The sequence below is a fragment of the Balaenoptera physalus genome (assembly GCF_965194825.1).
Source record: "Balaenoptera physalus genome assembly, chromosome: 8".
NCBI classification, from domain to species: domain Eukaryota; kingdom Metazoa; phylum Chordata; class Mammalia; order Artiodactyla; family Balaenopteridae; genus Balaenoptera; species Balaenoptera physalus.
In genome coordinates, this window is record NC_138887.1 from 101,430,162 (window position 1) to 101,573,582 (window position 143,421).

At 40.7% G+C, this 143,421-nt stretch overlaps 1 protein-coding gene across 1 annotated transcript; it reads right to left on the reverse strand.

Moving 5' to 3' along the window:
- Positions 1–4,430: 4,430 nt before the first annotated feature.
- UBE2H (ubiquitin conjugating enzyme E2 H) lies at positions 4,431–106,127 on the reverse strand. Its single transcript, XM_082473154.1, has 7 exons — positions 105,613–106,127; positions 46,983–47,059; positions 46,323–46,397; positions 29,244–29,283; positions 27,881–27,933; positions 13,375–13,503; positions 4,431–8,745 (listed from the first exon to the last, which is right to left on the reverse strand). Exons 1-7 carry the CDS (start codon positions 105,663–105,665, stop codon positions 8,621–8,623), a joined length of 552 nt encoding a protein of 183 aa, XP_082329280.1. The 5' UTR covers positions 105,666–106,127; the 3' UTR covers positions 4,431–8,620.
- Between the last annotated feature and the right edge of the window lie 37,294 nt (positions 106,128–143,421).

Consider the following 143,421-nt stretch of genomic DNA (forward strand, 5'->3'; position numbering starts at 1 on the left):
ATGGGGGACCCCGGGTGGGGCCCATGTCTCAGGCTTGTGTTTGAGTGACGTCGTTGGTTTTCTTTCTGGCAACTGCAGGTCACCTCGGCAGGTCCAAGTGAGGTCTCCCGCGGGCGAGACGCCCGGAGGCCTCCGGGTCCCACCCGGGCCGGCTGGGCGGGCGCAGGGGCTGAAGGGCGGGCCCTCCCGGGAGCCAGGGCCGCAGCGCGAGGCCCGCGCGCCCCCTGGTGGCAGAGGTGGGGGATGCGCTAAGATGGCCGGGGCTGGGCCGCGCCCCTCCGCGCCCCTCCGCGCCCGCCCCGGGCCCTTCGCCCCAGCCGGCTCGAGGAAGAGTCCCCAGACTCGTGGAGGAGCCACTTCCGTCCCCACAGGGGACACCTGCGAGCCCTCGGAGGGACTGTAGCGTGAGATCGCGGGCTCTAGCCAGCAGCGCGCGGCGGGGCACACGGTCGGGGGCGCCCTCGCGTCCTGGAAGCCACGCCCCCGGGCCGGGGGGCTGCAGCGGCCGGACCCAGAGGGTGCCCTCCCTACCAACCCCGGCCCCGATTCACCCGCGGCCTGCGGGCTCTGCACGACCCCAGAACATTCCCTGCGGAGGGTGAGGTTATGGGTTCTGCGCCAAATCCCTCATAAAAGTCGCTTTTGTGGTTTATTTGCGTGTCCTAAAACTTCCTGCTCTACCTGGAGGCTCCCAGGGCTGCACCGTCCAGTAGGTGGCCACGACGAGCCACTTGTGGCTCTTGAGCCGTACCAGGTGGTGACTGAGGGACTGAATTTTTCATCTTATTTATAATTAACTTAAATTTTAAAACAAGCAGTGTACATTTTTCTGTAACCCAACTTTGTTTTGGTAGGACTACGTGTTACCTTTAACGTTGAAAATGTAAGCGTCCAAATTGAGATGTGCTGTGTAAAATACACACTGGATTTCAAATAGTACAAAATTGAGAATGCAAAATATCTCATTCATTTTTAAATAGTAATTACACACTGAAATAATATTTTGGATGGATTGAGTTAAATAAAACATTAATTTTACTTTGTTTTAAAAGAAACGTGGCTATTAGAAAGTTTTAAATTATTTATGTAGATGGCATTCTATTTTTATATTTCTGCTCTAGGGTTCAGTCTGAGTTTTATTTTCTGACTCCACTGCAGGGCCCAGAGGGTGGGGTCACTGCTATCAGTGGAAATGGGGATGTGTGTAGGGAAAGGCCCTGACCCTCAAGGACCAAGCCCACAGGGCCTCTGGGCAGGTCAGCCAGGCTCACCCGGTCAACCAGGAGGCATCTCGTAGGAGCCCCAGGTGGCAGGATGAGGCTCACACAGACACAGGTGCCCACAGCCCCAGTCGAGCATGGAAAGAACACTCATCTGTGGCCTGAAGATGTGGGTCCAGCATTGGCTGTGCCACGAACTCTGTGTGCCTGGGTCTCTTGGCACCTCACAAGGAGTTAATGTGAAGGGGCCAAGTCCTGGTCCACTTCCAGAGGGGCTCCCAGGGCCAGTATGAGGATCACAAGGGGAAGGCCTCTCCGGCCACCGCTGATGCTGGCTGTCTGTGGAGGAGGGCACTGTGGAAGACTTTCACAAGTTTCTGGAATGCTGATTTGTTACCAGCACATAATTTTTTGAAATCTGTAGAAGAGCATCTTTTAAACGCTTTGTTCCACACTTTTACATGCACGTTAGTAGACTGTGGCAGGCACCTGATCCACTGTTTATAGAGCTGGAGAGAACAGAACTTAGGCTGAAGCTTCTCAAAGGGAGCTGCTAGCTCTGCGCTCGCTGACTTAGGTGGTAGAAGCCAAGGGAAGGGGAGCTGAGAGAGATCTGAAGGCCAAACCCCACCGGCTGTCCAGCAGCCCCTTCCCAGGTTAATTGTCAATGATGGGGCAGCCAGAAGGGCCAAGTTTGTCTTTCAGGGAGCTCAAGTCTGTTCCTGCCACCCCCGTCATTTGACACCAGAAGCCAAGTTTGAGCCCCAAAGAGCTCTGAGGAGCCCAGGTCCACAGAAGTGCCCCGGCTCTTTTTCAAAATTAAACATCCTTCATTATAGACATACATGCGTCTACCCCACCCCCCCCAACACACACACACAAAGTGAGGGAGAAACGCCCCTGTGTCTTTTACCTTCAAACATTAAATCCCTAGTAAGGGTAACTCTGCAGTTCTAAGATGTTCTGGGTGCACAAACCCTACCATGTGAGGCACTGGAGAGCAGGGTTGGCCCAAGGTAGGTTGTCCCAGGCTCACTCGGGCATCTGAGTCCCTGAGAAACCTGTGGGCTCCTCATAAGCAAGGCTGCTCAGTCTGTCAGGTGGCTCCCGGGCCTCTGCAGGTCCAAGGATTGTGAGAGCCAGACAAATCCTCTTTGCCCTGGTTCTAGGTAGGGAGCAGAAAACACCAGGGCCCAGTGTCACAGAAATTTATCCCCTGGAGTAGAGAGCAGCCTTCGGAGATAAGAAGAGCTTAAAGTAAGTAAAAGTTCTGGGGCTCTGAGCCCATAACTTTCTGTTCCAGGACAATATGTTTCAGAAACCCTGCATCCCTCTTCTCAGGAAAGGGGCAGTGCCTCAGGCAGGCAGTGGAGAGCCGCCTGCCACTTGGGAAGCAGCTGGACTGAGGCTGAGAGGTAAGAGTGATGCTGGGAGAAATTACTGGTGGGGGAGGGACCCAAGCCCCACTGGATGCACTGAAATTCCTCATGGTTTTTTTTTTTTTTTTAAAATAAATAAATTTATTTATTTATTTTTAGCTTTGTTGGGTGTTCGTTGCTGCGCGTGGGCTTTCTCTAGTTGCGGCGAGCAGGGGCTACTCTTCATTGCGGTGCTGCGGGCTTCTCATTGCGGTGGCTCCTCTTGTTGCAGAGCATGGACTCTAGGCGTGTGGGCTTCAGTAGTTGTGGTGCTCAGGCTCAGTAGTTGTGGCGCTCAGGCTCAGTAGTTGTGGCGCTCAGGCTCAGTAGTTGTGGCGCTCAGGCTCAGTAGTTGTGGAGCACAGGCTTAGTTGCTCCACGGCATGTGGGATCTTCCCGGAACAGGGCTCGAATCTGTGTCCTCTGCATTGGCAGGTGGATTCCCAACCACTGCACCACCAGGGAAGTCCCACTCATGGGGTTTTTAAAAGCAGCTGCCTGCGTGAGATCAATAGGATGACTGTTCACATGTCCCATAGATCTAATTCTTTCAGCTGGAAAATGGGTGCTCTAAATTCCCAAAGCTCTTTGTGTCCTAAAACTCTAACCTCTGGTCTTGAAACCTTGGTGTTTTTCAGGTTGATATAATATCCCCTCTCAGGATACTGAGTCCTATGATATGGTTTCATTTCAGAGCCTGGATGGGGTTCTGAGTCACAAAGTGTCAGTCAGAACCTACTAGTTTAGGGACCACATGTTAGAGATGAACCTGAGGCCCATAGAGCTCAAGGCCACACAGCTGGTTAACAGAAGAGATGGCACCAGGACTCACAGCGCTGGTTCCGTTCTTTGGTCCACTGTGACCTTGGCTGAGGAGTTAGTGAAGACCAACAGCAAAGCCTTCTGTTGACTGTTTCGTTTCTGAGCACTGGAGCCAGGGGAGCTTGAGATGTCTGTTGGCAGGGTTCCTGGGTGGCCTTACCCTCCTCCTCTGGTGGATACAAAGCTGTGCCTACAGTCAACTACATCGGGATGCAGTAAGGAAAAAAAGGAGTGTGGGGGAAATGAATAAGGAGAAGAAAACAGTGGAAGAGAGTTGGAATGAGGGCATGTGACCAAAGGACAACTTTTCCCTTTGTCTAAAGGGTCTTCTAACTAAATCCAGCAAAAGTAAATAGACTAATGAGGCAACATCGCCACCTGGTGGCCGAAGAGGACATATGCTTTTAGAAAGGAATTGAAATGTTGGGCTGATCCAGTGATCAGATTCAGATGCAACACCCACGGCTTTCCCCTTCCTTGTTGAGGCAGATCAGCCCCAGCAGGAAGCTGTACTGTCTGTGAATTCCAGACCAAGTGGGTACCCTTTGCTCAGCATTAGTTAACAGGGTCTAGAGGTTTGGGCTGAACAGCAACACAGGAGCCATACCTGTTGATCCACATGGGGGTAGGCGGGGTCCTCCAGGCTACAGGACTTCACAGAACAGATGGCTTTTCAAGGCTCTGGTAGAGAAGCCTCAGAGCCAGCCCTGTTTATAGCCAGCAGTCACCTGCCACTCCAGGTATAGGGGTAGGGCTCTTGTAGGCAGGGCCTCTCAGTTACTACCGCTACATATGACACTCCCTTCCCAACCTAACCCAGTCACCTGCCTCATAAGAGATTCTCAGTTTAAAAAAGAAAAAGCAAGCCATCGTCTGCTGCTCAGAGGAGCCGGATGAATAGGGAGGGTGTTTTAAAATATCGGGCTTAGTAATCATGGGGGCTGTTATCTTATTGATCAAGGTCCAGCCATTTGCCAAGGTATATACACATTTTATTTAAAAAAGTTTACAGTTTTCATTATACACAACTATTAAGAGGTTATAGTCAGAGGAGGCATTTGTCCTGTTGACAGAAGTGCCCACTAGATCATCACAATGCAAGGAAAAAGGTGGAAGGGAGGAGAGGGGGCAAGGAAAAAATAAGTGATAAAAAGCTTAGATTTCAATTAAGGGCTGGTAAGTCCCTTTTATCTCTTCAAGTATCACACAATATGTACCAAATACAATCAGTAAATAATGGCCATTTCTTCCCAAGCCCACGGCCAAGATGAATATTTGCTGAATTAAGAGTCCTGGCCCTTCCTCAGGTGAGTGGAGAAACTGCATACCTGAGGGTTTACTCTCCCTTCCCCCCAAGGGGCCTCCACTCCATTCAGTCCCTAATGGAATCACCAAGGTGTTCAGTGGCCAGAGAAAATATGAACATGGATTCAGAAGTCCAAAGAAATGCAGGTCTTTGAGCCCAATCAGAAATGATTTGATTTCAGTCAACAAGGCTGTGAACCCAGTCAGGAAGTTGGTGAGATGAATAAAACTCTAACTTTTGTTAATGGCTTTCACTTTTCTAATTGAGTCCCTAGAACACAGAAGGGTCACATGCCATTTAAGGTCAAACACTAGTTCCCAGAAAGTTGGTATCTAACAACTTCACTATGGGGGCTAGCAGAGGATCTGTCTTTCATGAGTCTCAGCCATCCCAATAGGAGGTCTAATAAAAAGCAAGTGTCAGGCCAAGGCCAACTAGGGCTTCAGGGAGCCTTGTGAGGGAAAAAATTCCTTCGAGGGGAGACACTCTTCTGGAGCTTAGATCAGCCAGTTGGCAATTAGAACAGCTTTTGGAGTGGAAGAAAAACGTTAGGTACTGGAGAGATATATGGCAACTTCTGATAATTATCTCACTAGTATAAAACGCTGGTTGAAACTGCACAGTAACCTCAAGGAGCGCGATGCGATTGAAGACAAAAGAGCAAAAATGCCAGTGTCTAGGTTGGCTACCTTAAAACGCAACCCACGAGGCCCCAGTGCTGGGGCGGCTGGAGGGTAGCGGATTGCATGCTGCTGTGGTGCAGCCATCTTGCTTTCTGGTGTTTGGCGAGAGCTGGAGCTCAGTCATTTGAACAGGGGCAAAGAATGGCTTGCGCTGGTAAACCACAAGGCAGGGTTTCAAAAATGATGGGTACTAGGGAAGGGAAGGGAAGGGAAGGGAAACTGCCAGAAGCAGCTCTGACCTACCACCACCACCTTTAAAAGCAATAATGTGCAGCCTTTCTGAGGGGCTCTGAATGCTTCTCTGAGTGTTATGATGGGACAACGTGGAAAAGCTTTTGGTGTCATACCACCCCCTGCTCCAGACTCACTCTACCATCTATTACTGGGGGCCCAGAGTCCTCAGAATCACAGCCAGGCCCTCTTCCAGCTTCCTCTCCTACTCCTACCTCTCCCAGGCACAGGGAAGGGACAAAAAGTTAGTGTAAGAAGGGATTCTGTTCAACATATCAAAAGTCAATTTCCCAGTGGAGAGGAAAAGCTCCACATAGAGCCAAAAACATGCATGGGATCAAGGTTAGTGCCCAAAAAGGACAGACTTGCACAGAATGAGAGGGTACAGTGTGATCTGGGCAGCAATTTCCAGGAGCTTCCAGTGCTAGCAGAGAAGCCTAGTTACACCTTTATCACACAGACTTGGATGGGTGCACACACACGTGCATACACACTGTAGCCATACTCAGATCTGCTTCTTAACCCCTGCAACCTCCAACAAGTCTTCATCTGGAAATTCTGCACCACCAGATTCCTAGTGCTGGAGTTCTCGATCACAGGCAAGCTGAAGTCTTTTTGTTAGAGAAACATGGATTTAGTCAGGGAACAGAGCTGTGGCACTGCTCACATACCTTCCCTAAACTTGGTTCTACTAGTTTTTTGTTTTGTTTTGTTTTTTGACAAGATTAAAAGCAATTATTATCTGGACATTATTTTTTTTGAAAGGTAATTAGAACACTATTGTTTATACAATATTGAAAAAATACAGTTTTTTATTGTTTGAACTCAAATCACCACCCAGCACTTTAAGCCTACCCTAAGTCGCACCTACAAATAACGGTTATAGCACAAGCAAACTGCTAATTCAGCAGGTAAGCAAGTTAGACAGTGCCAGCAGAGACCCTCCCTCCCCCAAAGTAATGAGAAGACAACGTGCTAGATAAGAGTTAAAGTACTCCATTACATGTTAAATAGTTAATACTACCCTTCCAACAAGCCACAAATGCTAGATAGATAACTCAGTACGGTTAACTAACCACAGCCCTACATAACTGCACTTTTAATTTTTTTTTTTTTTTAAAAAGAAAACCTTTTGCTTCATGCCCGTAATTAACATAAAATAAGTACATTCTTTGTTTTTTATTTAGGAAAATAATCATGCTAAAAGCAAGTTGTACTTTATATAGATTTTCAAAGAAAAGATTGATTGTGCTTTTTGAATAAAAAAGATAGGGTATCTTCAATCTCATTGACTCAAATCTTGTGGAATATAGCACTTATAAACTAAAAACACACAGAGAGAAGGATTAAATTATCCCAGTAGGACATTCAAAAATCATCTCGAGAAGATTTCAGGATTGGCTAATTTTGCTATTGTCCTACTGGTTGTGTCAACCCCCCCCGCCCCCCCCAACTACTGTCTGAAGTTCTCCAAATTCAGCAGGCAACACTCAGATCTGAAAGAAACTCTGCCAGCAACCTGGACATATGGTTAGCTGAGTAAACATTTGATTAGCAGGCATTTAAACTGATTTCCTCTTAACATATACAGGAGAGAAAATTCTCTTCCTTCAAAACCTGTTCTACATCATATTTCTGAATCCTTTCCTCCTATTCAGTCTCACTCTGAAAAAAAAAAAAAAAAAAAAGCTGTGTTTGTTTTTCCCATGTAGAGTCACTTTGGGTACAAAAACCTTTACTTGTTCCAATTATTACTCATTTTAAATTTAGAATGTGAGTTGGGTCTAAAATACCTATTTCCCACTCCCACGAGCAGACGATGACCCGGCTGCTGCCAAGAGCAGCAGCAGAAGGGAAAACAGAATCAAAACCTGAACGAGAGTACCCAGGAGTCACAGCCACCAGGAGGGTCTTCTTCCCAAGTCTAATGGTCCACTGAGTGGCTGTCCAAGGAGGAGGCCATCTCTTGGTAGGTGAAGATTAAATCTGCAACCTAAGCACAATGCACACACACCAAAAAGAAAAAAAAAAACCCAAACCCCACAACCATCCTCAAATATAAAGCTCTGAGTCCAGGGTAGCGGTCTCACAGTGGCCAACAATAGGATGAGGATGTGACTCTGCACGTGTTGGATGAGAGGAAACATCTTCCCAGTCACTTTTCTCCTCCTGTCCTGTCCTCTCAGAAAAGGTCTGGATTACAAATTCTACCCCCAAGAAAAAGAATCAGATTCAGAAAACATTTCCAAAAGGTTCTCCAAAGCAAAACACTTGTGGCTGCAGGGCCTGGTAGCGAGAAGGGCAGGAATCTACATATAAAAATGTACTTAAAATCCAAGTCAAAAAAATTGTTTTAAGTTTCAATACTCCAATTAGCTCCCTGTTTTATACTGTTACTCCACAGAAATGGGGCCACCTAGGATGCACAGGAAGAAGCAGCTCTGATTCTGACATGGCTGGCTCTAAATGCTCCCAAGCAGGCCTTTTCCTCCCCAATTTTTTCCTTTCCAGTTTGAAAAAGCACTATTCTATCTTCACATCCAAGAGCTGGTTGGTTTGGTTTGTTTCTTTGGAACCATCAATAAAAGAAGCAACTTTTTCCTGTTATTTTTACTCATGTCTATCTATCAGAGCGGCTGTTTCTTTTGACAGTTCAGTAGCACACAGGCTGACTTGGCTAAATGGACTTATGAATGCATGCATTCGGACCGCATATTGCTACCAAAATGGAATGTGGGAATATGCTATGCACCTCAGGTTGAGAAATGACCAAGAAATCAAGATCTAAAGGGTGATATATAATATATATATATCAATGCTATTATTCATAAAAACCTTGTTTAGTAATAAAAAAAATTGCTTTGTTTAAATATGAATATTATAGTCTGCTTCTCATGGTTAGGAAATAATAGTCTTTCTGAAAAGCAGGTGCTTTTTCTACTACAACTCCATATCCTGGGCCTCATCTTCCGAAAAGTCAGACATAGAACTCTCCGATGAACTGTCTCCGGTGCCCTCTTCCTGCTCTTTCAGTGCCTCCTCTGTCGCATATTTCTGGATGTACTCTGCACAGGGGGTTGGGATAAAGAAAACACAAGGATAGTGAGCAGGCTGGCATGTGCTTCAGCGACCCCAAAGCTGGCAAGTCCCAGGGAGGTTCAAGTTTTCCCTATTCGGTATGGGCAGTAGGGAACAGACAATGACAAAGATGACAGTTATTATAGTCACTAAATCTAAGGGGAAAATTGTACAGGGAGGTGTCTTTGGAGTTTATGCATTTCGCCCCCTTAGTAAGGGAGGCAAATCTGAACACTTGATTTGCAGGGGAACACATACACTGCACCGCCATGCTAGATCTTCTTTGGGCCATTACCTCCCACGTGGATGTGTACAAGACAGCCGACCACCCTGGGCCTCGCCTGCAAGGCTCAGGAAGGTCGGCAGACGTCCAGGACGGTGTCTGGGGTTAACCAGGCCCCAGTTTTCCAGCCAGGGCGCTCTCACTCTCTCCTTGTTGCCTACTGATATGGCTGCACTCCTCCAAACTTGATGGACTGGGGAAATGTAAACCTCACATTTTCTTTTACTTTCTATGTTAATAAAACTATTCACCCCCCATATAGAACAGGACTAGTTATGATTCCATAGTAATTTATAAGGAAATCCCCCATCATTTTTAGATTTGCAGTTATGTAATTACAGTCAGCCCAAATCTATTATTTTAGAAATAGATTTTAGTCTAAACAGATCCTGCCTGTCAGGTTTTTGAAGCAGCTGGTGAAGACAGTCTCTCAATCTGCTCAGGAATGAGCTGCTACCTGGGGACACAGCTAGCCTGAGTGACTTTACCACCTATTAATTTATTTACCTGAAGATTTATGATGCTATAGCCTAGGCTGTATCTGCTAGCTGAAAAAAATGTTAAGAACTGCTGAATACACAATTAAACGTTTTCCTAAAACCCTAGGTGCAGATGGTTTTTCAAGTAAGTAGCCTACACACAGTATGAAAAGACAGGACAGAATCCTATCCAGAAAAACACATCCTCACGTCCGTATGCTTTGTTTTTCCTCCTATGGAGTTGCAGGGACTAGAAGAGAAGGTATATGGGCCAAGTCTGAATGATGCAGTGCAGGGCCAGCTAAGATTATTTTCTATATTTTCAAAGGGCTGTTAAAAAGGAAGAAAGAAAGAAAGAATGAGTATGTGACAGAGACCATATGTGGCCAAATCTGGGCCTTTACAGAAAAAGTTTGCAGGCTTCTGACTTACACCCCTACAGATTCATTAGAGCAAAATTTTATGCTGAGATAATGAGGTTTCAAAAGCCCCTGGCTAGGTAGGAACTTGCATTCATTTATTTGAGAGTGAGAGAAATGTTTACTAAAGCCTTAGAAATTGTATTTTTACTCTCTAATGGGTTGGCTACTTTGTTTCTTCCTTTGTAGAAAGAAGTTGCTGCACTTTGACACTGCTCTTGGACACTGCAAGTTGACACTATCAGCCTTCTTCAGTATATTCAAGGAGACCAATGTGTATTAAGTGCTTATTGGGACAATGCCTTCCAGGAGATAGAAAAATGAAGAGCAAGGTCACTAATGAGCAGGAAACACAGACAAAGATAAAAGCAGTTAGGGGGTGAAGTGCCATCAATGGGAAGCAGGAGGAAGGGACTGTGGGCCCTGAGAGCCAGGAAGGCAGTATCTGCACTGACCCTTGAAGCAGCTCTGGCAGCTGCAGCATAGGAGACGCCACTCCAGGGGAAAGGCATAGACAGCCTCGCCAAAGCACAGGGTAGAAGGAAGTGGCTGGGATGTTAAAACACATTAAGAGAGAACTACATTTGTTTTCTTTCTTTTAAAAAATCTGAAGCAAGTAAGGCAAAATGTACAGGCTTTGCTATAGTTGGATAGTGGGTACGTGGTTAAGTCACTCTGTTTTTCTGTATGGTTGAAAACTGTCCCTGAAGAACTAACGAAGCAGATACAGTTGGGTATCTGAAATTTATCCAATTTGTGTGTTACATATTGATACATTTAGAGGAGTAAAGGCAAAGATGTAGATCACACACAGTGACAGAGAGCCCTGAATGGCAGGCTAAGATGCCACTCAGGAAAGGTTTTTGAGAAGTGACATATCTTTAGACAGCTCCAATGGTGCCCCATCCTACACAGTCCAATATTTACAAGATAAAATAGCACCAACTAAATATGAATCATGTTCACGGTAAGAAAAGTTAAATACACTGACCTCTGATGTCAGGTGTGGAAACTGTCTACCTGGAGGGGATTATCTAAAGCGGTAAGGGGTGAATTAGCTCCCTAATGGGTGGGGGATGGAGAGAGGGGCCGAAGGACCGAAATCTTATGAGAATGATCACGTTTAGGAATGGAATGAGAAAGTTTTCAGAAAGGTAAGGGGTAAAATACCAAAGCTGCAGAGAGGAAAATGGGTCATGAGAAAAATCCAAATGATTAAGAAGAGAGGAGGACTTCCCTGGTGGTGCAGTGGTTAAGAATCCTCCTGCCAATGCAGGGGACATGGGTTAGAGCCCTGGTCCGGGAAGACCCCACATGCCGCGGAGTAACTAGGCCCGTGTGCCACAACTACTGAGCCTGCATGCCTAGAGCCCGTGCTCTGCAACAAGAGAAGCCCCTGCTCGCCGCAACTAGAGAAAGCCTGCATGTAGCAGTGAAGACCCAATGCAGCCACAAAAAAAAAAAAAAAAAAAAAAAAAGAGGAGAGAGGAGGGGAAACAAACAGCAGGACTCCTAAAGGAGTCCACAGGAACAGATAAAGGCTTCTGACACGGGGATACCTTTGACTATGGGGGTGGTGGGCAACCAGGAGGAGAAGGAAGACCAACAGTGCTAGGAGGAAGGGGATAAATGGAGAACAAGATCATGTTGGTGGGGGGACTGGGTCTGAGAAATAAGATCTCTTATTTCCTGTAGGAAAAAACAAAGAAAAGATTGGGGGGGTGATATATATAAAGGTAGGAAGCTGGGGTGAGCTCAGGTCTGATAGTCATGATCTTCTCAGATTACTAAGGAAGTGATAGCTAACACTAATGTTTCAGAAATCTAGAGCCCCCTAAGCTAGAGCTTGCTGTTCAAAGATAAAAACGTAGGTTAGGTTCCTTTTGTAACTGGGACTATAACAGATATGTACTAAAACAGGAATAGTGTTAACTAGAGGCATAATGAATATAAGAACTATAGAAATATGCTCTGCACAGAGATATCTGTGGGTTGCAGACACTGTTAAGTGATTCTTATGTCAAAGTAAGACAGTCTCATAACAGAATTTTATCTGGTTAAAAATGAAATACATGTTTTCTTGAATTATGTTTCTTTGGCTATGTCAGTGTTCTGGTTACATAAATTAGATATTAACTTGCAAAGCACCTGAGACCTAAGTAAGTTAATTAGAGTAGATTTATTTTTACTTTATCTCAACAAAAAGTACCAAACAATACCCTAAGAGACCAGGGGAGAATGAGAAGACGAAGAAAAGGAAAAACTACTGTTCAATAAATAGGCCCAGATGCTCCCATCCTGTCTCATACTTTCATATTTAAGAGTGAAGACCTATGCATTCTGGGTTCTCATAAATTATTTCTACTGCCATCTCCTGCAAATGTGCTCAGAGGGGCTGTACACTTTGCAGAAGCTCATGTTCTGAGCTGCTATGCAGATGAACGAGTCAAGCTAAAAAATGGGTAAATACCAGTGCCTGCCATTTGTTAAGAAGAGTAGGCCTATTTTCATGGACTTTGAATTCCTCTCCTATCTGGTGGAACTTTATGTATCTAGACTTTTCACTATGAAAGTTCTCAAACATACACAGAGATAAAAGGACAACGTGGTGAATGCTGGTAACCCTGTGTGTAGCTTTAGCTGTTCTTTCACAACCACATTTTCATTTTAATGAAATTCGTGTCCCATTAGCCTGTAAACTGAGAATGGGAAAACAGGATCCTAAATCTTAAAGGATGAGCTAACTAGTGCTACTACTATTTGCACATTTCTAAACTTTAATAGCACATTTTAAGTTTTAATAGAAAAATCCATAGCACCAGGGCACTGGGGCCAGGTATCTGCAGTAGAAATGTGCCTTAGATGTAAACTTCCCAAAATGTAAGCAAATCAGTATGGGACCAAGAAAAGAAGCCAGTTGGGTAATTTTTATTCAACAGGTAAAATGATATAATAAAACAAAGTCTAAAGATGAATTTGGTAATTATTTCCCAACTCCCAAAGTTAATTGCTGTCCTGAAGGGCCAGGATGATTCCATTTATAAGCCCATGTGAGACTATGCCTTTCAATTAATACTTTACTCTCAAGTCCAATTTTCTAAGACAAGAGGAAGCAAATGAAAGCAAAGGTTCTTTCATATAGGGGGTCACAGGGATTTCTGGCAGTGTTATGTCTACTACCACCCAACTAATAAGTCTCCCACTTCCTTATCTTTCCTTTTTTGCTCTCTCTCTCTTTTTTCTTGCTGAAACCTCCAGCTTTCTAAAGGTGTCTCTGACCCTTGAACCTATAGAGGCTAGTGAGCTCTGCTCCAGCCCACAGCTGTCTCTTTTTAGGCCTGAGAAAAATTACGAGTAACTAAGAAGGGCTTTTAATGATCAAAACCTAACAGACTTTTAAGTTCTTCTGTCTTCAGGCTAAGCTATTTGCCTTACCTTTAATTTTCTGCTTGTATTCTTCTGGTCGATGGAGGTACATAGCTGCAGCATCACCATTGAGAGGATCTATGGGGTTGGGATAGGCCAACAACTGGGGCAGGAAGGACTCAAAGATATTGGTAAGATCTGAAAAACAAGCAAGAAATACATCATGCACGGAACAAGCAAGTTCACCTAAAATTCACTTGAATTCAGTAGTCAACATATTTAACTACACTGATATTTTTTCATAAAACAGTGGTCCATTACATGGGACTTATATTATATATTCCTTTCAATACCAATTTTTAAATTTAATTTTAATTTGAAGAACCAGGTAAAGGTACACTTGATATTCTCTTTGAAAGGCAACTGTCCCAATTCGAATTCACTCCACTCTGTAAACTGAGATTTTAGAAATACTACATGGTTTATTAAAACTTGTACCCCAATACTGTACAGCACTCTACATTCTTATAACGCGAGCAGTTAATTTCTTAACATCGCCATTTTCTACAGCTTTGAAAATCCCCACTCTGAAAGTATTCAAGCACCAGATCTTAAAAGAACTGAATACAATTATATAGGCCTTGACATTTAATTCAATTCTCCTAACTTCTAATGGAGGTAAATATAACCAGTTTTTCAATTATTCTAGGTAATGAGGGTAGGAACCTATATGAACCACTTAAAATCATAAACAATCATAAGACAGATAAGCACCAGTTTACTGCTTTTATTAATAATCATTTTAATAAACATTAACAACTCCCTTCTTACTAGATTCAGCACAAGGTGCTGGGTGTACATCTACATACACAGCAAAAACAACAAAAACCCTGCAGTTACCTAGTGTTTTATAAAGGAAGTAGGGCTTGAAAACCTGTAAAATAAACCACACATCCACATAACTTCAGAGATGCTCTAACTTCCACTCTATTTGCTGCTCAGTTAGCAGACAGTGAACTGTGGAACCTTAGCGCTTCCATCTCTCTGCCCACTCTAGTTACTCATCATGTTTTATAAAAAACGTTTCTGTTTCAAGAGGGAATGCTGAAGTATAGTAGCATAGAAACTACTCTTCAATTTATTCTGCTTTTTTAATGGATTTTGTTTTAGAGTGAGCACTCTCATGCAGTGTTGTAAGTGAATGTTTGTCAAGCCATGTCACCTTAGATTAATGATTCTCAGCCAGGGGTGATGTTGCTCCCCAGCGGCCACTTGGCAATGTGTAGAGAAAATTTTGGTTGTCACAACCGGGTGGGGGAAGGTGTAGGGGGGCCACTAGCATCTAGTGGACAGAGGCCAGGGATGCTGCTAAACATCCTACAATACAATGCACAGGACAGCCCTTCACAACAAATAATTATCTGGGACCAAAATGTCAATAGTGCTGAGGTTGAGAAACCCTGGTCTAGATAAAAGGGGTCAGCAAACTTTTTCGTAAAGGGCCAGAGTAAATACTAATTTAGGCTTGGTGGGCCACATTTGGTCTGTCACAGCTACTCAACACTCAGCCCTGCCACTAGCACAAAAGCAGCCATAGATAATAGATAAACAAATGGGTGTGGCTGTGTTCCAATAAAACTATATACAAAATCAGGCAGCCAATGTTTGCTGACCTCTGCTCTAGAAATCCTACGAAAAGCAGATCATCCTTGTCACTATAAGGTTAAAAAACTGAGCAGTCAAAAAAAAACCTAGAGCTGCACTATTCAATAGAACTTTCTGCAATGATGATAATGATCTGTATCTGCTACCAATATGGTAGCCATGTGGCTACATGTGGCTACTGAGCATGTGAAATATAGCTGGTTTGACTGTGAGGACTGAATCTTTCATCTTTAATTCTAATTAATTTAAATTTAAATAACTACATGTGACTAGTAGATCCCATATTGGACCACTCAGGTCTACAGAGTGATATATGGACTGTGCTGGCTGTACTTCATGACAGCCAGCACAGTCCTACTCTCATGCACCAGATACTGACACAGAGCAGGTTTACCTTCAACCCCAAGTTAGGGACTTGGTATTACTGATAAGGCTAACTTTCCAAAGAACCACATTAATTTAAAATTCCCACGTACCAGGAAACAAATACAGAGATCCTTAATCAAAAAAGCAAAACAAAAATGATCTTCCAACATAACCCCAACCATCTGTGGCAGGATTTTCACTGCTGTTTTACATATATATATTTTAAAGGAAGCAGCATATTTAACAAACCAATAACTATGCATGGTACAAAATCATTGAAACTATTTGTAAAGGCTAAGGGACAGAGAAAAATGCTTATGTTCTAATGCTGAATAGAGAAAGTCTGTAAAATATTATATTCTCTAGAATTACAATGATGTACACCGTATGATGCATAAAAATATTTTAAAAGTTATACATAAGAATATTTTAAAAGTTATGTCAGACTTCCCTGGTAGTCCAGTGGTAAAGAATCTGCCTTCTAATGCAGGGGACACAGATTCAATCCCTGGTCAGGGAACTAAGATCCCACATGCCGTGGGGCAACTAAGCCCGTGCACTGCAACTATCGAGCTTGCATGCCTCAACGAGAGAGCCCGTGTGCTGCAAACTACAGAGCCCATGCGCTCTGGAGCCCACACACCGCAACTAGAGAGAGAAAACCCGCAGGCCACAACTAGAGAGAAGCTCAAGCACCACAACAAAGAGACCACGCACTGTAACAAAGGATCTCACAGGCCTCAATGAAGATCCCGTGTGCCGCAACTAAGACCTGACACAGCCAAAAAAAAAAAAAAAAAAAGGAAAATAATAAAAAAATAAATTAAAAGTAAATAAAATTTTAAAAAAAGTTATGTCAAAGCAAAAGTCTTGTAATTTCTACTTTTCACACTTCAAATGACACTTTACTTTTTTTACCTTTAAAAATAGCATTTGCATATAAATGTGTCCTTTCTACTTTTGCATATGTTTGAAACATTTAATAAAACATGGAAAGTCTGAAAAAAATTTTCCTCTCTTTATCCTTAAGTGGGTGGGTTATCAAGGCAATGGTAGAAAATGCTAAAAGGTAAGCAAATTAAGAAGAAAAAACAAGGGGTGTGAACCCCAAGTTTTACAAATTGAACATGATCCCAGAGCAGAGAAGAGTTATAGTAACACTAATATTAGTAACAGTAATAGTAATGGCAGCAAGAGTTTACACTTACACAGCCCTTACTACAAGCCAGGCCCTGTAAACACTTTACTTATACACTCTTAATTTCACTACAGCCAATAAGGTAGGTACCATTACTATCTCCATTTTGCATATGGGGAAAATGAGGCACAGAGAGGTTAGGTAACTTGTCCAAGGGGCTGGGTTTCAAACCTGGGCTTATGCACTACGCTGCTTCTGTTAGTGGATAAAAGGAACACTGTCTCAACCATGATGGCAAAAGCTTCCCACATCTCTGCATCAAAACTGTATACCCTCAGAGATGGCCACCCTCCTCCCCAAAGTTTTTCTTTCTCACATGTTCAAGGCCAACAGGATGGTCTCTAAGCAGAGAATGTTCAGGAGTTTCTTGGCTGAACTGTCGGGTATTTCAGAGGCAGTGTGCTTCAAGTAGCCCAACCACAGGAAGTAGTCCATGGCCATGCACAGATATTCACACATAGTAAACTGGGGGCCTCTCCTGCCACATCAGCATTATAGGTGCTGCCCCCAAAAGATTAACAGCTGAATGTTCCTATCAAACAACAAAAAACTTGGAAAAAAAAAATAAAGTGCAGGTTTTACTTTAAGTTCAGAAGCACTTCAGGACTTGAGAAATATTGCAGACAACATGTCTCATAACTAGGTGTTTCATGTGTTCCAGGAAAAGATTTTATACCCCTCACCACTACTTTTAAGTTTTTCAAGCTACCAATAAGTGGCTTTGCCTATGTATTTGTTCCAAACAAATAAAAGAACCCTCAATTTAAAAAAAAACCCCTCAATTATTGGTTTTTCCTTCCTGTGTCTACTGTCTTCCTACATCAACATACTTTTGATCCATTTTACAGATGTGCTGAGTCACACCTCTAAAACAGAAGAGCAGAAAAGGAAAAGTACGCAGCCCAGTTTTGGGTGAAGATGACAGCTTTTGAAGGCCAGGATGTTGTTGCCATGGCCATTTTAAAGCAGTAAAGTACTCCTGAAAGCGGCTAACAGAATGACTACCATTGAGAGGGTCCTCCCCAAAGAAACATCTCTCAAACAATCAAATGTGCACAAAATCTTCTTTCAAGATAAATATTCTAGCAGAAGAGACATAAACCATAAACCAAGAATGAAATAAAGATACTCATCTTCAGAAAAATCCATCATAATAAAATTTTTTCCCCCTAGAATTGTTAATAATATAAAACATCTATCAGTTCCAAAGTCTTTTAAAAATCACTGACCTTCCACTTTTTGAAAGGGAGAGAACCAGACATGGATCGCACAATCTAGAGATTACAGTCAGCTGCCCCCATTACTGGATGCCTTAATTTTTAAAGAAAGTCCAAGATCCCTGAGAAGTATGGTTTACAATGAGCAAACAGCTCTTACTTTTGCCTTGGACTAAATCAGCACTTACCAAAATGCAGTCCATTAGGACTGATTCTTCAACCTGATCTTACAGTATTAATGTTAACAATATTACAACACTCATAGTTCAGCTTAGGCACATAAACTAATGATTTATATCCATATTTAATTTTTAAAAACACTCAAATTATACTTCTCTCTCATCAAAAGCAGCATTTACCCCACTCAGTCTACAGCAATGGTTCTTGGGCAAGTCTAGGTCCTGGTTGTTCGTCCATTAAACTTACCCGCAGGGTTTTTTTCAAAATATGCATGCTGAGGCCTCATACCTACCCCAGGGATTCTGATTTAGGATTGGTTAGCATCTGCATGTGTGTGATATGTGTGCAGAAATGCACTACCTACCCTACACACTCCTATCCCCAGAGACCAAATGGGAAGAGCTATGTGCTTGTGGGTTCTCTAGTTCAAGAAAATGTGCAGGTCTTGGCAGCTAAGCTGCTGAAGAGGCTCTAATTTAGTAGCCCTCCCTGACCCTTTCACTGTCCTTTTTCTGCACACTGCTGTCACCATCACTCCCCCCAGGTGGAGGTATTCCAAACTATAGGTAGGAGAGCAGGTCTCTTCCTTTCTGCATCTCAATTTCTTCATCTGCAAAAAGAGAATACTGCAGTTCCTTACAAGAAGAAATACACATTTCTAAAAATGACTATAAAATAGGCTTCAAACTACATCAAAGGACTAGACTTAGATATTAATACAAATATGCCATCTTCTCAGAAGAAATTTCAGCTACCTGTATCCCTCAAGGAATACATATTAATAATTAAAATGAGTCACCCACACAAAAATGCACCAATTCTTCTTTTTTTTTTTTGTCTGTGTTGGGTCTTCATCGCTGTGCGTGGGCTTTCTCTAGTTGTGGTGAGCGGGGGCTACTCTTTGTTGCAGTGCGCGGGCTTCTCATTGCGGTGGCTTCTCTCGTTGTGGAGTGTGGGCTCTAGGCACGTGGGCTTCAGTAGTTGTGGCACTCGGGCTCAGTAGTTGTGGCTTGCGGGCTCTGGAACGCAGGCTCAGTAGTTGTGGCGCACGGGCTTAGCTGCTCCACGGCATGTGGGATCTTCCCGGACCAGGGATCGAACCCGTGTCCCCTGCATTGGCAGGTGGATTCTCAACCATTGCGCCACCAGGGACGCCCCACACCAATTTTTAAAGTAAAGCCACCCCTACTCCAGGTGACTCACAAAAAGATGGGTACATGGCTTAAAAGAGAAGACACTCAGGAGGGGATGAATCACATATCTCATGTTTTATTCTTGGCTGTTTATGAACCAGTGACCGTAAGTTATTTCTTCTTCCTCTATTTCCTTTGAACATTAAAATGGAAACCTTTGTAAAGCATACTGCTATCTTCAGATTAAAACCTTGTGGATGCCAAAGCTTGACTTGGTCAGCCCCATCAGCAACCACAATTACCAAGCAGGCAGTCCTCTCAGAGACTTGAACTTGCATAATCTTTGTTTGTTTTTCAGATTTAACACCCCAAATGCTGCGACTCAGAAAACACCACCATGGTACAGCACAGTCATGGCCAGGTACCACCAGCCATCAGGGCCCTCCTCCCTTCTCCAATGCCACCTATCCTTCCCCCTTTCCTCACCCTATTCCTTGTTCCCCAGACGTCCGAGGCCCTGGGTTCCTTCTTTTTAAAGCAAAACAAACAAACAAAAAACATACAGAAAAACTTGTCTGGAAAGACATCAGCCGCTTGCTCAGCAATGTGAATTCTGTGGTCTTTGTATTAATACAAAGAGTGTATTTTATACTCTTACTCCAGGAAGCTCATCATCTCACAATTTTAAAGAAATAAGTCTATGCTGATAACTAGCAAATCCTTCTAATTGGTCCTTTACATTTCTGGTCTTAAACATGCCTAAAATTATTTCCCTGAAAACCTATTCCTTTCTCCTAAAACCTAGATTGACGGCTCCAAACCTCCGGAAGGACCTTGGTTAGGCCCTCCTCCTTTATTCCATGTACTCAGTCAATTTCCCAGACTCACTATTAATCCTAGTGAAATGCCTCTAGTTCCTCTTCTGTTTCCGCTGGCATGTAACTACATCAAGCCCAATGTATCTTTCTAGACCTGACTTAGGACAACCATCTCTGGATGGCCTTCCAGGCTCCAAACTCTTACCTTTGGAATCAGAGAACACTTCCTTAAAACAATCACTCAGGTCATTTCCCATCAAGAGCAAGTTCCTTTTGTTTTCCTACAAAACTTCGTACTCCAGAAGCATGCTATCCATACAAACTTACATTTTACTGACCTTCTCCCTCCTGGAGGACTCCTGGCTTCCAAAGCTCAGAATCACTGAGTTAGCCATGACTCCTTAAGGTATTTAACTGTTTTGTAATTCAATAGGGAGCAGGGCTAAAAGGACAGGAAGAAAGGAAAAGTCCTGCTCACAATTAGAGAGGTAAAAAGATGGGTAAAAACCCACAAGAAGTAGATTCTAGTGAACCAGAACCAATGACTCTGCAACCTCCTCTTTCCATGGCTTTTGGCCATTATAGTTGAAGCTGACGGCTAAATAAGTTGAGATCACCTGGGAATTAAAACCATGTTATCCGGGGCTTCCCTGGTGGCGCAGTGGTTGAGAATCCGCCTGCCAGTGCAGGGGACATGGGTTCGATCCCTGGTCCGGGAAGATCCCACATGCCGTGGAGCAACTAAGCTTGTGTGCCACAACTACTGAGCCTGTGCTCTAGAGCCCGTGAGCCACAACTACTGAGCCCGCGTGCCGCAACTACTGAAGCCTGCGTACCCTAGAGCCCGTGCTCCACAACAAGAGAAGCCACCGCAATGAGAAGCCCGCGCATCGCAACAAAGAGTAGCCCCTGCTCACCACAACTACAGAAAGCCTGCGCGCAGCAACCAAGACCCAACTCAGCCAAAAATAAATAAATAAAATAATTTAAAAAACCCAAACCCATGTTACCCTTGATTTGCTAGAGAAAATCATCAGCTGACCTTTCAAAATCCCACTGATTGACTTTGTTCATCTTATAAGGAACTGTAATTAATTCATCATATTGCTAAGCAAGCCATGAATTTATAGTTATATGTTCAAAATAAAAACAATCATAAAATTCCATTTCATTTGCTCAAGGTTTTTTTTTGTTTTTTTTTTGGGGGGGGTATCTAACTATATGTATAAAAACACACTGACATATATGTGGTCAAAGTTTATAAGACTGAAACAGGACAAATAAAATTTCCAGATTTCTTCAGGTTATTTAAGAATTTTGGGTTAATTAATACATCTTTACTTTTCTACTCTTGTCAGCTCTTAAGAAGTTGCACTATTAATGATGAATTTGAGTCTTTTACTTTAATTTTCTTCTGCTTGTAGTCTGTGAATACTAAAAACAGTGAAATTCTACCCCTTAAAAGGAGGAGGAGCCAGAAACCTATACCTCTCTTCAGCTGGAGGATCGGCATTGCATATAATATATCAAGCAGTTGTTATGTATGAAAGACTGAGTAAGCAGTGGGCCCTAAAAGGTGACAGACATCCCCTAGAGGAACACCTCAATAAAGCCAGTTAGGAGGAATGCCTTCAGATAGGCAGGTAGATTTGAAAAAAGAAATGGCCTTGAGATTAAATATTCTCTTACTAGCTGTTTGAGGGCACACATGTGGCAAGCTGAAGCAGACCACCACAAAGACTTGTGTGGTGCTGTGACACAGAACCAGCTGGCCACTGAATGCTAACATGCTTTAATGGAATAATACATACAGCAAACCAGTATCCCAGACGATATATTCAAGAATGTATCCAATCACTTAACTGAGAGGGTCTTCTGTGTGGATAAAATATACAAAGGGTGTGAAACTCATTAGATGTACACGTGATCTCGTGTTAGTCCATGTAGATCTTTTAAAGATAGAATAAAGTCTCATGAAGAGGGTCATGCATACAAAAAACAAAACTCTTCTCTCCTCACACCTCTTAAAAAAAGATCGAGAGCAATCAGCAGGAATTAATAAGAATCAGCAAACACTTGAAGAATTTTTGCAATATTCCTGAGAGATACACTTAATCTCACTACACTACCATTACACTTTTTTAAGTATTCCAAGCTAAAAACAGGCATTCCTGTTATATGTGAAGAGCAATGTCAAAGACATAGGGTACTAATGAAAAGTTGGTGGAATACCAGATATATCCTGCTAAGTGCCAGATCACCAGGTCACCAACCAGAGGTGGGCAGTTTTATAACACGGAACGTTTTAAAGCATTCCACCCTCTTAGAAAATCATCTTCCATCCACTGCCTAATTGCAACTCCCTCTCCACAATGTATTTAAACTGTAGAGATCTGCAGAAGGAAATGAATGCTACTACATAGATCAGAATGAAGAAAACAGACTTTTGTTCATCAAAAAACATTCCCCTTGTTGCCATGTCAATCTCAAAACACTTCCCACCTTACTTATGTGTTCTTTAGAGGTCAATTCATCCTGGTTTAAACCTGGTATGATCCTGCTTACCTTAAAAGATTGCAAGCTAAAACACGGTAGTAGGATTTGTTATTACCCTTCTAGAAATGAGGGCAGTTAATGTATAATTAGCTAGTTGGGTATTCTTACAGTCATACTAAAACTCATTATTAAAGTTTTAAATTACTAGGCAATAATTTAGTTTGTCTTTAATGTCAGAAAAGAACAAGATAACTTCATGCAATTATAAGATAAGTGACCATGCATGGGGAAAGACTTTACTTAGACACAGTGATCACAAGCAAATGAAGAGAAAACAAATCCATAAAATCACAATGGAGCCCTGAAGCTACAGCCCCAAAGAAAGAAGAACATGGCTGTGGCTGTCTTTCAGGACCATAGCCTGGCTCATATCCCACGATCCACAAAGCCTGGACCACTCCATGGTTCTAATGCTGACTGTCAGTGAATGTGAACGTGGTGTTTTTAATGAATTTCTGCTAAATTGTTCAACCCAAGAAAGCCCCATTTTTCTATGTATAGCTAATTAAACTCTTGGGCCACATGCCAACACCAAATCTAAATATCTACAAGCAGACAAAGGAGGTGGATCATGGAGCTAGCACTGTGGAAACCATCAAATCCAAAACTCAGCATATTTCTTCTTTATCTACTACAGCTGACCCTTCTCCATAGTACTAGAAAGAAACTGCTCTACCTGGGTCTGTCTAGGAGACTCATAATGACATCCAGCTGTTCCAAAAGCAGGATGATGTTTGTGATTCCAACATGGATGGATCAATACTGAGTTCTCAAGCCTGTTCAAACAGTGGTTGCTGGCCACTCAATCATCCATGCAGATAGATAAATGTATCTCTTATCTCTGCAACTATACTAAAATGTCTAGAAACATAGCTAGTAAACACTCAACGCAGCATAAAGCATTATTTTAAGATACAGTTACCCTCAGCCAAAATTTGAATTATTTGGAAAGATTCACAGGCTACCTGACTGAAAAGAGGTATGTAATAACAATGTATTTCCAACATGGAAAGGCTTAAATTCATTTAGCAGCTTAAAATCATTAGGTTACAGCATAGTACTATTAAGTAAATTTATTATTTAAAATTTTTCTAAATGCCTAGTAAAAGAAGCACTGTTTCTCCTAATTCTAATCCCAAAGTTCCTGAAGCATTCCTTTTGTTGTAGTCAAACTCATTTGTCTGTTACTGACCCCCCAAAATGACTCTAGGGGAAATAATTTCCCAAATGTTGATTTTTCTCACCAGCAAAATCAGAGGACTATCCAGTCCATTGGCTAGCAACCCTAAAGGTGAGAATAAAATTATAAATTGCCCAATTTTATATGAAAATTGTCTTCTACATTACTTGTCCAGAACTTAATCCACAAATAAGTAATTTACCAAGTCAGTCGAGAAATGAGTAAAATGAAAGTCGGAGAGAGAAACACAATTTGCGAGGGTCAAGTATGCATGGCCCAGAACAGCGGGAGGGAAACTGAAGCTGTACTGCAGTGAAGGTACCTGAGCTTCCAGGAGTGTGGGGTGAAAACACAACTATGGATAAAATATATTTGGGTAAAAAGGAAAACAGAAAACAAGCTACCTATGGCTTAATGAACTTTCCTTTCATCAGTCTTTAAAATTACAGTTGTTTTTGAAATTGAAATCCAGATCCCCTTGGCTGAATTTTAAGTTTTCCAGAGCTTTTATCATTCTTCTCTGGAAGAGCACGAAGGGATGTAAAAAAAAAAAAAAAAGATGCCATCATACAGGAAGCCAAAATGAATCAATTTTGTGATGGCATCTGCTACTTTCCTTTTAATGTCACAAAGAGTAACAACAGTAACTTCAAACTCAATAGATACCTTCATATTGATGACAAGCCTCTTTACAAAATGAACCATATAACCCACTATAATATGCTCTCTTTCAAGGTTAAATATAAAATTTAAAATTACTGGGTGATTAAACTACAATTATACCAATTTTGAGCTTCTGAATGAACAAACTGCATGTACACTTGGCAAAGGAAAACAGGAGGAGAACAGAGGCAAGGAGTCAAATGGGCTGCCAGAAATCAATTTTCTTTTGTGGAGTTGGTGAGGGGTGGTGGAGGAATAAACATAAACATTGTTTATTATCAGGTTATGATGAGTATAAATCTGAAATTTCATCTGGGAATTGCTGTTATAATAAAAATATGTATATCTATTGCACAGTACATGCATGCCCTGGGGCAAAGTTAATTTCAGGAAATTTCACAAGTAACTCCCTGCTCCTTACCATATTATATAGTAGAGTTGAAACAAGTTTTGGTTACCAAGCTAAGCCTTTTGCTTTTCAGTTGAATATCTGTGTTAACTTGTCAACTTTCTCCTATTAGTTGTTTCGTATTAAATTAGATTTGTTTTTGTCCTTTGAAATAAAATTCAAGAATCACAGCAGGAAATCGAGTGATTCAAAATTCACCAATTATGAAACTAACCTTCAATGCCGGAGGGTTTAGCAGCTTGTAATAAAAATTCAGTTTAGATCTCAAGATCAGATAAGTCTAAAAGAAACTTCAAGGTTATCTAAACCAACCCTTTCTACCAGTACTTTCATATAAATTGTATTTACCTGCTCCTAAATCTTTCCATGAAAGTAATGTTGAATTTTCTTGAGGAATAGTTTGGACTTGAGAAAAATGTCAAAACAATCTTCCCATGCTGAGTACAATTTTGACTATACTATAAAAATATTTTCTTCCTGCTTTCCTACACTTACCTGTTAGTGTGTTCATGTTGTTTTATTATGGAACACTTAATGGTAACTTGTACACATGTAATACAGAAATCAAAATTCACTTTGATCCATGTGGTTTAATTCTTGTTACTTACTAAATGCTTTGCAAGGTAATACAAGAACATATTCTAACATTTTATAGATGTGATGAAACCTTAGTCACATTGGCCTGTTGCTTGAAAGTCTATTCTGAACCTCATACACCTGATGGCAGGAATGTTAACATGGTACCACCTGGGAAAATAGTTCCTCAAATGGTTAAACAAAGTCACCGTATCTCGGAGCAATTCTACCCCTAGGTACATACCCAAGAGAAATGAAAACATATGCCCACAGAGAAACTTGTGCACAAATATTTATAGAGGCATTATTCATAATAGCTAAAAGGTATAAACAACCTAAATGTCTATCATCTGACAAAAATGATATCTGTACAGTAGAGTATTATTTGGCCATAAAAAGGAATGAAGTACTGATACATGCTACAACATAGATGAATCTTGAAAACATTATATGAAGTAAAAAAGTTAGTTACAAAACACCACATATTGTATTATTCCATTTACAAGAAATGTCCAGAATAGGCAAATCTATACAAACAACAAGAAGGTTAGTTATTGCCTAGGGCTGGGGGATGGGGCTGGGAGATGAGGGGATGATAGCTAAAGGGTACAGGGTTTCTTTTTGAGGTGATAAAAATATTCTATGATAAAAATGTGGGAATGGTTGTAAATAACTGTGAATATACTAAAAACTATCATCAAATTACTCTTTAAATGGGTGTATTTTATGTATGTGAATTATAATTCAATAAAACTGTTATTTAAAAAATCTGTTCTGAGATGTGAGGTACTTGAGAATCAGCAAACCTCTTCCACAAAGCTCTTGTGGTCAGTAGTAAAAGAATTAGTTAAACTAAAGTCCAATTTACTTTACTGTCATTGGAACCAGCTTGCAGCATTTAGTTATGTACATTTCTAAAATGTGAATGCAGTTTAAGAAAATACATCATTACATCAGATATTCCAGGCAACCTGCCACAAGACATTTTTACCGAAAAATCATCTTAAAAGGAATCCCTTTAACCAACCTCAGTGTATATGTTCTTTCTTGTTGCCTCATCTCTTTATAAGCTGCCGTTTCCCTAAAACTCTCATGTTAAACAGTACTGGGCATGATTAATTCACTTATTAATTCAACAAATATTTGAACCCTCATTGTACATGGGCTACTGCTTTAGGCACTTGTACATATGTATACGCACACATGCGCGTGCGCACTCACATGAGACAAAGTTCCTGCTCTTGTGGAGCTTACAATCTGACAGGACAAGATAAACAATAAATAAATTTTAAGGTTTTTAAAAGAGGGTTCTGTGCTATGGAGGGGCGTTACTTCAGACCAAGTGGCCAGGAAAGGAGGCTTCTCTAAGGAAGCATGTTTGAGATGATAAAAGAAGGTGCCAGCTACACAAAGATCAGGGAGGGTAACTCCAGGCAGAGGAAATAACTCTTGAAAGAATTAGGAGGAGGAAGAAAAAAAAAAAGGATTAACTGTGTGCTGCTGGTGACCAACCTCTGTGATTCTTATCACCCTCCTAGTACAAACAAGGTGACTTGCAGATGGTGGCTGGAATAAGGGGTCTTATGTACCTTAAGACCGCTAAAAGGTCTCACAACTCTCCAACAAGGGGAGGCCGTCTCTAGTTAACCACAGCCTGAAGTGATCTTTCCCTCTCTGCACCTCTCAGCAAGTGTTTGTTGTCTGTACCACTCATTCTTACAAACACATTGGTGCAAGGTGCTAGTAGTGCCAGGACTTAAACACAAATCAGACCAGCACCCTGACAGCCCTTAGGGCAGGAAATAATCCAGTAGCACAGAAAACGTAGGCACAGACAACAAACACAAGGTAGAAAGTAAAAGCAGGCCACAAAAAAAGAGCTATAAAATTTAGGCATGTCCAGAGATTACTTCCAGCTGGAGCATCAGGGGAAGCTTCACGAGGGTGGGGGCATGAGAAGAGGGAGAGTCTGTGAAGCCTGAGAGCTTGGACATGTGGGGAGAACAGACTGATTTGTTGTATCCCTAATAAACTTTAAATATATTTTAAAATACTTTTAGCTCCCCAACCAAGTTACAAGGCCTGATACGGCTTCTCCCTCTCTGTGATCTCAATTTATGTGCTGATTCACTGTAAGAGATCATATGTCAATTTCAGCACTGAAGGTAAGGCTAAATTATTCTTTGCTTCATAACAAAGTTTTCACCTTTGAAACAGATGATGATCCCCCAAACCTCTTAATACATTATCTCATTTCAAAGGGACATTCCTAAGAGTTTTTCCAAAACTAAAAGGCATTACAGATAAACATATATACAATGTGCTTCAGAATAACACATATATAAAATGTCTGCATATGTATTTGTGTGTCTGCATATGTGTATCACTATACATTAATTTCAGAATCTTACAAGATTATTTCAAACTTCCACTGCTAAACCAAAGTCTGTACTCATGAGAAAACGTTTTTTTCACTGATTAAACTTTCCCACCCGGCTTTCAAAATCCCTTCCCATTCCCAACAAAACATTTTAAACCAGAGAAGAAAATCCAAACAACATTTTTTTAGGCAGTGTCTCAACATCTCTAAAACATATTCCATGGCCAAACTCACCATAGAGAGCTGTCCAAGTTTGATTAATTACATCTAGACACACAGTTCCTGACCTGAAACAGATGGAAAGAATGGCATTTTTTAAAAAATTAGAAAGTTAGTTGCATGTATCTGGCAACTAGTTTAATCATCAGGAAAAATATTTTTAATAGATCATTAAAAAAACCCCCCAGAGAATCCCAATTGGGGAAAACATGATGAGGAGCAGAATATACACAAAGTCTGAAGTGTCTACTGACAGACTGAAAGGGAAAACCAGTAACTACACAATGGAGAAACCAGACAACACCTTAACCACGTGATGAGAATTAACACTGGTTATCAGGGCACACCTGTGTGCCTCCAAAGAGGATACCCTGAGGAGGACACAATCTCACTTTTTGGTTTTCTGGCCTTAAGAGCATACTCTGAACCTAATGATAAGGAAAAATCAGACAAACCCAAATTGAGGGACAGTATGAAATAACTGGTCTTTATTCCTTAAAAATGTCAGTTTTATAAAAAGCTGAGGAATGGTTTCAGATTGAAGTAGTTTAAAGAAACATGACAACTAAATGCAATAGATGATACTGGACTGGATCCTTTAATGAATGAAAAAAAAAAAAAGTGCTAAAAAGTCCATTACCAGAATATGGCAGTAGATGAAAAAGTACTGCATTAATATTCAATTCCTGAATCTGACAACTATACTGCAGTTACATAAGAGAACATCCTTGTTAAGATGACTGATACATGAAAGTATTAAAGGACAATGGGGCATGATGTATATATATACATACAATCTCTCAGAGTTCAGAATACTTCATATGTATGCACGTGTGTGCGTATGTGTAATATCAAAATTTAGTGCCATGACAAGGAAAAACTGCAGGACAAATAGTATTCTAATTAGCACTGGAAGTATAAAATAGGAGGCACTGATATCACATTTTAAAATATCACTAATAAAATATGAGAAGGAAAGAAAGGGATAATTAAGATTCATTAACTGTTTGCTTTACTCTCAAGGACTGAGAAATACTTTAAGTGCTGAAAATAATATAATATGTACACTGAAGACAGATCTCGGGACAGGGTCTATACAAAGAGAACAGAGATATGGAATATTACAAATGTTAGCTGGATATCAAGGAAAATGAAGGACCCATTCATGACAGTGGAAAAAACCAAGCAGTCCAATAGTGGACCCTAAACTAAGTTAGAATATCGTATTCCTGGATTCTATAATGGAAGTGACCATTCTTACAGTCCTATCTGTTGTTAAAGTCCAAAAAGATAATTGAGGCTTTTTTATAACAGAGAGATGAACTCTAACCAAGAGCAGTTGCTGCTAAGATTTAAACATTTTTAAACAGTTACTTACGCTTCATCAATGTTGGGATGGAAAATTTTATTCATGAATCCTGTAAAAAGAGATGTTAATTAGCAGCAAAAAGTATCCAGCGAACAATTAGTTTTAAAGTATTTCAGTACTGGAAACAATTTCAGTATTAGGATAACTCATTACTTTCAATCTTAGATCTTTGGTTACTGGTAAGACTATATTCTCTTGACTGTGTCAATTACTTAAAATACATCAGAGTTCTACTAATCAAATGAGCAAACTTTGAGAGCAATGCAGCTTCTAATACAAAATAATCATTGCAAGAAATTATTTTCTGAGCTATGACGGTACTTGCCAAGAAAATTTATAGTACTAAATGGTTTATAACTAGTGCCATGATAAAAGTTAAGAAAGCTACTCTGACTTTCCTCCCCAAAGTTTTATTGTTCAATCACTAAATGTGGAGGTTCTGCATTTGAACTTCTCCTTCCGAAGCTCAGTTACTGGTATCATTGTGCTACACCGTGTGCGGAACATGAATGAAGCTGCTGAAATGCTAAAGGAGTACCACTTCCATACCACAAAGGATTTCATAAGAACAGTGACCAAAATATTTCCTTTAACTTTAGTCTACTCATTCCAGGAAACCCAGTTTTGATTAAAATTGGGGCAACCAAGAAATTAGGCAAGGTGTTTAAAAAAATTCTGTAAGATGGCTATATCTGTCAGGGATTCAAATTTTTTGATTTATTCCTAGAAAAACAAGTATGTATAGACTTTTAAACAAATATATTGATATTTAAATTCCAAAAAGAAATTATTTTCTAACTCAAAACCAGTGATTTAATCAGTTTGTATACAAGCAAATGACAGTATTCTAAAGCAGAGATCCACTGTCAAAGCTCTCATTTTGTCATCCTTATCACCTTACTTCCTTTTTTAAATTTAATTTTATTTATTTATTTTTTTGGCCGTGCCACACGGCATGCAGGATATTAGTTCCCTGACTAGGGACTGAACCCGTGCCCCTGCAATGGCAGCACGGAGTCTTAACCACTGGACCGCCAGGAAAGGCCCCTTACTTCCTTTTTAGACTTCCTTATTCCGTACCCTCCCTTTCAGTAAATTGAAGTTCCTTATTAAGTGGCTATCACCACGTCCCAATCCCACCCTCCCTCACCCCACTCCCACCTCACATGTTCTCTTTCATTCATTCAAAATATATTTGGTCAACATCTCTGTGTCAGGCACTGTGCTTATTTAGGGAACAAAACCAAATAAAGACAGTACTCTGTTATCGAGGAGGTCACTGGAGCAATGGGACAAGACACACAAAGAAATAACTGCAGTGTGCAAAGAGGTGACAGGGGAAGCATGTATGAGGAGAGGAAGATGTCAGGAAAGATGCAGACAAGTGGCATCAAAGGAAGATCCTCAAGGATGAGGTGTGACAGAGGTCATCTCCAAAAAGCTAAGAAACTTCTCTAGACTTAGAAAACGGGGATGAGACTATATGAAATCCTAGGCATTCCAATCCTCACGTGCTCTAGCCACTCCAAGTACTAATCATGCTTCCAATTTTTGTTTTTTAATCTTTTGTGTTGAAATAGCTTAATGTTTTATCTACTACTATCAAGAGAGCCCATGCAATGTTTAAATTACTCTGACGCAAAAAGATTTGTGTCCAATTACTATTTCATATTCATTTTTCATTCAAGGTGTTTCAAAGTCTAGATGCACAAGGTATGTGTTTATGAGGCGATTATACTAAGCCAATGGAAATGTTCATGCCTTAATGTTAAGAGAAGAAAAAGCAGAATAAAAATTCTATCGAACCTCAGAAAAACACTAATACATGTGTCCAAGAAGGCAATGAGGATATCTGTTGCAGCAGTGTTTATAAAACCCAAGAACCAAGTTCAACCCCATCAACAAGGGATGGGAGAGACTGTAGTACATCCTTATACTGGGAGTCCTATACAGCCAAGGTAGTGAACTAGGTCAGTATGTATCAATTAGGATAGAGCCAAAGCTGAGGGGAAACAAAAAAGTTGCAGGATGATATATTTACAGCATGATACCATTTACATAAACTAAAACAAAGCAACACTACATATTCTCTATGGTAACGAGTACAGAAAACTGTATTGGACCAACATATACCAAATTTATAAGAGTAATTATTTTAGTGAGGGTGCAGGGCCAAGGTCATGGTGGGAATAGGTAACAGAATGAGGAATGGTGATTAAAGATGAATTTATCTGTAAAACTACATTCCTTTAAAAAAGAGCTAGCTCTTGCTTCGGCAGCACACATACTAAAAAGATATATGTGCTTGTATATTATTTGCCCTAGTATTTTAAAAAGTGTGCACATAGATAAAAAACTGGAAACAAATATGTACAAATATCAACAGTGCTTAGTTCTTAGTGGTGGGGATATTTTCTCCGTTATCCTTTTTAAACCACCCCCACCCCTATACCAGAAGTAGGATCGCAGCAATGGAAATGGGTTAGAAGGAATGAAGCTTCAGAAAACTAAAAATAGAATCACCATATGATCCAGCAATCCCACTCCTGGGTATATACCCAGACAAAACTATAATTCAAAAAGATACATGCACCCCTATGTTCACAGCAGCACTATTCACAATAGTCAAGACATGGCAACAACCTAAATGTCCGCCGACAGATGAATGGATAAAAAGATGTAGTACATATATACAATAGAATACTACTCAGCCATAAAAAAGAACAAAATAATGCCATTTGCAGCAATGTGGATGCAACTAGAGATTATCATACTAAGTGAAGTAAGTCAGAAAGAAAGACAAATACCATATGATATCACTTACATGTGGAATCTAAAATACGACACAAATGAACCCATCTACGAAGCAGAAACAGAATCATGGATGTAGAGAACAAACTGGTGGCTGCCGAGGGCGTTGGGGGAGGGATGGAGTGGGAGGTTGGGGTGAGCAGATGTAAGCTATTATATATAGGATGGATAAACAACAAGGTCCTACTGTATAGCACAGGGAACTATAGTCAATATCCTATGATAAACCATAATGGAAAAGAATATAAAAAAAGAATGTATATACGTATAACTGAATCACTTTGCTGTAGAGCAGAAATTAACACAACATTGTAAATCAACTATACTTCAACAAAAAATTAAAAAAAAAAAAGAATGAAGCTTCAGTAATTTGATGTCACAGGGAACCTCAAAGGTATAAGTCAAGGAAATAGCTATGGTGAAAAAAGTTTTAAATGTTTACCAAAATTGTCTCTGAAAGATTAAGGTTCCTGCCTCCCTCCTGTACAAGGTCTGGAGATGACATTTGGAATCAATATAGTTTCCACACTGTTTTCAATTAAATCTAGATTTTGGCTTGGTTGAGTCCAAGACTATATAAGAAAGAGGGCCTAAAAGGGCTTAGTAAACATATTCTTTAGTAATAAATGGGTTGGAGCCCAGTCCCCAGTGCCCCTGCTAACTATAAAACCCCATCTGAGCTCTGAGGTGGAGAGCAGAGTCGGACTGGAAAGAGAAAAGTACTAATAGGGATTTGGCTTCTAGTCCCAACTCTGCTATTAACTGCAGGCCTTGATCAGGTCCCTACACTTCTGTGGGTCTGCTTCCTTACCTGCAAAGAGAAACAGCTGGGCTACATGATCTCCAAAACCTCCACTCTTATTCTGTTTGTAAAAGGACCATCAGCTCTAAAATCTAGGATTTAGTAACAATGGCCAGACCTCTGAGAACAGAGGACTTAAGGGGAAATGGCCAATGGTTAAGTCCATAAAGGAAATTAATTCTGTGAGGCACATTTTAGGTACATAGGTATTCTGGAGAATATAATACAAAGTTACTAACATGCTAAAATACCACAAAGAGACACAAAATCCGCTGACTATTCCAAAGTAGGCAGAAATGGAGTTTACAAACTTGCTATTGAGGAACAAGCACAGCCAGACCATTTCTACCAAAAACAATTTCCACACTACACTCATCTCTTCCTATACCAGGCTTTTTCTATCGTTAGAAAAATACCCAATGCAAATAAATGGAAAGGGGTAGATATATCTATATCTGTATATATCTATATCTCCTTTACATTTGTCCTTGGACAAGCTGTGGGCAGCATTTCTGGCAAAGCTATTTACATTCTGGATGATGATGGCAACAATGAAACTTCTGCACAAGGAGGGGAGGAGAGAAAGAACAGGCTAGGAATTCAGAGAAGGAACGTTCTCAGGACTGAGTGTGTTTGCCCTGGCATGTTTTCCTTCCTTTTGGCAATGCTATCACCACATTAATGAATTTGTCTGCAACAAGAGAATTTTCCCAACGCTTGTTTCCATTTGACCAGGAACTATTTTGAAGATATTTTAAGAGAACATATTTTGAAAACTGCTTTTATGGAAACATGGTAAGTGGAAGCAGCAAGTCACCTTTAATCCATATGATTTAAGATTTTATTCACTACCAGACATTTTCTAATGATAACATTTCAGTGATTTGATCAGATAAAATTCAGAACTCCTTTGTTTAAATTTTTTGGACAATTATTCTCTGGCATGGCTCAAACATTTATAAAAAAGGGGACAACAGGTACAATTGTTTAGCTAAAAAGCTCACCACCTCTGTCCTCTGTCTTTTAGCAGAAGGGAATCAGGAAATTTATAATTCTGGAGGAGGAATCCAAACCATGCTTAGTTGATGAAAAACTACATATCTTAGAAAACAAAAGCACAGATTATTAAAATAGAAAAATATGCCATGCTTTTGCTTGTTCCACTCCAATACTCAGTTGCTCTAGAATAACAAATCTCTTGACCCACAGGCTAATAAACAGAGAAAGTAAATAACGCAGTGCCGAGTCATGCTGAAAACTGTTTTTTATTTCAGATTGTTTCTGTGTCCAATCCCAGGAAGGGATCTGTACAAAGTTGTACACTTTCGAATAACTGATATTGAGGTCAATATGTACATGAAAGAGGCAAAAATTAATTATACTTCCATCTTTGTTCCGTTTACAAGTGGGGATATTTTTAGTGATCAAATCTGTGGATAGAATGAAATACCTAAGGGCCAGTCATCTATCCAGAAATTTCATCCAGAATAATCTTGAAGAAATGAGGTCAAACAAGGTGACTCACGAAACAAGGTAAATCCACCCTAAGGTAAATGGGTGAAAAGCACGAAAGGCAAAAATGAAAAACTTTATCCCAGAGGTAAAATGAACCTGGACTGCAGATGGTTGAGGCAGCTGTGGCTGATATGATTTAATTATAAGCTTATGAATTCCTGTGAGAAAACAGTAAATGAATATATTAAATTACTCTGATATTCTATCTTCAGGACAAATACCCACATAAAGTAGACCATTCAGAATGAAACTGATTAATTCTCTATTTTTAAAGTAGATATAATTATTTAAAATATATTTATTAAAGATTAAATCCTATCTCCCCTAGAAGTATCTCAGACTAAATTTTTTAAGGGCAATAACTTGGATCTCCATTCCTAGCATGCAGGAGGTGATCAGAGTTAGGGTGTTCCAGATAAAAAAGGGGTGGGGATGCTGCCAGCTTCACTGGTGACAGCTATACTGCCAGCTTGGTGCATTGGTACACCCTCAGATAGATTTTCATCTTACCTCAGACAGCCAGGCCCAGCCCGTGGCAGCCTGCACCCGGGCAGAAGTCTCCTCCAAGAGCTGAGCCTTTCCTACTCAGGAGAGATGGACCTGGGCCGGTCTCTTCTTGGGTGAGGAACCAAGCAAGGAGCTCACTCTCATTGCCCTGTGTCATGGGAACTTCTGAACTGATCCTGTGTGTGTTCAGGAGATCTAAACTCAACAAGGGGTCCTCTTTTCTGTTTCTTCCTTTCTCTCTGATAATATGGAATCTGAGGGATGGGCTGGATGGATAAGAAAAGTTCATTTATTCATTTATAACTAAGAAAAGGTGAAGTGTTATCCTTCAACAGCATAACTCTTCTACCAACCTAGCAGATTACCAAAGCCTGCAGCCTTAAATCTACTCTCCTGCACTTCCATTTTTGGAAGATTGTAATCTCTTTCCTGTCTCCATAGTTTATCTTTCACTCTCCTGGTCATTCATATAACCACACTGTCTGAATCAGGCAGGATTTATTTTCATGGTCAGAGGCAGCAGAGTATGGACAGAACACACTGGACTTGAAATTTCGAGACCTAATTTCAAGTCTCTGCCACTGTTACTACACAAAGTCGTGGTTAAAAGATCAGGCTCCAGTCAGACTGCCTAAGTTCCACTTAGACCTACTGTATCTCTTTGCCTTTCTGTCTCCTTATTCATAAAGCTGGGTTAAATAATGGTATCCACATATCACAGGACTGTCCCCAAGATTTAATGAATATATGCACAGCATGTGACCAGTAACTCATGAGCTCAGGCAAGTAATTTCGTCTCACTTTTCTCATCCTAAAAATGAAAATATCTGCCCCTACATATCCATCTCTTAATCCTTTAGGAATTGTCAAGAGCATTAGAAGGTATTTTGATTATGGGATATTAGTTTTTTTTTATAACCCTATCACACTGGAAATGGCAAATACAGTTACTCTAATATTTACTATTAAAAAGATTGTTCTGATTGCATTTGGCATATGGAAAAAACACTGGACTGGAAGCTAGAAGGCAGGCTCTGCAACTAGTTAGTAGTAATATATCTCCGCCTTCCTGAGTCTCATTTTTACAATCCTTCAAATAAGGAAACAGGATGATATAATCTCCAAAGTTTCTTCCAGCAAGATGATTTTCACCAACACCAAGAATATGAACAAATCCTGAACTGTGTGAACAAGCTTTTCCAAGGGAACTAAGATATTACTCTTATTTTTTTAAAAGAATTTCAGTTTAACTAAAGAAAAATGAAGCTAAGAATATATGTTTTCATTATACCACCAATCCTAAAGGGAAAATGAATTTTATGCCCAGAAGATGTCAGAATAACCAACCAGCTCAAAAGCTAGAGGAACTAAAGTTCAAGTAGGAACTAACCTAAACAGCAAGTTAGGTGGAACTTTTATACAGCAAATGGAAAGATTATATAATAATGAATTGCTAAAGGCAGAATTAAAACTGACATTAGCCAGCTTCAAGAAGGAAATGGACAAACCTTCTCACAGAAGCAAGCATGTGCAAAACCAAGGTTGCCCCTTAGAGGTGGCCTGGGGAAGGGAAATCAAAGCCGACTATTATTTTTACTCTGGCTATACAGCAAGATGAAGCTGAATAAATTTAGATATTACAAACCGCTAACAACAGGTTTTTCACTGACAGGGCCAATTTGACTACTGACTTCTTCCATCATTGAGAACTTCAGCACCTAAGCCCCCAAGTCTCTCCCCCACCAACTCCTGTCATTTTTAGTGACATTATTACCTACACAGACCACCCTCTTCACACCCTGGGGCCTCTCAGTTCTCTAAGCTTCTTCTTAATGATCTTTCCTCGGTTCTATCTCATTCACACTCCCAGGACATGCCTTGAAGTCTGTCATCCCTACAAATAGCTTCACTTCCAAAATCACAAATTCAGACATCCCCTCTCCCACTACAGTCTCCTATCCTTGTCAAAGAGCTTCCCACCCCATGAACAATTCTTTCACCTGTCAACTCTAATCCATTGACCCTCCCTCTTTATTCCTACCTACCACCCTCTTATTTTCACCCCTTCTCCTAACTAGGTTTAAGAGCTATCACCATCATCACTCTCTGGAAATTCTCTGCAAATCCCCTGCCCTCTCCCCTCCAAAATACCCATCTACAACTGGAGGAAACCAATCATTCACAATTCTTACTTGGACTTGAGGATGTCTCTAAATAGGCATTCACTCATTTATTCACTAACTCACTCAGCAGATATTCTTCTGCAGAACACGCAATGTATGAAGCCCGGAGTTGGGGAGACGGATTTTTAGTAAAACAGACCCAGGAACTGCCTTCATGGAGTTTATATCTCTTGGGTTGGCAGGGAGGAGAGATGTCAGTAAACAAATATACCAATTTTAAAAAGTATGCTCTATAACAACTTTTGTGGATTCAACATCCCCTATAATTTTCCTCTCTTCTTTCTCTAGTAGCTTGCTCCCCCATTCTCCAATGACTTGGACATTTTACCATTATTCTGCAAATCTCCCATTCCCTTTGCCCCTCCATTTCTCACTTTGATTTAATAGCCCTGCCCATTTTTTTTGGAAAACGGGTGCCAACTGGCAGGATCCCTCATCATCCCCAACAAAATCCACCCCCCCAACATGCTAATTTTTCCTGCCTCAACAGCTTGCTCAAATGTTCATGTTCATGGTCTTCTCAAGTACCAGTCTTCTATTTGTGTTCTGATCTTGTCCCTTCCTACAGTGTCAAAGGCATTGCTCCTTTAATTCTCCTCCTGATGTCCAACATCACCAAGCTTTCCTTCTCTTCTAGACAACTCCCTGCAAGGAGCAAAATCTCCTATTCAAGAAATAAAAAGTAGGGCTTCCCTGGTGGCGCAGTGGTTGAGAGTCTGCCTGCCAATGCAGGGGACACAGGTTCGAGCCCTGGTTTGGGAAGATCCCACATGCCGCGGAGCGGCTGGGCCCCGTGAGCCACAATTACTGAGCCTGCGCATCTGGAGCCTGTGCTCCGCAGCAAGAAAGGCCGCGACAGTGAGAGGCCCGCGCACCGCGATGAAGAGTGGCCCCCGCTTGCCGCAACTGGAGAAAGCCCTCACACAGAAACGAAGACCCAACACAGCCATAAATAAATAAATAAATAAAATTAAAAAAAAAAAAAAAAAAGAGTTTAAAAAAAAAAAAAAGAAATAAAAAGTAGAGCCTTCCTTTTATCTTCCTCTAGGTAACAGCCTCATTTGTATGCTTTCCTCTATATAATAGATTTCTTCAAGTAATGTGTATCTATTGAGTTGGCCAAAAAGTTCATTCGGTTAGTGAATAATTGTTCAATAAAATGATTGGTGAAAATGAAAAATGTGTCTTTTATTTTTATTAAAACCGAACAAACTTTTTGGCCAATCCAATACACCAGAGTTTTTCAACCTTGGCACCTTGATCCAAACCACCAGTATCTCTACTCTTTCCCCACAACAGCAGAGTGATCACTGAACCTGTTTAAAATGTTGCAATGATTTTTTTCCATTACATTAAGCATATAACTCAACCATTTAACCTGGCCAGCAAAGCTCTACAGGACCTCCGCCCTGCCTACCACTTGGACCCCTTCTCATATCTCACGCTCTCTACCCAGCCTCCCAGCTTCATCGCTCTTCCCAGAGCATGCAAAGCTCCTGCCTCGGGGTCTTTGTCTTCACAATTTCTTCTGCCTAAAATGCTCTCGTCCCTGACCCTGGAGCATCAGGGCTGGCTTTTTTCCCCTTTTCATTTAAACCTCAGCTTAAATTTACTTTGTCAGAGAAGCCCTTCCTGAATACCTAACCTAAGATAGCTATCATGTCAATTCTATCACATCAGTTCTCTGCATAAAGCTATCAGACATTTAAAATTTTGCTTTATCTCCCCCCACCCCGACCATCACAAAAGGATTTAAGGGTCAAGAGAGCACTTTCTTCATTTCTGTATCCCTAGCACCTAGAATAATGCCCTGCACACAGTTGGTATCTGATAAATTTGTGGAGCTGATTAGAAGACATGATGTGAGATGTATCCATTTTATGAGAAAGTAGGTTCTGCCTCAGCTGCCAGACATAATCTTTTCAAAAATCTATCCTGAAAAATCTCATTTTCAGAACTCCAGTAAAAGGAGAACTTTTAACAATGGCTTACATTCTCATAGCATGATCTAAAAAAAATTTTTTTAGGAAACTTTTCTACTAGAATGTAACTGAAACAGGAACTAAATTCAAACCCAAGGTTGCAAAAGTAGCGAAGTATATAGGTGATCTTAATGGAATTTTGCTTCCTCAGTCTAAGAATTCATCCTATTTGTGGAAATACAGTGGTTCAAGTAGTCTTTGTTAAACGACTGACCCCAAACCTCTCATGCATGCCACACTCCTCTCTACTCCCAATCCTGGTCTACTCCTGACTAAGCAGGGCTCACTTAAGTTACTCGCAGTAGTTCCTGAGGGAGTAACTGTACAATGTTTCCAGCTAGGAAGACACAAAGTAAATGGTAAATATTCTAAGCTCTACAGTTAGTCATACCATATGTTATAAAACTCCATTCCAAAAATACTGTGAGGTAATTTCCAGCCATAGTGAAATAAAAAATGTATTATGCCAGAAGAGTCTGTGAATCTGCCAATGAAAAAGGTGAAAACATTTCCTTTAATCACTGGCACAAGTAAAAAGAATATGGTGCACTGATTATCAGAATATCTTTTAATTAAAAACTGGTGGCAGATTGGGAAATTTAGAAGGAACTCAGACAGGTTATCTAGTCTAGTTTCCTTTGGAAAAGAATGACCTAAAACCATTCTATTTAGATGATAGTCTGACCTAATTGTAAAGGCCATTGGTAGAGCTCAAAATAGCATTATAATTTTTGTTACTGTCCATGACTCTTTCGTTTTGTTTCTATTTACTCAAATGGACTTGGCTAGCTCTTGCCATATGCTATTGACATCAATTACACTGCAGAATAAGCTTGTTTTTTCCCCTGGCCATTTTATCAGCATTCGGCAAACACATTAAGTGGTCTCTCCAGAATCTTGTTCTCAACCAACCGTTCCTCTTACACAGTCAGCTATGGTATCATCAAATTACAGTCCAGACACACAGCGCATATAGCTTGCTCCTGAGAGGGTCCTCCTCACTGTTAATATGGAGATACACACAGGTAGTGTTTCAAAAGTGAGTTAGACTTGTTAGCTGGCTCTTACAAAAGAGTTTTCTATTTTAAAAAAGTATAAATGGTGACAGAGTTCCCAGGCTGGTCTTATGGTTACCTGCAAAAGATTCTAAAATACTCTATAGTTCTATCTGAAATTAGTAGAATACATGTCTATTAATATACTAGTTAGTAGATATTTAAAAATAAGATTAAATGACAACTTTAAAATTTTCTCTTGAATGCTAGTGTTTAAGTAAAATAGGTAGATCTGATGGAGACTACTGTAGATCTTGAAGGGAACTTTTCAAGGTACTTTCAAGACCTTTAGACCAGAGGTCCCCAACACCCCCGCCATGGACTGCTAGCGGCCTGTTAGGAACTGGGCCGTACAGCAAGAGGTGAGCGGCGGGCGAGTGAGCGAAGCTTCATCTGCCACTCCCCATCGCTTGCATTACCACCTGGACCATCCGAGCCCCCCCCCAACCCCGCGGAAAAATTGTCTTCCACAGATCCAGTCCCTAGTGTCAAAAAGGTTGGGGACCGCTGCTTAAGAGGCTGAAAGGCTTAAATCTAATATTTTATGTTGTATTTTATCAGAAGACATAATTTTGCCCCCTTGGGTGAGGTTTATCCAAAGTATTACTGTTATTGGACTTCCCTGGTGGCGCAGTGGTTAAGGATCCACCTGCCAATGCAGGGGACACAGGTTCGATCCCTAGTCCAGGAAGATCCCACATGCCACGGAGCAACTAAGCCCGTGTGCCACAACTACTGAGCCTGTGCTCTAGAGCCCACGAGTCACAACTACTGAAGCCCGCGCGCCTAGAGCCTGTGATCCGCAACAAGAGAAGCCACTGCAATGAGAAGCCCACGCACCACAACGAAGAGTAGCCCCCGCGTGCAGCAATGAAGACCCAACACAGCCAAAAAATAAATAAATAAAATTTAAAAAATAAAAAATAAATAAAAATAAAAATAAGAGGCTTAATTCTGCCTGTTGAAAATAAGAGAACAGACTCTCCCCTCCCCTTCTGTTAAAAAAAAAAAAAAGTATTACTGTTATTATTAGCTGTAAACGGGAGCCTTCTTGGTTCATATGAAGAGAAAAATGGAACAAAGGGAAACACAAGTGGAGGAGTCAGACTGAAAAAAGAAGCAGATAAGAATTGCTCAAGGTAACAAGGGAAGGGAAAAGGGAAAGGAAGAAAAGGAGTGGAGAATAGCTATACTTAAAGGTTTATTCCAAGATGGAGTAAACTAAACTGTAAGCAGAGAAACAAAGGAAATAGTAGGTACACTTACACGCACAAATAATTAAAACTGAAGGTAAAAAAGAAAGGAGGGTGGTGGGAAACATGGGGGTCAGCAGGCCCTTAGCAAGCTACCAGGTGAGAATTCTGGCCAAGGATTGCTTGGTGGCTTTCTAGAACAAAAGACAGGAAAAGCATAGACTCAGACAAAGATGTAGACAGGACATTCAAAAGACATGCACTTGCCATATGTTTTAAAATATTTACTTTTATAATAAAAGGGAACTTACTCTAGAATATTTGGGAATTACAGAAAAATGGTTTTAATTCCCTTAACAGCCATGGATAACTATAGCCAATATTTGGCATTCATACTTGGAATTTGCATGGAAAAAATTATTGTTACACTATATAATGTTATACATTTTCCTGTGTGTTCCATTATTTATTTATTCATTCATTCATTTATTTATTTTTGGCCACGCTGCACGTGCGACTTACAAAAATCTTAGTTCCCTGACCAGGGATTGAACCCAGGTCCCTGGAAGTGACAGTGCCAAGTCCTAACCACTGGTTGGTCAGGGAATTCCCTCCTATGTGTTCCTTTAAAGATGGTGTTGAAATATGAGTAATGGTTGTGAAACATTTTGTCCATTAAAATGTACCATAATTTAACTACTTTATTATCAACTGGGTGATTTAGGTTGCTTCCAACTTTTAAGTTTTAAAAATAACACTGCAATTTACATACTCTTGTACATTAATCTGAGTGTACACCTCTGGGTATTTCCTTATTTTAAGTAAAATCACTCAAAGGATACAAAATTTTACCAATAAATACTGTTAGGTTGGCTACATCATAATACCTTTGCCAACAATGTTTAACCTGTCAATTTGATAAGTCATATATTCTCTCATTTTTTAAATCTGCATTCTTTGGATTAGACACAAACCATCTGTATCCTATGCTTATCGATTATTTTTAATTTTTATAAAAAATTCCTCCATGTGACCTCTGTATATATGAGATCACTCATTTTTATTTCCCCACACAGCAACTGCAAGTCTTTTCTTTGACGGATAAAAGCTCTTTCTTTACAGTAGATGAGCACATGTTTAACGACTGAAAACTGTGAATCTGGAGAAGTATAGAATATGGCAGTCTCTGTAGCAACTCCTTTGCATATAACATAATCTTCATGGGCTGGCACTACTTGGGTTTTGAAAGAGTATTTGTAAAGTCCTTATGTTCACCTTCACATCTCTGAAGCTTTGTGAAGACTCTATTCTCAATACGTGAAATACAATTCTTGTAAAAGCCTATCTCCTCCATATACTCTTTCTTCCTCAACTGAGCTGCTAACTCACACTTGTCCTAAAAAGCAAGGAAATGCTGTCACTAAAGCAAATGCAGTATTTTATATGTGTTGATTTTTTCCTCCCAACTAGTGAAAGCCTTATACAGCCTTCCTAAGTATCTGGTAGAATGCCATATATCAATATATTCTGAGTATTTAATACATTGGTCAGTATCAAACATGCAGAGTTCATTTAATTCCCCTATATCATTTTCTAGAAGAGGAAACAACAGTTCTGATAAGTATCATTCTCACAGTCAAGGAGAACCAGGGCCAGAACCATTCTTTCCCACTCTTTCCTGAACCAGTCCACTGACCAATCACATTCTCCTAACTACACAGTGACACACCCAGCAGCACTGCTAGCATTCTAGGAATGTTTCTGAATGAAAAAGATAAAAGTCTGTACTTTCAAATAAATCAGAACTTAAAGATTCAAATATGATTTACATCAAAGCAGTCTCTCTGGAAAACGATGCAAATATTTCAATGACATTACAGTTGATTAAAGGAGTTTTATAATTTCCTTTTGAAAGAGCCCATAGGGCCAGTTTAAAAGAAAATCATAATCCTTAAACTTAAGTCACTTTCACAATCATATATCATTTTAGACTTCAACTGATGTTACTTTGTTTTCCAATTCATCTTATTCTCTAGAATTAAATGACCTTTAGCCATTTCAAAAATTTATATCCAGCTTCAAAGCATCAAGATTTGCCATCACTCATGATATTCAAAGAGAATGTAAAATTCCAGAAGATGAGCTTAAGATGTTTGGAACAATGACGGCATTGTAAGAGTAAGCTCATAACTTCCCCAGGAGTCTGTTTATATTCCTTCTCTTTCCAAAGAGGAGTTGAGGGAGTTTATTGCTATTTGGGGGGAAAAACTTACTGAAAGACGTAAACTGTTTCTAAAAGGACATTTTTAGTTATACCTCATGCAATCATGTAACTACTGAAAACTCTCTAAAACTGTATTTGGAGTATATACCAAAGATGAGCCTGTCAAATTACATTGCATATACACTTATACATGCATAGAAAAATGGTTTAAAGTACATTTTTATGCACTTTATGCAAATAATGATATCTATTGAGGGACAGGATTATAAGACATTTTAATTTTTCTTTACTTTTGCTCACCTGGACCTTCTTACATTCCTACTATGGATATGGAGCATTTATACAATTAAAAAAATACATAGTAATATTAAACAAAAAAGTATATATACATATATACTTTAAAATTCCAAGAGCTAAACATTAAAATACTTAATCTAAATTTGCACATCTCAAAATTTGGCTCAGAAAGAAGGGTATGCCTGCCTAGATACTATAGAGGCAGGGTTTAAAAAGAGCAGTGAAGTTGGATTTATCTTATCTCCTTGCCCTTCTGTATAATTCTGCAACTATCTATACAATTCAAAAAGGAATCTTTGCCTATTCTACATGAGCCACTACCTCTCAAAATGTTTAAAGCACATTCTAACAGTAATTACATTGTTGACGACCTGAAAATGGGTCACCCCACACAACTGATTAAAACTCTCTTATGCAATCTTCCTTTGGAGGAAACAAGGACAGCTTGTACAAATATTTCAACTAGATCTACTTCCCTAAGAGAATATGGTACACATTTGTAGGTATTACGAAGTTCTAAAAGCACACAGAAAGGCAAAGGAAAAATTATAAAGAAGTTAAATTAGCCTAGTCATTTGTCCTAACCAATTTCATGTTACATCATTAATTTAAGAAAGTACAGAGGCTTCTGTTGTGCCATTAGTTAATAAACAATGTCTGAAGTTTAGATATTTACACTTTGAAAGTTATGATGAAATAATTATATTACCTGGAAATATATGTTAAGACAAGACTTGAGAAAAAACTACATTTCTACAGGATATGTAATTGCATTTCTATAGGTTCACTGTTAGTTTCAACAAGCTATACTGTTTCCTTTCTGACTAGGAATCTAGGGTAACAAAACTAGATTTAGCAAGCCAATTTTTAGTCTTTAAGTAAATAGGTACGTATGAAATATATTTGAATGAATTTACATGGTTTGGACATTCTGTTTGTAAAGGTTTAAAGATCATACCACTCAACTACATAAAAGTTTTAAGTGCCTGTATAGAAACAAACACCCTAAAGTTAAAAGACAAATGGGGGATAGGGAACCACAATGTGACACTAAAGCCCTCCCGAACTGAGTGAAACCTACATTCCACCACACTGGAATGGAACTGAGAAAGGGCTGGTGTCCCAAGTATGCTAAGGTATTAAGTCAGATACACTCAGGGATTGTCTCAAAGATTCAGCACCTCACAGCACTCTTCCTATATCACCAGCTGATAACTCTAAAACTTGGAGGCCCTTATAGCAATGGGGAGATTTCCAATTCAATTATCCATAAAGTATCTTCTCAATTACTGAGTTTAAAAACTCAACTTAAGGGCCCTTAAGAGGAAATCACCAGTTTGTTCTTAAAATGAGCACTAAGAAACCCAGCCTAAGAAGGGATTATAGATGCTCTGTAGTATTTTTATAGCATAAAATTCTAAAACATATAAAGTAGCTAGATGTCAGGGGGCTAGGCCGTTGCATCTGACTGGGAATTAGCCTGTGACTATTCTAACGTTCCTGCATTATTTATCCTAGACAGAAATGTGGGGGCCTAGAATCAAAACATAAAGCTCAGAATGTCTTTGGTCCATCTCTTTTAAAAAACCCTTTTGGGGTGGGTGGGGGGAGTCTAAATTCCAAGAGTTCTGGCATTAGCTCTGAAGACAAGCCCACAGCAGTAGCAAGATATCTGAACCTAACAATTCTGAACATGCGGTTCAGTGTGACAGAGAATGCTCTAATATATTCCAATTTTATTTTCTTCTTCCTTCTTAAAATTGGTCAATATTTTATAACATTTTAAAATCATCTACAGAATGAAATTTTTAAAAGTTGGCTTAAGTTAGCTAAGTTACCACCATTCTACAGTCTCAAAATATTTAAAGGTATCAATCTTCAATCAAATATACCTCTATAGCATCTTATGCTAAAATACCTAAATTGTTACTAAATGCCTTAACAGTGGTAATAGGTTAATATCACCAATTAGGGCAGAAGATGAAGGTGAGGAAAAAAATACCCTTTATACAACCCCACTGAGGTTTCTTCTCTACTTTCTTTAGCTGTTTAGAGGGCTAAAAAGATTGGGAATGTAGAGAATGGAAAAGGGTACCCAAAGTTGGAGTGAACAAAAGTAAAGTAGGATATACACAGGATTTTTAAATGGCAGAATTAGAATAGGCACTGTAAAATATTAATTCCAACAATCTGGCATTTAAAATGAGATTTAAGATGTTTATTATTTTACTGCTAATAGCCTGAATGGACAGTGGGTCTTAAAATTGTTTAATCTGACCCTAACAGACAGAAAAATCTAGAGTTATAGTCATTACAAGCATGCAAAGGGTATATTTAAACATCTTCTATCACACTATGGAAGTACCCCCCTTCCCCAAATTACTAATTAACCTAAGCCAAAAAAGGAAAAAATTCAGTTAAGTAAATATTTCTGGAATTAATGATCTCCCATAAAACGTAGGATTTTTTTTTTTTCCATTTCAAAACTCTCTAAGGAGAGAAACTGGGTAGTTACATACCTATAGATGGAGATTTGAAAGGGTATTTATCAGGAAGATCCACTCTAACTTTCCATACTCCACCTTCATACGGTGCTGAAATAAAAGCAAAAAAGTTAAACATTAGGATTGTGTCTCCAAATCAGAAGATAAATCTGAGTGTAAGTTAAACATTAAATCCTAACCTGTTTTGAGAATCTTGCAAATTAATTCCTTCAAGAGTCAGGGAACTCTTATAACTAACTAACTACTATAACTAGTAGGTACTCTATGTTCAATTATAATACTTTCCTTTAAAAAATCTAGAGTTAGCAAAGGTTCATTTTCTCCCCCAAATTTACCTGATTCTTTAAAGTATCAAACACTGTTCAGTTATTTGGTAAGTAATAGCCTACTGTCTCAATCTATACCATGCCCACCCCACCCCCAAAAAACAACAGAAAACATTTCCACAAAACCCAGAATTCACAATTCATGTTTAATACTGTCACACAGAGATAAAAGAGAAAAGCATATAAAGTAATTATGATAAGAGCAAGATTTCCTCACTGCTTCTAGAATTCAATTAAATTTACTTTTCAAAAACTACACATATCACCATCTCCCTTGATATTCTCACTGTCTATTAAGGAATAGAGTAAAAGATTGTAATAAAAAACACATACCAACACATATACTTACTTCCTTGTGGTCCATAAAACTTCACTACAAATTCATTGAGTCCTCCTAGGATTGTAACCTCATGCTTACTCTCGATGCTAAGGTGGAAGGTAAAGGAAATTACACAGGCTTTATATTACCCAGAAGAACTAAAGATGGCTTCCCCAAGATATGCCATTTAAAGTGTTACCAACATTTTATATGAAAGCAATAAAATATAAAATATGAATAATAATTCTTGTAATTTAAAAGGCAATATACATTCTTGTGAAAAGAATATGAATGAGCTTTAGATTCAGAGAAGCTGGTGGTCAAATCCTAGAACTGCCATATACTGAGTTTGACCCTAGACAAAATAATGTAAACTCACTCCCTGAGCCTTTTGTTCTCCTTTGCAAATCAGGAAACCACCACTTTACAGACCTCTGTGAAGATTAAATGGGTTAAGTATGTAAAATGTGTAAGACCACATTGTATATATAAGTAAATGAAAAACAGGCACTTAATTTTAGTTTTTCTCCCCTCCGTACTGTCCCCACCCCAACCTATCCCCAATGACCCTTTAACATAAATCCTGCATTTCCTTTAGTCAAATTCAAGCACTCAGCAAAACAGCGATCCTCCTGAACTGGAAATGCTGTGCTCCTAAAATTACACATTTACTAAGGAAGTCCCCATAATTTTCTCCCTGGCTTAGAGAATAATCTAAATAACTAGTGATATAACCTTGCGATAAGTAGCATTGCCAAATGCAAAAGACAAGCAAACAAAAAAAATTTTTTTTTTTTAAATCTTATCTGTAGTATTTATTTTCACCTACTCTTTTCCTCCCTCTTTTCCATCCCCTTGAGACTGGCCTCTAGGTTCTTATGTGCTCGGGGCTGGAATCACAGAGCACTAACACTTCTGTGTTCCCTTCCTCAAAAATTTACTTGTCCCGAGACCCACCCCTTTAAGGTACTAAGATTCGATTATAGAAACCAAACCAACCCACATCAGCAGAAGAGAGGGCTACTGGCTTAATATCTGTTTTGTCTCTGCTTTGTGGTCTAACCCAATAATGACTCTACTGAGAAAAATTTTAGATGGTGGGGGCTTTAGGGAGCTCTCAAATCCCACTGTAACCTTAAAAAAAACCACCAACAACAACCAGATATGACAGACTGGTCTCATCTTTCTCAACCACCAGTGCAAATTACATTTTAATTATGTGTACTATTATACAAAAGAAAAAAAGCCAAAGAAATTTTAAGTGATCTCTTAAATAGAGAAAAATGTTAGTTTTAAAGGCTTGAAATTAAGTATTTGGCTCTCCAATCCTTTGTCCTGTAGGCCACAGAACAGAGGCCAGGTGTATTTTTGGCAAAGTCCTTGCTCAAGAGCGATGAACAGTATCCACTAGAGATATTAAATAATAAGATAATTCAATCTATTTCATCTCATTCTTTTTGAAAACTATTTTAATAACATGCACACTGAAAGGATTCAAATAGTATCCACATTGGAAAACTGGCTTCATTTCTCATGGTCAAATGACACATGCATGCATGCTTTGGTGTACTAAATTCTTCCTGGCACCTCCTTACAAAATATTCCAAAGCTAATGCTAATGTAATAAATTAAAGTACATGTTTAAATTGTTTTAAGAACAACCAAAAAAGCTCCCTTGTGTTAGTAAAAGTCAAATCTAGTTACAATAAACCAAGTTAATTACAAATAATTAAGTTCTCAAAAAAACAAACAAAAAAACCTTGGGGATAAAAAGGCTTTCTTAAGAATGACACCAAAGCCAGAAACCACAGAGGGAAAAATCAGCAGATGCAAGCACACACACACATTTAAAACTTCTATATTATAAAAAATAAAGTTAGGACAAAGGACAAACTAAAAAGAAAAGACCAGAAGAGCCAAGTTAAGAAAACTGAAATTAAGCCATAAAAAGTCCAACTCATTAGTTTAAAAATGAGATATTTTCCACTATTAATTGATAAAGATGAAAGAGCTAGATAAAAGCCAGTATTCAGTGGAGTATAAATTGGTATTCCTGAGGACAAATTTAGCACTGTACTCTAAAACTTAAAATGAATTTACTCTTTTACTCAAATTTCACTTCTTTGAAATTATTTTTAAAAAAACAAAAAACAGACACTGCTGGTGGGAGTGTGATACGGTTTCAACCACTTTGGAAAACTGTTGGCACGATAAAGCTGCACACATGCATGTGTCATACTCATCAGCACTATTCCCAGTAGACAGGAATAGCTTTGTTCACCAAAACACGTTTAAGAATGTTCGTATAGCACTACTTGCGATATCCAAAAATTAGGTTACAACCCCAAAGTTCGTCAACAGTAAAGAGGATAAATTATGGTACAGTCACCCAACAGAATATATTACACAGCAATAAAAAATTAACTGCTACATGTAAATGGATGAGTCTCAAAGATATTACAGTTAAGTGAACGAAAGCAGATACCAAAGAGCACATACAATATGATTCCATCTACACACATTTCAAACAGGCTAAATGAATCAAGGTGTTAGAAATTAGGATAGTGGTCACCCTCTAGTGGGGCCTGGTCATTGGAAAGGGGTTTGAGGGGGACTTCTACTAGAGTGCCGATTACACTTTTATTTATAGTCCCATTTATCAATGAGCTACAAAAATGATTTGTGCACTTTTTGTACATATGTTCCTATTTAATAAAAGAAGTTTACAAAATATAAGACTATCTGATACACGTACAGATATTTTTTATTTAATTTTTTAAAATGAAAATAATTCAAGTATTTATCAATAGGAAAAAGAATTGTAAGCCATTTATGCAACAGGCTGCTACTAGTGTCTATTAGTGTTTACTAGTGTCTTCTCCCCACCCAGAGCTCCTCTAATGTATGTTTCTGCTTAACTTGGGGTATCCAGAAGTAGTCAAAATGAATACACTGTAGTACCACATATAAAGATATCTCAGACATTAAACTAAATAAATTTGCAAGGATAATAATGGAGTAAGGTAGAGGATTAAATGAGTTTAACAAAAGAAGTCAAACTAATTTTACAATATAAAAATCTGTAAAAGCAGCATTCCCTATCAATCAGACCTAACTTGCTATGAATGACACTGATCTACAGCAATTACTCTTAATCATTTAAAATTATAAGTTATCCACATGAATGTCCCCTCTAGAAAACTGAAGATATCTTTTCTATCTTTTATGTAGATGCAGTTAATCTGGGTTTCTTCCATTTTGTGATCTGTTTGGGATTTAGTCCATGCTGTTACCTACTTTTCAAAGAAGATTCTCCTTTCGAAAAGGTCATGTGAAAATGAGATTAGAAATTAATGCTCCAAACCTCCTCTTTCCCATGATCCCTGGTATAACCCACATTCCAGATACACTGGGTCTGTCTTTAATTACACATTATACTGTAAATTAAAGAGTTCTTATAGTCCATTTCATATGAAAAGCTAAAAATAAACTGAATGAAACCTTTAAAAACTTCTACCAAGTTGGTAAAATGAAGAAGCTGTACTAAATTTATGCTGCCTTGGAGTGGTACAGACACTAAATCAGATGGAAAAAAAGAATTTAAGTTTAGTTGAAAGAAAAACACGGCATTAAAAATAAGCCATTCCATCACCATGAATGAATGACTTACCCACAAAAAATATAAAATTACTTGACTACTGTTACCATGTATATTTATGGTAGAGGCCATGAGTTTCTTTCTGCTCCCTGCTGCAAAGTCAAGGGCAAGGAAGGCAAATGAGAAGGCAGGTTACAATGACAGGTTACAATGATCTATTTCTGAGATGTGCTGGTCAGGCTAGTAGCCTGGTGGGAACTCACTAGAAGGTTCCTTCATTACTTTCTCACTTTCAAAGCTTGAAAATATAAAATATCCTTCAGATACCGTTCTGGTAAAAATATGTTAAATAAACCCATAAAAATCACATTTTACTCACCTCTAAGTTATTGGTAAAATACTGCTTTTTACTTACTTAGCATTTCACTATTAAGGAATGTCAGCATTTTCAGTAGAATAATGATTAACATTCCCAGGAACCCAAGTTCATTTCACTTTTAAAATGCCAGCCACCCACCAACTTATTTTCCCTGAATGGCATTATGATTACACAATGTAATATTTAAAGGTTAATGCCAAACCGTCAAGAGATAACTGACATTCTTGGCAAAACGTGTCTGTCGGGATTTTAGAAATGATTTTTATATACTTCTGGGATTTTCCAGAAAGGGAGCCAAGGGCTAAGCCTATTAACAGGTCAAGGATTCAGACAGCATTGTTTCCTAAATTTGCTGATAGTGAGTTTGTAAGATAAAGGAAGGTGGCCTCCCTGAGCTGTGCCCTTGGCAGTAAGGGACTAGGATAAAGAACGGGCTTCTTCTGTACAGAAGGTAAAAGCAATTTGTGTGGGCTTTCTATCCACATGTTCAGACCAGTCCGCTTCCAACTCTCCTTGAGATTAATCACATTACGAAAGTTGAAGAAACTGGGCAACCTTCACTACCTAGTTTTCTTGATAAAAATATGGTTATGTCTACTAATCCAGTAATGTACAAAAGATCACAAAAATAATACTGTGGGTGTTATGTTTATAAAGAATCCTTCTCCTTTAGAGATATAAATTGAAATATTTACTAATTAAAATGTATGTCCAGGATTTACTTCAAAATAACCCAGTGTGGGAAGAGTTAGGAGAGAGAGGTACAGAAGATAGGACATTGGCCCTGAGTCAACAATTACTGAATCTGAGTGATGGGTACATGGGGGTTTCATTATATTGTTCTCTCTAGTTTGAAATTTTCCGTAATAAAAGTTCTGAAAAATTAATGTAGTCAGTTATCAGAACTTTAGCATTTAACAAGCATGACACTTTAGAAGAACTTAGCTACTGCAGTTCTCTTAAGAGCTTATGAGGGACTTCCCTGGTGGCACAGTGGTTAAGAATCCACCTGCCAATGTAGGGCACGCAGGTTTGAGCCCTGGTCTGGGAAGATCCCACATGCTGCATGCAACTAAGCCCATGCACCACAACTACTGAGCCTGTGCTCTGGAGCCCACATGCCATAACTAATGAAGCCTGCATGCCTAGAGCCCATGCTCCACAACAAGAGAAGCCACTGCAATGAAGAGCCTGCACACCGCAACGAAGAGTAGCCCCCGCTCACCACAACTAGAGAAAGCGCACGCACACAGCAACAAAGACCCAACGCAAACCAAAAAAAAAAAAAAAAGAAAAAGAACATGAGATCTGTACATTAAGAAGTAAATGCAAAAAAAATAGTTTGCATAAAGTGCTATTAGAGTTTAGAGTAGGAAGAGGTTGCAGGTAGAAAGAGAGAGATGGTTTGCTATGGAAAGGCAAGGATTTACACAGGCTGTAAGAATAGTGTATGATTATGTAGAGATGGGGGGAAGGCACTAAAAGCAAAGATAGAGAAGCACAGGATAGGTCCAGAGAATGGGGACTACTACATTTATATTTTGAGGAGTGGACCATCGGAAGTATTAGAAAGTAGACCAAGACCAGATTACAAGGGGCCCCAAAGCATGGATTTTACCTGGTGACAGAGACAGTTGGTATTTCTATGCATGGTGCATATAACTGTCCTTTACGTAGGTAACCAAGCTATCGTGTATATAGGACTGGCTGAAGGAATGACAAACAGTTAAAGCAGAAGAGGAGAAAAGAAATGTTCAACTCCTCAACTAAGGTAACTGCCGTGGGAGTGAGGGGAGAGATTAAATGTAGACTCTCACAGGCTTTTCAACTAACTAGACATGGCACAGCCAGTAGAAATCTCCCACACTGCCAGAATGTCTCATTCTCATGAGAAACAAGAAAACTAGATCTGTCAATCTCCTAATTTCTAAATGTAAACAAAGCACGTGCTCCAATGCCTTTCTCTCAGTGAAGCGTTTTAGGACCACCCTATTTACAACACATTCTACTATATTCCCACCAACTAATATATTACATATTTTACTTCATTTAGTTTACTGTCTCCTACTACTACAATGCAAACTCCATAGGGGCAGGGATTGTCTATTTTGTTCACTGCCATTTCCTAGTGCCTAGAAGAGTACCTGGCACATAGTAGGCACCCAATGAATATGTATAAAATGAACACATGAATGAAGCTGTAAGACAGGCATAGACTGAAGTTGCCAGTCTGAGATCTAAGGATAGATTTAGCCTTGTCAGAGAGATAAGGTGATACTATGAAGGGCAAAGTGGAACAAAGATGCTGAGTTCAGTTCTGAACACGCTAAATCTGAAGTATAAATGGACGAACCAAGAGGCAATATACTGTAAGCAGCTTGGGAAACTTGCGATTTAAAAGGAGTCACCTTGTAAACTGCTTAACTCGGAGTTTGTTTCTTAATCTCTAAAAAAAAGGGGGGGGGGCTTCTTTACTTTGGGGAGGGGTTACTACCTCACAAACAGAACTGTTGAAGATGAAATGATCTATCTACAAAGGTACCTACCTGGCTCAGCATCAGACACAACCAGGAATTCAATTTTTTTAACGTAAAATAAATATACAAACTCTGACTAAATTAATTTCCACGTGACTAAAATTTACTTAAACAACACTTCTTTTTTTTTTTTTTTTACAATATCTAAAAAATTAAGTTTCCTTCTATATCCTTAAGCCTTTTTTGATGTTAAGTCATCATTATGAATAATAGTTGCTATACAGTACTACAAAATACAATGATGCCCTTAGGAACCGTAAGGGATATACTTATTTCCTGAAGTAGAAATTTCCCATACTGTTAGGCTGAAGGGATTGGCAGGTTCTTTTCCTAGTTTCTCTTCCTTCTTTAGCTGCGTTTGAGAGCTGGCACTGGGCTACCATTCCTTCAAATGTATCTATGGTAGGGTGCAAAAATCAGATAACCAAAGTTCATGGAATTTTTTTTTTTTTAAAAGGGTAAATAATTCTAAGCAAGACATTCTCCAATAAATAAAATACATAATTTTTAGCTGTATGTTTGCAGGTTTACAACTAAACTGAACAACTTCAGAGTGAGGGAGTTATCACTTATTTAAAAATAGCCTCTTCAAAATAAATACGTATTGTCCAGAAGTAAGTAAAGCAAACAATTTGACAACTTACTATGATATACTGAACACTTAAGACTCACTAAGGGGTAAAAAGTAGCATGCACGTATTTCTTAAATTTTACAAAGATAGTGCAAAAATTAAGTTAAACAGCAAGCATGTTCATTACCATCCAGCAGACTGTAAATCATACTAGCCTTTGGAGTTTTGGGGCTTTTTTTTTTTTTTCTCCTCTCAAGTTTATGCTTTCATTTAAAGCTTCCATGTCAGAAACCAAAGTAAACACTGGCAAGATTTAAGTAAATGTTAAATGGGAAAATCATTATAACTTAGCTCTTCCCTAGATGCATTATTCTGCTACCAGATTCCCAAATAATAAAGTAAAAAACTCAAAAGAAAAATTAAGAGTCATAACTTATGGAAAATAACTTTTCCAAATAGGTTTTAGAAAAAAGAAGTGTATCAGAAAGATACATAAGAAATCTAAGCCCCATTCGACCCCAACAAAATGTTTTATACAGCAGATTTACAAAGTCAGATAGTCAGAGATGACCCAGTTGCAAAAGTGAGAGACAGAGAAAAGCAAAGGGAAATATGGAAAAACAATGATGCCATCTTGAGACCAAGAAACTATAGTCAAAACAGAAATAAGATTTACATTTTCTAAAAAGTTCAAATTCCAATTAAACACCTCAAAATATTTAGAAGGCTACTGATAAAATAGAAACAGCTCTTTAATATACAAACTTTTTTTCTTTTTTTTGATCTTTATTTCAAGTTGGACAACTGCAGCCCGGGACTTTCTTTTTTTATTTTAGTTATTTATTTTTGGCTGCATTGGGTCATTTTTGCTGCATGTGGGCTTTCTCTGGTTGTGGCGAGAGGAGACTACTCTTTGTCGCGGTGCACAGGCTTCTTACTGCGGTGGCGAGAGGAGACTACTCCTGTTGCGGAGCACGGGCTCTAGGCACGCGGGCTTCAGTAGTTGTGGCTCGTGGGCTCTAGAGCGCAGGCTCAGTAGTTGTGGTGCACGGGCTTAGTTGCTCCACGGCATGTGGGATCTTCCCGGACCAGGGCTCGAACCCATGTCCTCTGCATTGGCAGGCAGATTCTTAACCACTGCGCCACCAGGGATGTCCCTAATATACTTTGATGCTTTGCTATTTTATGGCAACAAAGCATTGTTTATTTTTAACTAAAAATGTACAAATCCATGTACATAAATTAACAGTGTATTACTTAAATAGTATTATTACTCTTAAATAACTCATAAAAGGTTAATGAAAAGCTTATTTTTCAGAATTCGGTTTGTTACAGCTTGATTCACAGTACATTAAAAAAAATCACCTTCCCCCAAAACTGCTTATTTTCTTAAGTATGATAATGTCATTATGGTTATTTAAGAAAATGTTCATATTTTTAAGAGGGGCCTACCGATAATATGTAGGTGTTAAATGACAACAATGTCTGGGATTTGCCCTAAAATATTTCATAAAGAAGAGAAACAGATGTGAGAGAAAATACTGATAATTGTAAAATTTTAATTTGGATAATGGGGATTCATTAAACTAATCTTTAATCTTGTGTACACTTGAAAATTTTAATGACATTATTTCTTTTTATTTAATTTCCAATACGTATTTCTTTTTTTAAAATCAGAAGACTGTATATATTTAACTACACTCTACGTATGTGGATAGGGGACATTCACTGCTAAAGAACTATCAGCTGGTCAAACATCCAGTTTAAATCTGTAAACTTGGAATACAACTTTGAACTGCAGAGAAAAAATAAAGACTTGCAAAATTCTCAAGATGCAGGACACCCCAGAGACATCAAGTCGACAATGAAAATCCAAACCAATGATCTAGAAAATCTGTTAAAAATTTTTTTAGAAGATAGGACATATTAAAAGAAAGAATGCTGTCATTCCAAAGGCAGACTACCTAATCACAGAAGGCTGGAGAAGAAAAACACATGAATCACAACCTTATAGATGACAATAGCACCTGAAAACTTTGAAGTCCAAGGCAACGTGTAATTTCCCCAGAGGTGAATTCCCCACAGTCAGGTGGCCATCTGCAAAATCCTAACGGAAACATCTATTTAAAACACATTCTACCTCCCCTTCTGGGCTGTATGCTACTTCACCAAGCCATCCACAGTGCAGAGCAAAGTGCATCATGAAGCAGCTTTTCAGTAAGAAGCTAATATTGCTTTATGGAATATCTATGCAGTGTATTTGTAATCATGTTTCCAGTGTTCTTCTCTTCTCAGAAAATCCTTGAGAACTTTACTTCTTTTATTCATTTTAAATATAGCAGACCAGTTTTTACCCTGACACCTGACATGCAGACTACAATGCCACTCAATGAAAATAGAATTAAGCTAAGTGTTTGATAATCCCTACCCACAGATATTCTAATCAAGGCACATGTGAATCATTCACAGTAAGCAGTGACATTTTAAAGGAAATATTTTCTTTGGCAGTCTCCAAGTGACATATAGTACATTACAACTGCAAGATGATGTATGAAAATTAATAAATACCATGAAAATTAATAAATATCAAGCAGTGGTACCCATTCACTAGATGAAGATTATGGAAGAGTGAAAAACAATGGATCACAGAAATGAGAAGGAGGAGATCTTAGATATATGGTCATACTCTTAAAAAAAAAAAAAAAGAACAATCAACACACCTTGAAGTCATGGAACTACTGATGGAAAGACCCAGGTCCGCAACCCAGGCCGTGGCTCTTCTTCCTTTCCTTCTCTGCACTGGCTAATTACGAGTTTGTGTCTCTAGAGACCAATGATTCCTCATCGTAATTTTATGACTTCAATAATCTCAAGGAAAATTTCTTAAAGCAAGTTCTTTAAAATTCAAGTATAAATGCCTGTAAACCCAGAAGAAAGGGGGAAAGATAACAATTGGCTTGCCCTTATAAATCACTGCTCTATAAGCCCTGGTCTCAGTGCCTCCTCACTCCCTAGTTCTTTCCCAGAACATGAATGACCAATGCCTGCCATTCCCTTTACTACTCCATGTTCATTAGGCAGAGTAGATGTCAAATGTTAATAACAACCCTGATTTCATAAAAACTATGAGGGGGAAGTGAGCAGCACAGACTCAGGCTTTTTAAAGCAATACATATACAAAGGAATAAGTAGCAGGTTCAAGATCATTCTCAAGATTTTATACTGAAAAAAGCACAACTACAGATGAATACACTGGATAGGATGCTAAATTAAAGCACAATCCACCATGTAGAGAACTCTGCATCCCACAACAAACGAATACGCTTTTATTCAATTGAGCCCAGTTTCTATTACCCATTTGGAAGACTTATGAGAGGTAATATAGCAAGTATCTGTTGGAAATTTAATAAAGCCTTGGCTAAACAGTATAAGAAAGATTAAAAAGTAATCTAAAGTGATACAGAAAATAGCAGTGTCTTCTTGATTGAAATTCTGCTTAAAAACTATATCAAAGCGTAGTTGGTAGGCAAATACCCTATCTGATATGTTCAAGTAGCCATTATAAGCTGCCTTCATTTATTACCTTTATAATAATTAGGATAAAAAAATGGGATAAAAAACTAACAGAAACTTTAATTGTTGCTTAAAAAAAAAAAGTCCATAAGGAAAATAAGCGAAAGAAATAAAATTTTAAAATAGAAAATAAAAGTTTCTTTTAAAGAAACATCCTACCCTAAGAAAATAACCCCAATGTGACTGAGTTAAGTAGAAAACCCTGGAAAGTCAAGAGATGTGGGGTGAAAGTGGACTGTAAACTAGGTGTGCAATGTGATACAACAAGGGAGGTTGCAGCTATTTTAAGCATCATACAAGTAACAGGTGACAGAGCTGAGAAAGGAAGCTTTCTTCCTATGTTAGTAAACTTGCTAGCTCAAGACCGACAGAAATGATTAATACATACTAAGAAATGGGTTGTCAGGTACAATTAAGAGACATGGGAGTGATAAATATGTGATACGGAAGCTAGCCTAATAATTTAAAGTAAACAGAAGTTTGAGATTTAAATATACACAAACAATAAAGAGAAAAAAGGCTGTATTGTTATGAGTTATGGTTAAGAAATTTAAAAATCAAGGTTCTCACTAGGAGTGTTTCCTGAAAAATTAAACAATGTGGGAAAAAAATCGGTTATATAGCAAAACAAGAGAATATAAACCCAGACATACACAACAGTGGGTATATATATAGTAAGAAAATTTGGCATTGAAAAGGTGACAAAACTATTAGGTTTCCCTCTCCCATGTCTGTACCATGGGGAGAAGTAGGATTGATAGGCTCAGGTGCCACTAAGTGAGACAAACAGTTTGCTGGTGGCACAGTCACAGGGCAGAGTGCAGTTCTGAAAACGCCTTACAGTACAACTAAATAACCTCATCTGGTGAAGCACTGGGTTCTAGGCTTTTAAAAAATTGTCTTTTAAAATGTGTGTGGGGCATAAAGCAGCCTCCCCATTCCCTTAACGCTCTAATCCCACTGCCCAGATATTACTATTGTCTACATTAATGTTTCTATATACACACATTAACATCATCATGTATACCCAGCCACACAGGTATAAACTCTTCTGTAAACACCTTTCTTCAGGTTATATATGGAGGACCTCTTTATTAGTACATATAGATCTAAGCTCCCTTAAAAAAAATGCCTGTGCAATATCCATGTACCATAAGTTAAATAACTAAGCATCCATTAGTGAGCAGGTAGGTTGTTGTTAGTGTTCTGCTATTACATTGTTACAATGTACATCTCAGTACGTTTATCTTGCTGTTCTTTTGATAGTGCCTAAATGTCTTTCAAAAAGGGTGCATACAGTCACTTTCTAACCACTGTCATATGAGCCAACCTGTTTTCCTCATACTCTCACCAATATTGGCATTAAAGCTTTTAAAGTGAAACAAAGTTAATCTTTAAACACTACCCCCTTCAAATTGCCCACTGCTCTTTCTCACCAATTCAGCTTCGGCCCTGGCTGGGTTACCCAAGGGAAAAGCATCCACTCTGCTGACCTTCCTTCTTGCCTCTCCAACACAACACCTGAACGTGAAGGTGGCCCTCCATGATTCATGAACAAAAACGCACTAGGATATGAAGCACCTTTCATTAACTATCTCAAAGACAAAGCTAGCCAATTAAATCTCACTTAACTCATCGAATAGGTTAACTTCAGAACCTGGACAGAAAAAGCTGAAAACAAGGAAAGTTTAGTCTGACATGGCATCACTCAATTAAATGACAGGAGTAGTATCTTACCTACTTCTCTAAATGCTTAAATCTTTTATACGTCTAAACTTAGGCCCCAAATAGGATGTGAAGTTAGTTTCTTATTTCTTGGGTGAATCTGATATTTTAAATAGTTCTCTTTAGACCAAACTACTTTTGTTGTTACAGCATACAAAATAACGAATTCTCACAAAAGAATTACAGATTTGAATACTTCAAACAACAGATATTTAACATTTAAAGAAATACGTTAGTCTCCGACTTACTAAAAGCCACACAGTTTATCCCTGACTATTCAAAACAAATGAGAGATCTTGTAGTAATGACCATGTAAATATTATTCACTGCTGAGCCATACAGTACTATAAGATTTTTTCTTTTCAGTATTTTTTCTCAAGGAAATAATCACTGCCTTAAATAACTAAGCAAACAAGAAACCAATGTATCTATCATTATTTGTCCCTCAACTCTGACAGAACTGTCTCCTGATGTTTAAACCCATCAAGATGAATATCTGTATTTGAATGTTTCCCCTCGCAAATTTACCTGCCCCACTCTTTGGCTTGATCAGGTAGCATGCATTCCCCAAGCTGACACTGGCTGGACGGCCAAGGAAGGTGACTCATGAACATCCCAGCTGACAGAAGGAAGCCAGACAGGGATCAATACCTGACCGCACTCTGCCCAAGAGTAATTAAGAATTTTTCTGCTAAAACCACTAACATCACTTTAAAAGAAACAGAGAATATCCAACATCAGCATTATTTACAGAGTAAAATCCAGGACTGCAGGGGCACATGCTGGAGACTGACAGGACGGCAGAGAAGTCCTACCCACCTCTGCCACTCAGTTTCACCAGATCACCCAGTTGCAGAGTACCACTTCCCCAAAGGAAGACGGCTCTTTTCCAGGAACAGAGATTTCACAGTAAGTCTGGAATTCTAGTGGTTAGAGAGTGGGCTCATTAGTTTGAATCTCAAGATGCCATATGGGTCTTGGGCAGACCATTTAACCTCTCTGTGCCTTGGTTTTCCTCAACGTATAAAGGGAGTAATAGTAAATATATCACAGGATTAAGAGAAGCCCCCAAAATATAGTTTTTTAAATAGTATTTTAAAGTTACATTAATCATTATAATTCAAAATTCATGAGTACAAAACAAAATGTAGGGCTTCCCTGGTGGCGCAGTGGTTAAGAACCCGCCTGCCAATGCAAGGGACACGGGTTCAAGCCCTGGTCCGGGAAGATACCACATGCCACGGAATAACTAAGCCCGTGCACCACAACTGCTGAGCCTGCGCTCTAGAGCCCACGAGCCACAACTACTAAGCCCACGTGCCACAACTACTGAAGCCCGCATGTCTAGAGCCCATGCTCCGCAACAAGAGAAGCCACTGCAATGAGAAGCCCACGCACTGCGACGAAGAGTAGTCCCGGCTCGCTGCAGCTAGAGAAAGCCCGCGCGCAGCAACAAAGACCCAATGCAGCCAAAATAAATAAATAAAATAAATTAAAAAAAAAAAAACAAAGCCAAAATGTACTCATACAAGTTTAAATCAGCTATGCTTATCCTGAATTGGTTTTCAGATGAGGATATCACATTAAATTAATAATATTTATCTCAAGAGTTGTGCTGAAATAGTAGATCAACCAGCAGAAAATAATGATAGTAAGACTAAGTGAAAATTCTCTATATGATATAGAAGGCTTATCTGGCTGTACTATAGGTTCCCTAGGGATAGAAATTTAGGCATAAAAAGGAACTTCCTATGAGTGTTTGGCCAATTGTAGGCTATGTTTCACAGAAGACTGAAATTCTCAGTTCTCTTTCAATCATTATTTGTGAAAATTCACTTTCCAGAAAGGAATATGCAAAAAGAAAACTTAGAATCACAAGTTCTAACAAATAACCAAGTACTAGTTCCAAACAAATCTTAACCTATGTGAATCACTGTATCAATAGCTGTCTTATTTCACTCATCCGAGCCCATAATATGACCGACACAGTACATGCATGCCCCATTCTTCCTCCCTTTCTAGCTACACTGGTCTTTCATTTCCTGAAACACAAGCTCTTGCCCTCCTCAGGGCCTCTGCAATGGCTACTTCTGGCTGGCCCTGACTTCTCTGTTTCTACAGATAGCTTGCTTCTTCTTATCCTTTATGGTGTGTCTTAAATGCCACTTCCTCAGCAATCTTTCTCATCACCTGAAGTACATACCCCAACAAACTCCCAATTAATCTCTACTTCAGCCGACTGTTTCCTTGTATGTCTTACCACAGTACTATTTTGTCTGTTTACATCCTCCCTCACCTCCAGAAAATCTAAGTTCCAAGATGGCCGGGAACCTTATCTGACTTACTCTTTGTCTGGCTTACGGTGGGTGCTCAACAAACACTGGTTAAAGTGAATTATGTAAATGGGTGTCCGGCACCGTGCTAGACAGTGGGATCAGCCCTCGGACAGCTCAAGTTCTTGTGGGGAAACAGACAGGCAACCAACTACCAAACGGTGAAATAAATGAGTGTTATGATAAGGGTTACCCAGAGGTGCTAAGGAGGCATACAGAGGATGCTCCAAACCCAGGAGGGTGGGTAAGGGAGAGGGTGTTTTCAGGAGGTAACATTGCCAGCTGAACCCAAGGGGAGATTAGCCTTTTGCTCTCAGCAGCTACAATGAAGTTTTCTCCAAACACAAGAAATAAGAAGGCCCTCAAAGTTCAACTCAAGATCAACACGTAATGACTAGTAAGAGAGGGGCGCAAGCCATCTAAAAGAGAAAGCCTGGTTTGCCGCAAAACAAGATGCAAGCAGAGCCAGAAAGAATGTATTCATACATGTAAAGAAACAAGGTATTCAACAGCAATGGTCTCCCCTGCAAGCACTGAAGAAGAATTAAAAAAGAGAAAGGCTGGCAGGGGCCACTGAAGCAACTAGGCAGGAGAGGAGGAGCCTTTGCTCATAGATGAGTTTTTTGGTCACAAGGGATCTCCCTGTTATGAGACTGTGGTATCATCTGATCGTGACAAGCCATTAAACACTTGATTTAGCTTTTGTTCTGATTCCTTCTCAGATAACTTTATCTAATTATGGTATGGGCTCCTGGCTATGTCTAGGAGAGAACACACTGAAAATTATATACTAGCTTTCCAATTTCAGACTCATGAGTTTGGTTAATCTGAAGCCAGGGAAGTGGATCTGCTCTTAGTTCACCAATTAAAGACTTGGGGGATGGGGAAGTCACCCTCCCAACAAAGCATGAGGTTAGCCTGATTTCAAACAGAGTTAAGGAAAAGGATTTAAGGGAAATGTTTGAGGTGAATCTGACTGATACGGAAGGTGAGGGAAGAGGGACATGCCAAGGATGATTCCAAGGTTTTAGGCTTCAGTTATTTGGGGATGGTGATACCATTCAGCAAGACAGCATCAGCAGTAAGAGAGGGCATTAGACTTGTAGACGATGTCCCATTTAGGACATGTTGAATCTGTGGTCTCTGAAGGCCAGGTAATTGGAGATATCCAGTAGGCATTTGCCTATCCAAGACTGGAACTCAAGAGATATGGCATTTTTAAAATTTGGAGACACTTGTATTTGGGCACTAATAGATGAAATCACCCAAGAAAGGCATGGCAGCTACCAAAAGATGAGGAACCTGAGTAAATCCATTATTTAAAGGATGGAAGAAAAGAAACCGGCAAGGTAGGCTGTGAAATAGAGAAAGGCACTAATTGTCCTAAATATTTGTTAGGTTATCTTTCAATGTCAGATTTCTACAAAGCACATCTGCACAGAGAAAGTAAAAGAAAAAGAAAAACAATCTTATAGTAAAGTTACTGAAAAGGACACAAAAGTTCTTTCAGAACACCATAATATGGCTTCCTGGAACAGGAAGGAAATCAATGAGATACACCCTACTGACTTCTTACTAGGATTCCAAAAAGTGAAATAAAGCTGGTTGAAAGGAACAAAGAATTTTCTTTTGGGACCTACTTTAAATGTTTAAATCTTGCCAAAAGTTCAAAGTCCATGATGCTAACCACCTTTGGATGAATGTTCAAGGCAGATATAAAAGCTCCACTGTGCATTTTAATGACTAACACTGGTTTTGAAAGACTTTACTGGACATTTATAAATTTATACTCTGTGACAAACCAAACTTTCATCCCCTAAGAGATCTATGATATAGCACAGTACTATTCTCCCCAACAGTGTCACTGAGTTGGTAACTGATTTGGAAGAGCCACTGAAAAGGTTACTGTCAACAAGAACCATTTATTGGGCTTCCCTGGTGGCACAGTGGTTAAGAATCCACCCTGCCAAAGCAGGGGATGCAGGTTCGAGCCCTGGTCTGGGAAGATCCCACATGCTGCGGAGCAACTAAGCCCGTGCATCACAACTACTGAGCCTGCGCTCTAGAGCCCGCGAGCCACAACTACTGAGCCCGTGTGCCACAACAATTGAAGCTGGTGCGCCTAGAGTCCATGCTCTGCAACAAAGAGAAGCCACCGCAATGAGAAGCCTGCACACCACAACAGAGCCACAACTAGAGAAAGCCTGCGTGCAGTAACAAAGACCCAACGCCGCCAAAAATAAATAAAATAAATTAAAAAAAAAAAGAACTGCTTATTAAGTCTTTTTATTTTAAACAAAGCCACGTGCTAAAAATTGAGCTGTAAGACATTTTCTACCCTATCATAGTTTACAACTTTGCTAGGGAAGACCAAATTACTCCATAAAAAACCTGGAACTTCAATATAAGTTGCAAAGTTAAGTGCCGAACAGTGGTACAATAGGTCAGATGAGGGAGTAATCACTAAAGACTTGATTGTATAAGAAGAAAATGGGGTGTGAGCCAGATTTGCGGAAAGGCAAGACAGTCAAGAGAAGAAGCAATGTGAGGTCACAGCAGTGTTGCAAGCAGGGTACAGATACGAGCAGAGGGACAGATGCAGGAACTGTGCCAGAAACCAGCTGAACGGTTTTTGTTTTTTTGTTTTTTTAATAAGAGATTCATGTAGCCAAGCCGTAGTAAACAAGGCCAGAGAAGCCAACAAGAGGCAAGACGGTTGAGCACCAGGCTACGGAATTCTGCACTTTATCATATGGACAGTATATGGCACAGGTGAGCAGTGGATGCAAAGCAAGATCTGGGGAAATCCATCTGGCAACTGCACGCAGAAGAGGCAATAGGTGTCAAGACTGTGGCGGGGCACACATTCGTCAAAACTCATCAAGCTGTACATCTGAAACTGTCACATTTTGTTGTGCGTAAGTTACACATCCATAAGGCTAGTTTTTAGAAAATAAAGGACAAAAGTACAGTCAGGAATGAGACAAGTATTAAAAGTATGGGCTGTAAGATTTTAAACATTTAGTGGCTGAGGTGAATTCGGCAGTGTGCCGAAGCCAGCTGATTATATGCATCTCTTCCCAACTTCAAGTTCAGTGACCTCACCATCTGTAGTCTGAAATCAGGCATGGTGGAGTATTTATACCTTGAAAATCAGTAAATGCTACAAATCAGGGCTTTATCCCCCCACAGGTGGTTGTTCAGCATTCACCAGCACACCACTGTGTCACTTCTACACAAGGTCTCGTATGAATATGGCACTAAATGAAGTGACAACATTTTCTTCTAATTCAAAATAATGACATAGTTCTGAAGCACCAATTCTTAATCTTAACCATCGACAGATGGTTACCAAAAAAGTATAAGATTTAAGAGCCTAACATTTATTTAGTTTCAAGAACTAAAGCACGCCTATGAATAAGAAACCTTTGTCTGCATCTCTCAATCAAGGTTTTCTAGCTATTATGCGGTTCCCCTGGGACTAACATCAATTGATGATAATAATACACAAAAAAATTCCAGCATCCACTCCATTATAGTAAAGGCTAATTGCATGGGCCTATTATTGGAATATGCTTTCCTAGTTCAAACTAGCTGCATTTCAATAGAGTAAAGAGGGTTTTCTGGAGAAACCCTACTGTGAAAAGATGAACTTTGTCTTAACAACTTTAGTTTCAAAAACTATTCACTTATAGATGCCTATTTCACATCTCTGAAGCAAAATGGCTCATTTGTTATGTAGATTACTAAGCAGTCACTTAAGAATAAAGAGCTTTCTTCTTTAGAGGCTCCAGCTAACTATCTGCATAAGCTCAATCTCAAAACCAGCAAAGTGTACTCTAAATATGACAGCAAATAATTGTTTGAACCTTTCTGATTTGACTGCAGAGAAATACAAATGTGCACCTCCTCCCCATTTTCCAACCCACCTTCCAGAGGGGCCAACTTGGAGTTCCTCCCAAGAAATGCTGCCTTTATAAAACTCCTAGGTCACTATCTGCAAAGCTAAGAAATCGGGGTACTAAAGGAGGCGGGGTACAGCAAAGGGTACAGGATGATGTTCACTTCACCACAGCAGGTAAGCCCTTAGCTAACAGACTTAAGTTTCGTTTCAAAATTTCTTAAAACTCAGAATGTAAGTTCTCACAAATAAAAGCCAATTTAACTCATATCTGAAGTACACTATTTTATGTGGATTGTTAATCCTCATCTATATCAATATTTCTATTAGAAAGTACAAATGCATCCAGAGTTGTACACTGAGAGGCTAACATCATCATCATTTGAACTTCGCTGCATCTAGAGCCCCTCTCTCAGAAGAAGGGAAATAAGACATTAGAAGAATCATCATGAAGAACTCTGAAATGGAAGGAGCAGGGAGAAAATGTCAGGTGGGAGAAATGACTGGAAATGCAAAGAAGAAATATACATGTAGAAGAATCAACAGGACATTAACATCCGCTGCCCCTACTGCTAACTGGGTGGGGATAGTGGGCAGTAGGTATTCATCAGACATGCATACATTCTTTGAAGCACCACTGCTCTAGGGAGTGAGCTGCCAGGCCCTGAAGAGCACACAAGGGGACAGTTCTAAGCCCCAGGCCTGTCCACTGTGCATTCTTTGTACCACAGACCCTAGCCCAAGGATCTTTTCCTTTTGCCACTTTCCTTAGGCTTTTAATTCCCCTGGAAGAGTAGAAATAAGAACCACCCCCAAAAAGGAAAGAAAAATGTACATGTGTCGCCACCTCTTTATTAATGAATATTTACCACTCTTCAAAATGTCCAAGCCCAGATGTACAAGAAGCTAGGGGCAAAGATATAAAAGATTCAGGATCTATCCTCCAAGGGGCAGCTTGAAAGAGGTGGGAGTTGGAGCCACAAGCACAGATGATAATAAAGTGGTAACGGCTCATCTGAGGGGAAAATAAAGGGTGCTATTAAAATAGGTAGAAGGCAGGAAAAGCATCTAAGGCAAATATGGAGATGGGGTGTTTGAGAAAGATGCAAAGCCTAAGGTGAAAACTAAAGAATAAACCAAAGTTAGCCAGAAGAAGAGAAAGGAACTATGTAGAACAGTTAGGAACTGTCCTCTGAGAAGGCTGGCGTACTGCAGGGTGGGTGCAGCACCACATCTCAGACTGTCACAGTAAGGAGGCAATACCTCTCTACTGAATTGACTTTTTTACCAAGGTTAGGCTTTAAACCAGAGACTAAAGAACAACTGAGGGGTTTTAAGCAGGAAGTGGCATGATCAAATGTACTAAAAACAGGATCACTCTAGCAGCAAAACGAGAGGCAGACTGGAAGGAGACAGAGGCTAGACATAGGGAGCCCTGAAGTTGTGAGATGATTTGCAACAGTCCACGTATATGATGAGTGCCTGAATAAAGCAGTGGTGGTAGGGCTGGAGAGAAGGGGAGAGAGTAGAGATTTCAAGGGGGCAGAATAAAGAGGATGAGGGAGGAGTTAAGGGAATATCTATGTTTCCCACTTGGGTAACAAATGAGTGAACACATAAAAAGACTACAGTCTGATTTTGAAGGATACAGTACTAAAATCAGTATCAGACATGTTAAGGGGCTTGTTGGGATATTCTTGGAGAGAAGTTGGAAGGCAGGCAGCTATACTAATTTAGAGATTGGGAAACAATTCAACTGAAGATGTGTATATATGAATCATTTTATGGTAAAGGAAGTGTTATGTGAAAAGAAGAATGAGGATAAAGCCCATGGGAAAACCAACCTTTAATAAATCTACATTAGCCTACAGAGAGAGATGTAGGACCAAGGTAGGGCTTTACAATGAGATAGAACTGAATATGTTTCTTTAGTCCAGGGGTCCACAAACTATGGCCCATCATCTGTTACTATAAATACAATTATATTGTACCATGCCAAGCCCGCCCATTTGTGAATTGTTGATGGTGGCTTCTGTGCTGCAATAGCAGAGTTGAGCAGAGCTGCAAAAAAGACTGTGTGGCCCACAAAGCCCAAAATATTTACTATTTGGCCCTTGGACAAAAGTCCATCCCTACTTCCTACCTCAGTTTCTCCACTTGAAAAACAAAAAGTACATTATATTTATATTTAAATGCAACAAAAACTTTAAAAGGCTCATGAAAGTTGTTAGTATCAAAGCCTTTCATCAACCAATGTATTTCCAATTAAAATCAAGGTTTTAAAGTATGCAAAAATTTACAACATATAATTTGAGAATATTATAGTATTTAAATTACAAGGCAATTTACTGATTTACATGACTACAAAATAAAGAGAATCCCAAACTTTACCTTATGTCCAATTCAGAATGTTACACCGCAGCCTACTCCAGAAAGTATTCACCACTACAAAAACCTTTGGTAACAGAAGAGATGGCCCACGAAGCAGAATAAATCATCACCATCTCCATCACCACTGCCATCATTTCCAGAGCACCTTCCATGTCCAGATACTATGCTGAGCACCTAATGCTTTGTCTCATTCTAGCCCTACAATGACAGTACCCATCCATTTTACAGATGAGGAGACTCAGCCTTAGAAAGGTTAAAGCTCATCTCAGGTCACCTAGTAGAGAGTGGGTGGGAGAACCAGTAACTAGTGCAGTCACAATCAGAACCAGGTCTGACCTCAGAGGCTCCACACTTATCCTCAACCCCATACTTTATAGTTTGTTACCTACAATAAGGGAGATAACATCTGTAAAGGGACAAACGGAACCTGGAAAAAACTAGGAACACATATCTGCTTCTCTTACTCCCTTGGAACTCAAAGCAGGTCTTAGAACCCAGGTTGGTATCACAGCGTAAAGAAGGTGAAGCATATCGACTGTCCCAAGGGGTTCTGGCCTTGGAACCATAACCAGGCACAACACTTGCTGCCAGCAGACAACGTATTCTGAGCTCCAAACCACCACCTCACAAATGAACTTTTTAAACAACTCCCTCTCTAAACTGAGGGCAGCCAACACAAGAAATGAAAAGATCTTAGCAAATCAGATATTACAGTAATGTACTCTAAGAGGTAATATAATACACTTAGTGGAAAGAACACGGGTGTTCACTTCAAACCAACCCAGGTTTGAATTCTGGTTTCAACCCCAGCCTTATGACAGTAAATTACGTATCTTCTCTGAGTCCACTCCCTCCCGGAAATAAGACCACCGCCTCCTTGCCACGTGGTCCGGCGAAATACCAGTACTACAGTGTGAGTTTAGTGGCTCAGAGTCAGAGAGCCTGAGTTTATCACCCAGCTCTGCAACTTACTTAGCATGAGACTGGAGCCTAAACCTCAGGTTTCTCATCTGTGAAACAGGAAAAATGACAATAGGATCTACTTATTGGGGTTTTTTGAGGATTAAGCAAGATATCCAAAGTGCCAAAAGCACAAGGCCTGGCACATAGTAAACACTCAAAAAACCTTTTTATCAGTTTAAGTTACAGACCAAATGACAAGTCAACTTCCTACCCTCCTAGAACAGATCTTTAAGGGAAGCAACATCTTTCCCTGAGGATATGAAATTAACTTTTACAGCTTTAAAGGAGTAGTAGTAGAAAAACATTCCCTCCACCCAAAAAAAAAAAAAAAACGGTGGCTTGGCTCCATTTTGTTAAATGTCGGGAAGTTTTCTTCATCTCTTGCCTCAAACCTTAAATATTAAATAATACTATTGGTGCTTTCAGGCAGGCAACGCCCTTAACCTTTAAACAGAACAAGACTCTTTCCCCCCACATATGGTTTTCAGAAAGCCAGGGGGAAACACTGGAAAGGCATCTGTTTAGAAGCAGAACTTTAACTCTGTAAAGCAGCCTGCCTGCACCTGTGGCCAAAGCAGAAGCAAACAGGCTAAGTGGCCCACGACCCCAGTCTGCCTGTCTTTCAAAAGAACTCCCCCTGCCCCCAACACGCAGTCACCTTTAAGCCCCACCCCCAACTCAAAAGCCATAATAGTACTGAGCTCCACAGAGTTTTCTTTCAATCATTAGCTCAAGATACAGAAATAGATCACAGGCAATGCAAAGACATTCTATAATAAAAAAAGTTCCTTGTCCTTTACAAGCCTTGTAAGTCCATCCAACTAAAATGTCTTTCACACCAAGTTCAATTATTAATAACAAGACAAGAAATCCATAAAACACTCTGACTCTCAGAAAGTTTTCCCAAATGCACTTTACATTTTCAAATGGCTTATATTCCTGCACCTGTTCATTATTCTTCAAATGACTTTAGCGATTTTTTTATAGTCAGATAATCACATTTATTTAGTCCAGAACTCTCATACTCTAAACACAAAGTTTCGATGGGCACTATAACTGGCTTAACATAGAAATCCTCTGCCATTAAATATATCCAGTTCCAAAGGGATCTAAAAAAAATAGGAAAACAGTCTTCAGATATGACACTGGCTTTAACTACTACAGAAATCAACATGCTCAGCTTGGGCTTCCCTGGTGGCGCAGTGGTTGAGAATCCGCCTGCCAATGCAGGGGACACGGGTTCGAGCCCTGGTCCGGGAAGATCCCATATGCCGCAGAGCAACTAAGCCCACGCGCCACAACTACTGAGCCTGTGCTCTAGAGCTCGCAAGCCACAACTACTGAGCCTGCATGCCACAACTACTGAAGCCCGCGTGCCTAGAGCCTGCGCACCACAACAAGAAGCCACTGCAACGAGAAGCCCGCGCACCACAACAAAGAGTAGCCCCCGCTCGCCGCAACTAGAGAAAGCCCGGTGCAGCAATGAAGACCAAACGCAGCCATAAATAAATAAATAAACAAATTTATTAAAAAAAGAAAATGCTCAGCTTATACAGACCTCAACAGATTTGGTTTAAATTTCTCAGCCATTTGCTATAGAATATGCACAGTGATCAATGTCCTGGGCTTTCCTCTCATTTTTTCAAAACCATTTATCTATGTTCAACTTCTAACAGAATTTTTTAAAAAGAGAAATCCTCACCAAAAATCAAACCCAGGACCAGAGCCATCCTCTCCAGCACTATGCAACAGTCTAGTTCAGATTATAAACCTCACTTTTGTTTTGAAAGCTAAGGAGAAGTAGCTTTTCTGTTTTAGATTTCATTCCTGGGGAAATGGAAATAGATGCAAGTCTTCAAGGTTATACAGTACACACAGAGAACATCCTGTCCACTTGCCTAACATACTCCTAGCATGCTCACAGTTAATGGCCAAACCACCTGCAAAAGTCTCATTTGCTCAGTCTCACATGTTGCCCACAAATTCAAGATTATGCTGTTTCATTTTGTTTATTTTACAGCAGTCACCTTGTATCCAAATGATCCAGCCTACTTCTGCTGCCAAGGTGTTAACATGTATTACATTTGCTAAAGGCAGTAAGTAAATACAACAGACCTAGCCCCAACCCTGAGGACAGACTCTCATATCCCTACTCTTTTCCCCACCTGTAACTGTGTGTGTATGGGTGTTGGAGGCTGGGTGGGTGATAAGAGATGATGAGGCTGAGAGAATCAACACTGTGGGAGGTTCTGAGAGGAAAGGACACAGGCAGGACGACTGGGCAACACAAACTTCTAGTTCTTTTAATCCCAGGCATGGTCCTCTCAATTACAGCTCTCCCTGGATTAAGTCCTAAACTAATAAAAAGCCCTTTTAGAGATCTCATGGAGGGAACCAGGTATTTTTAGGGTACCAAGTAGCTAGGAAAGACAACTAAGACTTTGAACTGTAAGGTTTAGAAAAGTTCTTTTAAGAATCTACTTGCAAATGATTTTCCTAAATTAAAAATAATATCTATGCAGTACTCAGTGTTGCCCCAGCAACTCAATGAACATACCTCTGAACACTTTCCTTAAAACTAACACAAGTGTGAGATCTGTTACAAGTGCTGACTGTTCTGTGCTAGATGTTTAACATTTATTCTTTTAAGGCACAGAATTTTTCAAAATACTGTAACTCTCTCCAATCTGGTCTCTAAAATCGCTTCCATTTAAATTAGGTGCTGGGAGGCCTCAACTTTCATGCCTTAAAGCAAGACAAATACTCCCATGAAAGAGAACTGGCAGCTGAGGAATGACAAAAGCGGCAAGGACCCCCAAAAGACCTCTCAGATCATCTACACACACACACACACACACACACACACACACACACACACACACACACACACACACACACACACACACAGAGTTGACTGAGAAAAAGCACTCAAGCATCCTAAAGAAGTTCTTTCAACTATACAAATATTTGCTATGATGTAGCAAGAGACATGAAGACTGAAAATTCCTTACAAAAGACATTGTCCAAAACCACAAATTCTTAAAATTACCATCTCTGTGCAAACCTATACCTATTTGATAACAGAAATAAAATACTGTGAAGACCATCTGCTGTCCCACTTAAAACCAAGGAGCATGGATGAGAGCAAATGCATCATCATGTGCTACGCTATAATTATTTCTATTTTGGAAAGCAAATGACCAACTCCAGTTCGAAGGAAAAAATATCAATTTCTATCATCTATCTGTTTCAAACGGGCAATAATACATAAGAGACAAGCTAGAGCATGAGGGGGTGGAGCCTCGGGCACTCCAGGATCATGACGAGTTGCAGCGGGGATAGGGGAGGATGGGGGTGTCGGCTGCTTCTTCTAGACGCTAGGGAATGCAGCTGGACCTGGATCCAAAGCAGGCTCTCCATATCAACTAGGGCTGGAGGACAACATCTGGCTGGAGGACAGAGCGGAGCGCAGAAGGCTGGCCACCCTGTGTCGTTGGATTGGAGAATTTAACCCATTTATACGTAAGCCGTCTGGCTGACAGGGTCTTGGTGCTCCGGCCAGGTGTGAGGTCTGAGCCTCTGAGGTGGGAGAGCCAAGTTCAGGACACTGGACCACCAGAGACCTCCTGGCCCCATGTAATATCAATCGGTGAGAACTCTCCCAGAGACCTCCATCTCAACGCTAAGATCCAGTGCCACTCAACGACCAGGAAGCTCCACTGCTGGACACCTCATGCCAAACAACTAGCAAGACAAGAACACAACCTTACCCATTAGCAGAGAGGCTGCCTAAAATCATAATAAGTTCACAGACACCCCAAAACACACCACCAGACGCGGTCCTGCCCACCAGAAGGACAAGATCCAGGCTCATCCACCAGAACACAGGCACCAGTCCCCTCCACCAGGAAGCCTACACAATCCGATGAACCAACCTTACCCACTGGGGGTGGACACCAAAAACAACGGAACTACGAACCTGCAGCCTGCGCAAAGGAGACCCCAAACACAGTAAGTTAAGCAAAATGAGAAGACAGGAAATACACAGCAGATGAAGGAGCAAAGTAAAAGCCCACCAGACAAAACAAATGAAGAGGAAATAGGCAGTCTACCTGAAAAAGAATTCACAGTAATGATAGTAAAGATGATCCAGGGCTTCCTTGGTGGCACAGTGGTTAGGAGTCCGCCTGCCAATGCAGGGGACATGGGTTCGAGCCCTGGCCTGGGAGGATCCCACATGCCGTGGAGCAACTGGGCCCATGAGCCACAACTGCTGAGCTTGTGCTCTAGAGCCCACGAGCCATAGCTACTGGGTCCGCACGCCACAACTACTAGATCCTGCGTGCCTGGTGCCCATGCTCCACAACAAGAGAAGCCACTGAAGCCCACGCACAGCAACGAAGACCCAACGCAGCCAAAAGTAAATAAATAAAATAAATAAATTTTGAAAAAAAAAAAAAAAAAAGATGATCCAAAATCTTGGAAACAGAATGGAGAAAATACAAGAAACGTTTAACAAGAACCCAGAAGAACTCAGGAGCAAACAAACAATGATGAACAACACAATAAATGAAATTAAAAATTCTCTAGAAGGAGTCAACAGCATAATAACTAAGGCAGAAGAATGGATAAATGACCTGGAAGATAAAATATGGAAATAACTACCACAGAGCAGAATAAAGAAAAAAGAATGAAAAGAAGTGAGGACAGTCCCAGAGACCTCTGGGACAACATTAAACACACCAACATTCCAATTCTAGGGGTCCCAGAAGAAGAAGAGAAAAAGAAAGGGACTGAGAAAATATTTGAAGAGATTATACTTGAAAACTTTCCTAATACAGGAAAGGAAATAGTCAATAAAGTCCAGGAAGCACAGAGAGCCCCATACAGGATAAATCCAAGGAGAAACACGCCAAGACACATATTAATCAAACTATCAAAAATTAAATACAAAGAAAAAATATTAAAAGAAGCAAGGGAAAAGCAACAAATAACATACAAGGGAATCCCCATAAGGTTAACAGCTGATCTTTCAGCAGAAACTCTGCAAGCCAGAAGGGAGTGACAGGACATATTTAAAGTGATGAAAGGGAAAAACCTACAACCAAGATTACTCTACCCAGCAAGGATCTCATTCAGATTCGAAGGAGAAATTAAAACCTTTACAGACAAGCAAAAGCTAAGAGAATCCAGCACCACCAAACCAGCTTTACAACAAATGCTAAAGCAACTTCTCTAGGCAGGAGACACGAGAGAAGGAAAAGACCAAAAACAACAAACACAAAACAATTAAGAAAATGGTAGTAGGAATATACATATCAATAATTACCTTAAATGTAAATGGATTAAATGCTCCAACCAAAAGACACAAACTGGCTGAATGGATACAAAAACAAAACCTGTGTATATGCTGCCTACAACAGACCCACTTCAGACCTAGAGACACATAAAGACTGAAAGTGAGGGGATGGAAAAAGATATTCCAGGGCTTCCCTGGTGGCGCAGTGGTTGAGAGTCTGCCTGCTAGTGCAGGGAACACGGGTTCGAGCCCTGGTCTGGGAGGATCCCACATGCCGCGGAGCGGCTGGGCCCGTGAGCCACAATTGCTGAGCCTGCGTGTCTGGAGCCTGTGCTCCGCAACAAGGGAGGCCGCGATGGTGGGGGGCCCGCGCACGGCGATGAGGGGTGACCCCCACTTGCCACAACTGGTGAAAGCCCTCGCACAGAAACGGAGACCCAACATAGCCATAAATTAAAAATAAATAAATAAATAAAAATTAAAAAAAAAAAAAAAAAAAAAAGATATTCCATGCAAATGGAAATCAAAAGAAAGCTGGAGGAGCAATTCTCATATCAAACACAATAGTCTTTAAAATAAAGACTACTACAAGAGACAAAGAAGAACACTACATAATGATCAATCCAAGAAGAAGATATAACAATTATAAATATTTATGCACCAACATAGGAGCACCTCAATACATAAAGCAAATGCTAACAACCATAAAAGGGGAAATTGACAGTAACACAACAGTAGGGGACTTTAACACCCCACTTTCACCAATGGACAGATCATCCAAAATGAAAATAAATAAGGAAACACAAACTTTAAATGACACATTAAACAAGACGGACTTGACTGATATTTATAGGACATTCCATCCAAAAACAACAAAATACACTTTCTTCTCAAGTGCTCATGGAACATTCCCCAGGATAGATCATATCTTGGGTCACAAATCAAGCCTTGGTAAATTTAAGAAAACTGAAATCATATCAAGCATCTTTTCCAACCACAACATATGAGACTAGAAATCAATTACAGGAAAAAAACTGTAAAAAATACAAACACATGGAGGCTAAACAATACACTACTAAATAACCAAGAGATCACTGAAGAAACCAAAGAGGAAATCAAAAAATACCTAGAAACAAATGACAATGAAAACACGACAACCCAAAACCTATGGGATACAGCAAAAGCAGTTCTAAGTGGGAAGTTTATAGCAATACAATCCTACCTCAAGAAACAAGAAAAATCTCAAATAAACAACCTAACCTTACACCTAAGGCAATTAGAGAAAGAAGAACCAAAAAATCCCAAAGTTAGCAGAAGGAAAGAAATCATAAAAATCGGATCAGAAATAAATGAAAAAGAAATGAAGGAAACAACAGCAAAGATCAGGAAAACTAAAAGCTGGTTCTTTAAGAAGATAAACAAAATTGATAAACTATTAGCCAGACTCACCAAGAAAAAAAGGGAGAAGACTCAAATCAACAGAATTAGAAATGAAAAAGGAGAAGTAACAACTGACACTGCAGAAATACAAAGGATCATGAGATTACTACAAGCAACTATATGACAATAAAATGGACAACCTGGAAGAAATGGACAAATTCTTAGAAAAGCACAACCTTCCAAGACTGAACCAGGAAGAAATAGAAAATATGAACAGACCAATCACAAGCACTGAAATTGAAACTGTGATTAAAAATCTTCCAACAAACAAAAGCTCAGGACCAGATGGCTTCACAGGCAAATTCTATCAAACATTTAGAGAAGAGCTAACACCCATCCTTCTCAAACTCTTCCAAACTATAGCAGAGGCAGGAACACTCCCAACTCATTCTACGAGGCCACCATCACCCTGATATCAAAACCAGACCAAGATGCCACAAAAAAAGAAAACTACAGGCCAATATCACTGATGAACATAGATGCAAAAATCCTCAACAAAATACTAGCAAACAGAATCCAACAGCACATTAAAAGGATCATACACCATGATCAAGTGGGGTTTATCCCAGGAATGCAAGGATTCTTCAATATACGCAAATCAATCAATGTGATACACCATATTAACAAATTGAAGGAGAAAAACCATATGATCATCTCAACAGATGCAGAAAAAGTTTTTGACAAAATTCAACACCCATTCCAGAAAGTAGGCATAGAGGGAACTTACCTCAACATAATAAAGGTCATATATGACAAACCCACAGCCAACATTGTTCTCAATGGTGAAAAACTGAAACCGTTTCCACTAAGATCAGGCACAAGACAAGGTTGCCCACTCTCACCACTATTATTCAACATAGTTTTGGAAGTTTTAGCCACAGCAATCAGAGAAGAAAAAGAAATAAAAGGAATCCAAATCGGAAAAGAAGTAAAACTGTCACTGTTTGCAGATGACAAGATACTATACATAGAGAATCCTAAAGATGCTACCAGAAAACTACTAGACCTAATCAATGAATTTGGTAAAGTAGCAGGATACAAAATTAATGCACAGAAATCTCTTGCATTCCTATACACTAATGATGAAAAATCTGAAAGAGAAATTAAGGAAACACTCCCATTTACCATTGCAACAAAAAGAATAAAATACCTAGGTATAAATCTACCTAAGGAGACAAAAGACCTGTATGCACAAAACTATAAGACACTGATGAAAGAAATTAAAGATGATACAAACAGATGGAGAGATATACCATGTTCTTGGATTGGAAGAATCAACATTGTGAAAATGACTCTACTACCCAAAGCAATCTACAGATTCAATGCAATCCCTATCAAACTACCAATGGCATTTTTCACAGAACTAGAACAAAAAATCTCAAATTTTGTATGGAAACACAAAAGACCCCGAATAGCCAAACCAATCTTGAGAAAGAAAAACGGAGCTGGAGGAATCAGGTTCCCTGATTTCAGACTATACTACGAAGCTACAGTAATCAAGACAGTATGGTACTGGCACAAAAACAGGAATATAGATCAATGGAACAGGAGAGAAAGCCCAGAGATAAACCCACGCACATATGGTCACCTTATCTTTGAGAAAGGAGGCAAGAATATACAATGAAGAAAAGATAGCCTCTTCAGTAAGTGGTGCTGGGAAAACTGGACAGCTACATGTAAAAGAAATGAAATTAGAACACTCCCTAACACCATACACAAAAATAAACTCAAAATGGATTAAAGACCTAAATGTAAGGCCAGACACTTTCAAACTCTTAGAGAAAAACACAGACAGAACACTCCATGACATAAATCACAGCAAGATCCTTTCTGTCCCACCTCCTAGAGAAATGGAAATAAAAACAAAAGTAAACAAATGGGACCTAATGAAACTAAACGCTTTTGCACAGCAAAGGAAACCATAAACAAGACAAAAAGACAACCCTCAGTATGGGAGAAAATATTTGCAAACGAAGCAACTGACAAAGGATTAATCTCCAAAATATACAAGCAGCTCATGCAGCTCAGTATCAAAAAAACAAACAACGCAATCCAATAATGGGCATAAGACCTAAATAGACATTTCTCCAAAGAAGATATACAGATTGCCAACAAACACATGAAAGGATGCTCAACATCACTCATCATTAGAGAAATGCAAACCAAAACTACAATGAGGTATCACCTCACACCGGTCAGAATGGCCATCATCAAAAAAATCTACAAACAATAAATACTGGAGAGGGTGTGGAGAAAAGGGAACCCTCTTGCACTGTGGGTGGGAATGTAAATTGATACAGCCACTACGGAGAACAGCATGCAGGTTCCTTAAAAAACTATAAATAGAACTACCATATGACCCAGCAATCCCACTACTGGGCATATACCCTGAGAAAAGCATAATTCAAAAGGAGTCAAGTACCACAATGTTCACTGCAGCACTATTTACAATAGCCAGGACATGGAAGCAACCTAAGTGTCCATCGACAGATGAATGGATCAAGAAGGTGTGGCACAAATATATACAATGGAACATTACTCAGCCATAAAAAGAAACGAAATTGAGTTATTTGTAGTGAGATGGATGGACCCAGAGTCTGTCATACAGAATGAAGTAAGTCAGAAAGAGAAAAACAAGTACCATATGCTAACACATATATATGGAATCTAAAAAAAAAAAAAAAAAAAAAGGTCATTAAGTACCTGGGGCAAGACAGGAATAAAGACACAGACCTACTAGAGAATGGACTTGAGGACACGGGGAGGGGGAAGGGTAAGCTGGGACAAAGTGAGAGAGTGGCATGGACATATATATACTACCAAATGTAAAACAGCTAGCTAGTGGGAAGCAGCTGCATAGCACAGGGAGATCAGCTCTGTGCTTTGTGACCACCTAGAGGGGTAGGATAAGGAGGGTGGGAGAGAGACGCAAGAGGGAGGGGTTATGGGGCTATATGCATACATATAGCTGATTCACTTTGTTATACAGCAGAAACTAACACAACATTGTAAAGCAATTATACTCCAATAAAGATGTTAAAAAAAAAAAGACAAGCTAATGAGTTTGAAACTGAAATTAAAACAAAAACTAGATTAACTTTTAAAATACACAAATTCATTTCTAGACTTAAAAAAATCTCCTGCTAATACCCTGCGCTTAGAAACTTTCACCAGTGACTATGGATGCCTGCAGTACTCAACTCCTTCAGCCTGCCCACACGTCTGCAGATTCTCCTGTGCCTCTCCCTTGGCCTCCGAATCCTGGGACTCTACGCACAGTCATTAACACTCAGTAAGTTCTTTGAATGATGTAGTTTTACAGCTCTATGCCTTTGCCTAGTTCCCTCCTCTCCACGTGTAATGTCCTTCAACTCTTATGTGCTGTCTGAAAATGCCTACTCATCTTTCAAGACCAAGGTCAAGCTTCATCTCTCGCAACAAAAATACCCAAGTGGGCTGCAAATTGCCCCTTCCTCTGTTGTCCCTCTGCTACTCAGATTGACAAAGTTCACCTCTCTCTCCTAGAACAGAGAAGCCATGTCTCACTTGTCTTGGTAGCATCTTTCCTGCTTTGCAGAAGGTCTGACAGAGAAAAGGCACTCAAAATATTTGATTAGAAACAGGCTGAGAAAATATTAGGACACCATTTCACATTCATTAGACTGGCAAACATTAGAAAGCTAGACAAGTGCTGGTGTGGATATAAGTAAACAGAAAGTCTCACATGCTGCTGAAACGTAAAGCCTGGTACAACCACTTCCAAGAGTAATTTTTTCATCTCTAGCAAAGCTGAAGATGTGCACCATTAAGACCAGCAATTCTACTTCAGGTTAAATACACTGGGCCATTATTTGTCAAAAGTAGAGCATGATTAGCATTTTTTTCAGAGAGATATCTCAAGGGTGTATGGCTAAACATTTTTTCAGAGTAAATATTATTATAAAAGTAAAGTTTCTGTGTGTGTGTATATATATATATGGTGTGCGTATATATACATATATGCTGCGTCTCACTGTAAAGCACATTTCTTATTGTGTCCAATGAACAAAAAAGCCTAAAAACACTGTCATAGAGAAACACATACGTGCTCAAAAAGACATTCATAAATGTTCTTTACAGCACTATATATAATGGGAAAATCAGGAAATAACCTAAATGTAAATTAACAAAATGGGTAAGTAAAATATGGTATATGCATGTAACTTTTTTTTATTTTATTTTATTTTATTTATTTATTTATTTTAGTTTTGGCTGTGTTGGGTCTTCATTTCTGTGTGAGGGCTTTCTCCAGTTGTGGCAAGTGGGGGCCACTCTTCATCGCGGTGCTTGGGCCTCTCACTATCGCGGCCTCTCTTGTTGTGGAGCACAGGCTCCAGTCGCGCAGGCTCAGTAGTTGTGGCTCACGGGCCTAGTTGCTCTGCGGCATGTGGGATCTTCCCAGACCAGGGCTCAAACCCGTGTCCCCTGCATTGGCAGGCAGATTCTCAACCACTGCGCCACCAGGGAAGCCCTATTCATGTAACTTTTACAAACGAATTAAAAATGAGTTACAGATGGAGACCACCAGAGATGCATGGCTCCCCCTGACCATCACGACAGCAATAGAGTACCAACGAGAATGATGATTAGTAATAAACGGTATAATGGAAGAAAAACTGAGTTACAAATGAAGTAGATCTACTTCTATCAACATCACATCTCAAAAGTAATACTGAACTAAAATGTATGCTATCATTTATTTAAACATGCAAGACGATGCTACATATTTATGGTATGTACATATATAAGAAAGTCTTTTAAAATGATTGGAAAGATAATTCAACGTAGTAGCTACCTCTATTTCATAAGAGAGGGAGGGAAGTAGAATCTGGAAGTATTTCACAGGGGGATTCAATGTAACTTCAGGTCTTACTTCTTTTTAAAAATTAATTCTCTGAAGCAAATAAGGCAAAATGTTAATAAGATCTGACAAAACTGGGTAAATGGGTCCTCTTTTACTATCATTATCTTATTCCTCATATTTGTTGTGGTGCTCAAAAAAATTCGTCATTTAAAAAACATTCTAAATGAGCAAATAACTAGAATAAATCAAAAGAAAAAAAAAGTAATCTTGCAAATGTCCTGGTGTCTATAGCTCCAAATCAATACGTACACATTTTTCTTTAAAGCTAACATTTGAAATGCTTACATATCAGACACTGTGTTAAGCTCTAGGTACACAGTCTCACTTAATTGATTCAACAGCCTCTGTGGCAGCCACTATCATTTTCCTATTAGGATGACTATATCACCGCCTCTGGTCTTTAATCTTGAGGGTCCAGTTGTATTTACCATTCCACATTTTCTGAGGGCAGAAAAATGGATTAATCTATTTTTAAAAGATTTTAATATAGATTCAAATCAAAAGGGTTTCTTCTGCTCAATTTTCAGTTAATCCAAAGAATCTATTCCAAAATCACACCCAGCTGAAATTTTACTAAAATGTATCCTACCTTTGCAGTTTGTGTAAAAAATAAATACATATACAATGAATGCTAATCTAGGCTCCATTTGGTCACCTTGCTTTAAAAAATTAATTCAATGAATAAGTGGGTACACTTCAAGTTCATTCTATGTAAATTGTTAAATTGTTTTTTAAATTTATTCATTTCATTTATTTTACTTTTGGCTGTGTTGGGTCTTCGTTGCTGCACGCGGGGTTTCTCCAGTTGCGGCGAGCGGGGGCTACTCTTCGCTGAGGTGCGCAGGCTTCTCATTGCAGTGGCTTCTCTTGTTGCAGAGCCTGGGCTCTAGGCGTGTAGGCTTCAGTAGTTGTGGCTCGTGGGCTCTAGAGCACAGGCTCAGTAGTTGTGGCTCATGGGCTCTAGAGCACAGGCTTAGTAGTTGTGGTGCACGGGCTTAGCTGCTCTGCAGCATGTGGGATCTTCCCGGACCAGGGCTCGAACCCGTGTCCCCTGCATTGGCAGATGGATTCTTAACCACTGCGCCACCAGGGAAGCCCTAATTGCTAAATTTTTAAAAGATGTGCAGCTGTAACAGCTAATTTAAACTCTAATTTAAAAGCTGAGCTTATAAATTATTAGAATGTGTGATAAATATTTTCCCCACTAGGACAGCATTGGTTTTAAAGCAATCTTTTGGCACTTTGTCTTTTTAATACTGTGTTACCTTATTTAGAGTAAGACTATATGTTTTCTTACTCTGAAAATGGATAAATAATCTCATCACTTGAATATTTCCTCTATGGAAATTACATGATAAATGTAATTATTGTTAATATTCTTTGATGTGATAATTGTACTACGATTATATAGGAAAAGTCCTGACTCTTTGAAGACGTATGTTAATTAGGCTGAAGTGCTATTATTATTATCATTATTTTTTTTTTTGCAACTTACAAATGGTTCGACCAAAAATATATATGATAAAGCAAATATGGCAAAATATTTATTATTGAGTCTACATAGTGGGAAGGTATACAGGCATTTATTTACATTTTTCCCACTCTTATGTATCTGAGATTTTTCATAGTAAACTATAAAGAAAAATTTCCAGTCAATATCTGTTGTGCAAAAACCTTAATACTGCTAACATGCAATTCTATCTGAATTACCCTTATCAACTAACTTCCAGAATGAAATGAAGTTTTACCTGCTTTTGTAGTTTTACTCATAAAAATGTGGCAGCTGAAAGAAAAAGATCTACAATGGGGCCAAATTAAAGGCGTACCAGTATATTTTAACCAGTAAATATTACTGCCAACCTAGAATTGGTTCTGCTGTATTATTAATCATAATTTAAGGCAAGTTGGACAAGCTTAGACCCTTTTTATGTGATTAGAAGTTATGTAGTAATTTAGAAAAATCATAAAACTGATAACCAATTTTCTCAATCACAACATTTCCAACTAATAAGCCAAACTTTGGCAAAAGGATCTGTAATTTAATACCGTGGTCTTATCTACCAGTGAAAATATCCCAATTATCAATTACAAATAGCTAAGGTGATTTATATTAGATAGGACTGGTTCTAAAACATGGACGCATTCTCAAATCTTGTTCACAACACCAGGGATCAGGGAAAAAAGATGCAAGAGAAATTTACTGGCTTGAAATTACATTAATTGTTTCAAGGAATTCTAACACGGGCCTTCTCCCATCTACTATACCATACTGCCTCTCAAAATATACTCTACATGAAAAACAAAACTGAAACAAGACATGAGGGTACCACAGCTTCCCTCTCCTGAAATATACAGTGAACAGATACATTCACCCCACAGGACAAAATCAGAGGCATTCTTAACTTGCCTGCTCCCCACTACCAGTCAAGGATCATAACATCTTGCCTCAATTTCATCATCCATAGTAATGGTAACAGTTGTTTCATTCACAGAGTTGGTCAAAGTTTGACCTAAACATGGTAAACAAAGCATGTGAATTCTCAGGTAAACAGGTGGTGAATTACCACTGAATAGAGTTTGAATAATTTCACTTTCATAATACTTCAACTAATTCCAGGGATCTGTTTCTATGAAGGAGCATTTGATAGGCTTTTGATACTCAAACTTAATATTAATGCAGGTTTCTAATTGTGAAGCAACATTTTACTACCATATTTCAAAGTCAGAAATGAAGATGTCAAGGTTTTCTACTTCATACTTCTAAAAGCCCTAATAAAAATTCATACCAAGAAAGTGATAAACTGTAAAAACTTATTTATTTTTACTACCCATATCTTTCTGCAAAAATAGTAAGATTCAAAATAAGATTTTAAAGTTATGCTATAGGGACTTCCCTGGTGGTGCAGTGGGTAAGAATCTGCCTGCCAATGCAGGGGACACAGGTTTGAGCCCTAGTCCGGGAAGATACCACAGGCCGTGGAGCAACTAAGCCCGTGCACCACAACTACTGAGCCTACGCTCTAGAGCCCGCGAGCCACAACTACTGAAGCCTGCATGCCGCAACTACTGAAGCCCGTGTGCCTAGAGCCCGTGTTCCACAAGAGAAGCCACCTCAATGAGAAGCCCACGCACAACAACGAAGAGCAGCCCCCGCTCACCGCAACTAGAGAAAGCCCACGCACAGCAACAAGGACCCAATGCAGCCAAAAATTAAATAAATAAATAAATAAATAAATAAATAAATAAATAAATTTGTTTAAAAAAAAAAGCAGTGTTTCCCAGCCTCTCTTGCAGCTAAGGTTGGTCAGCTGACATTTCTTGCCCGGGATATAAGTGCAATTCGTAGGCAGGGACGCTCAGAAAAGCTGGCAGTCCAGTGGTTAAGATTCTGTGCTTCCATGGCAGGGGGATATTGGTTCGATACCTGGTTGGGGAACTAAGATCCCACATGCTGCGTGGTGCAGCCAAATAAATAAATAAACTGTATTTAGGAAAAAAAAAAAGTCGGCGGGGGGAGGACTGTCTTGGCTAGTTCTCATCCCTTTGCCTTACACCTTTATTCCTCCTCCTGCATGAACATTAATGTGATGGTAGGAGAGATCCCTTTAGGAAGTGAGCCACATTAAAGATGGGTAAAAAAATCAAAAGGAATCTGGATCCCTGACAACATCAGCCTTGCCCTTATCTGCCTACCTGCTAACTCCATGTTATACATTATTTCAGATCTTTTACTAGCAGCCAACTACAATTCCTGAGTTATTCACTAAGCAAATACATAGTAAATGCATTCACATACATTATTTCAAATAATCCTTCAAACATTCCTATAATGATATTTTCTTCATTTTTTTGGATGAGGAAACCAAATGCAGATGCAAATCCAAATATGCCACTAAAGCCTATGGTCATTCCACTATATTTTATTTTTCAAAAGTAGTTCATATCTGAAAAAGTATATGCATTTCAAAATACTATCTTAATCATTCTTATATAATGTGCCATAAAATCCATGTATTCCCTTCTACTAACACCATTAAAATCCTGCCAATCCATGACCAGATTTCAACAACCTATGTGAGTAAATTCTTTACCAAGAGTCCTTCTTTGGTTGACTAAAGATGAGAGATCATACCTCCAGCAAATAACAGGTGTGGTCCTACTGGTTCCAGAGTGTCCATTAGATGATAAAAAGCAACAAAACTCAGCCTATTCATCTTACAGCAACCCACATAATCATGGTCACACACACTGCACTCTAGTACATACATACTTACAGTGACAAATAATTTACAACCTCTGATCCTTTCATCAGTCTAAGCCACCAACCACCTGCCATCCCCACAGGTGCCTTTTTGCTTACTTACCTCCTGTCTCTATGAAATTCAGCTTCCTCCAGAAGCCTTCTCGAATAGACTCAACTCCTTACTTTTCCAAGCTCCTACCCTCTTTTTAAACTTTTTTAAAAAAATTTATTTATTTTTGGCTGCATTGGGTCTTCGTTGCTACGTGCAGGCCTTCTCTAATTGCAGTGAGTGAGGGCTGCTCTTCGTTGTGGTGCGTGGGCTTCTCATTGTGGTGGCTTCTCTTGTTGCGGAGCATGGGCTCTAGACACGCAGGTTTCAGTAGTTGTGGCACGCAGGCTCAGTAGTTGTGGCTTGCTGGCTCTAGAGTGCAGGCTCAGTAGTTGTGGCGCACGGGCTTAGTTGCTCCGCAGCACGTGGGATCTTCCTGGACCAGGGCTCGAACTCGTGTCCCCTGCATTGGCAGGCAGATTCTTAACCACTGCACCACCAGGGAAGCCTTAAACTTATTTTTAAGGATGGCTTTGTTATTTATTTGTACAGTATCTTTTAATCTTCGTATTATGGTCCTATTCATTTTTTTTTATAGAATTAAACAGAGGCACAAGGTTAATAATAGAACCCAGTAACTTATCTTTTACTAGACCTATTCAAGAGAACAGAAAAAGCTCTAAAGATGAAGAAATGAGCATCTGTACCTTCCAGGTCCTGATAAAACCACGCAGAATAAATATTAACAGTGTTCAGATTCAGAATAACAGACGCCAAAAGTGAACTTGTGAATTCCTCAAGCTTCAGTAAAGTATTAATAGATTTAAAATTATTTTAATCAAAAGAATTTTTAAAAAATTTAATTCTGCTACTCTTCTTCATTCATTTTCTAAGAGCTACACAGTAAAACCTTCTTTACAACAGAAATGGGAATAACTCAATACTCATCATTATGGTCCATCAACAATATGATTAAATAGAAACACAAAAAGCTTTACATATAAAAAACCCAAAATTTATATCATGTTTTACGTTTTATCTTAAAAGCCTGAATTCCAGCCTTACAGTCTAGTCTTCCAGCTTGGAATAAAGATAACTGCTTTATGAATGGAATACTCTGACAATGGGCCCACTGTCAACTGCCCATAGTCAACTCAGTGCCTGACAAAAACATTTAATGCAGCATATACTGTAGCCCAAGAAGTAAACTGCTATCCAATGTGTTTCCTCCTCATCTCCACACGAGAAGCACTACCTTATTTCATCACATCTACAACACATCAAGAAAGAAAAAAGCTAACAATCAAACCGACTCATGACCAATTCTAAGACATCTCAGTTTCAAAGACGTTAAGGGAAAAAATGTCTTAGAATCTGTGAAATATGATGTAAACCTGACATTCTTTACTAACATAAAATCACTTGCCATCTTCACACATCAATTTTCCTTTTGGCTAAATACGTATTTACATGGTTTACTGTACAATTCAATCTGATTCAAATATGTTATTAGAGAACCTACTATTTTGCCAACACTATGCTATATACAAATAAAGCGCATCCTAGACTTCATAACAACATGACAACCTCTCTACTGACACACATTTGTTAGAGTAGCAGTTCTCAAACTTTTTGGTCTTAGCACCCTTTTCACTTATAAAATTGATGACCCCGAAGAGGTTCTTTATGTGTAAATATCTATTGATATTTACCACTTAAAAAATTTAAAACATTAATTCATTTAAAAGTACTAATAAGGGACTTCCCTTGTGGTCCAGCGGTTAAGACTCTGCGCTCCCAATGCAGGGGGCCCGGGTTTGATCCCTGGTCAGGGAACTAGATCCCGCATGCCATGACTAAAAGATTCTGTGCGCCGCAACGAAGATCCCTCCTGCCACTACTAAGACTCGGCGGAGCCAAATAAGTAAATAAATAAATAAATATTTTTAAAAAGTACTAATAAATCTTACGCATGTTAACATATCATCTTTATGAAAAAAAATAATTTCCAAAAGAAAAAACAATTTCACAAATCTCTTTGATGTCTGGCTTAATAGAAGTGAGCTGAATTCTCAAACTTGTTTCTGCATTCAATCTGGTACAATGTGTTTTGAATGTAGTTAGCAAAGAGAAGAGTAGTTTAACAGACTTTTCAGAAAATTCTGGACATTCTTCACTGATATTACACCAAAACTTGACAAGTGGTAGATTCCTAAAAGCTAACGGCAATGTGGCATCTGAAATAGTACCAATGAAATTTTCATATTGTTACATTAAAACCCACTGGTCCACCTTGTATTTTAAACAGATCTTTTATCCAAGCATGATTTTTCTATCACGCATTAGCCGTTCAGAAAATACTGGTTCACTGACTTATACAGATCTTCCAAACATTGGCACATTTCATCACACGATATCAAAAAATCATGTTAATATCACCACTGATCTCATCAGAAATGTCTAAGTATTAGACAACTGTCAAGCATGTGGTGGCAGATACAAGTTTTCCCAAATTCTGATTTTCACTTTAAAGTTTGTATATTATCATCGGCAACACACACTATCAGTTTTCCTTAAAGTGATGGGCTCACTTTGTTCCCTTCTGAGAAAATGTCTGACAAACATCCAAGTCTGAATAACCATAGTTTGTCAGTCAGTCATACTTTCAAGTTCAAATGGCGTTCAATTAAAAACAAACAAACAGCTGGTCGCCCTAAGTGCTTTTTCTGGAAACCACCACCATACTTTCAGTATGCAGGAAAGGTGCTCCCCATTTCAACACACAGAAGAGGTAAAGAGACATGTACTTGAGGGTCAAAAGTTATTAATTGTCATTACTCCTTATCAAGAGCATGTTCAAGTGAAACTGCCTTTTTTAAAAACTGTATTATGTGTTGTGATGAAGAATGACTATTAATATGGTTTTGGTGTGCTAAGGCTTCGATAGTTTTGTGTGTGTGTGGTTTTTCTTTTTCTGGCCACGAGGCATGCAGGATCTTAGTTCCTTGCCCCCTGCAGTGGAAGTGCAGAGTCTTAACCACTGGACCGCCAGAGAACTCCCAAGGCTTTGATAGTTTTATCCATTGTTGGTTTTGGCCTTTGCACCATCAGTACCAATGTCACTACAGAATAAACAAAAAAGGCAAAAAAATTAATTAATGTAACTATGAAACAAGTTTTGACCTTACCGTCTCCCTGAAAGTATCCTGGGGATCCCCAGTGGTCTGCAGGCAACTTTGGAACCTCTGTGTTAGAGGGTTCAAATGATTGAAGAACTTACCAAAAACCTAAGGAGCAAAAATTTGTTCTTCCCTAAGAGCCTGTGCACGCACACAGAAAGAAAAAAAGTATACTCATGTGTCTATACAGTTTAAATATATCACTAAACCTCAAGTTTTGCATCTGTAAAATGAGATTTTAAATATCTCACTGTTACAAAGACATGGAAGCAACCTAAATGTCCAATGACAGATGAATGGATAAAGAGGATGTGGTACATATATACAATAGAACACTACTCAGCCATTAAAAAGAATGAAATAATGCCATCTGCAACAACATGGATGGACCTAGAGATTATCATACTAAGCGAAGTAAGTCAGAAAGACAAATACATGATATCACTTATATGTGGGATCTAAAATGTGACACAAATGAATTCATTTACGAAACAGAAACAGACTCACAGACATAGAAAACAAGGTTACCAAAGGGGAAAGGGGGTGGGGGAAGGATAAATTAGGAGTTGGGGAGTAGCTATTATATATATAATGGATAAACAACAAGGTCCTGTATAGCAACTGTATAGCACAGGGAACTGTATTCAATATCCTGTAACAAACCATAATGGAAAAGAATCTGAAAAAGAATATACATATATATACACACACACATATATATGTGTGTGTGTATATATATGTAACTGAATCACTTTGGTGTATACCAGAAACTAACACAACATTGTAAATCAACTATACTTCGATTTAAAAAATTATTTTTAAATATCTGGCTATTACAAAGTATTTCCCCCATTATTCTGAGTAACTAAAAATAGGCCGCATATAATTTTTATAGCAGGTGTGAGCTGTTAAAGCATTTCTTAAATCTCCTTTCCTCACAGAGTATGGGTAAAAGGTAAAAATAAACACAAAATAAAGTAAGGTCCTCAAAAAAATCCTGTACAAACCAAGAAGTTCATAGTATCAAATATTAAGCTAGTAAAAGTCACCTTTAGAACCACTAACTTGTAAGGGGGAACTTGAGACACTTTACAAAGTACAAAATAGAGTACTAGTAAGCTAAGTGATTTGATGAGTTTAAGGTATTCTATTTTACAAGTGAAGTAACAAAAGTTTCGGCTGTTTCTTTCCCCAATCCCCAATCTTAATAATTTCCTTTGATCTTAAATAAAACCAGCAATCAAGGAATCTTTAAAAAGAACTCCTCTGAAAATGGCATTTAATAAACTAAAGTATTAGCATTTAGGACAATTTCAGAACACAAATACACGTCACACGTGGAAAAATGAACAGTGTACGTGAAATGGCAAATGGCATCTGCACATAAAAGAACTGAAGTCCTTATCATATAAGGAAGATCTGCCTCTCTCCTGTGAGGTTTCCATATTGTTTCTATACAGAAACACAGTGTAAAACTGATCCAAGGACTTGGTGGAAACCTGTGGTATATTATTTATCAAAATTCATTTAACAGGTGTTTCCTGAACACCTACTTCATATGCAAAGATAAATATGTGCTAGAAGGGACAAAAGCATGAGAAACTCTCATAGGCTCCAGACCCATCACAAGGAGGACTTAACTCTGTGATCTCAGCACTTTCAACCAATCTCTGTTAACTCAGGTTTCTTATTTATGTAAAGTGAGTCGTAACATCTCAAAGCAAGGATTGTACCAGAATAAATGTGAAATATATTAGAATGAGAAGTAGCACATTACAGAACAAGTATAATGGGATAAGAAGGGTAGAATTGAGGATAGAATGGGGCAGCAGCATAAAATTCAGCTACTTGCTACTAAGAGATTTTTGTTTTTTTAAATACAAAGGCTAATCTGGAAAAATGAGAAACCATTAAGAGTTATTAGCTCTGTTCACAAAAAAATGGCTCACCAAGGTGAACGGATAAACAAACTGTGGTACATCCAGACAACGGAGTATTATTCACCTCTAAAAAGAAATGAGCCAAAAAAAAATACAGGAAGGAAATTTAAATGCAAATTACTAAGTGAAAGAAGCCAATCCGAAAAGGCCACAAACTGTATGATTCTGGAAAAGGTAAAACTACGGAGACAGTAAAAAGATCAGTACTTGCCAGGGGGTGGGGTGAGGTGAGGAGGAACGAATAGGTAGAGCACAGAGAATTTTTAGGGCAGTGAAAATACTCTGTATGATACCATAATGATGGATACATGTCATTATACATATATCCAAACCCACAGATGTACAACACTAAGAGTGCACCCTAATGTAAACTGTGGACTCTGGGTGATAATGATGTGTCAGTGTAGGTTCATCATGTGTAACGAACACCCTACTCTGGTGGGGGATATTGATAATGGGGGAGGCTGTTCATGAGTGGGGCAAGGGGATATAGGAAATCTTTGTACCTTTCCTTCAATTTTGTTGTGAACCTAAAACTGCTCTAAAAAAAACAGTCTTAATTTAAAAAAAGCCATCCAGGGCACTCAAACTTAAGAAAAGTGAGCAAAAGAAACAGGGGTACAAAAGAACCAGCTGAACATCTGCCCAGAGTCATAACGCCAGTAAGATGGCACTAAGTGCCACACTACTGACTCTTAGCACCGACATGACATCCAGGTGCTCGCATTATTTAAGGTCAAAGGTCTAAAAATGCACCAACAGGGTCACTAAACCAGTAAACAGCTGGTTACAAACACTTGACTCACATACCACACAAAAACCAAGGTGTCCCCATGAGTTGATAAATACTGAACGATTCATAAATTCTGAACTATTCTCTACAGTCTTAAAGAATATATTACTACTAGCAAGATAGTAATTCTTGCTACCTTGCTACCACAATTTCCTCACTATTTTCAAGGACTCCCCTGAGACATAAATACTTTGGCTTAACTTTTAGCCTAGAAACCAAATGGGTTTGGCCAAACTTTAATCTCTCACTATTACTTTTTCAGAGGTCACTTACCCAATAACCTCAACTATAAGTACACTCTGCTCAAGAAAACAATGTTTTGTATATACTTTAAGACTTTCATCATATGAAAATCAGTTAGTGTTATCCCAGGGAGAAAGGAGAAAAAAACAGCCAAAATAAAAATACACCAAAAACTGTCAAAGTAAACAAGTTGTCTCATTTGAAGGAGTAAGCTTCAATTGCTTAGAAAATTCTGAAGAAAAAGTGAAGTTCTACACAGTTACTCTTCCCATAATAATTGAATTCTGGTTAAAACCGCCAACTACAATTATGTCAAGGTTTTCACTGAAACTACAAATAGAACTGCAAAAAACAAAAACCAGAAACCAAAAAACAAAAAAAAACCAGATATCTAAATGGTGAAAAATATGCTCCTTTAAGATAGAATAAAATGTGCCTATGGGCCAAAATAATGACCCTTTGCTAGGGTCACAGCTAGCAAACAAAACAAAACAAAATTCACAGCTAATAACATATTCTTCTCTTATAAGTTAACTATGTAACTAGTTAATAACAAGAAGACATACAAAATGTAATGGCATTTTATCACTACCCCATTCCCAAATTCTCTTTCTGATCTAAAACTCTTCAAAATGATAGAATTCCTTGAGTTATAAGGCTTTTTTTTTTTTTTTTAATGCTATTCTTGTCTGCTTACATTCTTTTTATGTATATATGTATGTACGTATGTATGGCTGTGTTGGGTCTTCGTTTCTGTGCAAGGGCTTTCTCTAGTTGTGGCAAGCGGGGGCCACTCTTCATCGCGGTGCGCGGGCCTCTCACTACCGCGGCCTCTCGTTGCCGAGCACAGGCTCCAGAAGCACAGGCTCAGTAATTGTGGCTCACGGGCCGAGTTGCTCCGCGGCATGTGGGATCTTCCCAGACCAGGGCTCGAACCCGCGTCCCCTGCACTGGCAGGCAGATTCTCAACCACTGCGCCACCAGGGAAGCCTGAGTTATAAGGCTTTTAACTAATATTTTTGCAACTCATCCTAAGTTTATCTTCATTTTCACATGTTATTATAGATCTAAAAACAGCCAAATGCTGAAAGTTAAATTTGCATGCAAATTGCTAAATAAAGAAACCCATCAAATCTGTGTGCTCCTAGACCACATCCTCATATTTTTACATCCTATTTTATTTCAAAAAAGGCAGTACCAATTTACACTTCATTCAAAATCAAGTGTAAGTTCTGTACAAAACCCACTAATAACTAAGACTAATGCACTATTACGTTATGATCAAAAGTCAAAAACAATTACTACCTCCAGGAGGTGGAGCCTAACTCCTCTGGCCCCCTTGAGTGTCAGGTACACTTAGTGACTAGCTTCCAAAGAATAGAATACGGAAGGGAAAAATAGTAACTTCACAGTGGAGAAACTTGGCAAGTGCCACCTAAACTAAGTGGATCAAAGTTAACATCACCAGTAACGTCATGAGGACACAGGTACCCCCCCACACACACCCGACTTGTGATAAGAAGAGTGCTTCACCTCTGCAGTATTCTTTCCAAAACCCACAATGAGTTTGGCTAAATATTTTTTTGGCTGCGTTGGGTCTTTGTTGCTGCGCGCGGCTTTTCTCTAGTTGCGGCGAGCGGGGGCTACTGTTCGTTGCGGTGCGCGGGCTTCTCACTGCGGTGGCTTCTTTTGTTGAGGAGCACAGGCTCTAGGCGCATGGGCTTCAGTAGTTGTGGCACGCGGTCTCAGTAGTTGTGGCTCGCAGGCTGTAGAGCGCAGGCTCAGTAGTTGTGGCGCACGGGCTTAGTTGCTCCGCGGCATGTGTGATCTTCCCGAACCAGGGCTCGAAACTATGTCTCCTGCAGGCGGATTTGTAACCACTGCACTACCAGGGAAGTCCCTTGGCTAAATTTTAATACCTCACTATTATGAGGTCTAATCATGAGGGGAAAAAATCAGATAAACTGAAATTGAACACTCCAAAAAATACCCGACCAGTACTCCAAAACTGTCAATGTCATGCAAAACAAGGAAAGAGTGAGGCACTGTCACAGACTAGAGAAAGCTAAGGAGACATGACCACTAACTAATGTGTTATCCTACATGGAAGCCTGGAACAGAAAAAAAAACACGTTCATGGAAAAACTGGTGAAACCTGAACAAAGCCTGGAGTTTAGTTTACAGTAACATACCAACGTTGGTTTCTTAGTTTTGAAACACGTCTCAGTAATATAAATAACAGGGGTGACCAGAACTGGGTGGGGGTACAAGAACTCTATCGTCTCTGCAACGTCTCCGTAAATCTAAAATTAAAAGTTTACCTAAAAAAAGTAAAAAGCTATCAAAACAATAAGGCAAAAACAGTAGAAAAAAGGCAGGGCAGCTTACATCCCAAGCCTTCTGTTATAAAAATCATCCCAACTTTTAAGAAACTAAGCATCTAAAGTACATGCTTGGCTGTCTTGAGACTAATAATTAAAATTACCATAACACAAAGCAAAACTGATCCACTAGAGACACTCAGTTTAAATATCAATAAAAATGTAGGCAACTAAATTTTCCTCAAAAGATATATTTTAAATATCTGGAGAGTATTAAAAGATGTAAGGTATCTATAAGCACTATTATTTCCACTTCATGACTTTGCAGAATGCAAGATATTTTAGTAATGCATTTGTGGCATTATAACAGAAATATCTCTATGTCAAAATTTAAAATATGATCTAGGGGAAAAAAAAGGACAAAGGTAAAAAATATTTAGATGCTTAAGTACCAAACTGTTTCAAACTCTGATGGGATCCTACCCTGGTTCTGGGCATATTCTTTTACTCAATTATACTCACATTCCCTAAGTTTACCTTTTAAAAACCAAAATATAATTTAGGTAATTAAATACATAAAATTTTGAAAGAACAGCATGCTGCCATTCTATCCTGATAAAAGCTTTCATAAATCAGGCACTTTTACAAGGCTTACTTTATTTTAAAATTATTGACAGGGCATATACAATTCAGACATCTCAAGAATACCAAATGCAATGCCATCTAATCTACTGTTGTAAAGAGATAACATAACATTTATATTAAAACCTATTAAAGTCATTTTTATTTTTTCTTTATGACACATTCATAAATAGAATTAACTGAGGCATTAGGCTATACTGCTTTTATTCTATTTTTCACATAACAAATGTGATTACTAAGAAGTAAAACTGATTTTATAAGTCACAGATGAAAAGCAGACTCCTTATTTCAACTTTGGCTTTTATTTTTTCTATCAATAATAAAAACAAAGTTACCAGAGTTTACTCTCCTAATCTGAAGCAGTACAGCCAAGCATTAGTATTTCTCAAACTGTTACTTAAGGCCACAAACGATATTGCCTAAAAAGAATTATTAATTTCAACTCAAGGAGCCCTTATATTCAGAAAGCAACCACTGCTTTATAATACTATTATCTGCATTCCAGGTTTTCTCCAAGTAGAAAAACATGCTAAAAATCTATGAAAGTGTAATACCTACTAAAATTTAACTTCAAATAATAAAATGTCATCAGAACTTCATCAGAGCTGACAAAACACTATAGGAATGACATTTAAGAAATAAACCAGCCAGAACTGACAGACTAAAATCATTACGCTTTACCCAATTCTTTCAAATGAGTAATAAGCCCCGATTTAAAAGCATAAATCATACACTAACTTTTGATTCTATAAAAAATAGGATTTCTAACTCCATTTTTCACTAAGCAAATAGAAAGATAAGACATGTATCTCTGTCAATTAAGATAATCCAGTTCAAAGGCTTGAGCATATATACCAGATCACCCTGCAAAATGGAGAATAAGCACAAGTAGATGTGGTATTTCGTTAGCCATTCTTTGAATTACAAGGTGCAAAGGGGGGAACTCCCTGGTGGTCCAGTGGTTGGGACTCCACGCTTCCACTGCAGAGGGCACAGGCTTGATCCCTGTTTGGGCAACTAAGGTCCTGCATGCCACGCAGCGCGGCCAAAAGAAAAGAAAAAGATGCAAAGGGGCTAAAACTTAATCCCAGGAATCAGCTCCCATGGGGCAGGGGACTACTCCTATCTATCTTGCCTGAAGAGCACAGGAGAATGCTGAGTGAGAGAGACCTCTAGACTTCCTACCTTGAAGACTTAAATACAGTCAGTTAGCAGCTCCTGAATCTCAGACACACTGGCTAGACTGTATAAATTCAGCTTAGAAAAACCAAATTCTTCGGAGGCAATGAGAGACAAGGGCCTTTAAAAGTGTAAGAACTCAAGATTCAGGTGCCAAGTTCCGTCATGTCTCACTCCACTGAACAGAGTTAAGACAAATGTAAGGCATAGCCTATTTTTACCTTCAGAGAATGGATACCAAAGTTGTAAGCTATTATACATTTTTAGCATAAGTAAGTTCAAGTTTGATATATAATTGCCAAATTGCACAAAGTGAAATAGGCCAAGTATAGTCTGATTTTCAAACTTCCAGAAAAAAGAACCGGACCTCACTACTACTTTTAATTAAGGAAACACCTTCTCTCCAAAGGTTTATTTGTGTACTTTCCTGCCAGTAATTTTAACTCTCTTGTTTGATTTCTAGAAATTAGTCAAAATATAAGCTAGGCACACTAATAGAAAAAAGACATACAGACTGAAATATATGAAAAGAAATTAGTCTTTATGAGCCACCAATATAGTCTTCCTGATATATATCTGTTAACATGTTACAAAACTCTTAGCTAAGTCTCAAAGGAAAAGCCACATTAATTACTCAAAGACAGATAGAATCTGGTACCTAATAACTATTCTAACCCAAGAGGCTGTAGAAAGAGAAAAGCAAGTTAAGTATTCACAAAAAGGTGAATGACTCAATATAGGTATACTTAAATATATGTCATTTGATAATCAAAGACAGCATTCAAGAGCGTCAATCCAGATAATGAGACTAAAGAACACACACACCACCAAATGTAAAATAGATAGCTAGTGGGAAGCAGCTGCATAGCACAGGGAGATCAGCTCGGTGCTTTGTGACCACCTGGAGGGGTGGGATAGGGAGGGTGGGAGGAAGGCGCAAGAGGGAGGGGATATGGGGATATATGTATGCATATAGCTGATTCACTTTGTAACACAGCACTGTAAAGCAATTACACTCCAATAAAGTTGTTAAAAAAAAAAAAAAAAAGAACACACTCAAAGGTCTACTTCCTCTCCTTCTTCCATTCATAAAACAAACCTGATTTAAAAGTACTTTGTTTTTGTTTTTTTTTTAATCTCTAAGGATACAAATGAATAGAAAGGCAAAATGCAGGGGTTTTTTGTTTTTTGTTTTTTCTTGTTATCATCAAGATGGTGGCTCTGGTGAATTGAATGAATTAGTTGGCAAAATCAACAGATGCTAATAATGTCAAAATTGTGTTGCCAAGATCAGTAATTCTGTGATCAAATATACATTATGTTCTGTATTTTAATATACTTACTTAAATATACTCTAAAGCAACATTGAGATCAGCCACCAAATTAAGATAAACAGTTAAAACTCCTCTTGTCAGAAAATGCCACAAGCATTTAAAATGAATTTCCCTCCTGTGTTCATCCATTTCAATGTAAATATAATTTGTAATAAAGATCCAAAATGTCCAAGAAATCATCATGGGATGATTTCATTGTAGGAGCCTTAGTTTGGATTAGTGATCTGACCGAGTACCAATTCCCAGCTGTGAGACTCTGAAGGTGACCATTTGTTAACGAAAAAAAGCCAATCCAGTTTCTTTCCTTTGGAGTGAAACAAAAAGTGTGATCTAGTTTCAAGCTTTGTTGCCAAGGAGACTTACTAATTTATTTACAGATTTAGATAAATAGATTAGCAAAAGGGTACTAAACATTCAGTAGTCTATAAGACCATAAAGCAATATATCTAACTATATTACGCCTGGTGATCTCTTATGAACACAATTCTAACCGACTCAACGTTCTACAGGTAGACACTGCAATGGAAATGTTTACCCGAATTTTTGAATTAATCAACCTTTCAAAACTGTCTACACAGTAGAAAGTCAACTGATTAAAAAGCAATATTCAGATAACCAAAGTTATACTGGACCATCTGAACAAAACAACTAAATCTATATTCACTAAGCTGAGTAGTAACCCAATTGCTCATGAAGTAACATGAACCAGGCACACACTGTATCTAATTTTCTATTTATATTACATCAACTAAGATTTCATAATCCAAGAAACCTTGAAAAGTGTGCATGATAAAAACGTAATACATGAAAAAAGAAACACTTTGCCTAATACTAAAAAGAAAATGCATAATTTACAACATTAACAATTTCACATGTAGGGAATATCTCTTACTTTGATACATAATGCCTCCTTAAAAGTGGTTTAAAAGTTAGAAACCACGAATTTGAACAAAAGACATAAAGATTCCATTCCCTGATCCCTAAATATGGTCCCTCCAAGTGCTACAGTCCAGGTACCTTTTGTGAGCCCAAAGACAGACCCACCAGCCATGCCTGTCCTGATGATGACAAAGTCCAGCCAAGCCTCTCCACTTCACATGGGTTTCCTACTCCTCCCTGACTTCACTGCAGGGCCAGGTCAAAAGATCAGTAGCACCTATTCAAACCACCTACCCAATGCCCTAGATACCTAAAAAGCACGGGAAGGCGGAAAGGATCCTTCATCCCTCATGTGCACAGAACTGTCCTGTGGGGCTTTCCACAGGCTCTTGAGGATTTGGGTTCTGCCAGGCTTGGGCAGGTGCTCCCACGAGCACCAGTCTGCAAACAACCAGCCACCTTTCCCAAGCATCTGATGAGGTACAAGAAGAAACTTTAATAACCTTAGCACCCCCATAGAAGTATAACAATTCTTCTCATACTCCACCTGAGAATCACTAAAGTAACAGCCTCTCAAAAGTACACAGTGACTTCTCTGTGTTTTCAAAGATTTCTACATTGCACTTGAATTACACTTCGGCAATCTGGAACTAATACACTCTAATATATATGCTCAGAGCACCATCCTCGTGTTTGAGGACTGAACCGAAGTCTACCCACCGAATAAACTGTCACTGACTCCAACATGAAACAGGTTGTCTTTCTTCTTGTTAGCCAAGCTAAAAATTCCAGTTGTCAGTAATAAGATGTTAACTTTTTAAGCAACATGCATGTAAACTCCTGTATCTAAATTCAAATGTTTGTAATTTATAAGAATGTGACAGTAACAAGTTTTACAAAGCAATGTCTAATTTTTCATTATGGCAATGTCTAATAATTAACTTATAAAATAATTTACATAGGATGCCAAAAAGTAAAAAAGCAAAACAAAAAGCCCCACCACTTTGTTAAATATTAACTTTAAAAAAAGATTCCAGGAAAACATATTAAGGGATGCCCGCTTAGAATCTGTTCCCAGTTCTACCACTGAGTTGCTGTGGGTTCCTTTTACCTGAGTTTAGTCCATATGAAAATTGAAGATACTATTCAGACCTTAACAGAGTCCTATGTAAATATTTGTAAACTGCTGTAAATGTAAGTGGAGGTGCTAAGTAAAACTAATGTTAAAAAAAATTCTTATCAATACCCTACAAAAAGAAAAGGGTACCATCAACAAAAAGTGTGCTTACCTTTCCACAAAACTATAGTCTTACTAGCAAATGCAAAAATAAAACAGATATTTGTGACCATAATTCTTGAAGTACCACTTCAAAGGGTCACAAGAGAAAAACATTTCATAATGAAAACTTAATTCAGTAATTTTGAATGGGGGAAATGGAAGAGCATCCACAAAACTAGCTTTGACAGAGTTAGGTTAGAAATCAGTGCTTAGGATCATGCTATTTAATGGGATTCCTTTTAAAACACACAATTGAAACAGGAATTCAATGTCACAACATAATTGTGTTTGAAATAGACACCATCATCAGTAAAAGTTAAATTTAAGCTACCTGTTAAAAAGTTAAACCTATACCTATCACATGATCCAGCTATTCCACTCCTATATATTTACTCAAAAGAAAAGAAAGCATATATCCACAGCAGCTTTATTTGTAATAGCCCCAAACAGAAAATAACCCGAATATCCACAGAAGTGAATGCATAAACAAATTGTGGTACAGCCATACAATGAAATAGTAGTCAGCAGTAAAAAAGGAAAGAACTACATGGTAACAACATGGGTGGATCTAAAAATATGAGGAAAGAATTCACATAAAAAGAGCATATACTGTATGATTCCATTTATATAAAATTCTAGAAAATGCAAAATAATCTACAGTGACAAAAATCAGATCACTAATCTGATGGGGGCGGGTGTAGGGAAAGACTACCTAGGGGCAAGAGAAACTTCGGGAAAATGAATATGTTCACTATCTTGATTGTGGTGATAGGCTTCATGGGTGCTACTTATGTCAAAACTTACCAAATTATACCTCAATAAAAGCAAAAAAAAAAAAAAAAAAATCAAGTCACCAAAACTAATTCTACAGCTCTTGCCAGTCAGATCTATCTGCTTATGAATGTATTATGTTTAACCTACCAACTCACAGTAGGCACTCTGAGAAGTACAAAAGTATCCCTAATTCAAAAATCACTATTATCACAAAAAAAACATGAAAATTTAAATAGAGATCAGAACTCATCTTTCATCACCATGCCAGGCTGACTGCTTCAGTGTTGAAATGACCAACTAAAACACAACAGAACAAAGTGAGAGACCACTGAGTGTGGGGCCTCAAGAATTTTAATTAAATACTTTAATTCAAAGGCTTACCTTCTTTGATCTAGAATCCCATTTCTGGAAAATAGAAATAATCCAAAAATGCAAGAAAAGCCTTATGCACAAGATGTTAATTTCAATCTTATTTATCACAGAAAAATGGCAAAGAATTAAATCAATGGCACAGGCATGGAATGGCATATTACATGAGCTATTTATTAAATCTGATATTTTTAAATGGGAAAAATAGTTGCAAAAATATTAAGCAAAAACAGGGCACATACAGTATGATCAACAGGTTGACAATAATACATCCTGGGGGGAACCTATATTTGTAACCTATATTTTCCTCAATTTTCTTATTACTTGTATAATCCAATTAAGTTTTTTCATTGAAGTACTTTACTGAAATGTACACTGTAGGTCTACAGTTAAAGAGCTATTACACTGTAAGCACTTTTGCAGGTCTGAATTGCATGCCTAAAAATCCAATGATTCGGGCTTCCCTGGTGGCGCAGTGGTTGAGAATCTGCCTGCCAATGCAGGGGACACGGGTTCGAGCCCTGGTCTGGGAAGATCCCACATGCCGCGGAGCAACTGGGCCCGTGAGCCACAACTACTGAGCCTGAGCGTCTGGAGCCTCTGCTCCGCAACAAGAGAGGCCGCGATAGTGAGAGGCCCGCGCACTGCGATGAAGAGTGGCCCCCACTCGCCGCAACTGGAGAAAGCCCTCACACAGAAACGAAGACCCAACACAGCCAAAAATAAACATAATAAATAAATAATAAATAAAAATTTTAATTAAAAAAAAAAAATCCAATGATTCTTGGAACCATCAAATCTGGTAAGACTGAGATAAGATACTAAATTATATATATAATTATATATACATTTAATATATAGATATATCATGCAGGTCAAGGTGCTGGGGAAATTTCACAACACTAGAAAACCAACAAATCCAGGTTCTTCTAAAACACACACACACAAACAGGGTAAGGGATTTTTATGGGTCACATCTGCAAAGATTGTTTTCCCCTAAAAGCTGAATTTTTAGGCTTGTGTGTAATTTACTAGAACTGTACTGCAGGAATCAGATGTTCTGAACCTGTGAATGCTTACTCATGTAGGTTCCTGCTTAACCAAAATAAGTACCAGTATGTTATATTTGTCACCAAAATCTAGGCAGAGAAGACAAATTCAGAACACTGGGAGTTGCCAAAGCTTTAACTTTTAGCTTGAAGACCATAAAACTGTTCTACCTTCCATCTCATCATCTCAGTAAAACAGAGACCACAGGAAATAAAAGGCAAACCACAGGTTCCCAATTGACACTGGAGCTAGTTAAGATAACAAAACAGTCTACACTTTGAGCACAAATTAAAGAGCAACAAAGACTACTAATTTAGGGATAGTTACTAAACTACTGATTAACAGCAAAATACCAAAGCTGAAGGCAAAGACAAATGGCTACACTTTTTAATGTTTGTTTCTGTTTCAGTTTTTAACATCAATCTTTTAAATAACAGAAATATAGATCCCTATACATCGCATTACATAAAATTCACTTTAAACTTTCTATTTCTTGAAGTCAATTCTGAAAGTAAATACAAGTTATTCAAAAAGCAAGGTGATACATACAGTGCTCACCTGCTATAAACCGTCTGTACTTTGATTTTTTCAAAAATTGTTTAACTAGTTACATAAGCACACACCAAATTTTTCACTACTAAACCCCCAGCATCTAGCCCCAAGCCAGGCACAAAGAGGGTGCGGAAACGTCTGAGGGGATGAACTTACTACTGAAAGCTTCTGAAACCCTAAGGCAGACAACCAGCATTCTGTAAGATTCACTAACGCTGTTAATGAATTTAGTATAAGACACTGCCCTTTCCTGACCATTACTCTTAAAGCTTTTGTAGGGGAAGCTTACATTTCTACCATACTTTTGAATCCCTGCAGGAGTCAGTTAAATAAATTTAAATTGGTAGCTATCCAGTTTTAAGTTACCACACTCCCTCTGAAAAAGGGACTCTTTGAAAACTCTTGGTATTATAAAAATAAGTTCCAATATCTCACACCAATAACAAATACAGCACATGCCAAGTCCCCATTATTATCAGATCCACTTTTCTGATTTAACCTTGAACATTTCTTGTACTCTAACAGGTCAGGTTTTCCTCTCCTCTTTCTACCCCTTGAAAACACACTTGATCCTGTAACACCACTCACAAGGCCTCCCCAGCCCCTGCTTCTTTTGTATATAAACACACTCTGGTCACACACTCCATCAGCTGTTTGGGAGCTCCGCCCCTCCTCCTTTTCCGGGTAGTAACAGAGCAGCCAATGAGCTGTGAGGAGCTGTGCCTGCGGCCTTTTGCCTGCATACGCTTTTCCAAAACAAGCAGCTCCAGCCTTCAGCAGGGGCCACTGGTTCACAGATAAAAGGATCACCAGGCTGTGCAACAGGGTGAGACGAGTAACCCCCACCAACAAGGAAACCCGTGTAATCTGAGCTGTTTGTTCCTCCACCCAGGAGAACTTAAACCGATATTCCTTTAGGGCAAATCACGCTTTAAGGTCACCAGAGTCCCAGTTCTCAGACAATCTAAATAATCAGCCGGGTTCTAGATGGAAACCCCAAAGCTTGCCAGGCTGGGAACAGCACAGTTATCACCAATCTACCTCACTCTGCAAACAAATGGCAACACTATTCAACCACCATTCCACAGGATTTGGGCTCACTGCAAGTTTCTTGATTGGGACACATTCCTACAGGGCCCAAGTCATGTACATCAGTTTGAGGTTTGCACAACCCTCAGCAAAGGATCAGAAGAGAAACAATGAATGAGTCAGAGTTTCAGAACATAATCGCCCAGCAGATTATTAAGTGCATCGGTGCAAAACACTCACTCCCTCCATAACTTGGAAGTCAGCTCTCCTCCTACCAACCCGTCACAAAAGAAATATCACCGACTCCAAACAACAACCAGAGACCAAAAGAACCTAACGAGGTGGTGGAAGGCGGTGGCCAATTAGTTACACATCCTCTTTTCTCCCTACCCCCCACACCGCTACCTTCCTACTATACAGGTTCCCTGCCAGGCTGTAAATCGTGGTGGCATAATTACACTCAGGAGACATCCAAAAATGGGCTGAAACAGGAGACTGCAAGGAAACCAGCTATCAGCCTCCACACCAAAGAAATCAAGGGGCACTGAGGGGCAAAAAGCAAGTACATTCCTTCAGACCTTTCCTACTTCCTCTACACCTTCCTTCATTTTCAACCCTCGGCCCTTTCACACCATTGTATTCATTTTAGTAGTGTGTTGCTTAAATTCTGTGGTAAGTGTACCTTGCTCAAAAATTGTTGTCTCCATTTGGGCCTACTAATGTGAATTCAACAGAGAAAGGAGGCCAGAAAATCTCTCACGCCCACAACACACATGCACACACAAAAGGAAATACAAAAAATTGAACTTAGACAAGAAAATAACAAACACGAAACAAAGATAACCCCTGGCTTTTAAATCCCGAGGCTGTTGTCCTCCTACCTCAGACATCTATGATTTTAAAGCGCCTCTGCTTTCTTTTGTCAGAAAGGAGGAAGGTGGGGAAAGAACAGAAGGCCAATGCATCTATGCCTTTCTTCATCTTCCACTAAAAATAAGCTATGAAATAAGCCACTTAGGGAAAGAAAAAAAAGAGAGACACCCTGCTGTTCTTTGTCTGTTTTCCTCTCCCTCTCCACCCCCCCCAACCCCGACTCCTAAATACGGTAATCATTCTAGATGCCTCAACTACTAAATGAACAAAAGGCACTGTATGGAAAAGGCATCAGGTCAAGTTAGGCCTCACCCTTTATCCTCAGTCTTCTAGAAAATATATGTCTACAATTTGAGAATCTGACATTGATCAAAGACAGCTGGAATTCTCTCTCCCAGCCCCATCCCAATTAAACATTAGGTAGAAATTTGCATTAGGTGTGACAGCAAGTCTCAATTCAAGATAAAAATAACTCAGATTCTGCCACCATGTCATTTCCTAGTTTCTAAACAAAAATAAAACCCGATACTGCTTTGTGTAAAATGTACACACAGCCATAGTTACAAGTTTTCCTGCCACCTTATGAAAAGCCAACGTTACTGGTATCATTCACACATTGACAAAACTCAATCACAGCCACAAACAGCTCATAAAGAGTCAATTTCACTTGTGCCTAGACATATATTTGGTACATAATATATACTTTATTACTTGCTCCTCTCTCTAATCCCCACTCCCACCTCCCCAAAATTCTCAACTTCAAACTCTAAAACTTAGAAGTTCATCTACTGTTCCTAATTTCTAATCAAGTTTTGCTGAGTGAGGAGAAAAACACCTTATTCCTGAAAAGATTATGGTGGGGGAAAAAAAAAAAAAAATCACTTGCCCAGGCAACTTCCCTCCCATCCCCCACTCCCAAACCAAATGCAAAATCTACTTTTTAAAAACTTCAGCGAATTCCATAACTGAGTATCTAACAATAATCACTGATCTCTACAAACAGGTAAAACATCCAATCAAAAACAGCAACAATAAAAGGAATAAAGAAGGAATTCACCTGAAGAATCTAGCCAAACAACTTGAGTTATATAAACAAAACCCTGCAACAGGGGGAAATGGTGGGGGGATGGGGGTGAGCGAGAGACAGAAGCAGGAGACAGGACTTTTTAACTGCGTTTCACACACTACCACTCCCCACCCCCGGGTCCCCCTCTCCCCAGGGATTAGTTATTCAGAACACTGGGCTCATTTCCTCTCTCCCCCCACTCTCTAAATTACCCCTCCAAAAATGTCTCGATTTGTCACAGGAACCTTCGCGAATTTCTCAAGCTGGTCGTGAAATAATCAGCCTGGACTCCGACCAAAACCACTGCCTGAAGGACTCTTATCAGTTACAGCTTTCCCACTGCTACCTTCAAAGTACATAAAGTTGGGGAGGGGGGGCGGGGGAGGAGCAGAAAAATAAAGGGTGTCACTTGGCAAGATCAGGGCAATTATTCCCCAAGAACCTTATTCTCATACGGAGAGTTTGCCTAAGTGGCTAGTACAGGGGCTATTTGGTCAAGGAGATCCTCTTTCTCTCCTTCCCCCTCAGCTGTCATAGCCACAATATGGAGGGTGGCTTGCTGGAGGGACTGGGGGTCCTCACCACATACAACTATGGGTGGGATAGGCTTTGTCGGTAGGAAGAAAAACAGTGGGGTTCTTCTAAGGACCAGAAAGCTTAATAGGGGTCTCTGGTTTAAAACACTCAGAGCTCTTCATTACAAGAGGGGGGCACTGAGCAGACTACACTCTTCCTAATATAGAAAGGAATTAGGGATAAAGGAGGTCACTTGAGTTACCCCAGTTCAAGAAGCATTGTGAGTGGAGGCATCTCAAGAAAAGGAGAAAGGGAATTCTTCGCTCTCGGGAATTTCTACCTCGAGTCCCTAAATCCAGAGCGAGCAAACAGGAAAAAGAAGGTGGGCTCGGTGGTGAAGAGAGGCGGCTGGTCCTGGGGGAGGAAAAAAAAAAAAAAAGGCCTACTTGGGAGTCCAAACGTCGTGAAGAAAAGTCACGGGCACTGGGGGTGAGGAAAGAGCGTGGAACAACGCACATTTCGGGGCGCTGCGGATAAAGGGGGAGCTGAGAAGGCTCTCGGCTCCTGGGAGGTGCCAAGGAGCCTCCGTAGGCACTGGGGGGAGGGAGAGGGGGGAGGGAGCCTCGGACAGTGGCCTGGAGTGCCCCTGGGCCCCTGCTTAGGTTTCAGGGGGTGCCCTGGGCATCCCCAAACCGCCCCCCACGTACAGCCCGAATTCCCAGTCCACGAAGGATACAGCTTGACCACGTCCGTGTCCATCCGCCTCTTTCCCGGACTAGGGGATGACATGGTGTCGCCGCTGCCTCCCCGTCGCCTGCGCCGCCGCCGCCTCTCTCCCTTCCTCGGCCCGTCTATCACGGGCCCCGGGCCCCGGCTCTGAGGAGCCCGCGGCCGCGCCGGCTCCTCGGTGGAGGTGGCAACACCCCCGCGGTCCTGTCCGGTCCCGTCAGCCGCCGCCGCCGCCGCCCCCCGCACGGGGGAACACCGGGCACCGTCCGGCCGAGTGGGGGTGGGGACCCCGCGGCGCCCGGCTCGGGCTGCCCCTCTGCGGCTTTGAGTCTCCGCTGCCCGGACCCGGCGCTCCTCTGCGCCGCGCGACTCTCCCTCCTGCCTGCGCTAGCTCACTCGCCTGCTCGCCTGCTCGCCCGCTCACCCTCTCGCCGGCTCCCTAGCAGCCTCCACGACAAGCGGACGACTCCAGCTCAGTCGGCCTCTCTACCCGAGCCTCGCTCTGGGCGCCGTGACGTCACCTCTGTGACGTCATCGGCGGGGCGGGCCCAGCTGGCGAAAGGGGTGGGCCGCCGCGGCCGTGGCGTGGGCTTTCTCGAGGGGTTCTGGGAGTTGTAGTTCCTCTTTCTCCTGCCCTCCCAGCTCTCTGCCCCCTCCCCCAACTCTCCCACTCCTTTAATAGCTCAACTGCCAGTGTCGTTATCATCATCATAAACGATAATGGTTAAAGAATGGCAGTATTATTATATTCATGTGTTTTAGGGTAATGAACCTCCTTCCCACATACACTGTTAAAAAGTCTGTTTATTTGTTTTGAGGAAGCCAAGGTGGCCGTTAACGCAGACAGGCACAAAAATCTAGAAATTCCTACACCAGCAGGTTCCCTGCACTCTGCTCCCTCCTTGGATGGAGATAATATGTTTGCATCGATTATAGACTATAGCAAGGCTTCCTTAGGGCTTGCAAATCAGGGTTGGTTATCCTCCATGTGTATAGGGTCACCTTTTCAAGGATTAGAGTTGAAGCAGCAAGGTGGCAAGGCCGGAAATAATTTAATACTAACATCGTTATTCTACACAGTATGAGATGATTTCACAAAATGAGTGACTGAAAGAAGCAGAAACACCCCAAATATGCTGTTATTCAGGACATAGATTGTTCTGCCTTCCAAACTCCTATATCAACCCTATATACTTCATCATTCATTCAGTAAATATTTATTGAGCACCTATTGTGTAGTAATCACCCTGCTGGACATGAGGATATCATGGTGAACTAAGAAAGACTTTAAATTTACACAACCCTCCCAATGTGGTCCAGATCTAGAGTGTCAGCATCACCTGGTAACTTGTTAGAAATGCAGGCTAGAGCTTCACCTCAGACCTACTGAATTAGAATTTGCAGATTAACAAGGTTCCCAGGTGATTCCTTTGTGCAATAAAGTTTGAGAGACACTGCTCTACAAGGTACTCCAAAAGAACTTATATGGAACCCAGGAGTCAACCAGGAAAAGGGGGCAGGAAAGAGTGTTCTAGGCAGCTCCTGTATTTATTTATATCACATTTTCGCTGCCATCTATTTTCAAAATTTTTATCTATTCCCTTGTTCCCACGAATACACTTGTATTTTGTCAAACCACATGCTGTGAGTTGGGTCCCCTTGTGTAACCTCCTATATACAAACACACATGCACACATGAACCTGGGGCAGCAGCAATCAGCTAAAATTGAATGTTATTTGCTCCTATCATTCCATCCCTCAAAAGACGAGCTAGTGTGTGTCTGTGGTAAGTATACATAACACAAAATTTGCCATTTTAACCATTTCAAAGTGTACAATTTGGTGGTATTAAATACATTCACAGTGTTCTACAACCATCACTACTATCCATTTCCAGAACTTTTTCATCATCCCAAACAAATTCTCTACCCATTAAACAATAATTTCTTACTCATTTCTCACCCTCCGCGGCCCCTGGTAACCTCTATTCTTTCTGAAAAATACAGGCTATTTTAACTGCTTCTAAAAGGGGTGCATTGCTCTTTCCTATTGCACATAGCCGTTCTATCAGAAGGAGCACACTTCTGAATGAAGAGATTTCTAACTTCCTTTATTTGACCACTTTGTTAAAGGGAGACAAGGACAGAGCAGGGAATTGTTCGTGACTGTGTCTTCTCTAGGCTCTCCAGGCTCCTGTTTTTGCTCCCTCCTCTCCCAGCATGGCTCCCCACCACCTTCATCTGAGTGACTCCCACTCCTGTGATTCCCAAGCTTTGGTGTACTTCAGAATCACCTGGGGAGCTTGTTAAGCTCACAAACATCCAGGCCCCGCCCCTGGAGATTCTGATTCAGAAGGTCTGGGGTGGGCCTTGGACATCCAAGTCTTTAATAAGCTCCCCAGATGATTCTGATGCAGGCCAAAGTTTGAGAACCACTGCTGGAAGATTCCAATAGGCATCAGCACTTTCAAAACACCTGCCTGACCGCTCTAGGTGGGTCCTGTGCTTCCATAATGTCCTATGCAAATAAGGACGTTTCCTCCCCACCTGAGACCAAGGTAGCAAGCTTAGAGGATCTGAAGCTATTTTTTCCAGAACAGGTCAAGGATGGGACACTTGAGAAAGAAGGGCATAGGGTGGATATAGAGATTTTTCCCTGATGCTTTAATCTTCACAGATGTTATGATGCTGTGGTCTAAGTACTAAGCAAAAATCATCAGAGGAGTGTTTAGTTAGAGAGACTTGTTCTGGACCACACTGGGGAAGGTGAGGCTGCTCTACTGAAAAATGCAATGGCGATTTAGCCTCTGAGCAGTCGTTGAAAAGGAATCACCCTTCCTAGTAAGTATGTTAGCCCTGGGTTACTTAGGACAAACCTGCCCCTCCCCAGCTCTTAATTATGCCTCAGTTAATTGCTTACAACCTCCCGAGCCTCAGTTTTCTCATCTGTAAAATGTGGCTTATAATGCCCTACCCACTAGAGTGGGTTGATGGAATAAATGGAAAAGATGAATGTGAAAGCCCCTTGTAAACTATAAATTGCTTTTTATGAAGACAACGTTAAGTGTTGACTGCAAGGTGTGATGATATTACTGGTGGTATTATTAATGTTAATCCCCCATTTGCCCCACCCCTTATACACTGTATGTCATTTAAGAAGAAGAGCATTCACTTTTTTGGGGGGGTATTTTTAATTTAATTTTTTTTTTTTGGCTGCGCCACACGACATGCGGGATCTCAGTTCCCCTGACCAGTGATCGAACCTGTGCCCCCTGCAATGGAAGCTCAGAGTCCTAACCACTGGACCACCAGGGGATTTCCATTTTTGGTATTTTTTAAAGACGTCACAGTGTCGATCTTTGTGGTGAAGGTATGTTTACATTTTTACCAGACACTTTTCTCTCTGGGCATTTTGACATCTGCTCCTTCATAAATCCACCTCCCCTATTCTGACTTCCTCCCCCTTTCCTCCTCTTTCCAGAGCTTCAGAGGGCTCCTGAACCTGCCCTTGACCAGGTAGGTTCAAAAAGTGGCTCCAAAGTGGTGCCAAATGACAGCCTTGGTTTGACTTATTTTTGGCTTATGGACCTGGAGCTCCCCTTGAGCAGAGTCAGTTTGTGCTCACCTTTCCCCCCAGTGTCTCAGCCACTCAGAATGTCAATAATTTGCTCTAAAACAACACCGGGGCCTGGGAGTGTCTGTTTATATGTGTGCACACAAGGCAGTACGCTGGAATGAACCATGTTTTTCCTTATCGGGGACAACCAGGGGCGCTGTGAGGGAACAGCTGTCCAGCCTTGCCTGACTCGTCAGTGTTGCAATCTGGGAAATGTATTCGGGCCTGTTTATCTCTCCCCAGGGCAGGGCCAAGCTTGACCAATGGAGCCTCTGATCTCAGGAGCAGCTTCTCAAAGGCAAGAAAACAAGTTTGCAGAGAATATATTGCTTTGAGCAAGACACTAAGAGGGAGTAAGATGAAACCCATCATTCGGTGGAGTGAGTCGAAGAGCCCAGCCCAGAAGCTGCTCTATCTCTGAAAGGTCCCTATTAACCCAATGGCTCTAAAACTAAAGTGAATTTATCACTGTCCCCGCCAAATGTGAAAGTCCCCCAAATAAGGCTTCCTGATTCCATTTGACCATTTCTGTTGAGAAATAGGTTCATTTTAAATCCGGAGCTCTTGGTATCTGAGATCACAGGTCCAGACCCCTCAAGAGGGCAATAATATCAGCAGTTTCCTTGCTGCCAAGAAATAAAAGCTTAAAGCTCATTTCAAGTCATCTCCATGTAACCCTGTTATAATTTTTCCCCATAGAAGCAGTCAGTGGGGCTCAAGGACAGCCAGCAGCAGAAAGGATGGAAAGATTGAATCTCCTTCACTGCTATCATTCCCATGGGATTCTTTGCTTGCTCCCTCTGGCAGCTGGCCCCCTGGGGAAGCACCAACCTTCCCCAAACAAGTGTGATTCCATGAGAGTGTGGAACTGGGAGACAGATGCACCCTCATAGTCCCAGATCTGCTACCTGTTATTGATGTAACTTGGGCAAGTAACCTAACCTTTGTGTCCCAGTTTACTCATCTGTAAAATGGGATGATAGCACCTTCATTACCTTTGCTTAGGTCAAATAGGAGAAGAGGTTTTGCAATTTCTAAAGATCTAGTCATGGATAAGATATTATCATGTCCCCCTTACACAAGCGCATGCGTACACACACACACACACAGGCTGGGGAAATTTTTCACACCTACATTATTCATCGGGGCCAGCACCCCTGTTTGGAATCCTTGTTTTGCCAGTTGTGGCTTCCTGCTTCCTCATTTCCGTGATCTGGAAATGCTAGAGGCTCCAGGCTCGGCCTCCAGGCCTCTGTTCTTCTTTATCTACATTTAATTCCTAAGTGATCTCATCCAGTCTCAGAGCTTTAACTGCCCTCTATGCTCTGACTCCCTAATATACATTTCTGATTGGGGCCTTGCTCCTGAACTCCAGACATGTATATACAGCTGACTATTCAACATCTTCTCATGTCCAAAAATAAAATTCTGTTAACCTCCCCACCTCTTCCTCACATAGTTTTCCCCTTCTCAGTAAATGGCCACTATTAAGTTAGAATATATGAAATAACCTTTTTTTTTTTTTTTTTTTTTTTAAGGTCAAGAACAGTCAAATATCAGCAACATCATTCAGTTCAACCAAATACATCCTTCCAGCTGCTCAGGCCAAAGGCCTTAGACTTTACAATCCTTGACCCCTCTCTCTAATTTGTACCTTGAATCTATCAGGAAATCCTGTTGGCTCTACTATCAAAATATCCACAATCTTTTCCCCACCACCTCTACTAAGCCATTACCTTTACTATATACAATCACTTTCCAACAGGCCTCCTCTCTTTAATCCCTGAATTCACTCAGATAGAAACCAGTGATCCTTTTAAATCATAAATCAGATCCCCACTATTCAAAACCCTCCAAGGTTGCACTGTTGGTGGGAATGTAAATTGATACAGCCACTATGGAGAACAGTATGGAGGTTCCTTAAAAAACTACAAATAGAACTACCATATGACCCAGCAATCCCACTACTGGGCATATACCCTGAGAAAACCATAGGTCAAAAAGAGTCATGTACCAAAATGTTCATTGCAGCTCTATTTACAATAGCCAGGACATGGAAGCAACCTAAGTGTCCATCATCAGATGAATGGATAAAGAAGATGTGGCACATATATACAATGGAATATTACTCAGCCATAAAAAGAAATGAAATGGAGGTATTTGTAGTGAGGTGGATGGAGTTAGAGTCTGTCATACAGAGTGAAGTAAGTCAGAAAGAGAAAAACAAATACAGTGTGCTAACACATATATACGGAATCTAAGGAAAAAAAAAAAAAAAGGCCATGAAGAACCTAGTGGCAAGACGGGAATAAAGACACAGACCTACTAGAGAATGGACTTGAGGATATGGGGAGGGGGTGGGGTGAGATGTGATAGGGTAAGAGAGTGTCATGGACATATATACACTACCAAATGTAAAATAGCTAGCTAGTGGGAAGGAGCCGCGTAGCACAGGGAGATCAGCTCGGTGCTTTGTGACCACCTAGAGGGGTGGGATGGGGAGGGTGGGAGGGAGGGAGATGCAAGAGGGAAGAGAAATGGGAACATATTGTATATGTATAACTGATTCACTTTGGTATAAAGCAGAAGCTAACACACCATTGTAAGGCAATTATACTTCAATAAAGATGTTTAAAAAAAAAAAAAAAAAACCCTCCAAGGACTTCCCATTTCACTCTATGTTAAAGCCAAAGCCATTGTGGGCTTCCCAGGCCCTATAGGAGCTGCCCCTACCCTCTTCCCTGACTCACAGCTTTCTAGCCACACTGGCCTTCTAGCTGTTCCTCAGATATACCAAGTATGCTCCTGCCCCAGGGCCTTTGCACTTGCCACTCTCAGTCTGAAACATTCTTCACTTAGATTAAAAACATGGCTTCCTCCCTTCTCTCCTTTACGTCTTTGCAGAGATGTCACCTTCTCTGTAGAGACTTCTCTGGGCACCCGATTTAAAATTGAAATCCCAGGGACTTCTCTGGTGGTCCAATGGGTAAGACTCTGCATTCCCAATGCAGGGGGCTGGGGTTCGATCCCTGGTCAGGGAGCTAGATCCCACATGCATGCCACAACTAAGAGTCTGCATGCCACAACTAAGAGTCCGCATGCCGCGACTAAAAGGTCCCACATGCCACGACTAAAAGATCCCACATGCCCTAACTAAGACCCGGCACAGCCAAAATAAATAAAATAAATAATAAATAAATAAATTTTTTTTAAAATTGCAGTCCTGGCTCCACCCCAGTGCCTCCTCTTCCCCTCCCCTGTTTTGCTTTTCTCCCTAGGACTTATCACCATCTCATATATTACATACTGTATATTACTTAGCTATGTTTGTCTTCTCCCTCCACCAGAATGTAAACTCTATGAAGGCAGAGGTTTTGTCTGTTTCATTCACTGCAATACATCCAATGCCTAGAACTGCACGTGGTACACAGTAAGTGCTCAAATACCATACGACTAAAAGGAAGAAAGGACGACTCTAGCTGAAAAGGCAACAAAAGATAAACAGCTTAAAGCAGTACTTTGCATGCTCACAAAGTTAGTTCTTCCTAATGGTCTCTATAGAGTAGCAGGAAACCTTATATGTTGAGCACCTACTCTGTACCAGGCGCTACTCTATAGAGACCATTAGGAAGAACTAACTTTGTGAGCATGCAAAGTACTGCTTTAAGCTGTTTATCTTTTGTTGCCTTTTCAGCTAGAGTCATCCTTTGTTATTTTGCCTATTTTATGGATGAAGAACCTCAGGTTCAAAGAAGTTAAATAATTTGCTCAGGGTCACATAGCCAGTAAATGGCAGCATCGGGATTCAAACCTGCTGTGCCACCCTGTTTGTTAACCCACATGAAAACCTTAATTTGTTGACATTGATGAACTCCTTATTTTGAAGGCCCAACCCCAATTCCACCTCCTCCATGACCACAAAGACTTCCAGGCCATTCTAAACCAAACTAATGTTCCTCTGAAAAGGAAAAGCCTGTGCCTCCCCTCCAGAGTTCCCTGTCTCAGCAAATGGCGCCACCATTTGGCCAGATGCTCAGACTGTCCTTGGAGTCTCCTTTGACTGTTTTTTCCCCTCATTCCCACACCCAGTCCATCAACAAACTCCGTGAGAACTCCCCTTCTGGGACATATTTGCCAAAACTAAGCCCTTCTCCCCGTGCCATCACCTAATCTGTGATGCCATGCTCTCTGCAATAAATCCTGTTTATCAGCCTCTCTGCTTCCACTCTTGTCCACTATGACCCCCACCCTCGCCTCACAGCCTATTCTCCACCCAGGAGCCAGAGAGATGTTTTAAAATATAATTTGACCCAAGTAACTCTCCACTCATGGTCCTTTAGTAGGTCATCCTTAAACTAAAATCTTAATTCTATGATGCTGTATAACCTGGATTTAGGCTACCTTTTCAACCTCATCTCCTGCCTCCCTCACATCCCCTCAGCCTCTCTCAGTGCTTGTGTCCAGGGACACACCAAGCCCGTTTCCACTTCAGGACCCCTGAGATGGCTGTTCCCTCTTCCTGGAATGCCCTTCCCCTGGGTCCTCATGGCCAACTCCCTCCTTCCTGCATTTATTCAAATGTCCTGCCTTCAGAGGCCTTCCCTGACTACCTTGTTTTAAAAGATACGCCACTTACTTTTATGTCCTTACCTTGCTTTCGGTTTTTTTTGCTTTGTAATTTTTTTAGATTTTTATTTTGGAAATGTTCAAATATGCTGAAAATTTGAGAAAATAGTACAATGACCACCCAAATACCCACCATCCATATTTAACAACTGTTAACATTTTGCCATATTTGTTTTACTTGCATGTAGGCATGTGTGTACCTTTTTTTTTTTTTGCTAAATTTTTGAAAATAACCTTCAAACACCATGACACTTCAACCCTACATACTTCTTCAGCATGCATAACCTGCAAATAAGGACATTTTCCTTTATAACCATAGTATTAGCACACATACAAAAATGAGCAATGATTCCCTAATGTCATCTAATTTCCAGTCCACAATCAGATGCTTTTAACTGTCCCCTCTACGGCTTCTTTTTTTTTTTTGAGCCAGAATCCACTGAAGATTCACCTAATGTATTTTGATTTTATATCTCTTTAGTCAGAGGACAGTTGGGGAATTACATTTATATTTATAGTTCTTTGGGTCTCGGCCCTCCTACATCCTTTCCCTCACCCCTACACCTATCACTGTGCTATATACACAAGAGGCAGTTAATAAATAATTGATAAAGACTAACTGGAAAGTCCTACTCCTCCATATAAAAACTTGTACACGAATGTTTATAAGCACCATTATTCATGATGCCAAGTGGAAACAACCCAAATGTCCATCAACTGATGAATGGATAAATAAAATGTGGTGTAACCATACAGTGAGATATTATTTAGCAGTGAAGAGAAATGAAATATTGATTCACCCTGGATGAACCTTGAAAATATTATGCAAAGAGAAATAAGCCAGTCACAAAAGACCACATTGTATGATTTCTTTTATGTCAAATGTCCAGAATAGAACTATGTATAGAGACAGAAAGTAAATTGGTAGTTGCCTAGGGCTGGGGGAATAGGCAGAATTGGGGGGGGGGGTGACCACTGAGGGGCACAGGTGTCTCTTCAAGGTGATGAAAATGTTCTAAAATTGTGGTGATGGTTGCACAACTCTGCGAATATACTAAAAAACATTGAATTGTGCACTTAGAGTGGATTGTATGGTATATGAATTCTGGCTCAATAAAGGTATTATTAAAAAAAAAAAAAAAGTCCTACTCTTCCTTGTTGCTCCGAGTCACAGCAGGAACAACTGTTGACCAAACATCCTCTTCCCTCCTCTCCCATCTTCTCCCATCCTCTGTTCTCTCCTCTCCTTGAAGAGCCACAACTTTTCTTTTCACTAAATGTCCTACTTTACCCTCTCTGGGGCAGACACCCCATTTTGCCCCAACAAATATGGAGCTAGCCATTTCCTACAGCTTGTGGGGCTGCGGCACGTCCAGGTCCCCTTCAAGGGCAGACGCAGCTGCCCATCTGCGGCCACCTGCTGGAGTCACAGGCAGGCTTGCCAGGCCCCATGTGTACCCAGCACTTCTATTTTATGGGTGTCACGTGGTTGGAGTGGCTACTTGTTTCTGGTGCAGCTTCCCTACTGCCCTGTGAGTAGGAGTTGTCTTATTCCTCTTTGTATTTTCTGTGCCTAAAACAGACATTTGCTCTTAAAAAAGGCAGAATGTGTGGAGTCAAGGCTTCCACGCTCAGCTCCCCGATCTGGCTCTCTGGGAAGGGAGGGAGAGGCTCTGGCCCTAAGGCAGATGGCCTCAAAATCAGGGGTTCTGAATTCCAATCCCAGCTGTCATGGGGCACCTGGGGAACTCATCTGCTCAGCCCCAATAGACTGTGGGGAAAACTGCCTATTACCAGGAAGGTTACACATAGGTTACTTTACATTGAGTCAGGACCTTTAAAAATTTTTGGTTAAGTCTGAAAAGACTTAGCCATTTTTTTCTTATTCCTCTCAATGCCTGCCAAGTCTCTTTTGCTATGCAGGAGGAGAAATGAAGAAGTTGCATTAGGGGAAAGTGAGATGTATGAATTTGCTTAGTTGAGCAAAGAAAAAGAAAAAAGTGAGAAAATGGGACTCCTGTTTCCTTTTCCTTTCTAAATATCCCTCCTCTGACTTTCTCCCAATGTCTCAGGAGGCAGTTTGGTTTTCCCCAGGGCGCTCTGGCTGTCTTGGCCTTACTCCAGTGGTCAAATGGCAAAGGGTCCAGGAAATGTGCCCTCAGCTGACTGGCCCACAATGGCGGAAGGTGGGGAGGGATGTTACCAAACTCTACCATGATAGCTTTGATTCAATCACATTCTTTTTGGTTAAAATGAACATTTCAAAATATGTACATATATCAAATCACTATGTTGTACATCTGAAGCGAATATAATGCTATGTCAATTATAACTCAGTTTTAAACAGTACACATTGATATATACATACATAAAGTAATAAAAAGATATGCATCAACATTTTTTTTTTTAAATGAATGTGCCCATTTTGGGGTGTCACCCAGGGAAATACATATTGTGATTTAACCCTTAGAACTAACAAATCTCAGGAGTTTGTTTTTTTTTTTTTTTTAATTAATTAATTATTTATTGATTGATTGATGGCTGTGTTGGGTCTTCGTTTCTGTGCGAGGGCTTTCTCTAGTTGTGGCAAGCGGGGGCCACTCTTCATCGCGGTGAGCGGGCCTCTCACTATCGCGGCCTCTCTTGTTGCGGAGCACAGGCTCCAGACGCGCAGGCTCAGCAACTGCGGCTCACGGGCCCAGCTGCTCCGCGGCATGTGGGATCTTCCCAGACCAGGGCTCGAACCCGTGTCTCCTGCATTGGCAGGCAGATTCTCAACCACTGCACCACCAGGGAAGCCCAGCATATTTTTTTTGATTTAAAAGTTTTGTACTTCAAAGGACATATCAAGAAAGCGAAAGGACAACCCAGAGAGTGGAGAAAGTATTTGCAAACATATCTGACATAAACACTATCCAGAATATATAAAGAATTCTTACAGTTCAACAATACATAGACAAATAACCTAATTTAAGAATGGGAAAATGATTTTTTTTAACTTTTTATTTTATACTGGAGTATAGTTGATTAACAATGTTGTGTTAGTTTCAGGTGTACAGCTAAAAATGGGAAAATGATTTGAACAGAAATTTCTCCATGGCCACCTGAAGAGATGCTCGACATTATTTGTCATTAGGAAAAATGCAAATCAAAACCACAGTGCAGTATCACTTCTCACACACTTGGATGGCTATCATCAAAAAGACAGGCAATAGGGACTTCCCTGGTGGCACAGTTGTTGAGAGTCCGCCTGCCAATGCAGGGGACATGGGTTCGAGCCCTGGCACGGGCGGATCCCACGTGCCGCGGAGCAACTAAGCCCGTGTGCCACAACTGCTGAGCCTGCACTCTAGAGCCCACGAGCCACGGCTGCCGAGCCTGCTTGCCACAACTACTGGAGCCCATGTGCCTGGAGCCCGTGCTCCGCGGCGGGGGAGGCCACTGCAATGAGAGGCCCGCACACTGCAGCAGGGAGTAGCCCCCGCCCGCCATAACTGGAGGAAGCCCGCACACAGCAACGAAAACCCAATGCAGTCAAATAAATAAGTGAATGAATGAATGAATTTAAAAAAAAAAAAAAAAAAAGACAGGCAATAAATGTTGGTGAGGATATGTAGAAATTAGAAGCCTCAGAGATTGCCGGTTGGAAAGTAAAATGGTACAACCACTTGGAAGACAGTCTGGCAGTTCCTCAAAAAGCTCAACATGTAGTTAATGTATGACCCAGAAATTCCATTTTTAGGTATGTATGCATGAGAAATTAAAACACAAAAAGCTTGTATATGCATGTTCATAGCAGCATTATTCATAAGAGCCAAAAAGTGTAAACAACCTAAAGGTCCATTAATTGATGAGCGGAAAAATAAATGTGACATATCCATACAGTGGACTATTAATCAGCCATAAAAAAGGACTGAAGTTCTGATACATGCCACAACATGGATGAACCTTGAAAACAGGCTGAACAGAAGAGGCCAGTCACAACAGGCCACATATTGTATGATGCCACTCACATGAAACGTACAGAATAGGCAAATTCACAGAGAAAGAAAGTCGGTTAGTGATTTCCTGGGGGAAATGGGAAATGGAAAGTGACTGCTAATGGTTATGGGATTTCTTTTGGGGATAATGGTAATGTTCTAAAATTAATCGTGCTGCTGGTTGCAAAATCTTGTGAATGATCTAAAACCACTGAACTGTATATTTTAAAAGAATTAATTTTAGGGGCTTCCCTGGTGGAGCAGTGGTTAAGAATCCGTCTGCCAGTGCAGGGGACATGGGTTCGAGCCCTGGTCCGGGAAGATCCCACATGCTGTGGAGCAACTAAGCCTGTGCGCCACAACTACTGAGCCCGTGTGCCACAACTACTGAAGCCCGCGCACCTAGAGCCCGTGCTCTGCAACAAGAGAAGCCACTGCAATGAGAAGCCTGCGCACTGCAACCAAGAGTAGCCCCTGCTTGCTGCAACTAGAGAAAACCCGCATGCAGCAACAAAGAACCAACGCAGCCAAAAAATAAGCAAATAAATAAACAAAAAAAGTCTCCCAACATCATTAAAAAAAAGAATTAATTTTAAAGTACGTGAATTATATCTAAAAAAATAATAAAACCATATATAGCTTGAGATAAGTAAGTTAAAATTGATGCTGCTCCATCCCACGTGCCGTGGAGCAACTGAGCCCGTGCACCACAACTACTGAGCCTGCGCTCTAGAGCCCGCGAGCCACAACTACTGAAGCTCGCGTGCCTAGAGCCCGTGCTCTGCAATAAGAGAAGCCACCGCAGTGAGCAGCCCGTGCACCGCAGCGAAGAGTAGCCCCCGCTCGCCGCAGCTAGAGAAAGCTCGCGCGCAGCAACAAAGACACAACACACATAAAAAAATAAAACTGATGTTGTTCCAATGCCATGTTTTTGGCTGTCGGGTCAGCGATTAGACCAATGGTCCAGGCTTCTCTGGGGTTGCAGGCCCAGCTCAAATTTGCAAGGCCTTTGGGCCCTTGCAGACAGTTGCATCATTTCATCATGAGGAGAGAGCACATCCTTTTTTTCAACCAGCGCTTACCAAAGTTGCAGTCAAAAGACATCTGACTGCCCAGAGCATCAAGGGCCTGAGCAATTTCAGAATCAAAGACAGTTTTTTCCTAAGTTACTGTCTGGACCCAGTTTATATACCTTCCTAGATTGGCTAAGCCCCACCTTTTCTTCAGTCTCATCTTGCCTCGTCTTGCCCTGCCTCCCAGCTAGAGAGGTGCTGGCTTCTTTCTGCGGCCCTGCAGTCACAGCTGCTGTCCTTGTGCTGTCCTGTCAGGTGTGACCTCAACTGCCCCAAGGGAGCCAGGGCACAGCATCCAAGTCCAACCCAACTGGTCTCCAGGAACCTCTGGCTTCCCAGCAGCTGCTCAGAGGGGCTCACACGACCCAGACATGGGGAGTTAACCCCCAGGGGGTAAACTTTGACCAAAAAGGGAGATGAGACTGGGAGAGGCTGGCAGTTGCTCACTCTGCTTCTTTCTCTCCAACTGACTCTTCCAATCCCTGGAGACATCCCAAGTGAGTGAGTGAGCAGCTTTGTGTATTTTCTTGTGGGCCCGTAGCCAGTTTGATAATGCACAACCTTGTGTTTGCTTCCCCTCCTTCCCGGCCTCACCTCTTTTCCTAACTCTTGCTGCTCTGGGCTTGCAACCTCTCCACAGAAACATTAACCCTTAGGCTTTGTCCCAAGCTCTGTTTCCCAGGAAGCCTAGTCAAACTCTGCATTTACTTGAGGGTAAAGTGTTTATAAACCCTCAAAGGCTCTTTGGGCTGTTTTCATCACCCTGCATTCCTACCTTGCCCCATTAAATAGAAACTTCTGCTGGCTTCTCTGGGAGGGAATGGTACTGGAAAAATAACTTGAATTCTCGAGACCTCCTGCACTCCATGGGGTAAGCAGCCAGTCTTGGCAGGAAAGATGGGGGTGTTTGCCCTGCAGTAATCCAGCTGCTTTGCTGAAGACTGTGTGGGTAAGTTTAAATCTGGGTAGAAAAAATAGGAAGCCCGTTTGGATGTAGGTACCAGCCACATTTTCCAATCCAGCTTTATCAGAAATAAAGCTATGTTTTCATCTCAATTTTTCTCATTCCTCGGCCTTGTTCTCATTTGGTTCAGAACCTGTCGTGGTTGGAAAGGATATTCCTATGAATATTACAGTAATGATAATGAGCCCTCATACTCCCCCCATGTTAGAGTAAACATCTAGAGACCACCCGGGCTCTCTCCAGCAGAGATCCAGGCATAGCAAGGAGACAGGGACTTCAGCATCATATTACAATGTCCTTGGGACTTCCCTGGTAGTCCAGTGGGTAAGACTGCGTTTCCAATGCAGGGGGCACGGGTTTGATCCCTGGTCTGGGAACTAGATCCCACACGCATGCCACAGCTAAGAGTCCCCGTGCCGCGGCTAAACATGCTGCAGCGAAGATCCCGTGCGCTGCAACGAAGACCCAGCGCAGCCAAAACAAATACATAACTAAATATTTTTTAAATAAAATGTCCTTGTTTTGCTTTGGGCATAAATTTAAAATGTGCTCACAATACTTAAGACATATAGTTTAGGTCTTTGCTGTGTCGCTGACAGACATGACTTCCATTTATTAATTCTAGGTGTTTTTGTTTTTTAGTGGCTGGCTCCAAGTGTCAGATTGGGGGTTCCCAATAGTGTGCCAACATGTGGGTTACAGGTGTGTGGAGGAGATGAACCCTCACAGCCCTGGAGTAGCTGGCGCCTGGTGACAGCGTCCAGCCTCACACAATCAGTTTATCCTTCATGTCACATAAATATTACAGTTTACCGTGATGTGTGCCATGATGTGAAAAAGTCTGGCAAGCACTGAGATACATCACGCTTTAATAAGGGCTGTTTTGCCTTTCCTGAAGTGGCCTGCTAATTGGAAATGTTTGGGAATTATTGATGGAAGAAGCAGGTCAGAGGAATATGTGTTGAATGAATCTGAGAGTCAGTGAGACAAAATGAAGACAGCTTGTGTCTTCTTGTGGTCCCTTCTGGGGAAATAAACCCGATTTACCTGCACGGGGAGATCATTTGGCAAAGGGCAACAAGGGAGAATGAGAGGACATGCTAGAGGAAGGACAGCAGGGTGTCCAGAGTGTCCCCCTCAGGCCTTTCTACTCCAGCCCCTAAGAGATCTTTCTTCCTTCCCTTCATTATTTGCATCTCCTTGACGTATAAGTAACTCTGTCTCCCTTGAAGTTAGTGGTAGACTTTCTGGTCCCCTGAGGCCAGTTTCCTTTTCCTCCCACCTCTAAATAGAATATCCCAGTTTCCCCAGGAGGCCCCAGTCCTCACCTTCCTCCTCCTGCCCTCAGTTGTTGGCTGTGCCTTTCTTTGAAGCCCTGTTCATCCCTGGGCTATTTGAATTTTGAACTCCTGAAAAGGAAACTTTCTGATATTCACTGGCACTGATTAAAGACAGGAAACACTCTTGTACTGTGGAAGGATCCTAGTATGTGCTACATTGTCTAAACTGTCTCCTGGCCCAGGATTTTTGACCAGTACGAAAACAGGGGATAAACCTCCTACGTCCCTTACCCAGGAGCTTCTGAGACACACTAAAGGTCTCAGAACCACGGGCCTGGCCTCTTCCTACCAATGAGGCTGGTTACCAATGATTACCAGTTGGGTACAACACTTCACCCAGCCCAGACTCAGCCAGGGTTTATCTATCATCCTTGACATTTCCCTTGTTCCATTCCTGATTTCTAGGTTACCCAAAATTAGCAAATACTCCTTCCCTACCTTGAGAGGGAGGAAAAGGAGCACAGTCAGTAGCTGTTGGGAATGCCTGTCTTTAGCACAGGGAAGGTGCCAGGCAAAGTCCCCAGAGCCACCTCTGCTTCTCCCACCCCAGAGACTTCATTGCCCTGACTCAGCTACCCTCCCTCACCCCTACCCCTCCCCTTCCCTCTCCCCCTCCCCTTCCCTCTCCCCCTTCCCCTGCTAGTCACAGAGCTATTTGCCCCGCCCCTGCAGTGTCTGGAGTCACCTGCTCTCCTCCCTGGGAGGGCAGCCAAGACCTGGGGATTGCTATTTTCAGGGAGTGCCAGGAGGCCCCTCAAAACTTACTGAACCAAATGCTCACCCGCACCTTGCCAGCCCTTAGTTCCTTAAATGGAAACAAAGGGAAGAGGGAGCAAGCAGGAAGATAGAAGAAAAACTTAGAATTCAAAACTCAACCTCAGCTGCTTATAGGCCTGAAATTACTGTTTTTCATTTGTAATAACCCTTTTCTGATTTTAAAAGTGATTTCTTCCCAGTGGGAAAAGCTTAGAACGTGTGAAAAAAAGTAACAGTCATCCGTAATCTGACTTCCCAGAGCAAGCTGCCTTAATATTTGGCATATTTTTGTTTTTATGTTCACATATATTTACACAGTTGAAGCATCTTGTATATATGAGTTTGTATCAACTTTTTTTCACTTACTACATCATGAGTACCGGCTCCTATTGTTTTTAGCTGTTGCAAACTATTCCATCATAAGGATGTGCTTAACTGTTGATAGGTTCATGGATACTCATATCCCTTTTTGTTGTTGTTGTTATAATTAACACTGCATGCTTGTGCATACAACTAATTTTTAAGAATTTCTTAGGTTATATTTCAAATCAAGTGGAACTCCTGGGCAAAACTCTGTAAGATTCTTGATTTTCAGAAAGGTTGGACAGCCATCTGCCAGAATATTTAAATAAATAATTGACACCCCCTTCCATCCCAAATGAGCTTAATTTTGTTCATTAACAGTTTGCCTCTGTAGGACGTTGAGGGAAGAAAGATATCCTCTGAGATCTACAGGATGTTGTGTTCGAGCTGAATATGTCTTTGGCCGTAGCTGGAGAATACAGCTGGTGTGACAAAGGCAAGGCCCTGGTCAGTACCAGGAGACTAGAATATTTGTGGAATGTCAAAGTTCATGATTGTCGTTGTGGAATTAATTGACTGATGTCCATCTCTCTCACAGTACTACAAGCTCCATGAGGGTGAAAACCAGATCTCTCTTACAATACATTCCTGCTGCCCAGCAGAGTCACTGGCGTATATAATCAAGTGCTCAATAATGATTTGGTTTTTTAAAAAATATCTTTTATTTTATTTTTTTCTATTTGTATTTATTTATTTATTTAACATCTTTATTGGTGTATAATTGCTTTACAATGGTGTGTTAGTTTCTGCTTTATAACAAAGTGAATCAGTTATACATATACATATGTTCCCATATCTCTTCCCTCTTGCGTCTCCCTCCCTCCCACCCTCCCTATCCCACCCCTCTAGGTGGTCACAAAGCACCGAGCTGATCTCCCTGTGCTATGCGGCTGCTTCCCACTAGCTATCTATTTTACGTTTGGTAGTGTATATATGTCCATGCCACTCTCTTACTTTGTCACTGCTTACCCTTCCCCCACCCCATATCCTCAAGTCCATTCTCTACTAGGTCTGTGTCTTTATTCCCGTCTTGCCCCTAGGTACTTCATGACCTTTTTTTTTTTTTTTTGATTCCATATATATGTGTTAACATACGGTATTTGTTTTTCTCTTTCTGACTTACTTCACTCTGTACAACAAACTCTAGGTCCATCCACCTCACTACAAATAACTCAGTTTTGTTCCTTTTTATGGCTGAATAATATTCCATTGTATATATGTGCCACATCTTCTTTATCCATTCATCTGTTGATGGACACTTAGGTTGCTTCCATGTCCTGGCTATTGTAAATAGAGCTGCAATGAACATTTTGGTACATGACTCTTTTTGAATTATGGTTTTCCCAGGTTATATGCCCAGTAGTGGGATTGCTGGGTCGTATGGTAGTTCTATTTTTAGTTTTTTAGGGAACCTCCATACTGTTCTCCATAGTGGCTGTATCAATTAACATTCCCACCAACAGTGCAAGAGGGTTCCCTTTTCTCCATACCCTCTCCAGCATTTATTGTTTGTAGATTTTTTGATGATGGCCATTCTGACCGGTGTGAGATGATATCTCATTGTAGTTTTGATTTGCATTTCTCTAATGATTAGTGATGTTGAGCATTCTTTCATGTGTTTGTTGTCAATCTGTATATCTTCTTTGGAGAAATGTCTATTTAGGTCTTCTGACCATTTTTGGATTACGTTGTTTGTTTTTTTGATATTGAACTGCATGAGTTGCTTGTATGCTTTGGAGATTAATCCTTTGTCAGTTGCTTCATTTGCAAATATTTTCTCCCATTCTGAGGGTTGTCTTTTTGTCTTGTTTATGGTTTCCTTTGCCGTGTAAAAGCTTTTACGTTTCATTAGGTCCCATTTGTTTATTTTTATTTTTCTTTCCATTTCTCTAGGAGGTGGGTCAAAAAGGATCTTGCTGTGATTTATGTCATAGAGTGTTCTGCCTGTGTTTTCCTCTAAGAGTTTGATGGTGTCTGGCCTTACATTTAGGTCTTTAATCAATTTTGAGTTTATTTTTGTGTATGGTGTTAGGGAGTGTTCTAATTTCATTCTTTTACATGTAGCTGTCCTGTTTTCCCAGCACCACTTATTGAAGAAGCTGTCTTTTCTCCACTGTATATTCTTGCCTCCTTTATCAAAGATAAGGTGACCATATGTGCGTGGGTTTATCTCTGGGCTTTCTATCCTGTTCCATTGTTCTATATTTCTGGTTTTGTGCCAGTACCATACTGTCTTGATTACTGTAGCTTCGTAGTATCGTCTGAAGTCAGGGAGCCTGATTCCTCCAGATCTGTTTTTCTTTCTCAGGATTGCTTTGGCTATTCGGGGTCTTTTGTGTTTCCATACAAATTGTGAAATTTTTTGTTCTAGTTCTGTGAAAAATGCCATTGGTAGTTTGATAGGGATTGCACTGAATCTGTAGATTGCTTTGGGTAGTAGAGTCATTTTCACAATGTTGATTCTTCTAATCCAAGAACATGGTATATCTCTCCATCTATTGGTATCATCTTTAATTTCTTTCATCAGTGTCTTATAATTTTCTGCATACACGTCTTTTGTCTCCTTAGGTAGGTTTATTCCTAGATATTTTATTCTTTTTGTTGCAATGGTAAATGGGAGTGTTTTCTTAATTTCACTTTCAGATTTTTCATCATTAGTGTATAGGAATGCAAGAGATTTCTGTGCATTAATTTTGTACCCTGCTACTTTACCAAATTCATTGATTAGCTCTAGTAGTTTTCTGGTAGTATCTTTAGGATTCCCTATGTATAGTATTATGTCATCTACAAACAGTGACAGCTTTACTTCTTCTTTTCTGATTTGGATTCCTTTTATTTCTTTTTCTTCTTTGATTGTTGTGGCTAAAACTTCCAAAACTATGTTGAATAATAGTGGTGAGAGTGGGCAACCTTGTCTTGTTCCTGATCTTTGTGGAAATGGTTTCAGTTTTTCACCATTGAGGACGATGTTTGCTGTGGGTTTGTCATATATGGCCTTTATTATGTTGAGGAAAGTTCCCTCTATGCCTACTTTCTGGAGGGTTTTTATCATAAATGGGTGTTGAATTTTGTCAAAAGCTTTCTCTGCATCTATTGAGATGATCATATGGTTTTTCTCCTTCAATTTGTTAATATGGTGTATCACATTGATTGATTTGCATATATTGAAGAATCCTTGCATTCCTGGGATAAACCCCACTTGATCATGGTGTATGATCCTTTTAATGTGCTGTTGGATTCTGTTTGCTAGTATTTTGTTGAGGATTTTTGCATCTATGTTCATCAGTGATATTGGCCTGTAGTTTTCTTTTTTTGTGACATCTTTGTCTGGTTTTGGTATCAGGGTGATGGTGGACTCGTAGAATGAGTTTGGAAGTGTTCCTCCCTCTGCTGTAGTTTGGAAGAGTTTGAGAAGGATAGGTGTTAGCTCTTTAAATGTTTGATAGAATTCGCCTGTGAAGCCATCTGGTCCTGAGCTTTTGTTTGTTGGAAGATTTTTAATCACAGTTTCAATTTCAGTGCTTGTGATTGTTTTTTTTTTTTTTTAACATTTATTTATTTATTTAATTTATTTTGGCTGCACCAGGTCTTAGTTGTGGCACGTGGGATCTTTAGTTGCAGCATGAGGACTCCTAGTTGCGGCATTTGAACTCTTAGTTGTGGCATGCATGTGGGATCTAGTTCCTGGACCAGGCATCAAACCCAGGTCCCCTGCATTGGGAGTGCGGAGTCTTACTGGACCACCAGGGAAGTCCCAAGTGTTCAATAGTGATTTGTTAATCGGTGCTTAGACGGAGTTCTTTACCTCCTTTTTTTATTTCACCAGGCCCCTTTCTCCAGTTCCATCTCAGGTGGCCATTGCCCACATTCATGTGGAGAATTTTTCTCCCGGACTTCCTTGCCATCTAAGGAAGCCCTTGGGGATTCCTGTGGCAGAGCGGCATTCAATCCTCCAATATTCCCATCCTCTTTCCATTTCCCCATTCTGCTCTGTGCCCTCCTCATTGGATTCTGTGTGTGGCAGATACATAGTGTGCTGGTTTCCCATGTTGCCCCTCCTGTGGGGAGGCCTCCACTTGCCCCTACTGGTGCTCATCTTCCCCCTGCCCAAGTCACTATGGTAGGACAACCTCACGTCTAACCTGAGTGTGGCTGCTTTAGCATCAAGAGGGGAGTATTTCCAATTATGGTCAGAGGGCTTGCTTCCCACTGCATTCCAGCTGTATACCAGATCAGTAATTAAGTCGGGGAAAAAAAGAAAAGAATCTATAAATGTGTTTGGTATGACTTGTTTTGGAGAAATAAGTGTTTGTTAGTTATTAGATACCTTACTCTCAAACCCTGCTGTGTTTTGATTGGTATCCCTTGAGCTCCCACACACAGATCTCTGGAATTAAATTCCTCTCACTGAGGGATAACAATCTGTTACTGAGATAACTAAGTGCCTTTCCGAGCCCTTCTCTGTTTCTAGGGGAAGGGAAGGAGATCTTGAGTCACAAGTACTAAGAAGAGTGTGCCAAGGAGCCCTCCTTTGGCTGCATGCCTTCTGGAATGGAATAACCCTACTTGCCGTGGTCATTTGGGCTAATAATGTTCATTTTCAGCACAGGTGGAAACATTTCATCCCATGGCACCTCGGTTTCTGGGGCAGTGCTGATTCAGCTGCTTATTATTTGGTCAGTTTTACTAACACCCTGAAGCCAAGGTTTTGATGGAGCAAGCCCAAAACAAAACAAAGCAAGACAAAAACAAGACAAGCCCCCACCCCACACACACACTTACACAAACAAATGAACAAACAAAAGGCCTGCCCAACCACATGAATGGTCTTCCAATGCTTTCCTCAGGTGAAAATATTCTCAAGTCTGTATTTGCTAAATTATTAACACCTTGGCTCTTAACTGCCTGGACTCAGGAAGGTCAAGTCTATTGACTGACCATGGAATTGATGTTCACAAGTTGGCAAAGACTTGGCCACATATGATAGAAAATTCCAGTACAAACATTCTGCCTCATTCAAACTTGTCCCCAGTCTAGAAGACAAGCTGCTGTCACACTCTGAAAAGCAGGAGTTCTGTGTTGGTAAAAGGGACTGCCAAGCAGGCCTTGGTATTTAATCCTTGTAACATGGCTGGTAAGTACAATATTGTACTGAGTTCTGAATTCCACAGGCAATTCGTTTATTCATCCAACATTTATTAAGCACTCATCTTAAAAATACAAAGGTTTGTAATATGGGGTATCTCTCCTCAAGACCGGCCTAAGGCTATTTATTAGGGAGACTGAAACATACATAATTACAGTACAGGTGAACGTTCTTTTTCTTTTTTTCTTTTTCTTTTTGGTTAGGGTGAGATGTAAATGTGCGACATGAAGCAGAGTAATCTATTAAGAATCAGCTTTTGCTGCTGTGGATGCCATAGGAGGGAATGGAAGGCATTTTTCCCCTTTCAGGATGGTGAGCAGGCCTCTATTCAGAGTCCTGAGAAATCTTTACCTCCAGAAGGTGATAACAGGAGGGGGTGAGGGTCATTTGCGTAATCGCCTATCAGTGAAATTAGATTTTATTATCTAAGAAAGGGGTGGGAGGTTCAGGGGGTAGGAAAGGGGCAGCAGCCAGACCCCAGGAGAGTCTCAAGGACTAGGAAGAAGAACTGGGTTGGGAGAGCTTTTGGAGCCTAGGGGAGGGGGGGAGATGCTGTGGAGCCGGCCTCCATGGGGGAAATCCTTAAGCTCTGAGCAGGGAGCTGGATCAGGAGGCTGCAGGATCCATGGGACAACAATGACAAAGAGGCAGTCGCGAACGGGTCCTGAAGCAACACAGCCAACCAGGGCCTCTTCCGACTGGAGGACGGGGAGCCTGGGGGACCCCTTCTAAGCACTCCAGGGTTGACTGATGATCCAAGGGAGTGGAATCCATCTCTGGAACAACTGGTGTTGAACTTCTCTCCAATCTAGGTGGGTGGGCTTGAGGTGGTTCTAGTTAATGTCAAGATCATGTTTTAAGTAATATAATTGGTGTCCTCGTTGTTGTTGAACAGTTCATACCTGCTACATGTGTGGGAGGCTTAGTCTGGACACCTACCCCAAAGTGAGGACTTCAGGGAGGGCTTCCTGGAGGAGGAGGTCCTTTAGTAGAGACCTAAGAACAGATAAGTGAGCCAGGTTAAGGCATGATTTGGGGCATGGGAAGAGGTATTCAGGGAAGAAGGAGAAGAAGAAGCACAATTAAAGTGCAGGAGGGGGGGAGGGATAAATTGGGAGATTGGGATTGACATATACATACTACTATATATAAAACAGATAACTAATGGGGACCTACTGTATTGCACAGGGAACTCTACTCAATACTCTGTAATGACCTGTATGGGAAAAGAATCCAAAAAAGAGTGGATACATGTGTATGTATAACTGATTCACTTTGCTGTACAGCAGAAACTAACACAACGTTGTAAATCAACTACACTCCAATAAACATTAATTTAAAAAACATATATACACATTAAAAAAGGGTTGGTGGGGCAGGAGGGAGACCTAAAGAGCACAGCGTGTTAGATGAATTCCTGATAGTTTAATGCGGCTGGAGTACAAGGAAGGAGGAGAGAGGAGGTTCCACATCCCATATTCCAGCATCTGCATGTAGGTCAGGTGACCTCAGGACTGCTCCCATAAGAGTATCTCAAAATTCACTATGAGCTCTCTCTGTGAACTCAGACCCAAACCCTGACAGTCATTCTTTGTTGAATGAAGAAGGGTAAGAAAGTCATCTGGACTTTTCCACCCTGGAAAATCCCAGCCCTGAAGCCAGGTGAGGTCTGCCCATGTATCTCTGCTTCCGTCCCTCATTCTCCCTGTCTCTCTGTCTCTGTCTCTTTTAGGCTCCAGCCAAACAGTAGACAAGTTGGTATGGCTTTGGATCACTAGCAAGCTGAGAAAATAGGCAAACAGACACTCTGGACAGAGTCAGGAGCTAAGTCACACAGGGTAACCATATAATCTTATCTATTTAGAACCCCTTTATCTATCTGTAGAACTCTTGCCTTTCCAGTGCCCCAGATAATAATCACAATATCTCACATTGTATAGGATTTTTCACACTTTACAAAGGGCTTTTACAAGTGTTTCCATATTTAATTTTCACAGGAATCCTGTAAAAAAAAAGGCAGGACAGGTGTTATTTATTCTAATTTTTTAGAGGCGAGAAAGTGGATTGCCCACCACATACAGTGAGTGGGAGAGCTGATCTGAACCTCTGTCTTCTCACTGCACACCACCCCTGCTCAGCAAGGCAAGCAAGGCCATGACCCAGATTTCCATCCACTTAGATGTCGAGATTCCCATAGAGAGATGACTGTGTACCAGGCTCTTGAAATGTATTTAATTTAGACATATTACCTGTGTTCAAGGAGTTTCCAATCTAGTGATGACCAATCAAAGGAAGATAGGTCGTTATATGGTTTTAGAAACATGCGTAGAAATGGTTTTAGAAACATTCTGAAGTAGAATGTGACAGGGTCAAAAATATTAGAGCACTGGTATTTGCAACCCTACTCTTCTCCCATGCTCAATCTAAGAGCCTGAGTACTAGGAGCTGAATGTTTGTGTCCACCCCAAATTCATGTTGAAAACCTAACCCCCAATGTGATGGTGTTTGGAGGTGGGACCATTGGGTGGTAACTAGGTTTAGATGATGTCATGAGAGTAAAGCCCCCATGCTGGGATTAGTGCCCTTATAAGAAGATAAAGAGACCAGAGCCTTTTCTCCCCATCATGTGAGGACACAGCAAGAAGGGGACCAGGAAGAGGGCCCTCACCGACACCTAATATGCCAGTGCCTTGATCTTGGACTTCCCAGCCTCCAAAATTGTGAGAAATGAATGTAGTTTAAACCACTTAGTCTATGGTATCTTTTTTTTTTTTTTTGGCTGCGTTGGGTGTTCGTTGCTGCGCACAGGCTTTCTCTAGTTGCGGTGAGTGGGGGCTACTCTTCATTGCGGTGCACGGGCTCTAGGCACACGGGCTTCAGTAGCTGTGGCACGCAAGCTCAGTAGTTGTGGCTCGTGGGCTCTAGAGCGCAGGCTCAGTAGTTGTGGCCCACGGGCTTTGTTGCTCCGAGGCATGTGGGATCTTCCTGGACCAGGGCTCAAACCTGTGTCCCCTGCATTGGCAGGCGGATTCTTAACCACTGCGTCACCAGGGAAGTCCAGTCTATGGTATCTTGTTATAGCAACCTGAGCTGACTAAGACACCCAACCTCTTCAGTTGTGTGGGATGGAGCTCTAGGGCTGGAAGAAGCTTAGAGAAGGCATGGAATGAGGGGAGGAGAGGGAGGTGATGGGGGGAGGGGCAGTATCTGCCACAGGGAGGCACCAAAGGTAGAAGCAATAGAAGCAGAGACTTAATAGTTAGCGGGGGGTGGCATGAGAGCAATGCTCATTTCCATCTCCCAAACTTGACGGGAGAACCTGATCTAAGTGCCGCTATAACCTCCTTCCAGGTCCTGTGTGTGTGTGTGTGTGTGTGTGTGTGTGTGTGTGAAATTCTTGGGGGCAGGGGAGGTGGTAGAGTAAAGCTTTCCAAGGTGGAACTTCTACCCAAGCATCAGAAACAACCCCACTATGGGCCTGAGGAAGGCAAGGGAATCCACATACAGGTTTCAAGACCAGCTAGAGGGAGAGTAAGTTAGAGCCGTGGCCACTCCCACTGCTACCCTCTACACCTGCTCCTTCCTTTCCTTTCTCCAGAGGGCTGAGAGAAACTCATCCTTTGGGCTCTTCACCCAGGCTGCAGGACTGTTACTGAAGAAAAGGGTCACAGAAAGGAGAGGCACTCAGGTAATTTGGAAGGATAAGAGGAAGTGCTATGAGTTGACTGAAGAGAAAAAACTCAAAGGTTGGGGTAGATTTTGAAGGATAAGATACAGAATCACAATCCCTCCTGGGCAGAGACCACAGTTCCAGGTCCAGACATCAGCTTGAGTGAAGGATCTGAAGGACATCAAAACCATCCGTGGTTATATTGATGGAGCACATAACTTATAACATCTTTGCTGAACACGTAGAATAGATTGAAGTTGGGGGGGGGGTGTGTGCAAAGGTGAAGACTTTTCTCTTGAACTCCAGGTCCACATTTCCAACTGCCTGTTAGAAATCTCCAGACAACATGCTCAAAACCTCATCCAACATCTTCCTCCCAAGCCTGCTCCTTCTCCAGGGTCCCCTGTGTGTGTTCTAGCACTTTCTCTTCCCACTCACCCAGGTTAGATGCCTCTTCTCTCTGCCTCACCCTCACCTCAGCAGTTATCAAGTGCCACAGATCCCACCTGGAGAATGTCTCTCATGCCACACCCACTCTCCTGCTAGCCTGGGTTAGGTCTTCCTTACCTATTGGTTGGATCTCGCCGATTAGAGCAGCTGCCTAACTGACACCTCTTCTTCCAAGCTCCCCTCTAATCTAACGTTTACACTGCTACCGAGCTTACTGTCTTCTTAAATATGGGGTGCCCATCCCTTGGGTCAAAAGCCCCATGAAACTCCTGGATATCTACTAGAACCCCATTCACAATTGGAGACATGTATAGATACTTCTGGTGGATTTGGGAGTGGGGGGACAGAAGGCCCTCATCACAAAAGAAAGACCATTCCCCCATAGGATAAGGAACCCAGTGCAGTAGGCTTGATGTTTTATCAGAGCCCAACCATGGCAGGAAGTGGTGATCCTATGAGCCACACGGAACCAACTTCCAGAAAACAATGGATCATGTTACCTCCCTGCTTAATAAACATACACTGGCTCCCATCGCCTATGGGATAAAACCCCAACTCCCTAGCTCAGTGTACATACAAGGTCATTTGCAGTCTGTTCCCACCTGTCTTCCCAGCTTCGCTCCCATTTTTGCCACCCACTCTCATTCCAGTCTCCCTGCACTCGCCTCCGTGCTCTGAACAGGTCACGACCTTTGACAACAGCTTCCACGTGCCCATACATTCCACCATCTGGAACGCCCTCCTTTCCATATTTCTCTGGCAAACACCTGCTCCTCCTTCACATGATCTTTTCCTCTACAAAGCTTTCCCTGACTCTCAGGCCCGGGTTCACCTAGGCCTTGGCTCATTGTTCAGCACCAACTATAGTCTACTATAATTTATGTGTTTACTCGTTGACGTCTACACTTGGTATATTTGAAGGACCCACCCTTCCATGTGGGTCTGGGAGGACACCTGTTCTCACAGGCACTGAGGGAGCCATAATTTGTTCTTCTTTTTTAAATTGAAGTATAGTTGATTTACAATGTTGTGTTAGTTTCTTGTGTACAACAAAGCGATTCAATTATATGTATATATATTCTTTTTCATTATGGTTTATTACAAGATATTGAATATAGTTCCCTGTGCTTTGCAGTAGGACCTTGTTGTTTATCCATTCTATATTTAATAGTTTGTATCTGCTAACCCCAAACTCTTTTTTTAAAAAATTTATTTATTTTATTTATTTATCTTTGGCTGCATTGGGTCTTTGTTGCTGTGTGTGAGATTTCTCTAGTTGCGGCAAGCGGGGGCTAGTCTTCATTGTGGTGCACTGGCTTCTCATTGCGGTGGCTTCTCTTGTTGTGGAGCATGGGCTCTAGGCACACAGGCTTCAGTAGTTGTGGCACGCAGGCTCAGTAGTTGTGGCTCCCGGGCTTAGTTGCTACGCGGCATGTGGGATCTTCCCGGACCAGGGCTTGAACCCATGTCGCCTGCATTGGCAGGTGGATTCTTAACCACTGCACCACCAGGGAAACCCTTAATCCCAAACTCTTAATTTATCCCTCTCCCTACCCTTTTCCCCTTTGGTAACCATAAGTTTGTTTTCTATGTCTGTGAGTTGGTTTCTGTTTTGTAAATAAGTTCATTTGTATCATATTTTAGATTCCAAATGTAAGTGATATCATATTTGTCTTTCTCTTTCAAACTTCACGTAGTATGATAATCTCTAGGTCCATCCATGTTGTTGCAAATGCCATTATTTGCACATATATATGTGGTATATATATATATATATATATATATATATATATATATATATATACATGTGCCACATGTTCTTTATCCATTCATCTGTCAGTGGACATTTAGGTTGCTTCCATGTCTTAGCTATTGTAAATAGTGCTGCTGTGAACATTGGGGTGCATGTATCTTTTTGAATTAGAGTTTCTAAGAAGCCATATTTCGGACAATACTCTGCTACCCGTGCCCACAATTAATTGGACTGGAGCTGCATACTGAACAACCCATAAGCTGCCCAGCAACTTGTGACTGGCAGCTGCCTCGAAAAGGTAAACTGAGCCGCTCTGATTTCTTTGTTGGAAATTGGAAGTTGGAAAATTGAGAGACTGAGGCAGTTAGCGGCAGGGACAGAGATGAGACATGAAGACTGCGCCGAGAACTGCTGTCATGCAGAGCAGCTGTGGAGTGGGAGGGCCACTGGGGTCATGTTCAAGCTGGGACTCTGCAAAGGTGCAGGGCACTGGGCTGCGGGTGCGGCAAGAAAGAGCAGGCTGGCCGAGACCCAGGGATGCCATGAGATCTAGGAGAAAAAAAAAGGGCTCCGTCAGTTTCTGGCCTGGTCCAGTTTCTCCTGGGTTCCTCTTTCAGCAACACCCCACCTTTTCTCTCTCTTGAAAGAATCTCTGTCTCTTGTAACCAAAAGAACCTGGAACATTCTGCTCCTGCAGACTGTGAGAGCATCAGTTTTTTCTGCAGCACTGCACTGGAGTAGCTGTTATTATCCGGCAAGTTTTCTGTCTTGCTGGGCTGTCCCTTTCCTGGTCTTTTGGCTAGGGAGAGCAGGGCATGCTGGGACTTTTTTTGTCTGTGCCCATTCACGGTTCTGGTTGCTGGCTCCTTTAGCTCCGCCTCTAGGGTACAGGAGGCAACAGAAAATCCAGGGAGCACATGAGCGTGTCCTTCTTGGAGGCCTGATGTCCCCAACCGGCTGGGCTTCTTCCCTCTACCTTTCAAAGTCTTCTTAAATTTCTCTTTATTTAATGTCCAGGCCTTTTAGTTATAGTGGTGGGAGGATAGGGAAAAGTTTGTCTACTCCATCTTTACAGAAGCAGAAGTTCCTTAAAGAACAATTTTACAAAATGACCACCAATGCACCTTCCACCCCACCTAATGAAGGGCACACCACCAATGCCTTTGTGCTCCTTTTCCTCCAACCAGTGGGAACCTCTTCCCTCCACTTTCTTTAGTTTCCCATATATGTATGTATTTATGTGTAAACATTACTTGATTGTTTTTGAACTTTATATTAGAACCATTGGAATCATGCTGTATTTTCAGACTAGTTTTATCACTCAATAGTGTTGTAAGTTTCACTCATGTTGATGAGTGCAGCTATCATTCATTCATTTTACTGATGTATAGTAATCTTGACTATACCACCATTTACAGAGGTCTTCTATTTTGGATGTCCTTTGCATGGTTGCCAGTTTTGCACTCCTACCAACAATGCCACCACGAGCATCCTTGCACCCATCTTCTGGTGCAAGCACATGAGTTTCTCTGGGTAGGTACCTAGGAGTGAGATTGCTGGGCCACGGGATATGGGCCTGCCCAACTTGACGAGGTAAGGTTAATTCCAAAGTGGCTGTATCAATGTGCCAGTGGGACTTTACCTTTTTGACTCTATTTATGACTGCTTTATGCTCACTGTTTAAGAATGAGAATATAAAAACATATTATTAAGTGAAAAAAGAAAAATAGTAGATAAAGCAGGCAGACAGATAATCCTGGACATCCCTTCCAGCCTGACATCCGGTGAGACCATACATTTTCCCTGATGCTGGAGGCACACTCCTGAGTTCTGAGAGACTGGGATCTGCTCTCTACACTCTCCCCGCCTCTCCCTGCCCGGGCAGAAGTGATGTGAATGAGTTGGAGGGGGATGTGGACAGTTGGCATGTGAAATTTACTTTCTCCGAGGACCTACACACACGTTTCTCAAAGTATATGCCTTTTTCTTCATGAAACTGCAAATTCTCCCCCTGAAGGAAAGCTCAAAGCTCCAGGTACTTGCTCACCAGGACCCTTGGACTGGCTTCCATTTGGAGTTTTCCCATCCTTCTTGGAAGAGAACACCTGCCTCTTTGTTCCAGGGCTTTCTGCTCTTGTGACATTGTTGTGGAAGCCGCCAGACTGCTGTCCACCCTGGTGAGGACTCAGGCACATGGAGACGCCTGACCACCTTCATTAAACCCCCCTTCCAGGTAGGTAGACTGAGGCAGAGAGGGAGGAGAGGAGGGAAGGGAAGGTCTTGTTGGAGGTAGTATAGTGCTACTTCTTTCTGACGCTGGAAAACAGCCAGCTTGTTTCTACCTCCAGGCCTTTGCAGTTCCACTGCCTGGAATGTTTTGAGCCCCAGTGTTTGCTTGCTGGCTCCTTCCTGTCAATCGGGGATCAGCTGAAACATCATCTCAGAGAGGCCTTGCCTGACCTCCTGGTCCAACCCTGTCAACTTCACCCCACCTCCATCGCTCTTTATCACATCAGCCTGCATTTATTTTCTGCAGAGCACTTCATAGCAGGCACTGTTAGCTGCCTCCCCAAAGCCCATTTCCCCTTCTGCCTTGCCCACAGAGCTCTAATTTTGTTCAGGTGATGATTCCTACCGCCCCCCCCCATTCATCTCAGGAGTGAATCCTAATTCATCTAAGGAGTGAATCCTAATTCATCTAAGGTGTTTGCAGTCCCATTGCCAGTGCTTGGTTTGGGACTAAACACAGGATGACATTCTGGCCAATGAAATGTGAGGGGACTCTATTGGGGGGCTGCTGGAAAAGGCTTTATTTTTCTGCAGAGGAGATACATGGCATGGAACGGTGCCTCTTTCCTTCCGGGGAGAGTGTTGTCCTGTCTGAGTTTGATGCCTGGAACTTTACCAGCCAACTTACAACCAAGTGAGGAGCTGAGGGCCAGGCAGAGGATGGCAGAGTAGAAGGATGGAAGGAATGAAGGGGATGAAGCCACTGAGCCCCTGAATTTCTCAAGCCCGGAGCCGTCTGACCTCAGGAGTTCTTATTGGGCAAGAGTATTAGTCTGTCAAGGCTGCCATTACAAAGTAGCACAGATTGGGTGGCTTAAACAACAGAAATTTATTTGCTCACACTTCTGGAGGCTTGAAGCCTGAGATCAAAGTGTCAGCAGGGTTGCTTCCTTCTTAGGCCTCTCTCCTTGACTTGCAGATGATGTCTTCTCCCTGTGTCCTCAAATGGTCTTACCTCTGCACTTGTCTGTGTCCTAACCTCCTCTTCTGATAGGGACACCAGTCACATTGGATCAGGGCCCACCCTAAAGACCTCATTTTAACTCAGTCACCTCTTTAAAGGCCCTGTCTCCAAATATAGTCACATTCTGAGGTACTGGGGGTTAGGACCTCAACATAAGGATTTGGGGCAGGGGCCAATTCAGTCCATAACAGTAAGGTGAGAAATCACCCTTATCATTTAAGCCTGGTCAGTTGGGATCTTCTGTTACTTGTGCTGGAGGTCAACCTGATTCAACTGCAGCCTGACATTATCTTATTTACTTATTTGCTCATTTATTGACTGTCTCTCTCACTAGGATGTCAGCTTCATGAGGGTAGGGACCTGGTCTGGCCTATTCAATGCTGAACCCCTAGTGCCTAGAATCATGTCTGGCTTACAATAGCTGCTCAAGCAATACTTCTTGTATAAATGAACCAGATCAGGCCACCTCTCCTGACTCTGTTACTCTTGCTAATAACCCTCATGTTTTATATTTAAAAAGCAGAGTCTGATATGCAGAAAATGCCAATCCTAGGCAGTTAGGAAGTTCTTCATGTTGGGGATCTGGTGTCTGCATAATTTCAACAGAAAACTTCACTTTTTAGAGAGGCAGAAATTACGTGTGGCTCCAGTCCGAGCCTCAGGGGTTTCGAGTTTCAATCAAACAAGGAAGTGAGGATCAAAGGGAATCTGACTGATGAGGGCACTGACTCTGAGTCTGGTGTGAATCAGAATCACCTGGAACTTTGTTTAAATAATTCAGACACCTGCCTCCACCACAGAGACTCTGATTTAATGGGTTTAACATGGGGCCCAGGCATCTGGATTGTTAACAAGCCGCCCAGGTGATTTTAACAAGCCACCCAGGTGATTTTAACAAGCCACCTGTGTTTTGAGAACCAAGTGACTAGAGCCTGCAGGAGGAATCTGAACTGAGGAAGGCGGGGAAGGGCCAGATTCAGCTGCTCTGAGGCCTGGACCTGTGAGGGGCAGAGGCTTGGGAGACTGTGGCCACCTCTCTGTTTGGGTATAGTTGGGCCAGATCAAGCATGAAGAGCAAGCAGTCACCGCAAGTCAAGACCTGTGCCCTCCAAGAGGCAGCTGGACATTTGACCTTCCACCCTGTACTGTGATCTTTATGTTTTTTGATTTCTGGTCATTTCTGGGGAAGAGACAGACATGGCCTGAGTTGCGGTAAGTTCTGCTGTGCCTTGGGAGTATGTTCAGGACTGGAGATAATCCAACCTACTGTAAGTGTCTAAAAATAGAACCAAGCCAGTGAGAAGCCAGCTGGTTAGGGATCCAGAGGCCCTCCGGGGTGGTGGAGAGGCCCCTGAGGCATTGCAGCTCTCTGGGAGCCACAGCCTTCTTTCTAGCTCTGCCCCTGGCAGCTCCCACCGTGGCAGGTAGCTATACCACCTGACCCCAAAACAAAGCCACTCTTCTTCGGAGCAGCTAGTCAGGCCGGCAGGCTGCAGGGTTCAGCCTCGCTGCCACGATGGGTCAGTTGGGCCCCAGTGGGCCTTGAGAGCCTGCCCTGGCCACCTGGAGGGCCCTATTTTAAATCGTGATGGGATGGTCCCCTTGGAACAGCTGAAGCAAGTGCTTAAAATAGAGGGCCCTGTTTCCTGCTCCCACCCCACCCCTGGCTCACCCTGCTTCCAGCCTCCCACTGCTGTCCACCTGCCAGAGAGCAGACAACTGACTGCACCTAGGCAGAAGGGGAGACATCACAGTGAAAGTACCCAAGATGAAGGGAGCTTAAACAGATGTGTATGTCAGGACACAGAACTCTTGGAAGTGTGTGTGTGTGTGTGTGTGTGTGTGTGTGTGTGTGTGTGTGTGCACTTTATCCTGGAATAAGTTTTTACTGAGCATGTACCATATTGATAGCTCCATGCTAGGAACAGTGAGACCCAAAGAGCATGCCTGGTCCCTGCTCCCGAAGAACTAACATCATTGGAAATCACTCATTCACTTACTGAGCCTGACCGTGTGCCAAGCACTGTTCTCAATGCCATACAATGTCCTAACTCATTTCATTTTCACAACTATCTTATGCAATGGTTACAAGGCAGTCCCAAATTTTTTAAAAATTTTATTTATTTTTGGCTGTGCTGGGTCTTCATTGCTGTGCACGGGCTTTCTCTAGTTGAGGCGAGCAGGGACTACTCTTCGTTGCAGTGCACAGGCTTCTCACTGCGGTGGCTTCTCTTGTTGTGGAGCACGGGCTCTAGGGTGCGTGGACTTCAGTAGTTGTGGCACGTGGGCTCAGTAGTTGTGGCTCGCGGGCTGTAGAGCGCCAGCTCAGTAGTTGTGGCCCATGGGCTTAGTTGCTCCGTGGCATGTGGGATCGTCCCCAACCAGGGATTGAACCCGTGTCCCCTGAATTGGCAGGCAGATTCTTAACCACTGAGCCACCAGGGAAGCCCGGTCCCAATTATTATTATTCCTATTCTAAAGATGACGCTGGGGCAGAGAGAGGCTAAGCTATTTGCCTTAGGTCTCAACTAGCAAGGGACTGAGCTGAGATCTGAATCTGGCACCTGAGGCTGGGCCATCACCCTGGCACTAAACTGTCCTTAATGTGCTTGGCACAGACTGGGGGCTGGGAAGATGCTGCTTAAGGCCCCTTCCTCCTCCTGGGAGTTCATAACAACGAAATAATGAGATTGTTTTTGACACAAAAATAGAGCCATAGGCACTCAAGTTTAAAAGGAACTCAAAGGTTGTGGAGTGAACAACCCAGCCATTCTCCGGAACTTCACATCCAAATAACTGTCGCCCTTTTCACCTTTGGAGGGCTGAACAGTGATGCCATTGTGGCTCCACACATTCTTGGCTTTCCAGCTTTGGAGATGCTTCCAGAGGCAGTTTTTGAGCATGACAAGAATCAGTCACCAGAGAGTTACATTTAAAACAAATTTTTTTTCTACCCACAATGTTATTACCTACTTTATCACACAAATTATTTGCCAGACGTAACTCTTAATGCCTTTTAACTACTTCTGAAAGTCAGATCTGCTGTAAACCATTTAAGCCTTTGCCACCACTGAGGTTATTCAAAAGAATACACCAGAGGCTCTAAAAGCTATTTCATGGGAAAAGCTAGAAAAAACAAAACAAAACAAAACAAAACCAACCAACCCTTTTGAGCAGCGGCAGCTTTGTTAAAGGTGGGTGGGAGGGGACTCATCTCCTGTTGGGGCGGTTGGAAGAGAGCTGATGTCTCAATTCTGCATGTTGGTTAGAAAGTCAATCTCACAGCCTTATGGTCATCTTTTGTCCAGTAGGTTGTCTGCTCTGGAGGGCACATGTCCGTTTTGCCAACTATTGTATTTCCAGCACCTAGCACAATGCCTGACGCACAGTAGATGCTCAATAAATGCTTGTTAAATGAATGAATGAAATGATACACCAAGTAATAATAGGAGCTGTAACCAGTAAAGGAAGATTGTAGGCAGTGTATGTCTGTGGGGTATCCTCAGAATTTGGAGATGGTTACCTTCCCAGAGAAATGAAAATGAACACATTCGCCAGATGCAAAAGTATTTCCCTTCGAAATGGGTTGTGTTGCTGATGAAGACTTGGGAAACCCTCAAGGCCATTCAAAGGTGTCAGATCTAGAACTAAAAGGGCTTATAAGTGAATTAATGGTTTTGTAAACTTGGCTAAAGACAGACTGTCCTATCAGGGTGTAGGTGTGGGGAAATCTACCTGCAGTTTGGAAAAAAGGAAGTTGAAGGGCAAAAAAACTAGTTGGTGTGATCTCTAGTGACAGGTCCCAGGGAGAGGGTGCCCTGAGCAATATAACTGGCAGCAAAAGCCATCCCTGCAGAGGGTGATGGAACCCTAAGCAACCAGTCCCTAATGCCACCAGTGGTTAAATGCTCCTGACCCCTGATCTCTGATTCCACATGGTAAGGAATTTTTAGACAACAGATTGTTTTTCTAGGAGGCTTTCCGAGAATGTGCGTCTGAAGATCTAGTTGATCAGTTTCTAGGGAATTGACTTAATGAGTCAATTTTCCTGAGCCTGATCAACCCCAGAGGCACTGACAATGTCACACTTTTGGATCTGTGTGGTCCAGCCTTGGATGACCGTGATCTCCAAACCACTCTCTTTGACATCTATTAAGCTTTAACAAAGGCAGTAATATGAGAGATGATAATAATAGCTTACAACTATTAAACACTTATATATGCCAAGTATTGTTCTAAGCACTTTGTGGGGGGGTTAAATTGTGGTAAAATATACATAACATAAAATTTTCTGGGACTTCCCTGGTGGCGCAGTGGTTAAGAATCCATCTGCCAGTGCAGGGGACGTGGGTTCGAGCCCTGGTCCAGAAAGATCCCACATGCCACGGAGCAACTAAGCCCGAGCACCACAACTACTGAGCCTGCACTCTAGAGCCCGCAAGCCACAACTACTGAGCCCGCGTGCCACAGCTACTGAAGCCCACGCACCTAGAGCCCATGCTCTGCAACAAGAGAAGCCACCGCAATGAGAAGCCCGTGCACTGCAATGAAGAGTAGCCCCCTCTCGCCCCAACTAGAGAAAGCCCGCGCGCAGCAACAAAGACCCAATGCAGCCAAAAATAAATAAATAAAATAAATTTATAAAAAGAAATAAATAAAGGACATCATTGAGACTATTGACAAAATTAGGATATGGACTGTAGGTTAAATAAAAGTATTGCATCAATGTAAACTTTCCTGAATTTGATAACTGGACCGTGGCTATGTAAGAGAATATCCTTGCTCTTAGGAAATACACTGAAGAAGTACAGGTCTAATGTATAAAGGGACACAAGACATGTAGTCCACTCTAGTATAGTTCAGAAAACAAGTGTGTGTGTACACACACACACACACAATATTAAAAACTGGTGACTCTGGGGAAAGTATATGGGTGTTTTCTGTACTAATATTGCAACTTTTCTCTAAGTAATATTATCACAAAATAAAGTTAAAACAACAACCACCACCTGACTCGAGCCGGCTTAAACAATGAGGTCGTTTACCATCTCATGTGACAGCAGGTCTTGGGGCAGGGCAAGATGCAGGTTAGTGGTCCAGGGACCCCTCCACATCAGAGCATTTCGGTTCTTTTTATCTCTCTGGTCTACAGTCTTCAGCACGGACTTCATCCTCAGGCAGCCACAAATGGTCCCAGCAACTGTAGGGCTCACATGCAGACCCGAGCTCTGTGAAGGAAGGAGGGAGCCAGTTGCCTCCCGCTGCTCTCTTTTGCTTGGATGCTGTTCCCTCCTTTCTACTCAAACACCTTTTGCTCCGGCACTTAACTCTCTCCCTTTTGTAGCAGCACTTTTCATCGTCAGTTTTTCCACCCCTACTGGATCATTCCTATCAGCATAAAGACATTCGGTAATGTCTTAATCTTGCAACAAAAAACAAGCAGAGTCCTCTTCTGGCTACCGCTCCAATTCTCTTTACGGCAAAACCCCATCATGGTGTTACCTATGCCTGTTTCTCACCTCCCCCCATCGGTCTTCCTAATCCTTTCCAGTCAGGACTTTGCCCCCATCACTCCGCTTGCCTAGGCCATGGCCAATTCTCAGTCCTCATCTTATTCAAATGGTCAGGAGCATTCGATATTGTTGATCATTCCCTCCTTAAGACTCCTTCATCACCTGTCTTTCAGGACACACCCTCTTCATGTCTGTGTCCGTCCATCTCTTATCTTCTTGACTTTTAAATATCAAATATCAGAGTTCCCAGGGCTTGATTCCTTAATTCTTCTAGGTGTCTTCCTCCAGGCCCATGATTAAATACTAAGTGTATTCAGATGACCTCCAAGTTTACATCATCTTGTAAGAAGTTTCCAGCTCTTCCTGGAGTTCCAGACTCATATGCTGAACTGTTTTCTCTTTTTATTGTTATGGAAAAATGCAAATATATAGAAAAGTAAGGAGAACAGAATGGTGAACCCCATGGTCCTAAGTGCTCTCATGCTGTCTCGCCATGGATTTCTAATGAGCATCTCAAAGTTATCTAGGGTCAAATTAAAACTCTTGACTCCCCCTCAGATATGCTCCTTTCTCAGTCTTCTCCTCTCTGAGCTCAGACCCAAACTCTGATTGTCATCTTTGTTGAATGAAGGGTAAACAAGGCCCAGACCATAAAGATCCTCAGATACCCACCTTGCAAAATCCCAGCCCTGAAGCCAGCAAGGGCTGCACATTCAGCTCTGCCCACAGGGTAAGTACACACCCTCAATAGATATGAGGCTGTAGAGCCCTTACCTTCCAATGCTGGGAGGTAGATACACAAGCCAACCCCTGGATCCAAGAAAAGCTGAGTCCTTTTAGGAAGGAAGAAAGGGAAATGTGTTCTGGGTGGATGACGACTAGTCCACTATCCCGGAAAACTAAGGGGAAATATGCGCATCCCCAGCACCCCCTCCCCCATAAAACAAAATAAGAACAAAAGGCAAAACAACAGTTATAGTTTTTACATCTATCTATATCTATAGATATATAGATATATACATACATATACATACATACATACATACATACTGGGACAAGTCTTTCCCTCACCTGTAAAACAACATTCCTGTAGTATCTTAACTCACTTAATTCTCATAATACTGTGATAAAGGTAACAGCATAATTAATATCTAAGTTTTATAGATGTGGAAACTGAAGTTCAGCGAGGCAAAATGACCTGTTTACTGTTGCAAAGCTAATAGGGGAAGAATTGGAACTAAACCCCCAGAGTCTGCGACTTCACATCCGTTGCTACGTTCCCCCATACCCCAAAGATACACCATGTACTGCTGG

Coding starts and splice junctions, on each gene's coding strand:
- UBE2H (XM_082473154.1), bottom strand. CDS start 105,665: ATGTCATCCCCTAGTCCGGGAAAGAGGCGGATGGACACGGACGTGGTC. Junction 47,060..105,612: donor GACACGGACGTGGTCAAGCT/GTATCCTTCGTG, acceptor CTTCCACCTTAG/CATCGAGAGTAAGCATGAGG. Junction 13,504..27,880: donor AACTTGGACAGCTCTCTATG/GTGAGTTTGGCC, acceptor CTTGTTTTTCAG/ATCTTACCAATATCTTTGAG.